Here is a 142,108-nt window from a genome sequence, read left to right as displayed (position 1 = left end):
CTGTCCCCTCTGTTATGATCGTTATCTCTGGTTTTCTCTTGTCTCTTCCTCTCTCTCCAGTAATCTAGTGAAAGCAGTTCCTCTGGCATACAAGGTTCTTAAACTACAGCAAAACAGCATGTAGTGTAAGACGAGTGTGTTGGTGATCCCTGTTGTCACGAGACCGGGAGAATAATAAAGTCAGTCTTTCCATGGAAAGTTATTTTTTCCCCCTCTTACTCACTCAAGTGGAGATTACGGCTTCTAATTTATGTCTGAGAAATATTGTGGGCCCTGCCACAGTCACACATGACGGGTTTATACGTCAGGAGCGTCAACACCATCTATCCCCCCATCACCCATAACCTCTTGCTTCCTTTGGGAAACAGGAAGAATAGATAGGTCTGCCAGAAATAGGGTGCCTCCTTCTGAGGAGATTAAATATACATGAACCTACTGTATGTATTGTCTCATAAATCTTCCATGAAGGGCTTTTAAAAAGTCTGGGAATGTAACCATAAACGTGCAGCCCGTCAGTCGGCGTGTTGGGGAAAGTGTAGAGTGGAATAACTTTTGTCGTTTTTGCCATTGTGTCAGCTATAAGGCCGGAGCAACTGCAATACATGTGGTTGATGTGAAACCAAGGAGTTGTTTGCCGTTGCCCATCCTTGTAAAAAGCCCTCATCCCCATGTGGAGTCTGCCGCAGCTTCAGTTGCCCATGACGCTCGGAAATAGTGAGTTTGTCCTTATGTGAGCCAGAGGAGAAGGACGCCTAGCAGAAGCAGAAGTGGTGTTTACTTTCCATGAAGAAAGAAAGCATGAGAATAGCAGCATGTCTAAAGTTCTCCATTGAGATGTTCATTGATAATGCACAGCAGAAATGACAAACAAAAAAGTCACTTGACCATAGTTGACTCCTTGCAAATGGTTTTGAAGATTTGCAGCATGCTTGCTATTTCCCCCCATAAATGCCTCTCATCCCTCTCTCATTAGGCAGAATTGAATTTGCTTATTAGAGTAGAGCCAAGGCTGGAGGTCAGGTGCGTCACAAGTTAATCGGCTATTGGAGGAGCCGTGCTGTTTCTAATCACATCTGCTCTGGTCTCTCTGTCTTAGCCGCTAGCCAACCTAAAGCTGGGATATCGACTCTTTAATATCCTCTCCACCGCACTATTCTTTATATTGTTTGTTGAGGGGGATGCCACTCAATTTAAGTTCATATTGATGTTATTCTTATGATCGTTGACACTCCAATCAGTATAAATATTTATGTCTAAATGCACAAACAACTCGTTGACACAATTGATTGGATTTTGACAAAACTTGAAATGATGCATCTCACCACTGCACTCCTGCATTCTCAAAATTATAGTAATCAGCCCAAGTGGGGTGCTACAGTTACAGGTAAAAATTAAACATTTAAATAACCAAATCTCTGTTTTTGTTTGAATGACATGAAATTTGTGGCACATATCCAACTATTTTTGTGATATAAATGTGCCTCAAGGTCCATCAGTGTACCCTATAGTGGATTTTCCATGGTATGGGGTTTCTTGTTTTCCCCAAAGGCTTTTTTACTGACTGCATCTTTTGTACAATCAACTAATATGGGGTGCCACAAATAGTAATTTTTTGGGCAGCTGAGCTCCCCGACATAAAGCCTAAATTTGGAGGGTTGCTAGAAATTATGGTCAATCACCATTCTCTTATTTATTTTGAACATAATTTAATGCATCAAGATGAAATAAAATCTAACTGCAAAAGGAACATAGTGGCCCAATCTGTTTCTCGAAAGTAAATCCATTCATAGCTTTTGGTTTGGGATCAGATGTGCTAGTCAGTGTGGCTGGTGGGGGGCACATATTGGGTCGAGCAATGTTGATAGCGAGTCCAGTTGACTGTCAGATTTCAGTTTGTGTGTGTGTGTTTGTACCCTTATCCCCTGAAAATCCCCTTGAGTGCTCTTGCAGCCATCTTTATCACCTTTCCCAATTCAACTTCGGCAACATTTTTCCACTTGAAGGACCATAAAGCAGCAGCCTGAGACACGACTGGAACTCGTCTCACTTTACCGGGTTGTGACAGTTGATATATGCGGCAGCCGATGTGGGAGGAGCCTGAAGCTGCCTCACGTACCCGACGGAGAATGTCACTTTCTCAGAAGAAGCATGTCAGCTAGGCCTCGCACCTTGCAGCGAGAGAAGGGGGCCATATTTGGCTGTGGGTTATGTGTCACTAAGGTGTGACACCACGCGGAGCTGGAATGCTAAGTCTGCCATGCATCTGTGCATATTCCACTCTGTCGAACCTGATTATCCTGCCCCCATACCCCTGTCTGTCTCTTTCTTCCTCCATATCTATTTCCCTTTCCTTGTTACAGCTCCTCCTGCCGCTCGTTTCTTGCTCTCTCATGACCAGCAGCCTAATATGGCAGCGCTACAGACAGCCACCAGGACTGTGTGTGAGAGTAGACTTGCATGAAAGTTATACGTTTTATCTCCTTTGGTCAGCTGGATTTGCTTCTCAGGCGACCTCGGTGTGAATTCTGCGTTTTTACATCTGCCTGAAGTTCAGCTCTTCTATGTATTTACACTACCAGCAAGAGTTTGGACACACTTGATTGAATGTTCTATGTTTTTCATTCTCTTAAAGCCATTTTGATCTAAAGGCTTATGCTTAAATGCTTGAAATTTGTTTCTTAGACAAATATAAATAGTGAAGTTAATGCCTATGTGTGAATTTCTTTCCAAAGCCTTTACCTTTCCATCAAGGCAAAGGGCGGCTACTGTAAAGAATCTAAAATATAAGAGAGTTTTGATTTAACACTTTTTTGGTCACTGCATAATTGCATTTGTGTTATTTCATAGATTTGATGTCTTTACTATTATTCTAAAATGTGAAAGATAGTAAAAAATAAAAATGCGTGTCCAAACTTTTGACTGGTAGTGTACGTCTCCCAGTGGTTAACTTTGCGTTGACATTAACATAAACATAAAGAAGCAGTTGAACGTTTTGATACAAAAATTTGAATAGTAATGTAGAACATAGTGTGTAACCCTTGTGTTTTTTGTTCTTTCATGCTTAAATAAACAGTGAGGGCCTCTTGGTATTCCACAGCAGCAGTTGAATTAGCATGTACAGTGTGTTTTTGCCAGCCAGCCCACAGACATTTCCAGCCATCCACAAGCTGTGGACTCTGCCGCTCCTCCTCTCTGGCCCCAGTGCCACACTTTGGTTTGACAAACCACATGGAACGAGGGCTTTTTTCTTTTCTTTTTTTTATCACCAGTGTCAACATCATGGCTGCTGTTTGCTGCTCCAGCCTCCATTGTTTCAGCTGGAATGTTATTAGGACATACAATAAGTGAGAAAGCCTTGAGATCGGTTCGACCACAGCGTCCCCCCACCTACTGAGGAGCGAGAGAGAGGGAGAGAGAGGGATCTGGGGAGAGGTGGGAGAGAGAGAGAGAGAGAGAGAGAGAGGGAGGGAGAGAGAGAGAGAGTGAGGTATTGCGAAGAAGAGGACATGGAAAAGGAAAAGGGAGCAGGAGCACATTCCCTTCTTTGGCGGGAAAAGAATGTGGCCTCTGTGTGTGTGTGTGTGTGTGTGTGTGTGTGTGTGTGTGTTGTGTGTTAGCAGTCTCATCTCTTTGGAGAGGAACCCCCTGGGTCCCCCCATTCAGTGTGTATTTCCAGACATGAGGACAGACATCTGGTCTCCACATGAACCTCGGGCTCCCAAGATTCTCACACACACACACACACACACCCCTACCTCCGTCCTTCTGCGAGGGGTTCTGCACCCCTCAGATCATCTCTGCTGCGCCCCCCAGTCCATATATCACACACGCTGCCTTGTTCTCCACCCCCATATCCCCTATCGTCTCAAAACATCTCCCCATCCCCCCTCGTCCTCCCACTCTCCGCAGCTTGTTCCGCCCCCTCACATGGCTACCGACCAATGAGAGACTCCACGCTCCAGTAGTAGTATTTCATGTTTTTGTGGCTTTCTGTCATAGCCTGACTGATACTGAGGAATTTCCTCGCTCCTTGTTTTTGTGGCATAAACAGCTCACACCCATCTCTCACAACTGCAACATCCAGAGTCCTCATATTGATGGGATCAGCTTCTTGTCTGTTCATTTATCAACAACAAAAAATGCTGCTGCGAAGCACTGGAAAGTGCAAGCAGTCAAAATTTTCATAAACACTGGAGTCTATTATAAGCCTAAAGATTGCTGCGAACTTTGAGGAAATGCTCTCTCTATATTTCAGGGGAACATTTGCTGTGTCACATTATTTAGCAAAATAATGGATTACCAAATGCGCATAAGCCAGAGATAAGTGTTCCACAGCTTTATAACACAATTTGTTTATAATATTTTTTTTAACTTTCTGCATAACAAGTGGTCTCCCTCCCTCAATTATTTTCCTTATCGTGTTTTGGCTAAATTGGGAACCCTGTTTTCTACTTTTTTACCTTTCACATTACGCAGTCTCACAATAGGAACGCACAAAGGCCATATTGTCATCACTTTGACTGTAAAGGCTCATTTACACTTGTGGAACGCAAAAGGCGGACAACCCTCCGTTCTCTACGTCATCCCTCAGCATATCGGCTTCATAGACAACACACTGGCTCAAGCTGTTTTTGACGGATACAAAATCTTATACTGTCTTCTGCCAGCAGGTAGACTCAAGTAAGTTTGCACACAGAAACACTCACACACACATACTCACACACACATGCCATGCCTTCCAAAGACGCTGGAGGCAGGAAAAGCAGATTGCCCTAAAAAAGGAGTTGGCATTTGTGTGCCGGTTGGCATAACAACCAGGAATGCTGTTCAGAGGCATCCATCCGTCAGCATGTTTACAAAAGGGAGAGAGGCTGCGACTCTGGCAGTTGCTCCTCAGCACTGACAAGCAAGGTGGGACTGTTTGTTCTCCCTGGGTGCCCCACCCAACGGCTACGACTCAGGGGAGAAGAAAGACAGAAAGACAAACTTGGCTGCGGTCCAGCTGCTTCGCTCTGGAAATGCCACAGTGCTTACGTATGATTGCTAAAGCAGCGTTGTAGGGTGTGTGTGAGTGTGCGTGCTATGAGAGTACAGTGAGGAAAGATCATCTGAACTTCAGACACGTATAATAATAATTACTAATTGAGTCTGTTTTGTAATTCTGGTCAGTGTCATTGTGTTTCACAACAAACCTCAGATATTCTTAATAAGCAGAAACGGCATGTATGCAACAAAACAATCATACATTTCTGCGTTTCTGGCTGGACTGATGCAAATGCAGGTGGTCTGTACAAACTAGCACAGACCACCAGGGTGTAGTTAGGGTTCCCATGATCATGGAAAACCTGGAAACGTTATGGAATTTGGCCTGGGAAGATTATGAAAGATGATATATATCCAAAAAGTCTTTGGAAATATGGAATTTTGTTCAACTTTTTAACTTGAACTAATGTGGTGGTTTAATGCAGCTGGTTCAAATGATAACTTTCCTGATTGTATAAGTCAGAAAAGATAGTGGTAATCAGGCCTGACAAGCAATGAGTGATATATGTTGTCGAGAAACAGTCATGAAATTTGATTTTAAAAAGTGTGTTAGGAGCCTTGTTAAAGCAAAAAAATATATACATTTGTTTAGAAAAGACCTAAGAAAGACTTAAGGGCTTGAGAGGCTGAAAAGCCTGGAACTTCATTTAGTAATTGTTTGTTTTTTCCCCTCATACTCATGAATGAAGTTATTGCCAGAATGGATATTATTTCAAATCACAAATCTTAGTTTATTGCGACACGTGAAGAATGGGAATCTAATCATCTCATGGCCTGAAGATCATACATTTCAGGATCCCTGCACCTAATTGGCACTATCATGCATGGGGAAAGCCCTGGGCATTGTTATTTGTCTTGTATATTAGCACATTGCTTGACATTTAACCACCAGGAGAAGATAGGCGAGTAACGGCCAAGACACACATGAGGCGATGCAAGCACAGCTCCGGCCCATCACACCCAGAGCCTGAACACAACCAGTCACCAAACCAAACGCATGAACAATGCCTCCCAGCCTCGCCCAGATACTTCATGGAATAATGAGCAGAAAAAGACTCATTTTTTCCTTGTAGACTGTACTTAAAATAGCACACACACTCAGCCTTACATACAGAGTTAATAGATTGTTGTCATATGTGACACAAACAATCATCTGTGGGTATTTCCAGTGACTTTCTGACCGCCCTACAGATGTATATGACAGTGAGGCGCTACAGAGTGAGCGGCCTGCTGCGCTGTTGTCAGCTGACAGCCTGCTGCTCTCCGCACTATGAAGCTAACTGGAGCTAACGCAGGTCGCATGACAAAGGTCATGACCACCATCAACCAGTATGTATGTGTTCATGAACTTTGAACTCTGTGTGTGTGTGTGTGTGTGTGTGTGTGTAATCATTACTCTCCCAGGGTTCTAGGCTGCATATCCATCCCTCCATTTCCTCCTATAGACTTTGAGCCTTTCTAAGCCCCTCCCACCTGCTCCTCACCCCACTCTCAGCCCGTGACCAGATAGGAAACATCTCCATAGTGCTTCCTAATAGTTTCCTCTCCATCAGCTTCACTCGGCCCATTTCCTTTCTCCTTATGACCTGCACTACGGAAGCACTGCCCATCTAATAATTTATTTTTAGAGCCCTAAGAATACAACAGAGCGCTTTATCACAGGAGGACAGTAAACAAACAATGTAAATAACTTGTATGTATCAATATATGAATATGAAACAATAAATCCACAATGAATAATTTCAAATACAGCTATAACCATTATATGCAAACTTAAAAGTAGAGATGTAGTGACTGAATTCCCAGCCACTGAGCATGAATCTGTTGCTGTTACAGCAGGGAAACAGTCAGAGGGAACTATGAGGAAGCACAGTTAGTTTCACTGACTGGTTGATTTTCATTCGGGCGCTTTTCTCTATCAATCACCTGGCGTGGAATGTGCAGGGGAGCAGTGTTTGTGCAAGCCGACCCGGCCAAACAGCCTCAACAACACATCACACACTCCAAACGCTCCAGCAAATAGTGGAAACCATATTAACTTTGGTGGAATGCGATGATAGGCCTGTTCTCCATCTGTCAGAGTGCTGATGGCACCGTATCTTGTGCACTTGCGGTTTGTTTTGATTATTTTAATGCTTAATGAAATTACCGTAGAAGCCTTGCTGTTGCCGTTGTCTTGGGTGGTTGTCACTTGATACTCTCTCTCTGGTCAGCGAGCCGTGTTCATGAGACACACACACACACACACACACACACACACACACACACACACACACAGAAACACATTCTTCCAAGGCAAAGCAGATGATGTGTGTGGAATATACTTAATCATCACGTAGCAAATGTGTGTGAATATGCTTAACTCATAACTCATAATACAAGTTATTGAGACTATCGGACTCCCCAACAGGTGAGATGATCTCTGCGGTGTGTGTGTGTGTTTGTGTGTGTGTTGCCGGGGGTTGCTAGGTGTTTATGGCGTATTAGTTTATTCGGACTAAAGGAATGTGTGGGATGCAGTAGACTTGGTGTTTATACTAGGCGTTCTGACCTGGGGAGCGGCCACAAAGCCTGTTGATACTGAACTCTCCACCCTGCTGCTCTGAGTCAGTCTGTCAGCACAAGCTAGGAAAGCATCAGAGGCTGCTGCTGTCACCTTTGACCCCTGCTGCGTAGTATGTTTTGAGAAATGGAGTCTGTTTCTGTGTGTGTGTGTGTGAGAGAGAGAGAGCAGTTTGAACATGACACACAGGTACAGACAGTGCCACCTCATCGGTTAATAACTTCTCTAGATTTCCTTTATTGTCCTCTTTTTTTTCTTTTTTTCTCATCATCTTGTCATCATTCAACATTCGACACCTGCTCTGTTCGTCCTGCTGAACGGGCTCCACTGGTACCTGACTTGAAATCTGTCCAGGATGAGCTAGCTAGTTAGTGAAGCAGGGAAACGGGTTTGACATGGGAACCGTAATTGTCCTTTGTTCTCAGTATATAAAGATAACAGCAATAATTGATAATACACACACACACACACACACACACACACACACACACACATACTTAGACCATCTCCACCCTACACACTCCATCAGATATTGTGGCACAGGTATTTAATGCTAACCTACATATTGTTAAGAGTTCATTGTCCTTAAACAACTTCAGAAAGAAACTGTCAGCAGATCAACTATCATATCCTTATTAATCAGTTAATTGATTGGGATTGGGATCTCTCTCTCTCTCTCTCTCTCGCTCTCTCCAATAAAATAAAACTAACAAAAAAGTAAAAACACACACACGATTAAAGTCATCACACAAAATCAACTCTATAAGTAAGTTTTAAGAAGTGATTTAAGAAGTGGAACAGTCACAGTTGAGTTTATCGGTGTCGGTTACCTCGATGCCATTTTGGCTCTCGGATGTTATCTTTGTCTGTTATCATGTCTGAGGCTAAGCTGACCTTTTTTTCTCCTTATCAGGTGTATCTGCCTCTGGGTTTCCTGTCAGGTTGCTTTGTGTTCCCTAGTTGCCATGGTGGCTGAGTTTAAACAGCACAGGCCTTCTTTGGTAATTCATCAGTGTTTTCTTTACCACCTTTACGCAAACTTCTTATGACATCAGGTGAAGTTTCCTTTAGCTTAGTGACTAATTTATGGTCGGTTTTGTTATTTCCTCCAGTGACGTTCAAGGTCAGGATTAGGGATGAGGAAGCTGAACGTTTGTAAAATGGTTCTTTCATTTCAGAGCATCTTCTTTTACCAACTTTTGCCATCTTAGTTCCATCATTTGCTTGCCATCTTTTATGCCATATGTATGGATCCCCTTAAAGGGGGAAGAGGAGAAAGTCCCTCACCAGGGTGGAGAGAACATCTAATTGAGCCCACAGGGAGAGGATGCAGGAAACAAACACCCACACAGCGTTGTTTTTCAGCCCTTTACTTGCATTTTATACAGGTGGGCTCTAGCCAGCTGTACGAGTGCAGGCCAAAGGTTGGATCCACTACTTCAAAGCCATCTGCATCTACAAAAAATTTTGAAACTTGAGAAAGTGGTCTAGCACAGCAAAAACCTTCCACTGAAACCTAGTTACTGCCTTAACCCTCCATACCATTAGGAATAAAACTAAACTAAAATCTGAGTCAGTCTGCCAGCACAAGCTAGGAAAGCATCGGAGGCTGCTGCTGTCACCTTTGACCCCTGCTTGTATTATACTAAAATCTAATACAAAGAACCGTGTGTAACATTATCAACCTCAAAACTCCTGGAGTTTATAACTTCTTCAGTCATTTTTTCCCTCAAATGGTGAAAAATGGATTGCATCTCAGTTGTTTTTGTCCAGTGACTCGGTCTAGGTCTAATGGTCTAATTCTATATTGTTCGATATCATTTTTTGGAAAAGTAATTGATCAGATCGAAAGTGTAGTACTTGAAATAGTAGCATCACTGCATGCGTATTTACCACCCAGCCATGCCATAGAGGTGTTTAATGCCCCTGGCAGCCATCCATTAGTCTCTGGACCTATATGTACATGGTAGCCTGAGTCTGTCTGTCAGTCTTGTTGATTCCTAATTGGATGATATCAGCTGGACTGCTGCTGTATATGAAAGCCAAGCTTCAGCCGGGCTTAGCAGGGCAAAGCCAGCTAATGCTGAATCATTCTAATCGTCTGATAGATCCAGGGGCATGCGGGGGATTACAGTGAATCCAGCTCAGCCAAGGGGGACTGGGGCAGGGTGTGGAGTTGACCCCCTCTTTTATGGATGACTAGCAGGAGCCTGGCTGTGGGCCTAATCCACGCTCATACACAGAGCAGCCAGGCTGTTTGAGCCAACTGCTGATACCTGCTGGTTAGCTGTCGAGCCGCATGGGGCCATTGTCACCTGATGATGACCTGGTATAGTCTGCTGTTAGACCTTTTAAAGTCAACTCATTAGACAGTGTGATCACAAATTGGTAGTGGCTTCTTTGTCCAATTTGGTTATAACAGGCCTACCTCGCTGTTAAGACTCATCGCTTTTGCATTTACTGCTTGTAGCCTTGATTAGCAGCAGTAATACTTAGCTGTTTGGGACATATGGCTCCAGCATTCAGGTGGTATAGGGTGTTGTTGTGTGGAGCACCCTGTCAGCCTCTATACTATCAGTAGATAAGGTGAGGAATGGCTGTCATTGGCTCCTTATTGACTCATATCTCTATCTTGGCTCATATCTCAGTGTTTTACAAGGGTTTGTTTTGACCTCCCAGTCCCTGGTTGGAATGTGTTGTTTTTCTTCTCAAAGCAGATTAGATTTTTAGACAGGATAAGCCATGCTAAAGACCACTGGATGATGTTATAGAAACTATTGTCTGGACTTGTGAGCGTGGTATGTATATGCACGTATGCGTGTGTGTGTGTGTGTTCGTGTGCACAAACATAGGTTAATGGGAGTGTATGAGCTTGTTTTTGAATGCTCAGCCTAACACATATGGGTCCTGAGGGTCGCTGGTGTCTTTTCCTTTTGCTCTGGGTTTGAACCGACATGGACGGGTGTTTTTACAACACTTGTCACCCCATCATGGCTGTCTGGTGTAGGTAGTGTGGATGTACAGTGCAAACAATGAGTGCATATGAGTGTTTACCGATATAGCTCGTCTCATTGTGCGCCTCACTCTCTTTCTCCGTCTTCTCTCTTATTTCTTTGTTGGAAAGAATACAACTTCCATTTTAAAATAAATTATAGGATGCTGTGGTGTTTGTGGGCACCAAGTGACCACCCGAAGCATCCTTGGTTGGCAAGTAAACTTCTGGGATGTTTATCCGTCCTCTGTCCTTTGCGTTCTTTTGTTTTGGCCCAAATAAGGGACTCCAGATCCCGCCTCCTGTCAGTCTAACATGAAAATGATTAGGGATCCAGTGCTAATATTGACTATTTTTGCTTTCGAGGGTCCTGTATTATCTTTATTTATTTGTAGAGGTGGATTCTGATGAATGTTTGCCATACAATCCAAAAGGCCTGAAATGACGACAACACTTGAGGGTACAATTGAGAAACAGCTTGTCAGTGTCTCAAAACTCACAAATCTCAGATGGGGAACATCTGGGACTAAGAGACCTATGAGAGGCAGAACAAGCATGGGGGAGACAGTCGCTTGCCAATCCACTGGGAATCTATTATTCTACTAAATGCAATAATAACAGACTTTATAAAAACCGTAGTGTAGTTTAATGCTCTGAAAACCAGTCGCCTGCCTCAGCATCCTTAATAGTAGGGTGCCAGCAGCACAGCTCATGTCTTCCAGGCGTTTTAAGACGCCATCTGTACCAACACTGACTCAAGCACCTGTCCTGCACAGTGGAATGTCACAGAGAGTGACTGGCCAAAACTGAAGAGTAATGTCACTCATTTGTGTGCATTTGTTTGTGTGTGTTGGCTTTCCTGTGGTTGGAAAGCCCAGCCACCTGTTGACACAGCTGTTTTCCTTTCGTCATGGTGGCGATGATGACTAGGCAGTCTGTTTGTACTGCTAAATATGGTGCTTTCACTGTCATCAGGGTAATTGTTCACCGTCATTGTTCATCATCACTGTCATTATAACCTGATAAAGGTGCAGGTGATGCTTGCTGTGATTACTGAGGATGAGCGAATGTGAGTTTTGCTCTCAGCGCCATTCCTGCAGTCAGTGTTAGAAGTTGTGCAGAACTGATGGTTAAAGGAATGGTATTTTTAATGATAATGTGATAATTTCTTGATCCCAATTGCGAAGCCCCCCCACCCCGTGTCTCTCCACAGTGAGGTCAGAGGTCAGCTACAGAGCAGAGCAGTGCCTCTGGTAGGGATTCAGGATCTTGCTCAAGGACACTTCAGCAGGGCAGATGTTTGACAACACACTAGGGACTTGAACCCAGGCCCTGCAGTTAAGGGAATGTCACCCTGTGCACTACGCCACCCCTAAATAATTTTCATGACATTTTAGTCAGTTATTGAGGAAGCTAGCAGTACCCTTGGTTTTCACAGAGGAATGCCAACCAGTCTAGCAAGCCATTTGAGCTATTATAACTCAGTGACAAATGTTGGAACTTTTTCCAGAATGTGACAAGTGCCTGGTGAAGGAGGAGCCTCCGCCTGTTTGAGTCAGGGAGGCGATACAGTACAGTATGTATTGTCAAATATGGGATGGGCAGTTATGGTGTGCTGCTGCTGCTCCTCTCCTCAACATGCCTAACCTGCTGCAGCGTGTCACATGGCACTGTGCTGCATTAGAAAGGACTTCCCCTGACCTCACACACACACACACACACACGCACATGCACACACTGCCATGACCGATCATAAAAGCTATTCACTCACAGCACAGCATATCCAATGACTTGAGTGTCCGACCCAAAGACATGCTGGCTTCAGACTGCTCTCTACTTCATTTCACTCTCTGCCCTATACTGACACCATTCACTCTTAATTCAACAACATGGCGACTTAGGAGGTAGCAGGTTTGAAACACTCCAGAAGTGAAGAACAGTGCATCTGAATACAGTTTGTCCTCCTGCTACATTGTGAGTGTGCTCTGGGTGTGAATGAAGCTTGTGGATTTACTGGAGTGAATGGGCGAGCGGTGTCGGCTCCCATGGAGAGTTGGCGGGACGGCCTGTTTTGGAATGAACACATCTCTCCAGATTTTCTACCTGCAACACAGCTGCTGCAAGTGTTTGACAGCAGCTTTCACTTCTTTCATTTCACAACATATCAGATATTGTATGTGATCCTTTCCTCTGCCTCTGCAGTGTAATGATAGCAGACTTTATGTTTTAAGTCACTGTGTTTGCTGTTCTCATACTGCTATTGGGCGCTGCTGCTGCCACCTTGTGGAGCTTTTCTGTTAATTACCTCACAGACATTCATAAGCATGGCTTTGCATAAATGAGAATCATGGGAGGATGACCTTCCACATGATATGGCTCCGGTCATTCAGTGTCATAATGTCAGAGACAAAGGAAGCATTTGAACGTAAAACACAGACACAGTGAGTGCTGAGGGTAATATGACCTCAAAATCATAAATAATTCCCTCTTAAGAATACCCTTTACCACTATTGTATTTTGATTTAAAAACATAGGATAGGTGGAGGTATGTGATTGTAAAGTAGTCTTTTGAATTTAAAGTCATTCATTTATTGTAAAAATGCCCCACACTCCCATACACACATACACAAAATATGACAAAAATTAACATTATCAGCTCTCAATAATCGGAAGGGGTGTAAACACTCTTTCACCAAGATCCATTGCAACCAAGCTCTGCCACTGGTGACAGGATGAAGCCTATCTGTTGACCTTTCACAGTGTGTGATGGACACGGCTGAGGTCATGTGATCCCACTGCAAGGCTTACTGGAAAGATGGCAGGCCACTGGCCTCAGTTAGCCAGGCTCCTGAGCAAATCACAGAAAAACAGATGAAGGATGCATTGTTCTGTTTTAAACACATTGCTCATTTGTTGTTGTTCAGTAGCAGTTTGCCCCAGTGATGAACCTCAACTAGTCAAGATAAAACTATACTGCTGTGGGTTACTTAAGTAGGAAAACAGAGAGGGAGACAGAGTAGAGGAGACACAGGAGAGACAGTTTTTGGATTTGATTTCAGGACAATAGGGGAACACTTGGCTCCAGAGGTGAGGGACTTATCTACTCGACTATCTCCAGGCATCAAGTCACAAATAATGACAAATGCCCATCACAGGCCCAAAGTGATGTCTTAAACTTGTCTGACCAGTCTGACCAGCAGCTGAAGTGTTACTTTTAGAATTATATGAAACTGAGAAAAGCAGTAAATCTTAGCATTTGTGAAGCAAATGTTTGGTATTTTTACTCGATAAATGACTAAAACAATTAATCGATTATCAAAATTATAATTTTCTGTCCATCAACTAATTGATTAATGGACTAATTGTTTCAGCACTAGTTTAATGTAACATTCTTTCTCCCTGTCTTCTCTCTCTCCCTGTCTCCTCTTCAGGTGATCACCTGTTTCGGCCTCTCTGTGCTGTCCTGCCGCTACGTGGGTTTTGCTGTTGTGGCGCTGCTGGTGGAGATTAACTCTGTGTTCCTCCACCTGCGGCAGGTCCTACGCATGGCCAGCCTGGCGGCCGGCACCCTGTACCGCGTCAACAGCATGGTCAACCTGGGCACGTATGTGGTTTTCCGCATCAACACGCTGGCCTGGATGACCCGCTGGCTGGTGCTCAACAGGGACAAGGTGCCGCTGCTGGCCTACACACTGGGCAGCGTGGGCATGGCCATCATGACCGCCATGAACATCGTCCTCTTTTACCGGCTGCTCAGGAGCGACTTCCTCAAGAGCAGCACCCGTGAGGCCAAGAAGGAGAAGGAGATGTAGGGAGGAGGAGGAGGAGGAGGAGGAGGAGGAGGATGGGATGGAGGAAGGATTAGATTCATACACACATTTGTTACTGTACGTTAACACCCTGTGGACGAGATTTGGTACCGTTTTACCTCTCGCTCTCGCTCTTGCTCTCTCTCTCTCTCTGTCTCTGTCTCTCTCTCTCTCTCACTATACAGACACACACACACACACACACACTGTGGCCCGTGCCAAGAGGTGTAATCAAACAGACATACTCCACCCACTACCCAGTCTCCTCTACAACGCTGTGTGGTGCAGGCAGGTGCAGGTCACAGACGGACATTATGCAGGAAAGCTACATTTCTCTTGAACTCTTGAATCTGAATCTGTCAGCTGTAGTTTCAACAACAAGGAAGGTGAAGGATTCCTTTATATGAACAATACAAGGGCTTGTGTTGCAGAGTGTTGCAGCTAAATCTGCTCTAAAATGTAACGTATTAGTAACTGGAGAAACGCTGTTTGATTCACAAACACACCAACACACACTTATACTGCCATATGAAGTATCTGTATAAACAAATCCAAAATATAAATAGAGCTATACCGTAAGAATACCCTTTTATTTCTATATATTATAACTATACATATATAATGTTGTGGGTTATTAAAAATATCTCACAGTTTAAGGTTGTGTACCACTGAACAGTCAGTGGAATCCAAACCTCTCTTCTTGAACTCGTCGTTTAACACTAGCACAACAGAAGTGAAGATGTCTCTTTTCACCAAATCTCTCCTCAACTAAACACCGCCTGCTACCTCAGAAAGCCTGTAGCAGTTCTTTGTCTCTTTCTAACACAAGCTTTGCTATCAGTGTTTGGAAGGTTCTTCCTTTTGGAGAAGAAAAACAATATAAGGAAAAAAAAATTTGAAGGAAAGCATTTTTTTGTCCGAAGGGTGAATATTGAACCTGTCTGTCGTTTGTTTTTGTCGTTTTGACCAGTAGGGATGCTCCAACTGGCAGTTGTTGAGCCAATTCTCAATCATTTAATGAGAGAACTGGGTGATAACAGTTGTCATAGAAACAACAAAATGAATAATTGAGGTGGTATGTGAATCAAGATTCGAGATTTTATTGAATACGATGTTTTTTGCCAGTAGTGTTGAATCCAAAGCAACAAAATATTTGGTAGCTAGCCAATTGTGGCCAACATTTCCTAGCTCACAAAATTGGATTAGAGCATGTGGGCAGAACACTCACCAAATGAATTTATTTAGCATGAATTACCAGAACAAATTAGTGGCCAATCAGTCGGAGCATCCATAGTATACATTATAATTAAACGACCATCTAAAAATAGCTTGGGCCCCTCAGATCTGATTGGCACAAGGGAAACAATACCAACCAGGTCCATTTTTAGTACCTAGATCTCAGTGGAACAATGGCTCATTAAATCAGTCTCTTGGATCAGTTACCATGGCAAAGGGGGGAAGAGGCTGATCATTAGAGCTAGCCCTCCCAACACCCACCGCTAATGACATCAATGACAGTCAATGACAGACGCTGCGTCTGACAGCTCACACTGTCTACCATGTAGCAGGTTGTGTGACGGTCGGGCAGCTTGAAACCTGTGAGATGTCCGAAAAATGAACACACCGCACATGACAGTAGATGATGCTGCATTATGAATGAACATTAATGCTTTCATACTTTGTGTTTATTCCCATAGCATACCATGGTGGTATACAGTAGTATGCAGTATGAGGGATGAGCAGCAGCCTTTGGGTTGTTATTTTGTGTTTGGCCTCTAGAGGGCAGCACACTCCTCTCCTTAGCATCACCTCATGAACCTCAACAGAGCCAACAGCAGCAGAGATGTTAGGAAAACATGAGACATTTGTGAACTGTGAGGTTCAGGATTTACCTACATATGTTCAGTCTCTCTTTTCTATAACATCTTTGAAGATCTGTGCCATTCTACCTTTTATTTTAACTATGATCATGGATGCAGGGGCATTTGCTGTCTGTTTCTAATCTGGTCTGCGGTTGGTTTTGGCAGAATCGGGCCTTAGATCTGTGAATACGGCAAACTTTTCTAGTGAGCTGAAGCTACAAGGCTGCCTACTCTACCAGCGCTCATCATAGCATTACAGTCCTTACATGGCATGGAAATATTTTATGCCATTCATGCTCTGTGTTTTGTTTATTGTCTATATTACCGCGTTGTTGGGGGTGTGCATATTTGTGTATATTTGTAATTTATTTGTACTAAAAGAAGTTGTGGATTAATCTTGAAAGATGAAATAAGGAACACGATGTTCAAGCAATTTCCCTTTTGTGAAGAGTTGTTGTTGATCATAGTGACGCTGATATGATTGTGTAAGTCATGTTGTTGCAGGGAATTTTGCTACTCTGGGTCTTTTCATTTCTTTTATTTTTTGTCTCCCCAGCTCAAAGTGGCCCGCCTTTATTCATCTCAGAGGCCACAGTCAGAAACTGTTGATAGTTTAAGCCCTAAAACCAGACTGTCCAACTGCATTACAGGCACAGTAGCCAGTATATTCAGTATGTGCACAGAAGCTAACATGCTCAGAGAGAGTGGGCACAGCCAGGGAACAATTTCATGTTTTGGCTCCAACCCATAAAGCATCAGACTCACATTCTGCACACACTAGTCTGCTCTATAGCACTTAAACGCAGCAAATGGCACAGCTACAATATTTCTTATTCTTCGTCCATCATAACACCAAGACATCACTAATACTGCAATACTGTAAAAAAAAAAAACAACAACATGGCACTGTTTGGGAGGAAGGACTGAGATAGAAAGGCTTTATAGTCACGGTTAATTCCCAGTTGCCTTTTTAAGATTAAGAGAAACTCCCTTTTTGAATTCTCATTGTGAATGTATGTGTGCATTAATTTCCCTCCCAGCAGATCTTTAGGGCAGCTTAACTTTGTGGTTGTAGTGATGGCATTTTAGTAACATTTGAAGAAGAACAACTTCCTAACATGCAAGCTTATATTTGTGAATGTGTTGCATAAGGCTGTAATGTTATCGGACTTATATGATGATAGCAGATTTGTCATTATGTTGCTGTATGCTTTGAAGAATCGAGATGAACCGTTGTGGCCAAGTCAAGATGCCTCCCTTTATCAGTGTAGTTCTCTTTTGTAACCACATGGAGGGACCTTTGGCGATGAAGCTACAGTGTTGCTCTCTGCACTCCAGTGCTTGCTCCTGTTTTTTTCTTATGTGCATTTCGTCCCCTGCCTGGCTTGGATTTCACAACATTTGATTGTCATGAGTGCAAAAGACAATCTTATGGTTCTAAATCTGTAGTGTGCAGGGAAAGTGACGGCGGCTGTCCATGGCTGCCTCATTTCCTTTCACCTGCTTTTCTCTCTCTCTCTCTGCTTTTCCTCATCATAGCCAATAGATGTGATGGTCAAGTGAAACTAGTCCTCACATTTTTTTTTACAACTCCATTACTAGATGATGAGGAAAGGCAATTGGAAAACACTTTGTCACAACCCAAAATTGATTTTGCTTTATTTGGACCGGCCTCCTTTGCTCTGTAGACTTCTGGTGATTGGTGAATTATTGTCTGTTGTGTGGTATTGAAAAATGAAATTCATGATAACAGTGAAGACTATTGACACTGTGCAGCTTGTCAAGGACTTTGTTATCTCCTTCACTGAAGGGAAAACGTCCTAACCTGGGTATTGAACCAACTGAAATTATGAAAGTTAAATCATCTGCCTTCCCTGAGCATCAAATTCAGGTTTCACACAATTTTGTCTTAATTGTAAATATAATAATAATTTGTATTTTTCTTCATAATGTTTTGTCTGAATTTCAGTTTTGTAATTAAGACTCCAATTTATATGTCTCTTTATACAATAACAGCTATTTGTTTAACGTGAAAATAAAGATTGAAAGACTAAATCTTTGTGTTTTCCTTTCATTGACACCCAGACATTTTGAAAATCCCAGCCGCACCATGCAGCTGTTCATGCATTAAAGGAGTGACAGACTGTAGTCATGGTCAATTAGTTTCCATTATGTAGCCAGCTGTTGGGAGAATTCATAAACTTTGGGTCTGTCCAGGTGGGCTATCAGTTTGAAAATGGGTTCCAGCTCAAGAGGATGGCAGAGTAGACCAGGGGGTCACAAACCTTTTCACACAAGGAAACAGATATGCATTAAACTAAGGATCATCATTTGGTCGGATTTTACCCTAAAGAAGTGCAAGCTTTTGTTTTCAGTTATGATAAAGCCTAGAGTTGCAGAACTGTCTTAAGGAGGTAACAGCAGATAGAGGGCCTACACTGAAATCTGTCATCAGAATAGCAGTGGTGGAAAGAGTACGAGAATGTCCAACTCCAGTAGAAGTACTGTTACTTTGCTGATATTTTACTTAAGAAGAAGTAAAAGTAGGCCTACTGGTGTAAAAATCTACTTAAGTAAAAGTAATAAGCAGCTCATTTAAAATGTTACTTTTTTGAGAAGAGAACGGTTATTGCCTACATGTGGATGGGAGGACAGAGTTCAAACTCTATTCTTTTAATTGGAAAATTTGGAAATTACAAAATAAAGTGCAAAAACAAAGTAAAGCCAGATTACCCTTCTCACTGCAAATGGCTACATTTTATCTCCTTATGGAGATAAAATGTAGTCAAGTACATTCTTAAGTAAAAAATACAATTAATGACTTTAAAAAGTACAAGTAGCCTACACAAAAAAAGCTATTCAATTACAGTAGCTAATTTGAGTAAATGTAATTAATTCTACTTCGCCCCTTGCAAAATAGCAATCTTTACACATTCTCTCACAAGGCAAATTTCTAGTGAATGAAACAAAAGCTCCTCATTTTGCTGGAGACCCCCGCAACTCCTCACGGACCCCCGGAGGTCCCCGGACCCCGGGTTGGGAACCACTGCAGCAGACTGGCCCTACCCCTATCCATGGTGCTGAAATCACATCCTCCAAATCACGGTGCGTGCAACACAAATATCCAACTTGGCTGATTTGTCGCTATAATGAAACTCCGAATGCGCCGGATTTTTTTTTTTTTAATTAAACGTCATTTTGGAGGGAGTCATTTTGTTTCACCATTGTGTCTCTACTCTCAGCAGCTCTGTATCGATCCCCTCTGAAGTCGGCATATGGGCTGATCCTCCCAGTCAGCTGTCCTGCTGACTGTCGTACGATGTTCTCGCGTGTTCTGGTCACGATGGCTTGTTTTCATCCCTTTACAGTACAGCTGTCTACAGTAGCTTTATGTCTCAGTCGGTGGGCGAGGGAGAAAGGTGCGCATGTTGAAATGGATTGCGCACCTTTCTCATAGCCGGTCATACTGACCGTTTTACAGATATATTTTACTAATGACCGACGCAGCACAGAGCGGTTTTGCCAGAGGACCGTAGTGCAATGCACGGTGGGTTTGCGTTTTTACACATCTGTACGGCTTCTTCCCGCTAATCAAACGTCGTCACATGCAGCTGATGAGAAATTTAACGCCTCATCTGAAATGTCTTTGGATGAATGCCGCAGCGATAACCTACAGGATTTGGACCAACACTGGAAAACAGCATGCCCGGATCGGAGGACTTGTTTATAACGCCTACGAATCACATTTCTTAAATTTTGGCACTTAACAGCAGATAAAAGGTAAGCATTTGAGAATTTTGCGTCGACTTAACCTAATGTAAAAGCTATAGGATGATCGCACATGCCGATATCTGCTGCGTCCCTATACGCAGCCTGTAGTAATGCCTTGGTTTCTCCCATTTCTGCTGATTTCTCTGGTTATCAATACCTTATTTATAGCTCCCACATGACCTCAATAGAGAACTTGCACTTTTCCCTGTGGCTGACATAAGCAAGGTTCACATTATGCTGAACACTGCCACGGTTTGTAGAAAATGTGACATTTAGCTGCTGGCCTTTGCGATTTAATATGAAGTTATAAAGGGTTTTCTCTTGAAAGCAGACCGACGTGAGGGTTTCTCTTTCTCTCTCTCTCTCTCTCTCTCTCTCTCTCTCTGATGCACCCCCCCCCCCACACACACACACACACACACACACACACTCACACACACACACATACACACACACACACACACACTCACACACACACACATACACACACGCACACACACACACACACAGGTATAGACGAATGATGCTGGCAGAGTAAAAAGTGGGAGCTACTTCACAATATCCTCCTGCATCCTTCTGATTCCCTCCTCCTGTGCTGATGCTCTCTCTCCAGGCTTGGTCATGGATCCGGAGGGCGGCTTGTCTCGGCAGATCGAGAGCGTGGAGAGGAGCATGGTGTTCCTCAGGCAGGAACATCTCACCTTGCTCCATGGGCTCCACCTGGAGATCCTCTCCCTGCAGAAACGATGCTCAGGTGAGGAACTGCTACTAGGAGGGGGGGACGGGGGATCCTAAACCTTTTTCTACAGCTGACAGGTCACTGAGCTCAGGAACCTTGTGTGGCTCCAGAATCCCAGAATTTACACTGTTGCTATATAAATTGTCCATCTTCTACATGTCATGAGGTTGGAATTACAATTCTTATCTCACATCTTTGTATCAAAATTGAGTTATCCATATATTCATGATCATTTAATGTTACTTTATGCTTGCGTGGTCTTGTTTTTTTTTTTTTTAAAGATCCATTTGGTGTTAAATATTTAATAAGATAGTAAGTACATAACAGTTTGCCAGCTTGTACGGCAAATCTTTGATGCTCAGAACTGCACCCCACCTACATAGTACCTTATAATTCAAAGCTCACATTGGGATTTTTAACAATGTTTCCTCTGTTTGATGAAGTCAAACTGCTCTTGTGACAGTGTTATTTAGGCTGCATGGCTTTCACAGTGTCTTCTCAGCAGCCCAAAGCATTGATTGTCCATTTTATTTTTAAAAAAAAACATTCCCAAAGACCGCCCTGTTAATTTTAGCCGGTCGTTGGTAATTCGATGCATGTCTTGGCCATCAGTCAAGCCCAGACAAGACATGACTACATGGTGATGTCATGCTACGATTCCTGTAGATTGCATCATTTCCTGTTTGAGGCCTAATGGATAATGCTATCCATTTAATCAAGCTTTGTGGTTTATGGGCTCTGTTGGGTGCATACGCATGCAATACACACACACACACATACACACACACGCACACACACACACACTCTAGCATTTATTCAATGTCACACACACAATACATCCCTACAATACATACACATATATCATGCATAATCCATACATATAGAAGCCAAAGTAATCCATATGAAGGTCCACAAATAGAGGGGGAGAGAGTGAGGGGGGAGTTTGTGTGTGTGTGTGTGTGTGTGTGTGAGAGAGAGAGAGAGAGAGAGAGAGAGAGAGAGAGAGAGAGAGAGAGAGAGAGAGAGAGAGAGAGAGAGATGGCTCAGAGCCATTGTGACCAGTTGAGTAGAAAATGACCCCCCTCCACCACTAGCTCTGCTGCACAGTCACATCTGGTCAATAAGGCTGTGTGTTTGTGACTGTGTGTGCGTGTGTGTGTGTGTGTGAGAGACAGGCAGAGAGAGAGAGAGGGACAGACAGACAGACAGAGAGAGAGAGACAGGGGGAGAGAGAGAGAGACAGGGGGAGAGAGAGAGAGACAGACAGACAGACAGAGAGAGGGAGACAGACAGCGAGAGAGAGAGAGAGAGAGAGAGAGAGAGGAGACAGAGAGAGAGAGAGTGTGTATTTCCTATTTACAGTTATTTCCTCGTCCCATCCTCCTTTTCCTCCACTCCTCTTCTTCTCTCTCTCTTTCCACGGGGTTTCCCGCTGTGAATGCAGAGGGCAGCGCACATGGTGCTTCAACAGACTGTATCTCTTTTTTGTCCACATGCTGTTACAGTTATGTTGGGAAAACAAGACTCAGAGGCTCAGACAATAGTTTGCTGAGAATGATGAAAGAATGATTTCATTTCTCCAGAGGGCTTTGAGAGTTTTCTCAGTTGCAACAGCCATAAAAATATCTTCCTTAGAACTTGGTGTCAGCACAGATGTAAATCTTCCTGCAGCAGCTGGAATGAAGAGTCTGTTCTCCGGTTTAGCTCTGTCTGTAATACACTCTTTCATTTCTAGATTCTCCAGAGGTTTCTGTGGGATTGCATTCTCAGAAGCATTAGTATGCCATACTCACTTGAAACACATGAGCTCCTCTACTCTGTCTACGGAGCATCTTTAAAGCTTCATACATTGACCTCCAAAGCCACTTAAAATGTTTTGCAGGCAAATCATTGGTTTACAAGACAAAGTAGGGCCAAATTGCCACCAGGCACAGCTGTGCATCCCCACCCTGTTTCCCTGCACACCTGAACCTCATTTTGACTTGGACTATTGCCGCATTCACGTCATATTGGAAGAATCGAAAGAACGGGATGATGTATGAAGTTAAACTCAGTGTATGAAGTTAAAATCAACAATAAACAAACTGCAGCAGACACTACTTGTTTATCATAAGTAGAGTTGATAGTGTTACTGTGAATGTAACTGCTAAATTTAATTTGTATTGTCTTGGACTGCTGACATCGGTGTATTCGCAGCAGTGTTTGCAGTCTGTGTTGACACACTTCAGCAATTTGCAACACCAATTGGGAGAAATTGGAGCCTACAAAAAAAATTCAGACTTGCGTCCGACTTGTAGTTACCACCAGGAGGCTGACGTGAATCGTTTTTGTCAGTTGGTAGCTCATATTTACAGAGAATCCGACAGGACGTGAATGCGGCATATGACTTAGTTGATTATGTCAGTTTTGGGGATGGACTGCTTTTGGAGAGGTGTAGTAATTTGAATTGGGTGGATGAAGACAGGATGCCTTTGAGGATTGAGGCTGATAGGCTAATGTGGTTTGCAGATATAATAGGCGGCTGCCGCCAGCTTGGTAATGTGCAGCTTGGAAGGGTGCTGCAAGGTTGAGCCGACTGTTGTGCCACACATAGAGCTCTGCTGTCATGTACTGCTGACCTCCTTCCATTGTTCTGAGCTCTCGGTGTTTCCTGATCAGTGTAAATGTGCTTACCCCCGTGTCTCCTTGAACTACAATAAGTTAAATCAGTTTTTGGATTGGAGACAGAATGCATCATAATAAAGACACAAGGTGATATTGTAGAGAGGCTCGTGTTGTATAAGGCTTTGCCATGGTGTAGCTGTGCAGCTGGGTGAAAAATTGGTGACTGTTCACTCTCATACCCCTGCACCAGTAATTAAATCCTGCATCTGTGGAAATGTGTGTCTCCACCCACCAAGATGTCTTTGCAATATTCAAGGCAGAGACATGAAATAAAACCTGGAAGAGGAGATAAGTATGACCTACAAAGGATTCGGCCCTGGCAGGTACAGTGGATGCTGCCGTCTGCTGACTGCCTGGTTTCCACTGCCCGACTGTGGTGATTCATTTTTAAGAAATAGTTCTTTGAACTGACCTCCCGTGGTTAAAGTGAACTCTGTAAATGAGGACAAGGATTAGGAAAAAAGGAGCTCTCTTGCTGAAAAGAGAGAACAGTCTCCCACGCTCAAAGCTCAATACTTTACCGGCAGTCAGCGAGTCTGATTCCCCCCTTCTGGAGCTGTCTGTCTGTCTGTCTGTCTGTCTGTCTGTCTGTCTGTCTGTCAGGGGTTCCTCTATCCCTTCCTTCTTCCTTCCTTCCTTCCTTCCTTTCTTTCTTGCTGCTCTCATTCACCTCCTCTCTCTGTCTCTTCATGCCATCTGTAAGGGCGGATGTGTTGTGCTGAGATGGCAGAGGGGAAGAGAAAGGGTGTGACGGAGACAGAGGGAGGAGAAGAAGGGCTAGAAATAACTAAGACGTCTGCTGTTCTAGATAGCGTTGTCCTGTGTATTCAAGCGTTTTCACTACTAAATGCTGAATATATCTACTTTTGAAAAAAACCTTTTACCTGACCTTCATTGCTCAATATTTCTCAACACAAAATTGGTTTGATAATATAAAACGTTCTCTGTTTTGTCATCAAAACTCTTCAGTTCGCCAATGAACTTAAATAATGTGGTAATCCATTAGTGAGTTTTAGTTTAACATCTGTGTGTTGGGTTGGGAGTTACTGTTTTAGACTTGCAGTTTTCTCATTTTGGAATAAAACTCCTCATTTGGAGGCTGCTGATTGTGTAGGCCTATATTGTTCGCCATGGCAAAACAGAATAGGCTAAATATATGCAAAATTTATCTTAAAACTAGTGGTGCCACACACACACACACACACAGTCTGTGCAGCATGTGTTTGTGTGTGTGCTGAGAGCAGATGTGGGAGGTCCCCGCTATGCTGTAATCAGGCTGTCTGAAAGGCCATCAAGATGATTGGCAGGCCAGACACAACAAGCTAAGAGATAGATCTACAATTACTAGATACCCCCACCCCCCAAACCCCCCACACAACCCCCCACCAAGCCCTGACCAACACTCAGAGACAAAGATGAGTTATTCCTATCAGGGATAAACCGACACCACTGCCACTGTATCTGAATAATGACTGATACCAAATACCAATCTCATCTGTTACCTTTACAACAACATACACTTAGACCATTAGTTTGGGATCATTGGTCAAAATGAAGTCAAAATGAGGTATAAGAGAAATTTAATATCCTTCAGTGTCTAAAAATCATATAAATTGGTAATCCTCCTGTCAGCTTGGGGGAATAGAGTCAGTTGGTAACATCCTTTCATTCACACTAATCATTTATAACCCAGGATTAGCCTCATCCCCCGAGGCTAAAAGATGACCCAGAGGCCAGAGCAAACCTCTTGGATCCTGTTGTTAACTCCACAAAGTGGAGCCCTGCTCTGGGCAAGTGTTCTCTTGCCCAGAGCAGGGCAAGAGAACACAGAAGTGGAAACACAAACCAGTATTGGCGAGGTGCTGGCTGACAGGAACAGACTTAAACAAAATGAAAAATGTAGATGCACACTCATAGCTCTGATACATCCAAGCTTATTGTCCAAAACATTTCAACAGGCAAGCTGTCTTTATCAGGGAAACTCACCTGGCTGGTTTTGTTGGGCATAACACAGGTGTTTCAGCAATATCACATAACCATAAAGTGGGCTACTGTATTCAGAACAAGACAAACAGATTCTAGAGATAAAAGACATAGACAATACAATTTCAAATAGAAAATAATAGAAAACACAATACAAATGTGTCACATTGTGGTAAAAAAATAGTTTCTGCAGTTGTTTTTCATATCTAAAACAACTTATTTGCGTTGTTTGTATTCCTCCTTGTAACAAATAGCTTTTGCTAGCAGTACTTATTGGTTTCAGTGACAAATGCTAGCAATGCTAATATGCCTTTTTGTTTTCCTCACATTGTGAACGTAACAGTGGCCAAATCTGAGTGACACACACTCTCTGATGTAAAATTTAATATTTAGCTTCTCCAATATGTATGATTTCATGTCACTTGCCTTGGAAACTCTTTATGCTAAAAAACCACATCAAAGAGTGTACCACTGTTAGGTTACCCTGTGAAGAAAATAACAGACTTATTCAAATATTCAAAATGCAAACATATCCCTTGAATGACATTTCAACACTGTTGAGGATTTGTATTTAGGCTATTTCTGATATGATTTCATGGGGTTTGTGTATGAATTTCTCTTTAATTGCTCTTCCTGTGTTTCTGTCTCCCTCTGTTTGTCTTACACCTCTCTTCTCTGTGTTTCTCAGAGCTGACAACCGAGCTGAAGGTGAAGCCTCCAGGCAGAAGCCAAATAGGTATGTCCAAAAAAATGAAAAAATCCCTCTCTATCTGTTATCCCCCTTCTTACATTTCTATCTCTCCCTCATCTTCTTCCTCTCTCTATCAATTCTCTTCCACATTCTCTAAACTGCCCGACTGTATTTGGACCTCTTGTGGTTTTGTTTTCTTCCTCGGTTTTGAAGACAGAGAGGCAGACACGTGTTTACATCTTTCCGGGCCAGTTTGCCTTTGTGCCACTCAACCTCAACCCCCCAAATCAACCGTCTCTCATGCCCTATGCCTGCATCCCTCGCTCCCTCCCTCCCTCCCTCTGTCCTTCTCTCCTTCCCCCCTTCCCTTCCCCCAAGAGACAGATCCCTGTCAGCCACCCTCCTCCCTCTTTTTCACCCATCTCTCTCTAGGCAGTTTCCGTGACGAACCATGGAGGGGCTGGTGTGTGTGTGTGTGTATGTGTGTGTGAGTGTGTGGGTGTTTATTTGTGAGGGCCTTGCATGTGTGAATTTGCGTGGGTGTGTGTGTTGATGGGATCCTATAAGATCTAAACTGAATAGGGAGAATTGGTCACGGTTAGAAGAGAGCAGGGTGCGTGTTGTGGAGATACAAACACAGCTGCCTTGACATATTTGGCTCATGGCTGACGTTTGCAGGGCCGTTTTTGGTCTTTGGTGTCTGGATGCAGGGATGCAAGATAGGCACCATTTTGTCACAGCAAATTAGAGAGAGAGAGATAAAGAGAGAGAGAGAGAGAGAGACAGACAGAGAGAGAGAGGGAGAGAGACTGAGGGGAGAGGAATGGCGAATTGACTGTATGTGTGTGTGTGTGTGTGTGTGTGTGTATGTTTGGTTGGGGGGGGGGGGGGGTGTCATGCCCAGCTGCATTACCCAACCATTAGACCCCATCTCCTTTTCCAAGACAGGTTATCCCCCGTTCTATCATCCACCATAACCCCTCCACTCTCCTCCTCCCTGACAAATTGATCCATCCACTTTTTCTTTTCCTGCTCCTCGTGGACCCAGTGGGGGTGTCCAATTACAGCCTGTTTGCTGAGGCAGAGAGAGAGAGAGAGAGAGAGATAGACAGAGAGAAAGAGAGAGAGAGAGAGAATGAGAGGTAGAAAGAAGAGAAGGAGAGATAGAAAGCAGAGTGATTAAGGAGGTTAAGAAAAGACAAGGCGACAGGATGCGGTCGGCTGCAGACATGGAGAGATGGAGGGATGGAGAGAGAGGGGGAGGGGTTGATGAGTATGGAGAGATATGAAGATCAGATTAGGTAGTCTATAGTTAGGATATGAGCTCACCCTGGGTGTGGTGGTGGGCGACAGAAAACCTGAGACTGATTGGTCCCCAGAGAACGCAGGGGCCATCCTGGAAGAGAGAGAGAGAGAGGGAGAGAGAGAGAGAGAGTGAGAGAGAACGAGAGAGAGGTAAAGAAAGAACGAAAGAGAGAGGAGGATGGAAGGAAGAAGAGATAAATAGAATCACAGAGGGAGAGAGAGGATTGGGAATGAAAGGGAAGTCATTAGAGACAGTAAAATATAAAAGTGAAAAAGAGTGGTGCTTACAAAGAGAGAGAGAGAGAGAGAGAGAGAGAGAGAGAGAGAGGGAGAGAGCTAGAATGAGGAGAAAGTGGGGATGATAAAGCAGTAGGGTTTACCAGCTTTAACTTTAAACCCAAAGCTTTTTATGAATGCATGAAACACCCTATTATATTTAAACCTAATAAGGATTCCACACTCTTAGTTTCACCTCCAGCACCCACCCTTGGGATTCTCCTACCCAGCAAACGTGACCTATTTCTGGGGGTCGAGGCGTCAGCGGCGGCCTCTGTGGATGTAATCTCACTCTCCCCTGGCAAGCTGCAGCTTGGTCAGCCCAGGGCCGCTGCACTGACTCAGGGCTTTTGATTCTTACCTTCCCCCCTCTGGGGATTTTACTGGAATGGAAGAGTGTGGAGATTGACTATAGTAGGGAAAAAAAGGTCAATCTGGGTGCAGACTGACCTTGGTGCAGAGGTAGCACTTCATATGGGGAGGATGCCTCAAGTAGCAATCTGTCTTTTTTTTGCTCCCTCTTGGGAATAATGCCTTATCAGTTCCAGTTGATGATATGAAAAAAATTCTGACTCAACAGTGTGAGCCAATGGTATGATTTGATGTATGAATGTATTGGATTTCATGGACTAGATTTGTGTTCAGTATGGTTTTTACCAGGCACAGAGGTGCAGCATAACTGTACCTTGCCTAAGCATCTGCAAGCAAAGCAACATTGGTGAGTAGGGATGGGATGATATATAGAAATTCAATATATCATAATACAAAAATTTTACAGTATGTATCGTAGGGCAGAAAAATGAATCGTGACATTAGCTACATTTTATTCTGCTGTAGTAATCACAAATGAGACGGCTTGCCCATCACAATTTCATGAGCTCTTCATCAAGATTGTATTATTTGCACTTGTAATGAGATTTTGTAAATTGTTGTTTACATTCCAGCAAGCCAATGCCATTGTTAAAAAGATTTGTGGCTCAGATATGAACATAATTCTGCACAGTAACACTTTGTTGTCATTGAACTTTTATTTATCATGTCGTATTGTGGTTCTATCAAATCGTGAACCCAATATCGTGGGAGCATATCGTCCCATCCCTATTGGTGAGTGATCTGAACTAGCTCTAACTATATGCTAAGAACTGAACAACCAAGTAAACTGCTCTGCTCTCCCTTGCTCCACACCACATACAGTCACAGCATGTGATCAGACTGTCAGCCTGCTGTCTGTGAATCCACTGGGTAGTGGATAACTGGCACGGCTGGCAGCAGATGGGATGGCATGCCAGTTTCTGTGGCAGAAGTTGACTGGGATGTATTGGATGATTTGGATTTGCTCAGTGAAGGGGTAATCCTCCCCCACATATGTGCTAAGTCTCCTGCCTCGGTCTGGACAAGCTCTAAAACCAGCGTACCATTTCCTAGCTCCCAGATTATCCCCAATAGGCTTTGAGAGCAAATTGGTGATTTTCCAAGTGGTCAAGCTTGGTCCCATTACCCACTTCCATATCTATTTGACTAAGTGGCTCCCAGCCAAGATATCATCTGGATATTCGCTGGGCCCTGCCCCTCTGCCCATATGCCCCGGGGGGTTGGAGCTGGTGACACTGTGGGCTGACATGGGCTCAGCTTTGCTTATAGAGGAGGGATACATACACTGCCTTTATGGTAATGTACTGTGTGTATGAACATGTGCATACATGCCATGTGTATAAGTGTGTGTGCCTATTTAGTTGTGCATGTATGTAGGTATGTTGCAGGTCATGCATGTGTATTCAACTGTTATTCTGTGTCTGTATATATGGATGTGTTTTATGTAACAAGTATGTTTACACTTGCATTTTTGCCCCATCTCTGTGTGTCAGAGTTACAGGAAGAAGAGGAGCACTTGGAGGCCCGCTGTCGGGTGGTGGAAAGCCGTCTTGCCGAGCAGCAGTGCACCTTGGGAGAGCTGCGTAAGGAGCTGAGTCACAAGGGGACTCTGGTGGGAGCCCTCAGAGCCAATCTGAAGGACAAGGAACGCCATTTCCTGGAGGAGCTCAAACGCCGCAGCCACCGTTCCACCATCCTTAACACAGAGCTGCAGAAACAAACAGAGGCGGCAGCGTACCTCTCCTTCCAACTCCACGCTGCCAGGCAGAAACTGCACCACCAACGGATGCAGCAGAGGCAGGGACTGCTAGCCAGAGCCAACAGTCAGGGGACCCAGTACGGTGCCGAGCAGAACTCCCTTTCTCCGCAGATGCCCTCAGGGTCCTCCCCTGCCTCCCCTGTGGTCAAACCCAAGCGTAGGAGTGCTAGGTCATCCTCGGGGCAGTTGAGAGTGGAGCGTGCCAGGGAGTGCGTGCCCATGGAGAAAGTGACGGGTCCCGCAGAACCCACAGCCATGCCGGACCCCGCACTTTTCCTCCATCCCCGCAGGCACAGAGCCCGCTCCAGGCACTCTCCGGCCCAAAGACAGCCTCCACTGGGCCTGGAAAAGGAGGATGAGGAGGAAGGAGGTGGGGAAGGGCCGATGGAGCCCCAAGATGAAGCGGCGAGACTGGTGTCTACAGCCACAGCGCCGCCTGCTGCTGAGACAAAGGCAGATTAGCAACTACTGTGACCAGTGCTTTTAACTGCATCATGATCACTGTCATCATTATCCTCTGTCAGACTGTTAATGCTGTTAACCATTGTTCTGCACCTTGACTGAATTGATACTGAGACTGGTTTTAGCTATTGGATCGTATTATACTTACCTTACAATGGACACTTTTCTAATACTAATGGACTTTGATATAACCTGAAATACCTTGCAAAGCAAAACTCAATAAGTGTCACTTTAAATCAGTCTTAAGTGAAATTAGATAAATTATCTGTTTACACTGGTGTCACTTGCTCTATATACTATGGGGCCTTATTTGAGTATAACCCTTTTTTGATTGATGGTGGTGGTGAGTTTGACCGTAGAAGTAGCCATTTTAGGTGGACTAACAGCCCTGCTGTGTGGCCCAACCAACTGTGTCCTTTTAAGGCCAACCATAAATCAACCCTTGTGGCAAAACATTTGTCTGGCCTCTGATTCACTGAGTCACAGCTGAAACAAATTCTGGAGTGTTGGGCACCTTCATGTGTGGCCTTGATGTGAAAAATATTGATTGGTAAGATGTATGTTGCCCTCCCTCTTAAAGAACCCAATTACAGCAGATTAGAAACCACGCCACTGTAATACATCAATAATACAACAATACTTTGTTCCTTTTGTCATAATTCTAAATCCATGACAACTGGATACCAATAAGTTAAATTACAGCTCCATTACATCTGTTATGACACTGTAACAAACATTTTTGTAATTATGTTGTAATTACCCAGCAAATAACTATAATATGTGGTTAATATATCAGTTGTTAAAGACAAATTAATAATAGTAGAAAAAGGGACACTGAGCTCTGTTTTCTCCTTGAGTTTTGCATCTTGGACTGAGCAACATGTCGGCCTATATGTTGTACAAAGACAGATCTGTTGAGGCACAAGTGGGCTGCTATTCCTCTTTCGTGAGTGCATTGTATAAACAGGCCGCATTCAGGTGATAATCCATCCTGACCTGTTGGACCGTGTGTTTCACTCAGGTGTGGTTTGTGTACTATACACAGAGAGAAGGCAAATCTCTCTCTCTCTACTTCAACTCATTTGTATTTAATGCTGTGTTTGGGGTTTCTTTTCACCTCAGGAAAAATGGACAAAGATGAACAACACTGTAGGTTCTGTAGTCAAAGCATGGTCTGTGATTGAAGATAGGGATGGTCTCACAATTTGTAATGTTTTCCTTTTCCAATTTGACACAAATCCCCAAAGCTCCAATGTTAAAATTTAGACCACGACAGTCATTTGTGGATTTGGACTGTAAATGATAGTACACTAGGAAGACATGCCCTGCAGAAAGCCATCAGTGTGTGTGTGAGTGTCTCCCCCCCCCCCCCCCCTCTCTCTCTGTGTGTGTGTGTGTGTGTTATAAAATGCACCAAGTGGAACTGATTTGCACATGGCGGCCCCCAGTGGTTTGATGAGCAAATAGCATGTTGCAAAAGCAAGCAGTGAAAAAAGAAACTGTACATTCTCTGTATCAAATCAACATTTTCATTCACTTGCTTTTCATCTCTGTAATTCATATGACATTTATATTGTTGTTGATATGCATCAGTGCAGATTATAAACTCATTGTTGTCCCTTATAATGCAGGAGCAAGAGAAGTGGAAATGTCTGCACAAAGAAGCAGTATACAGTACCAGTACTATGTGTGGAGACTTGAGACATTTCTTTATTCAAGTATTTTGTGTTTTTGGTTCAGAAACACTTTTGTAAGAATATTTGGGATTTGCATATAACTTTTAAGCAAAGTGCCACCTCAGATATTTTTGATAGTCTCTTATGAGAGACCGTCTGCGAGAAAACATTCAAAAGTAAGAAACATTCAAAAGTAAGTCAAAGTCTGTCCATAATTGAGCCAATATTTAAACATATATAGCAAGTGCTAGCGTCAATAATTGCAGTCGGTGTCACTGAAATGAGCCTATCTATATGAAGATTGAATTTAAATGTGATTAGTTGCTGGGAGGGGTCCCTTGCCTTTGATAGCTAATGGTTAGAATTTTAGCATTATTTTTAGCAGTATACCTTCAGTAAAGCAATATAACCTTATATCAATATATTTACATATTACTAATAAGTCAATAGTCAACAGACACAAGGGGGAGACTTGAGGTATTAGAATAGATTCCATGATTGTTTAACTTAATATTTTGTGATTGTTTAGCACAATATGTTTTGCTCAATATTTTTTATGAATTGTGTTATGGATTGTTTCACTTAACTACATGTTGGCTCTGTTGATTGTCAAAGAATCCTTACATAATTAACTGTTGTGTTACAATTTATAGAAGGCATATTCAAATGTTGAAGAATAGAGGATATGCATGTTGGCATATTATTATGCTAAAGACCCATCTGTATGAAAATGAAATGTCTTCTGCCTAGGAAAATGCAAATATGAAGAGGTAATTCATTCACCTCTTAACTGTCAAGCCATTAGCGTGACTGCGTGCACTATTTCTCCTCAAGCTTTTTGAGACAATAACAGTAAGAATACAAAGCTGTCTTGTTGACAACAATACTTTCCCCTTCCAAGAGGAAGCCTGCATTTAGACTGTTAAAGCTTCATGATTCAGTGCATCACTGCACATCTCATCCAAATGAAGTGGCAGGTAGATGAAACCACCTTATATAACAACCTGCATAACACAACACAGCAATATCTCACATTTTAGATGATCTACACTTTGGTATGATGTGACATCTTGGACAAATAACAATGAAAATATACTTTATTCTAAATCCTATACTGTGTGTATCTGTGCCGTGACTCAGACACTGGTGAGTTGTTTGTCTGCTTTGAGGGATTATAATAATGAGCCAAAGAGGCCCGCCAGAAAAACTAACATAAAGTTGAATGGTGTGATGCCTTAATGAAGATGTCTTTTCATAATTATTTGAACTAAATTAGGTAAATCTACACTCCCTTATTTGCTGTTTTCCATGATTTAGAACATATATATCTCATATCACACATAGCAGGAAGGTAGATTATTCACACCCACAGAAAATGTCTTCCATCTCTCTAAAAGCCTATATAATAATAATAATATTCATTTATTTCAGCAGCAGCGTTGTTTCTGTTTGTGAGTCATTTTTACTTGTCCAGGTCTTGTCCTTGTGGTCGGTCCTGGTTGAGATCAAATACGTTTATTTTACATTTTAGAGAGACATTTCAATGTATTCGGCACCATGAAGCATCTTCTTTGATATGTCATGTCGTCTCTAGCAATAATGCTGTGTGATACCTCCTGGTTTCAGGTACATAATATGGTATGCAGAGAGACTATATCTTGTTCTGGGCTGTTGTATGGTTTGGCCCTTGGGTAAGCATAAGCTACTGATTGATTACTTACCGCATATACTGTGTTAGCTTCCTATAGTGATCTACTGTACACATAATTTGAATAAAATGAAGGATTGTCTAGTCTGTTGCTGTTTGTCATTGTTATTTCTTTGTTTGTCAACCAAAGAGTAGAGGAGAGTGAATCATTTTGTAAGTAATTAAATGATTGGGAATAGCCTTCATGGAATAGGAATACCCATGTTAAGATTACCTTTGATGTTGTTGGAGCCGATATAGCAGGCTAACCTCATCTGGTGTGTATTATATAAAGAATAATGAATATTATAAGTAACTCATATATTTTGGAGACACTAAATATTGCATAAATATTGAAACAAACAGATAGTTTAGAGCTAAGGTCTTTTCACAAAATCTTATTTCTCACAAAGAACACAATGTTGCTGATGAAATACCATTCAGGCAAGATGAATATGTACCATTTACCTATTAATGAAAGAATAACCACAATGATTAATGAATAATTGTTTCAGAAAAACAAGACGTTCAGGATCCTTCTGCTCAAGCATTCAGAACATTTGTTGCAGTACCATTTTGTGTGAGCAGAAGCTAATATGTTTTTGATTGATAAGAGCGCAGTACTGCAGTTGATTACTGAATTATGCATTTTTATGTAGAGATGAATGGCACAAAAAAAATCCTACTTATTACATCTATATCAGATGATTATTCTACTTACAAAAGACATTGGGAAATGTTCATATTATCATTTTGACTCTGATAATATGAATGATGGTTTGTATATTTGAGAGGCTGATTACTGAATTAGGTGACTCATATTGTTTCTCTCATACCTCTCTGTGAAGATCATGGTCCTGTAGGAATCCCTCAGTATAGGACTTCATTAGACACTCAGAGAGCTTGGTCCGGGAGAAACTGCTCCCACCATGGAACTATACCTATTGTTTGGATCAAATAGGAGTCATATGCAGGCTGAGTGTATTCAGCAGCTCCATGTCTTTCACAGTGTGGGGGATCAGCCAGAGTGACTGACAGGAAGCAATGAAATATAGGTCAGTTTGACAAAGGTCAGACAGGACTTAATGACTTGTCTTGGTTTGTGGTGATGAGTTCAATAATAGTAATGTGATACTTCAATGACTAATGCATTAAAGTAGGTATTTACATAGCATCACATACATTAGAGACCACCCCTTCCCCTAACCAGCACTAATAACTGAACTCCTGACCATTGACTATGTGTATATGTACACATACAGTATATACTGTATATACACATTTATTATTATTATTTGCACTGTCTCTATACTTTTATATTATGTACATTACCATTATTTTATCTTATTACCTCTTCTGTTTTTATTATCTACCTGTACTTGTTTTCCAGTGCCAGTTGCTGCTGTGGCACCCGAATGCCCCAAAGGCATTAATAAAGTACTATCTTATCTTACATAAATCAATTTATATCATACAGCATCATATACATAATGTACTACTAATTATATCTACATGGCTGGGGGGCGACAGAGCCACCCTACCCTCCATTTCTCCCTAGTAATATTCCTACTGAGGAGGTACCTGCCCTGTCCCAAAGTAAGGCTTACCTATAATACCCGTGGCACCGAGCGCACGTTGTAAAAAGAGATTTGGCATATTGCGCTTTCCGTAGAGAGACGTTTAGGGGGTGGGAAGGGAAAGCAAAGGCAAAGAGGTCAAGAGGAGGGAGGAGAAACCACGTGTGACTACCATGTACAGCACTGTCCTTCCTCGGTACTTGTTTTTGTAAGCTCGTACCCTCTGCATGTAGCTAGCTAGCCCGTTAGCTGGAGAAGCCGCTTTTCTCAGAGTCACGTCGGAGTCGCAATTTCGAGCAACGGATCTCTGTTGCATCCTTCCCTCGCTAGCTGCCACACTGACCGCCGACCATGGTGAGCAAGACAGATGACATCCCGGCGTCAGTGCCTAACTGTAATCAAGTTGATCTTGCAGATGAAGTGGATGGAGCCCAGGACAGTAAAGAAACCACCAATACGTCGTTGAAGGATTCCTGCGCTTGCGGTGAGCTCTGCCTCTGTGATACGTGGCCAGCAACAAACTGGCCGCTTCATATCAGGAATGATTGTGCTTGATGATACAATTCATCCATATAGCCAGCATCCTTCTGCGACAAGTTATCAGTCACACTGTGGTATGTCGTGTGTGCTTTGTGACATTGTGTCTCAGCAATAGAATCAACATTGAGTTTAATGTAAAGTTAGTAACATTTCGCACCCTGCTTGGGAGTTTGTAAGCCCTAAGACCCTAGGTGGTGTGGGCTTTGCCATATTTCAGCCCCCCTCCCCTCTTGGTCGCCTCTTCAAAGGTTCCACCTTGCACACATCAGCATCTGCTCATAGCCGACTGATGTGAACTAAAACTGAGATGATAACACATGGCATGACGCATTTCAACAACCTTCACACAGTTTATCTGGACATCCATGGATTGTACTCATTAGTAGCTGGATTTGTCTAATCTGACAGTACGTACTGACACTGCAAGCAACTCAAGCTAACCTAAACAAGCTAGCTGTCAAGCTAACATTAGCTTCCACTCGTATTGACGCGTGACTGACTCTAGTGGCTAACGCCGGCTAGTTAGCAAGGAGCCGCTCTTGTGTTGGTTTGTCGTTTCATACCGACTGACTGATCTAGGCATTGAAAACGGAGATTTGACATATTACTGTTCCTGTTCGTGGCACATTGCTTCCACTACGTGTAAAGCCCTGTATTGACGCACATGTTCGGTAAACGGCATGTAGAGGAATGAACTGAAGGTCACCTTCAGTGGAGCTGCGCACTGCTAGCCTGAACAGAGGGGGTTCACGGACTCAGCTTGGTTTGCTGTATGGGGTATAAGTCCTTCAGACTATGTCAAGGGTCTGTTGCTTAATTGTAGTGTTATTAAATACACACGTAACTCTTGTACACGTTGTTAAGTCAGTATTGTGGCCGGCGGTCGGCATTACACATTTCCCTGCCCCCCTCCCCTTCAGAGAGGATTAGGTCGAGTGTTCCTCGACCGGGAAGCGGAAGCGGGTTGTAGTAGAAAAGTCATGGTGCATGCACGGTGAGAGAAGGTTATACTTAATAAATTAAGAGCCTGGCAAGCTGGTAAGTATCCATTTGGCAAAAGTTGCGTTAATGTCTCGCAGTGAAGCATTACTAGTATATGTGATTAAGCGGACACATGGTGATGTCGGCCGGCCAGGGAGATTGTCAGCCAGTGAAGTTAATGTTATACAACTTCAGCCTCAAAAAGCAACTGCGTTCTCTGTCACATGTGGGACCTTGAATCGTCACACAAACCTTGCCTTGGGTTTTGCTGCGACAGCCTCATGTCACAGAAAAACAGATGCAGAGTATCTTACTCATTCAGCTCTCATGAATTGAGTATTTGTGGTACTTTGTGGATATTTTGTGCTGTTGCGTTTATATTGACTGTTGTCAGAGGATTGACCCTCCTAAACCATAACGAAAGCAGTGGATATTTCATTTGTTATTTTGTCATCTGAAAGCAAGTGGACTGTCACTTTTTAGGTATGTCTTTCAATTCTAAGAGACTGAGAGACTTGTGATGGGTGTCTTAAGTTGATCCAGTACCAAGGCCAGACTGTCAGCGAGGTGTTGTGACCTGGTTGTGACAGGCAGCACATGGTAGAGCAGACAGCTTGAGGTGAGGGGTGCTGCTAGTGGTTTTAAGGTGCTTAAGGCTTCGGTGGAGTGAAGGGTGACCTAGTTAATCCCAGGAATCATTGACACTCTGGCTCTACCTCTCTTGGCTGGCTCCTCTGGTTAGATTTTTTCCTGATCAGTCTAGACTCAAGGTTACATGATTCCCTGTGTATAGGTCATGGCAAACATCTGGATGATGTTTTCCCTGTGCATGTTTATAAAATGTATGTCCTAGCTTGGGTGCAAGTTTCAACATTTCTGAAAATAGTGTAGCCTTTTCTTATGCATTGCAACTTTGTTTAGATGGGACCGCATTTCCCTCATTCCATTCATTTGTTTATTTTTTAATTGAACTTTGACATTCTTGTCATTCATTGTTGGAAATGGTTTAGTAATACATTTAGAAGGCAAACCTCAAACAAACCTTAGAGTCAGTGGCTGTGGTTATGAAATCCTAATGCAGATGCATGACTCTGCAGTCAGGTTCTGTCTGCTCTTTTGTCTGTCCAACAGGAGGATGCTACCTTGTGGTGCAACAAATCTGATTCCAAAAGGACCTTGTGTGTTGTTTTCTCAGGGTTGTCTCAGACTGTGTAATGTTGCCATGGCAGCAGCCATGGTCCCTAGTCCTCATGTCAAGGTCCATAGAGAGGATAGATGGCTGGCCACTGAATTAATTAATCTGTTGTCAAAGCGAGAAGTTGGCTGGAGCTGGAGCTGTTAGGCCAAAGCTTGCTGAAGAGCTAAAACAGCTTAGAAGTATCACAGTAGCCAAAATAAGATGGCCAGCCCCCCGGATTAGCTCTCCGAGTTGGTAGTTTGATTCAGACAAATGTTTAGAAGGAAGGATAACGGTTCAGTAACAGTGGAAACCTTGTTTGCAGTATTGTTTCATTGTGTTTCTTTTTGCTATTCTTGTTCTGTCTTCCTATCTTGGAATTTCAGTTTGTCTGATTGCTCCCTCCTTGACCCCGCTGTATGGTTCCTCCCTGCAGTGCGAGATAACACTGCAACCTCAGGAGACCCAAGTTAGCAGTGCAAATACAATGACTATGTAAAATACATAGTAAATATTCTGCTCCATCAACTCAAATATTTTTAAAATAACAAGCTTCCAGTTCCCATAGGCCCTCTGTTTAAGGTGTCTTTGGTTGTATAATTTAGCTTTTTTCTGGACTGTATAGAACAATTAGTGGTAATGAGCCCAAAGTGAGTCTAAGAACAAGGGCTGTGGACATACACGATTAATTTTGCCTCCATTTTACAACAAGTAAGCACCACAAATTATACAGATACAGAATGACTTGTGACATTTGTTTTTAACAGATTTTCTGCATTAAGAATGAATGTAATTTAACACCTTGGGTTGAAACTTAATTGGCAGTTGAGAACCATTGATGTCATGTTGGCCTGTGGTTTATGTCCCAAGTCAAGCTGGATAATTTGGTTTAACTGGGATTTGAAATTTTATACGATGAGCAGAGATAAGGAAGACGGAGAATAGAATGAGGAAATAGCTTTTATATCTAAACAGAAGTTTTAAGCGTCATTTGAATCTTGCGTTTCCTTTTACGTTGTAAGGTCATAAGATAAAACAAAGATGATCTTCTTTTTTCATTTTGACTCATTCAAATGATATTTGAGTGAAATTACCATATTTAATTTTGGCATGAATGGTTTCTTTCATCACCCATAGATTTAAATCATTGAAACATGGTAGAGTTAACGTCACAATTAATTGAAAAATATTTTTTAACCTTGTTAGCCAATTTTCCATGCCATAATATACACCTATTTAACAATAATTGGTAAAAAATTTAGATAATCTTTATTTTATTGTATTTTTACATCACAGTCCCATTACATTATATCTTTAATGGTTACGTCATGCTGCACCAGGAGGCATACATAAAATCCCAACCAATAAAACCATCACAGTTTTTTGGACAATCCGCCCCTCAGCCCCTCCCATCAAATAACACTGCCTTTCTCTCCCTAAGTGATATCCCATTGGTTTACACTTTTGAATGATCCCTTGCTGTATTATGTCCCGTCCCAACATCCTGTGTCAACAGAAAAATACCTCAAATTATGGAAGCAAGATGCTCTCAAAATGCTGTATCATTGTGACTTTGAATCCATGCAGATGAATGAAGGTGCATCACTCTTTAGACTTCCTTCCTCCTAAAACAATGACAGAGGTGAGACTTGGCCTGTCTATTGTTAACACTGCGGCAGACTGTGGCCCCAGGGTTTCCTTCACCCATTACCCCCACTTCCTTTGGACTTTCTTCCATTACTGCAGGGCCTCATGGGTCAGTTTTGCAATTCTTGGGCTGCTGGATTGCCTCATCTATCACAATACTGCTGGCACTTTGTACTCTCAACCTTCTCTGTGTGCTGAATGGTTGTAGCAACTGGCCGCTATGTCACCCTCCATATTTCATATCCCCTCACCAAACACCTCCTTAGCATTTTGTTCTTAATGATCGAACCTAAATTTGTTTGAAGAAGTTTGGAGCTACCAAGGTGTGTTTACACAGAGCAGGAGGCCCCAAAAGATCCATACGCTTGGCCTGTTGTGTGTTGGCCCGTCCTCAAGGCGAATTACTGGAATGAGCCATGAATTGATGGATGAATGGAGGAATGTTCGGGACAGGAGTGTAGGTAACTGGGAAGCTGCTGGGCTTGTCACTGTCAAACCTTGCGTACCTCTGGAAGATGATGGCTACTAGCAAAGTGAAGGGTGCATCCACACACACTCTTCTAGTCCCTAAACACTTTTAGTCAGTCCTCAGGTCCAGTTCACCTTCTCAACCACCTTTTCGATCTCAGCGAAAGATGGCGGGTCCAGCGGCTCGGATCGGAAAGGAAAGGCTAGAAAAGGTGGCAGCATTTCTTCTCATTCTGAAAAGAAGGAACTCTACACTTGGAACACTTGACACCAAGCAAGCCCTCGCTCTCTCTTGTCTAGTATCGTTATTAACTCATGTGTCTGCTCCAAGGCTGTTGTGTTTGGTATTCAGAGCGTGGCTGCTCGCTCTCTTCTGTTGTGCGCCCACCCCCTGCTTCCTCCCCCGCTCCACCCAACATCGTGGTCCAGTTATTAAGCCCCACCCCCACCCCCACCTCCAGCCCCTTCCCCTCAGCAACCCTGACACTGTTACCCTTGACAGTGATCAAGGACACACTGGCTGGCAACAGTTGTCTCCCAGTGAGAGGAAACTGTTGTCCCCCACCCACATGCTAGGCCCTCCTGATCTGAGTTAAAGTACTTGCCTGGCTGGCAACAAGCCCAATTCTTATTCATGTCACTAACTTCTCCTTCTTAACTGTTAATTACTCTAGCAAAGGGGAAAAATATAATGTTTGCAGAATTTGTTTGATAGTTTTTGCGTTTCCCTTTAGTTCATTGGATTGGGTTTTCACTTTGTGCTAATTTTACAAAGATGAGTCATTCTCATTATTAGGTGAAATGGTCCATAATTGACACTTGAGAACCCAGATGGGCTTAGATCTGCAGCAGTTGACCTAATTGGACGGATGAATTGACTGTAGTTGCATGCAGTAATAGGAGGGATTGATTCTTCAAGGAGGAATGATGGCTATGAAGTGGTTACTTGCAGACTTAAATTATCGCTGGTGATGTGGCATTGGCCAGTATCAGCCATGCAGGCAGCCAATGATATGAGAGAAAGGGAGGCCCCTCAGATCCCCCTTGTGAATGTTGAAATCTTGTGTATTCAATCCCCCAGGGCCTCCAGGCTAAACTCCCCAGCAGTATTGCAACATGGTTGGATTTAGCAGGTCGTTTTTGGAAATTGGGAACTAAAGGTACTTTTAGATTAGCTGGAATGCTAGGTTACGTATTGCAAGAATCAGGATTAAATCATTGGTGATCTGTGTGCTCTGGCTTGAAATTTGTGTAAAAGGCAATAGAGATGATTTATTGATGACGGTGATCATGCCTTTTCTGTTGCTATATCCTTGTTTTTAAAGTCTAGCTCTAATCAACCTTTTACTGTGTCTTGTGCTGTGTTTGTGTTTGAACTTGAGAGAACAACACCATGGCACCAGCATAGCTGGTCTTTGTAGCCTCTGTTCTGCCATTCATTAATATTTCATGAGGTTGTTGGTAAGGTCATTGAGCTTCTGGGTGTATGTGTTTTTTGTATGACCTGCCTGCATCTCTGCTCTTCCATGTGGGAGTAATATTGTCAGGATGCCTTGCCTTCCATGGCCATCTGTCTGAGGTTGATGTTCCAATCCAAGTTGATCCCATTGTTCTTGTGTAATGGCAGTTTCAGAGTTGCCAGTTGTTACCGCTGCCAGAGAGGAGTGAGATGTGTTGTGGAGCTACAGTATCTAACTGAGCAGAGCTTCTTCTCCACTACACCTCTGTCAGTCAGGAGGATTTTACGTCGCACTGCTACACCTTGTATTGTGTCTTCAGTTTGTGACAAGTTGTTTGAATAGCCTAGTTTCTTTTAAACTGTTGCTTTTTTATCAGATTGATTTGAATAGTTCTAACTTGAACATGCAAAGTTAATTGATGACTTCTTTGTTTCTCCAATCACAGGGCACGGTGCAGATACAGCAATGATGAATGGCGGTGGGGCGCATGATCACACGGAGGAGGTGGAATCCAAGCAGGACGGGAGTGGTGAGGCGGACGGAGGGGAGGAGTCTAATGAGCAGGAAGTGATAGTGATCCAGGACACAGGCTTCACTGTTAAGATCCAGGCTCCTGGGACAGAGCCGTTTGACCTCCAGGTATGGACTCTCTCTGCACAGGAGGCAGCGCATTATGCTGCAGCGCAGGCAGTCTGTCATTGCTGAAATGCAAAGCTTAGTTGTTAAAAACAAACAAAACACAGTTAGTCAAATTCCTTCCACCCATTATCAATGTTGCCCTGACATTCACCTGTGGTAGTCCCTTCACTGCTGGAAAATAACCCCCACTGCAATGTTTTTCTCTCAAACAAGAAAATATAGAGCAAATCTAGTACTGAAACCGAAGCAGTTGGTTGTTTTGCATGTTTGCCGCTAGTTCTCAAGCTGTGCTTATCTACCTCCCCCCTCTCCTCCATCAGGTGTCTCCGCAGGAGATGGTGCAGGAGATCCATCAGGTGTTGATGGACCGTGAGGACACCTGCCACCGCACCTGCTTCTCCCTGCAGCTGGATGGCAACGTGCTGGACAACTTCGCTGAGCTCAAGTCCATTGAGGGTCTGCAGGAGGGCTCGCTGCTTAAAGTGGTGGAAGGTCAGATTAAGAAACTTTTATTCACACAGGAATTTGTCTTGTGATTGGTGTGGAGACACCAACCGTTTTCATTGTAACAGTATTATGGATGCTGATGATACAAAGAGTAAAGTGAAAGCAATATGGTGGAGCCAGATTACCAGATGGCAAGGTGTAGCTATTATCATTATGCTTACATTGTTTGTACATAATTGCATTGTCTTTAGCCAGGCATATAAAATATTTTAGCTGGTTGTGGACATTTTAACAGGTGATGCCCACATTTTTGTCAACCTAGATTAATATAGCAATATACACAGTCATTTACCTCATACAGACTGCATAAGATACCAAAATTTCAGACCTTTGGAGTTTAATTTCCATCATTGTTTGTTGGGCAGCCTTTATCAATCAGTAGTGTTGTAATGAAGATCAACATGTAGTAAAATATTAAAAGATATTCCTCTTCAGCCTGGCAATATTTTGCTGGATGAGATTTACTGGTTTGTTGTTGGTAGAAAACATTAAATTGAAGTGAGACATAATTCATTACAAAATGAGATGTTTCCTAGCTTTAGCTATTACTTCCATCATAACACACATCCACTAAGTTTGTATCAAGCTCCTCTGCCCATTTATACCCTTTCTCAGTCAAGATCAGCATGGTCAGATATGTGACTATGTGAATAATTGGTGTCTTTTTTTTTTTTTGTCTTTGCTCCAGAGCCGTACACGGTGCGTGAAGCCCGCATCCATGTGCGCCACATCAGAGACCTGCTGAAAAGCCTGGACCCCTCAGACGCCTACAATGGAGTGGACTGCAACTCCCTCTCTTTCCTTAGCATCTTCACTGATGGAGACCTCGGAGGTATGAGTGTGTGTGTGTCTGTCCCTGTCTCTAACAACCTCCTGTGTGGTTGACTGTTTATTAGCGAGCAAGGGTAAATATAAAGCCCATTTCCTGCACAGCTATGTTCAACCATCTGGAGCATCATGCATTTTAATATATTATGCAAGTATGTTTGTGTGTCCCGAGTAGTGATAAGCAGGTGGGCTGCATCTATTGACCTTGCTCCTTGGCATGTGTTTGCAGATAGTGGTAAGCGAAAGAAAAAGGGCAACGAGCTGGAGCAGATTGACTGCACCCCTCCAGAGCACATCCTCCCTGGCAGCAAAGAGCGCCCCCTGGTGCCCCTCCAGCCACAGAACAAGGACTGGAAGGTAAGGAGGAGGCTTGGCTTGACTTCTGTGACTAAAGGCTACAGTAGATTTCTTATTTGAGTGCGATAGGTAGGTCTGCGAGTTTGGTCCAATTGGTCTCCATGATATTATGAGTCTACTCAGTGTACTGGTATTCTTATAAATGTTAAAAAAAATATATAAAAATAACACATTCCATTTGATCTTGAAAAATCACCCCAAGGAATAATGAAAAATGGAATGAATCTTGGGTTGCTAAATATAATATTAGCTATAACTACAGCCAAAATAAACTCTTTAGTGTGCTATGGCCCCACAAAACAAGGTTTTGTGGATGACTTGACATTTTGAATTTTATTATTTACTTACTCCACAACTTGTCATGTTTAGGGTGGGGGAGTCTACATTTTGCCCTAAATTTAGCCTGAAAGTGACATGATGTCATGGAAACCAAAGGCCATTGTTGGCCACTAGTTGGTGATTAATGCTAACAACACTAACAAGTAACTAGGGAAAGTCAAAGACAAATGTACAATGTTGTCAGTCAGTGAAGAAAAATAACTGAAATTTAAAATTTTTCTTTGGCCTAATGCTTTTAACCTTCCAACAGCCCATGCAGTGCCTGAAGGTCCTGACCATGAGTGGCTGGAACCCCCCGCCAGGGAACAGGAAGATGCACGGCGACCTCATGTACCTGTACATGGTGACCGTGGAGGAGCGTCATGTCAGCGTCACTGCCTCCACCCGCGGCTTCTACCTCAACCAGTCAGTCAGCCTTTCAACCCCATATCTCCATGCAACTCCATATTCACATTGTTTGGCAGTCCTGTTAAATATACATCCAGAGAGATACAAGCCTCATCAGGCGCAGTGGTCCATTAAGAGTTTCATACTCCTTAATTTTGGATTTGTTTTGGATGCCAACAAGGGCTTGGTAGGTTTTGTAATCTGTGCTGTGCCCGTAGTTTACCCTTAGACAAATGAATGGGATCTAAATGGATTAATGATAAAGCACAATCAGGAAAGATCCGGTGGCGTTTGGTGCTGGGTTACCTTACTAAGGTTGCATAGGCTTGATCACGGCCTTTATGTTTTTCTGATAAAAGGGTTTTAGTACATTGTAGTTTCTAGACCGGCATCCATGAAAGAAAATTGGCACACCAAGCTACCTCAGTACAGAAAGACTTCCTCCCCTCTCCTTTCAGTTCTCTGCTCAGTTCTTCTTGGTTGTTTTACCATCATCTACAGTAATAAGAAGCTGACCTCTACTAGTTTGCGTTCACGGCAGTGAATTGTAGCCTACTGATAAGTTCACTACCCTCAGCCTGCGGTTTTGCATTTATATAGTTGTTCCTTTGTCAGTGACAAATTCAGTGACTTAAGTTATTCTTCAAAGAGTTTTAAAGCTATAATAATTATAATGTTAATGATGATGGTGATGTACGTGTGTGTATTCCAGATCGACTACCTACACCTTCAACCCCAAGCCAGCCAATCCCAGCTTCCTGAGCCATTCTCTGGTGGAGCTGCTGAGCCAGATCAGCCCTGCCTTCAAGAAGAACTTCACTGCCCTGCAGAAGAAAAGGCAAGAGCCTCTGTGACTTTAATTCCCCAGAATCTCTCCTGTCAAGGGCTTACATTCTTTGACACTGAAGGATTTGATTGCATTTGAGCAAGTCAGAACGGCACAGTCTCTTCCCGTCTTCTGTGGTAGGATGAAAAGTAATCGTTTCTAGAAGTAGCTCACATCGCCTTCTCCCTACTGAATCATATCCCTCTCCTCCACTCACTCTAAATTGTACTCAAAAAATCCATTGTATTTCTCTCCTTAGCTCTTATTGCATTTCTCTTTCTAGTACTTCTCTCTTACATGATCCTTCTACGTATATGGTCTAATATGGTCAGGACTCTATGGCTCTGACCCTTGCACTTCTTAATGTTCGTTGCTTGTAATTTTTGGTTATCCAGGAATTCGGTATAAGTTGTTCTGGATAAGAGCATCAGCTAACTGCCTAAAATAAGAAGAGGGATGTTTTACAGTTGAAGCAGGAAGTGACCCCATCTTTTCTCTCTTGCTGTGGATTCACTACAGGGTCCAGAGACACCCATTTGAGAGAATAGCAACGCCTTTCCAGGTGTACAGCTGGACAGCCCCGCAGGTGGACCACGCCATGGACTGTGTTCGAGCCGAGGACGCCTACACCTCTCGCCTGGGTTATGAGGAGCACATACCTGGACAGGTGGGCAGAACACAGCAGCACAATGGGCAAATGTATCATGAGAAAAAGTGCTAAATAAGTAGTATTTGTGCTGCTGTCTCTCCAGACCAGAGATTGGAACGAGGAGCTCCAGACTACCAGGGAGCTCGCCCGCAAGAACCTGCCTGAACGCCTGCTGAGAGAGAGAGCCATATTCAAGGTACAGCAAAGCCTGTTAAGTCTGCATGCCCACTGTGTGAACGTACTTCTAACTGCATATCTGCCCAATCCACTCACCTTACAGGTTCACAAGCATTTTCATCATGAATCTTAAGTGATAACATAACTTCTTACATTTTACCCAGCTGAATACTTGTCACAGTGTGGGGGAAAGGTTTCTGTCAAGGTGATTATGTTAACCTGCATGTTAGCATGGTAAGCACTCCTCACTGTCACCAATGGGTACTGCTAGGCTAGCTCATTAGCTTGCAGCTAGTGCTAACAAACTGTGTCTAGGAGTAGCTTAAAGATAAATCTAGCTTTCCCCATACTGTGATGGGGCTTTTTGAAGAGACATCAGACTAAAATTCACATTCCCAAGGTATGCCTTCAACGTGGAAATGCACTACACAGACTGCTCAAGATGGGAGTTCATGTATGTGGGTCAATGCGGTGATGTGCCCCTCCAGATGGCAGGAGCAGACTAGAACCTAATCTATTCAACAGTGCTCTGAGTCTATGCTATAAAAGCATAGTGTAAATAATTAATTTGCGAACATTTTCAAGGAGTATATTTTGCTTTGCTAGCCCTAAAATTCTGTTCAGAAATGTCAAATAACTCTGATCTGGGGGCCCTGTGCAGAGCTTACCAATAAGTGATGGCAACTCTACTTGTTAAATCAGCTCTCAGGCACTCAAAATTTCAACAATGGAGACCAGCTGATGCTGAGCAGCCCAAACTGCTGACTCATTCTGATAATGGCCAATGTGATGTGTCGATGTGTAGCCTTTTATATTCCATCTACATCTGGCTCCAAAGCTCTCATACCCATAAACTTGTCTTGTTTTCTCTCTCGCACCTCCCTCTTTCCTCCTGTAGGTCCACAGTGACTTTGCGGCAGCTGCGACCCGCGGGGCCATGGCAGTGATTGATGGCAACGTGATGGCCATCAACCCAGGTGAGGAAACGCGCATGCAGATGTTCATCTGGAACAACATCTTCTTCAGCTTGGGCTTCGATGTACGTGACCACTACCGCGAGCTGGGCGGGGACGCCGCTGCCCACGCGGCGCCCACCAATGATCTGAATGGTGTGCGAGCTTATGGTGCAGTGGATGTGGAGGGCCTGTACACCCTGGGGACAGTGGTGGTGGACTACAGAGGCTACCGCGTCACCGCCCAGTCCATCATCCCAGGCATCCTGGAGCGTGAGCAGGAGCAGAGTGTCATCTACGGCTCCATTGACTTTGGGAAGACGGTCGTGTCCCACAGCAAGTACCTGGAGCTGCTGGAGAAGACCAGCAGGCCTCTCAAGGTCAGTAATGGGACAATTCTCTCTGCACTAGCAATCATTTGCCTTATTCCAAATAACTCTGTAATAGGGCTGGGCGATATTTTTGACCAAATAGCTCTATCGATATTGCGACAATATTGTAGGGATGACTATTGGTGCTTTCACAAAATATGAGATTTTTGATGAATAATCATCAGTAATGTGGATATAATGACTAAGTGGGTAAAGGCAAACAGCTAGAACAGTCTGGTAAGTTCAGAAAATTACACCACTTTACTGTAATGCAGCCTTTAAAACCAGGAAAAGACAACATTTATGCCATATCACGAAATTACGATATCTAAAATCTAAGATGATATCTAGTCTCATATCACAATATCGATATAATATCGATATATTGCCCAGCCCTACTCTGTAATAACTCTGTAACTGTATTCATTTAGCTGTGAGTGACAGTGATAAATTTACCTTGTGGGCAATCCAGTTAGTTCACTGTATACTTTTTGTGTTGGGTCGTATCTTAGCGATCATATTGAGACAGAATATTATTCTGTGTTGGTGTTTGTCAAAGCCACAGAGCCAGTGTCTCTCAAACTAACATGGCCGTATACTGGACACAAATCTTAGGTCCAGAGGCACGGTGTGCTGAATGAGAAGAACGAGGCAGTAGAGCTGTGCTCCTCGGTGGAGTGCAAGGGCATCATTGGAAACGATGGACGGCACTATATTCTGGACCTTCTTCGTACCTTCCCTCCTGATCTCAACTTCCTGCCTGTGGAGGGAGAGGAGCTGCCCCCAGAGAGCCAGCGCCAAGGCTTCCCCCGCCAGCACCGCCACCGCCTGGCTTGTCTTCGCCAAGAGCTCATTGAGGCCTTTGTCGAGCACAGGTATGTGTGCATCATATCGGCTTCAGCATGAGCTTAATGTGTTGTTTATTATATCATGCCTGGATAGAGTGTCTTAACTGTCGATTCAATCCCACTCCAGATATCTTCTCTTCATGAAGATGGCAGCGTTACAGCTCATGCAACAGAAAGCAAACAAAGACACTAACAAGACACCCTCCTCTGAAGCACCTGCTCTGCCCAACACAGAAACCTCTGAAAGCTCCTCAGAAACATCCACAGAGACACTGACAGAGAGCAACGCTGACGCCACTCAGACGCAGAAATCCTCTTCAGACGCTCCTAAGCCACCTGCCACAGAGGTTTCCACAGACGGGGCAGACCAGACAGACGACAGCACCTCTGCTGACTCACCGGCAACGACTGCCAACGGGCCGTTGGAGCCTGCAGCCACCCAGAATGGGGAATGCAAGAGCCCATTGGAGGGTAAGGAGCCTGAGGAAAGTATCCCGGGGTTAGCTCAGGCCAAAGAGCTGGCGGAGTCCTTAGTTGCCGAAGATGGATCTGGTATTGGTACGTCCAAAAATACTCCCCATGAAAATGAAGCAAGGCCAGGACAAAACAGGGAGAGCTACCTTGGTGGATAAGTGCATAGAGAAAAGTAGTATTGATTTTCAGTAAAAAATGAGCTTCCTTGAGAATAGCTTGTGTGTCTGACTGGGAGTGTACATGACGGAGAAGAATTACCTTTTCCAAAGTGTGTGTGTGTGTATTTGTGTGTCTCTATTGGCATTAGAGCATCAAGTACTGCAGTCATAGTGGCTTTTCTCCACCTGGCTAGCTGTCCCTGTCCAGTCCTCAGCCTGCAGCGGGGAAGAGCATGAGCCCCCTATCACCCCATCGCTCCCTTTTCCTGCCTATTCTAATGCTATTGCTGTGGGATATGACCCAATATACCCAGTAATCGGTTGCTGTGTCCATTAATCCAAATGTGTTTTGGGATGGAATAATAATCTGATATTCAATTATTTGTGTGCCCCTCAATTGATCCTAAATCATTGTAATCTGCTTGTCTGTTAAACAGACTGACCTAATAAGTGTTTGTCATGATTTGTGATCAACAGCATTGAAATGGTGGTGGGTTTTCTGCTAAATCATCCATTTCAGACATGTTTTGATTTTTCTTAAAGCAATTTTTGTCGGGTCACCATTAAATTTCCTCTTTTTGCCCCTTTCTCCTGCATCTGGTCTCCTTCACAAATAGACCCCAAAAGCCGTGAGGTGGTTCTCAATGCCTGCAAGGCAGTAGGCTCAATCAGCAACACCTCATTCGACATTCGCTTCAACCCCGACATCTTCTCCCCTGGTAAGTATAACAAGGATGGGAATTGCTATATAGATTATGACTAAGTTTGAAAAGGTTTCTAGCTTTGCAACAAGGATCAGGTCAAGCAATTTGCCATTATGACAATAATCATCTTATGTCTAATCTTATGTTTCTCAGACATGAAACCTTATTTGGTGCCAACCGCTGCAGCACTCCGTTACACTACCAGTATCATTCCTATTATGCATAATTTGTGTCGTTAGAGTGATAGGAGAGGGCAAATAATGACACAAGATCTCAAATGAATGCAAGCACAAAGGTGACAGTGTGTGGTATGTTGCTCTATCAGGAGTGCGTTTCCCAGAGGACAGCGCAGACGATGTCCAGAAACAGAAACAGCTACTTAAAGATGCCGCTTCCTTCCTGGTGTCGTGCCAGATCCCCTCACTGGTCAGTGACACAGCTGCTCCCACTCAGATCCAGTACTAGCTGTCATGCATTTCAGTTGTGTGTGTGTCTTTTGACTATTTTAAAGTTGTGATGGATTGTTTTCATGATGTTATATATGATATAGTAGATTAATTTGCTGGTTGGTCCTTGTGTAAAGCCATATGTGTGTGTGTGTGTTATCTGTCTAGGTGAAAGACTGCCTGGACCACAGCGCCCTGCCCATGGATGGATCTACACTGACAGAGGCCTTGCACCAGCGGGGCATCAATGTCCGCTATTTGGGCACTGTTATGGAGTTTGTGGACAAGACGCCCGCCAAGGCCCAGCTGGAGCATTTCTATGTGAGCCTGAACCCCTACTCTGACCATCACATGTCTAAAAACACTGGAGAATAACAATGAAATGCAAAGATAGTTTTATCTTTCAACATTAAGTTGTGATATTGAGGAACATCTCCTGTTTAGTCCAATTTGTCAGATCAAACCATATCGAAAATTATAAAAATGAAAATAAATTCAAAAACTTGAATGTTTACAAAAACGTTAAAAGATGTGCATTATCTCTCTAAAACTTAATGTCCTAGCTATTAGCTATAGCCAAAGCTACAAGGGTGAAACGACTATTTGGTTGCACACAAATAGAGCAATTTACCATCCTGAATTTCTGCAGATGTGTTTTGTCTTCATTCTAACATTTTCTTTTTCTGTACCTTAGAGAATAGGAATCAGTGAGCTGATCACAAGATGTGCAAAACATATCTTCAAGACGTACCTCCAGGTTTGTACCATTGGACATGTTTTATCTACCATGGGGAAAAAGACAGGAACATGAATTTATTTGAACAAATGCATTTCAACAAACTGCCTTCTCTTCTAGGGTGTTGAGCTGTCTGCTCTCTCTGCTGCTGTTAGCCATTTCCTCAACTGCTTCCTGAGCTCCTTCCCTGATGCTGTCGCCCACCTGCCTCCCGATGAGCTGGTGTCGCGCCGCAAGAACCGCAAGCGTCGCAACAGGGTCCCCGGTGGTGGTGACAACACGGCGTGGGCCAGCCTGACGCCCAGCGAGCTGTGGAAGAACATTGCCTCTGAGGCCCAGAGCTACTATCACTTCACCATACAGTGGTGAGGACTGCATCTGTTCAGTGAAATTAAATGTCAGCATGTAGAGCGATATGTCAACCTGTCTACTGTACAGTTGGTGTTTGCATTGACTCACTGTTTGCTTGGCTTAAGCCAACTGTGCTACAACACTGTGTGCTATATTTGCACAGATAGAGATAGCTGTAAGTAAATTTTCTTTTGCACATTAGCATTTAAAATTGGTGTGTGACTGTTGGTGACAATAAATATCTTGTTTTGAAATTTCTACTTGTGCAGTGAAAGTGTGGACCAGGTGGTGGAGAGATACGGCCTTCAGAAAACCACTCTGCTCAGAGAAATCTCTGTCAAAACTGGCATCCAGGTAACACCCACTCATTCCACAGTGATCCCCGACTCCACTTTCCCAAATGTCCATCACAATCTTTCCTCTCCTTTTTGACAAATATCTGTTTCCATCACCTTCTAGATTCTGATAAAGGAGTACAACTTTGACAGCCGCCACAAGCCTGCCTTCACAGAGGAGGACATCCTGAACATTTTCCCTGTGGTGAAGCATGTGAACCCCAAAGCCTCGGACGCCTTCCATTTCTTCCAGAGTGGCCAGGCCAAGGTGCAGCAAGGTGAGACTTCAAGAGATGGGAGTGGACATATCAATGATCATTTACATAACCAAATAAATAAACTCTTTTAAATGTTTGTGGAGCTGAAATAAAATGATCAAAGTATTTATGAAGCAAGCTAGCTAGTGCCGTTTCTTCTTTGGTTCCTCTGAGTGGGCTTAATGTTGAGTGTTGTCTCCCTTCCCTCTCTCCCGTGCTGTGCCCCGGCCCGGCCTACAGGTTTTCTGAAGGAGGGCTGTGAGCTGATCAACGAGGCCCTCAACCTCTTTAACAACGTCTATGGAGCCATGCATGTGGAGATCTGTGCCTGTCTGCGCCTGCTGGCACGCCTTAATTACATCATGGGAGACCACCCTGAGGTAGGCTTGTTCTCACAACACACACACACACACACACACAGGTACACAAACAAACCTGTTACCTCCTCATATGTCAGAGAGTCATAGTGATTCTGTGACACTGGATGACAATCATGCATTTGCCCACAGGCTCTCAGCAACCAGCAAAAGGCTGTTCTGATGAGTGAAAGAGTGCTGGGCATTGAGCATCCCAACACCATTCAAGAATATGTAAGTTATCACGCCCGCTGTAGGGAGTTTTTAGTTCATGCTGAAGATGTTTAATATGCCTCTAACTGAATATATTTTTTCTGGTTGCTTCCATCTATTTCCCAGATGCACTTGGCTCTGTACTGCTTTGCCAACGGCCAGCTGTCCACTGCCCTGAAGCTGCTTTACCGAGCCCGTTACCTCATGCTGCTGGTGTGCGGGGAGGACCACCCAGAGATGGCACTGCTGGATGTGAGTGCAGTCTCTACTAGTAATTTACATAAACTGGCACCTCCTTCAGTGATTCAGTCTCACTGTCATAATACAGTCTGCCAGAACAGTAAGACTCATTTAGGTGCACAGGTGCTCTTTTAATAGAATTAATGTTGATGTTTATTTTACATCTTGTCCTTGGTCTCCTTCCACAGAGTAACATTGGGCTGGTGCTGCATGGAGTGATGGAGTATGATCTATCTCTGAGATTCCTAGAGAATGCCTTGGCCATCAACACAAAATACCACGGACCCCGGTCCCTCAAAGTGGCCCTCAGGTGGGGAGAGATAATCCATGTGCATTTAGTGGTTAAGATACTAACTTGCTTGATGATTTACATCACATATCTGCTCGTTTTTCAGTCATCACTTGGTTGCAAGGGTTTATGAGAGCAAGGCTGAGTTCCGCTCCGCACTACAGCATGAAAAGGAGGGCTACACCATTTACAAGAACCAGGTAAGCCCCACAAGACTCAACACTGCTGGTAGTTGAGACGTTTTTCTTCTTCCATTGTGATGAAATGACACCTTGAATATAATTTTGTTGCTCTTCTCAGGTGGGTGAGACCCATGAGAAAACTAAGGAGAGCTCAGAGTACCTGAAGTACCTCACCCAGCAGGCGGTGGCTCTGCAGAGAACCATGAATGAGATCTACAAGAACGGCTCCAATGCTAGCATCATGCCCCTCAAGGTGACCACTTGGAATCAGAGGTCTTATTGTGCTGCCATTTTGATTCAGCCCCAAGGCTTTGCAGTGATGCTATGTTTCTGTTATTCCTCCTGTTTTTCAGTTCACCGCTCCCAGCATGGCCAGCGTCCTGGAACAGCTCAATATCATCAATGGCATCATCTTTATACCTCTCAGGTCAGCATTACACTCATAAAATTGCGTATTGGTTTTTAGTCCCTGAATTGCATGAGCCTGATGACGGTATAATTTCATTTAATATAATTTGACTACTGGTCAAGGGATACCTGGACATTTAATTTTTTTTTTGAAGTTTTTTCTTTATGCATTCTTGCCTCATGAGGAGAAAAGATTAAGCAGTTGTTTTTCGTCAGCTACCCAAAAAATTAGCTTAAAGGAATAGTTCACACCAAAATGAAAAGTCAGTCATTATCTACTCATCCCCATGTCAGTTGAAACTCTATTCAAGTTTGTAGGACCACCAAACACATAGCAGGTTAGCCCCCGTAGCTCCATTTTAGCCTTCTACCAAACTATTGAAGTTAATGGCCATCGTTTTAAGCATAAAATGGCCATCAAATTTCTCAAATGGCTTAAGCAGCATAATCCAAGTGTTTTGTTTGGCCAAACGATTGCACTTTGGATAGATATTTACCTCATTATCTCCTATATTCTCCTCATTGACAAACCTTTGAACATGCTAACGGTTGCATGTGCGACCACAGCGGTAACAGGGTAGTGACACTCATAGGTTTCGATGAGGAATTCAAATGAGCCACTGGTTAGTTAACTGAGGCATCAATATGGAATCCTGTGCTGGGTGAAGAAAAATAATAGACTAAAACTTACATTGTCCAGGTATACCTGAATTTTTTTATGCAGAAAGTTGACAAGAACCCAGTATTGATCCCTTTTGCTATCTCTCTTTCAGCCAAAAGGATCTGGAGAACCTGAAGGCAGAGGTCCAGAGGCGGCAGCAGCTGCAGGAGTCAGGGAAGATTGAGGAGCAAACGGAGGACAGCCCACTGGAACTAGAGGACAAAATTCCCATTGATTAATGTCTAAAGCCCTCAACACAGCTACTTTCTGCTAGGGGGGGCGGCCGTGATGCAACAGCCATGTCACTGAGCCTGTGGACCCAAGAACCGAGCAGTCTAAATCAGCATTGAAATAAAGGGGGGAGGGATGGGTCAGGGCAGGCAAGAGAACATCTGTATGAACTGTAGGCAGCGTTAAGGGAGGAAAGAGGGACAAGGAATACAGAGCAGGTATTTCCTACAAGGTAGGAAGGGAGGGAGGAGAGAGTTAAAAAAACAATATAGAATCAATGTAATGTGCAATCTGAAAATCCCTGGCCCAAGAACGTGGCGAAGAAGCAGAGCAAAAGTCCCTCTGGTATCTGCTGCTTACCATATGGTTGCGGGTGCATGTGAAAGAGTGATTGCAGCCGGGGAAGGAGACCAAGGATGACCATGACATTGTATACCAGAGCCTTATCCACTGCACCATATCCCCCAATACTGCTTCTGCTCAGCCCTCACTCCCCACAGCACTGCCCAGGACCACAATTTGCCCCTCTGCTCCCTAAAGAGTCTCCAAGACACCAGGGCATAGCCTTTCACTGTGGCCACCCCCCAGTGGTGCTTCAAATTATAACGCACTCACCCTGTCCTAGAACTCAGGGGTAATTTCTACTGTGCACTAAGACCAGAAAATAGTCACTAAATTAGAGATTTTTCATGTGGGGCTTCAGAATGTAAATTCCCTTCTCACTGGCTTCTTTGAAATCGCTCTCCAGCAATCGCCCGTCACTCTCAAGTGTCCCTGATGGTTAATTAAATCGTTCTATCATTTGTCTTTCTGTCATCCCGGGTGGGTGCCCGCTGTGTCCTATGGCTCCTATTTCTGCAAACAGACACGCAGCGACACATTTGTGAGCTTTCAACCAATCGTTTAGATTGATTTGATTTGCAGCACACTTTTTTTTCAGTAAATATAATGGATTGTCCTTTTGTAAAAGCGCACAGGAGGGTTAAGAAGCCATTTTTGGCCTATTAATCATCAATTAATTTAAGCCATGTCTGTTTTATAGAAAATATATAAAAGTGGAAAAGATGTATAAATCTTTATTGGATTTAGACAGGTACTTGATCAATGTTAATGGAAACGCAGATTTGAAAACGTCCAGCTTAAGCAGTAGATTTATCTATCTATATACTAGCTGTGTTCAATCTTCTATTTTTCCACTTTGAAAGAATATGTGCATGTGTGTTTGTACGTGTGACAGTGTGTGTGTGTCTTTGTGTAGTCTAACAGAAAATCTATTGGCCAGGGGTTTAGGGATGCTACTGTTGCTGCTGCATAGTTTCACTAGAGGTTAGGTGAGCAATGGCTTTCCAAATGTTTTATTTTTCTACACATAGTAAACTTGTTGGATGGCTGATGTTGCTTTTCTTAAAACATTCATGGCCAGCAATGTTGTAAATCTGCTTATGTATGAATTGGCTACGAGATGAACCTCTTCTCACCATTAGACCAGGATGCTCAACATTGGCCGTAGTGACTGATTTGTCGTCGTCGGGTGAATTTCTTTCCATTGTTGGGTCATGTCATCTACTCGAGTGTAATTGAGACAAAACCAGCCAGGAGCGTCTTTTCCTTGAGCAGTATTTAGTGCACTTTCTAGTGCTGTATGGGTGTGAACACATGCACAGCACCACCAAAAGTGGACAAAGAAGGGCTGCTTCGATGTAATGTACCAAAAAAGACTGATAAAGGTTTGTTTGCGCTTGTATACATGCAATGTGTCCCTCCCAAGGCATTTTGTTTCTTAATTGTTGCCGTGTCTAAATGTATGTGATTAAAGCAATAGAGATGGTGCTGGAACTGATTGTTTTTAGAAGTGCAGTTTTTTACTCGGCACAATGCGTGCAAGATGGACTGCTGTACTGGTTGAATTTCCTCTGAATGAGCAAGCCTTGTGGAAATTAAAAAGGCGAGCTCCTGAAACTGGGCAATGAAGTTACTACAGTGATTTTCTTGATCATGTTCCTGAAGCGTAATTTGATACATCAATAGCAGAACGTGGTGTGTAATTTGTGCCTATTATTTATGCTCCAGAATGGAACCAGGGTGGTAAAAGATGAAACCATTACCCTTTTTAAAGGTGAACTATGCCTCTTGATTTTGGTCTTTTGGTTTCCTTGTCATCACTTTTTCATTGTTTCTCTAATTACTTTCTTTTTGAGGTACATTATGTTTATCCCTGCTCCCCAATAATTTGACTTCCTTTTCCCTGAATATCAGTCTAGTCTTGCTCGACTGTCATACCACCAATGCCCATGGGGTGGCACTCAAGCAATTGTCTCCATGTGTTTTTTTTTAGGAACCATGACCTAAATGACAGGGGACGTTGCTGTGCTGGTGCACACAATTATACACATGCTTCAGTTGACTTTGAGGAATTAAAATGAGAGGGATTCTTTTTTTTTTTGTCCAGAAAATTTATGTTATAGCCCAAAATTCCAAAGACTGCTACTTGTTGAACACGTCTGGAACTTGTTGAAATCCCAACAGAAATCAGTCTGTTGTTTCGGGACTTTGACAGTTTGATATAGAATAAACTCGTTGAGAGTGATCAAACTATTGTCTGCTGAGATATGTTGCTCTTTTTATGGATCATTGCATCATAGTGCTTCTATTTAGTTACAGAGGCACCGATTTTACTCCACTAGAGTTCAGCTGTATATCATTTGTTTTGAATTGTTTAGCTATATACCTCCTGATATCTTTTAAGTGCATGAGAAAGTGATTTAATGCCATTAGATGTTTATTACTGGTTAAGCTTCAGAAGTGAAAGAGTCCAATGAGGTATATGGTTTACTTTAGAAAACTAAGATGAAAGTGTATCCTGTTATCAATTCATTTGCAAATATATCAATGTCATTTGCCCTTTCTTTGCATTGAAAATCATCTGAAACGCACACACAAAGCAAGTATGGACCTTGAATGTTGACTGAAATGTCTGCTAAATACAGATTACAAGGATTACTTATACAATTTTTAGGTTTCGATTTGGTCTCTTATTACAATTGTCCAAAGTGACTGTTCTGCTCCCCTAATACATCTTTGATCAAAGTTGCTTAGAGCTTAAAAGAAATCATATATACACAAAGAGGGGGGCATCCTCTTGGAAGAAGAAATTGTCTTTATTGTGGAAAAATGTGTGTAATATATCCCACCACGCACGTTACAGTTTTCTACTGCCCACTGGTCATATTGTATTGTCTCTGTGTGACACTCATTGATGATTGTCTGAAGCTTTTGTGTTTCCTCATCTGATGAGATTTCCTCTGCACATAGGCTTCTTAGGCCTACTGTTTGGAGCCCGCTTCCCCTAATGTGTGGTACTTGTCTGTTGCTCTTTACAAAATAACAATCTAATTATTTTTTTGGTCTGAGTATGCTTTTATATTAAAATGAATAAAGGAAAACTAGTAAATAACATCTGGTTTGGGTTTTTGATAACTTACTCATAGTGCACCCAGCATTTTGTAAGTCTTCAGTGCAAAGGCTAAGAAAAGCCATTGTTGATCTAATCAGGCTTCTTATCTTAACTGCATGGGCAAACTCTTTAGAAGTGATCTAATATTGATCAGTCATGCCAATACCGTAATTAAATTGGTTCGATTTAAATTAAATGATTCCTAAAGTTACAAATGCATTGTTCAGTAACACTAACCAGGAATCTAGATATAATTGGTTAACGATTATAGGTGAGGAAAAAATGCGTAATATATTAACATAATATTGCACATTTATTGTGGAATAGTTTTTGTTGACTCTTTTGCAAGACCTCATAATAGTTGCTGCTATCAAGGGCGTGCGCGCCCCTGTCAAGTCGTGAACGCGAGCCCGTGCGCACGCCCGACTGAAGGCGAATGCGGTACGAAAAACAAGCAAGGATTGCTAGAGAGACAAGACGGGCATACTTTACCTCCACATCACAAGATCATATTTTGGAGCGAAAATTTCACGCCCTGTCGGGTCGTGTTACTGTTGCAGACGGCTGAGGATATTCACGGGGTGAACAATAGGGTGAGTTTAACTAGTTTTCAATTAAGAAGCTGGCCAGTATCGAAGTAATCAGGCGTTAGGTGGGGGAAAATGACGATGTGGCTGTAATTTTTTGCACCTCCTTTTTATGTCTCAAAATGGCGGATAGGCCGCTTGGAGCAGCAGGTAGCTTGTCAGCAGAGTTTAACCTACTGTCCAAATGGGCAAACAAGTGCAGATACAAATATTTTAGTCGGCGAACGTTTCTATAAAAACTCAATGTAATTACACTTGGGTGCACGTAATGTTTCTGAATTCTGACTAAAGTGAACAGATGTCGTACTAACTTTCCGACTGCATCGCCGGGAAGCTAAGTTAGCTAGCAGCTGACGTTAACTTTAGCTAACAGTAGCTAGGCAGAGCTAGCCGCCGTTAGCTGACAAGCTTACCGGCTGATACGTCGTCTACTCAACCAAACATGTTAGCAACCATGGATAGGAAAAACGTGTAAATTGCACTTTACATTTGGTGATCATCCCAAGTTAGCAATCAGTGTGATTTTACATGGCTTGAAGCAACGTTAGCTAACTGTTAGTTTGGGGTTTGTGCTTGTCAACCTTGCATAAACCTCGCCAACAGAATCAAATGTAGGTCACGACGTACTCCTGCCATTTACCCCATACCACTTCCAACATATTGGTAAATTCATTTCACCACTATGGCCGTGGGGGTATTTTATATCTCGGCGCAATCCCTACAGCCCCACATCATTGTGCACACAGTTGGCGTTTTTAAAAGGGCGTACACGTAAGCTAATATTGGCGTCACCTGATTTGTGTGATATGTTAGTTATGCTAATAGCCCTGCCATTGGGTTTCGATCAGCCGTGTTGCAATTTTCAATATGTCATGTTTGTCATGTCGGTACATTCCCGACTCTATCTCTCCGCTGCTGTTTGTCCGTATCATCACTGGTGTTGATGCTCAGTGAAGCCTTGGCTAGCCTCCTGCCATGCTCAGCTGAGGCATTCACATCATGACTGCAAGTTGGTCTTGTTCATGCGGTTTGTTGGTACAGCATTAGAAAATCAGGGTGGAGCACATCGGAGCAGATGAGTTTATATGAATTGCAACTACCACGCACTCGTTGCTGCTGTGTTTTCCGTCTTACCCCTTTTCTATCGTCATGTCTATTTAGGATTCAGTGATTCGGGTCAGGCATTTTTGCACTAAGGGTTTAAATTGGGACGAATTAAATTTTTCTCTGTAGTGCATATCGCAGGACGGACCTTTTGAGCTTGCAAGGCTGTTGGTTGAAAAAGACAGATCATTCTCTTTATCAGTTTTGAGTACCGTAGCCAGCGATTTTGGATATTATTAAAAGCCAGGATCTTTGCCTGATGTGCTCGTACCATGGCCAGAGGAGTTCCCGGCCACGCCTGTGAGGATTGCGTTGCAGCTGATGCAGCTAGAGTTCTGGGATATTGATGAAATGATTAATCTTTTGAAAACAGTCAAGCAGTGATAAAAAGCCTAGTCTTTGACTGCACGCTCTGTTCCCAGGTAAGAGTGTGTGTGTGTGTTTTCGATTTTAAGTGTAACAGACTCAAATGCAACCATTTTAAGAGGAATATGATGCCTAATGCAAGATTTATATAGAATTTGACAGCTATAGTCCCAATAATTATTGAAACTTTTATGAATATAGCAATTATGTTAACATAATTCCCCCAAACGAATTATTGAATTGGTTCTACTCAAGTGACAATAATGCACGTGCTTATTTCTTTGGATTACAGAAATTGAATTTGTTGCAATCTATGGTTAGTCTAAATGCAGTGACCCATAGGTTTCCTCTTAGTTTAGGATGGTTTATTAAATGCTCCAGTCTATTGGATCAATCTTGGTATATGTCTTTGTCAAACCCACAGCTTGTTAGCCAGGTGATTTTATTAACTAGTGGCAATTCATCCTCACAGACAGGCTGTTGTTCTTCAAAGGGAGCTGGTCTCTGACAGAATAATCCTTATTTCGGGCATGGGCCCTTTTAAATAAACAAATTTCCACATAGTTTCTTAGGGTGCTGTTTGTATTTCTGTGTGAATGCCTTGTTTTTGTTCTAAATGAAAAAGGCTGTAATATGATTTTATTATGTAACCAAGATCTGCAGCAGCATTTAATAGAATTTGGAGGGGTTCATACCATGTCAGAAAAGCAGACAATGTCAGCATCACAGACTGGCTAGGATGTTGAAATGCTCCAAAGTTCAAAAAATGGTGCATAGTACATGAGACACATGTATATTGTGTGTTGCCTGGGCCTGGATCAGACCCAGTTTTCTGTGTTCACAATTTTGAAAAGAAGTTGATATGAGAGCAGTAGATCTCAGGTTTTCTATGAGATATAGACATGCCATGTTTCTTGAACAGTGGTCATACTTGAATCCATTCTTAGTCAGTCCCAAGATATATCAGATTAGAGTATTATTTTAAATTGACAATAATCTTTCTGGTTGATTTGAATAAGTGTATTCCTGCAGCCCAAGATCTTTATTCAGTACAGTCAGCAATACACACCAGTACAAACTGGCCAATTATATGTCACTGCAATAGAATACTGTGGCCATTACCAGTGCTGCACTTATGCACTTGTTGCCAATGAGAACAATTCAACAGCAAAACACTACAGTGATAGAAATAGAGTAACAAAGCGTGCAATGTTTCTTCCATAATGGTAGATGGGGGTAATGGTTTGGGTTCCATCTTCTGGTTCCAGTTTTGTTGCTAGTGCAGGCCGCAGCACAGCCACTATTCTTATTTGGATAATTGAATCACAGTTAAGTGCTAATTATAAATGTGATGGGCATGTTAATTATGTTGTGGCGGCCCATCACTGCTGAATAAATATAGGAGAAACAGAGATTGTTGTTTTTTTATTTATATATTCATTAATTAATTTAAGAGGTGAAGTCAAAATATACATGAATTAAATCCCCATTTACAAACTAGCCTAACAGCAGCTGCCACAGATTTTGGGACAGACTAAGCTCAGCATCTCTGCACAATGCAAGGTTTCTGAGAGTCGCCATTAATGGCTCATCATAATGACAGAATAGAAGCATAATCGTTTTTAATAGGCACATCCTTCTCCATTTAATAGGCTATCAGCCAATGGCTTATCCTTTTCCTCAAATTTTCTCAAACTGGGAAAGTGATCTTAAGCTTGGTTGCTGACCTCTGCTTTAAATTATGCTCTAAATGGTGAAACATGGCTGACACTGGTAGAATAGCCTAATCTTAACAAACGTCTGGATCTTCATAATGAATTGTGAGCCACAGTACTTTCAAGACGGGGTGTGAGTTTTTCTGGAGATGTGTTTTTTAACCATGCTGATTATTGGCTTTGGATGTATAATCAGAGTATATATTCACAATGTAAGACAAATATAATATTAAACACTGGCAGCATTGTTGAAACTATAGCTCCAAAGGAGCGAGCTGTTTTGCTCTTTCTTACTTTGGCTGAAAATACAATGGTGAGAGTGAGAGGCTGTTTCTCACTGTCAGTGTGGCGGGCAGGAGAGCAGATGCCGATGTTATTCCTCCTTCCCTGAGTTGACAGTAGAGCAGAAGCTGACCTTCCAGACACCCTGCCTACCAGCTAGCTGACTGGTCATTAATGACCTGCTGCCAGCAGCGACCACTCCCTCCCTGCCCTCCAGCTCTGGTCAGTACCGGTCAGCCTACAAAAGACTGCTTAGACGCACTGTTTAATTAAAAGATGCTGTTGAATTCAATTTTAGCAGCCAATTATATTATTTGCCAAAGTAGTTTGTAGAATAGAAAAGCTGGATTTGAGACAACTTTGCTGTCTGCCAAAGTGTCAAGAAGAACTGACAGATTTAGCAGCCACATTTAATCGTGGTTTATGGCTAATATTAATTTCAGTCTCAGACTGTAGTATGTTAATGTGAATTGAGCCAATAATTTGTTGGCAAGATGTGAATGCCTTGGAGAGATTCAAAGATGCCAGAGTTGAACAAGGATTTTTTTTCCCGTTTGCTCGGCTGCCAATTTGAATTTTGCTTATATGGTTAATTGTATACATGGATGGATGAATGAAGTAGGCTAAATAGCCTCAATTGTGTTCACTTGTGTCTACGGTTGTTATGGGGCGGGCATGTCATTGATATGTTGCTCCTGTGTGCCTCCTCCCTCTTTAGACTCACCCCTCTCCGTGTTGCTGTATTGCTTAGTGGATGTGGGCTCTGATCTGCTAATCAGGCCTCTTCCATCAGGGGGCTCTTGACAGTGAAGATGATGGCCCTGCAATGTAATTGGCCACATACCCTTACCAGTTAGAGAGATGGGTATTTTTTTCCATCTGGCAAAATAGGCTGCTTGAATATAAATGGTGGAACAGCCAAGACGATGAAACTTTGAGTTTTGGCTTCACACACATCCTAACATGTGGGCGTGGAGTACGCATGATGCTGCTGTTTTGCCGTGTGCTAACTAGTCTCTCTTGTTATTGGCTGCTGAAGAAAGACAGTATGTGAATAGCTGTGTAATTTAATGTTAGTTAATTATTATTACCAAGCCAGATAACCTGACAAAGGTACCTTGCAGTTCTTGATGGCTGCACATTGCAGGCTGGGCCAGATGTTCAAGTCAGGTTCATCATCAATTAGTGACAAAGCTCTTCAAATGATTTCTGCCAGAATGCTCTACCAAGAAGGAGCATACAGAAGCAGGACGTGATTTACAGAATAACCAGCCTCGCAGTCCAATCTATACAGGAAGTTAGTCATGCAGAGTTTAAGATGGGGCTCCATGTCCTTCCTGTTGAGACTCCTTCAATTGTCAACTATGTTTTCTGAAGCTATCAAAGAATGTAGGCGATTTCTGATGAAGGTTGGTCCATTTTAGAAAAGCAGAGCTGGTTCATTCAGAACAACTATCACTCTGCCCTTCCTAAAGCCCCATGGTCTCTCTTGGTAGGAAATCAAGCTCTTTTGAGACAGCTGTGTATGTATCCACTTTGATTCAGTTCATGAGTATAGGCTACTGACCTACTGCTCCAACTCCGTTTTGGTTATCTGGGATAGACCTTTTTGGTTAAAAACAAATAAGATTTCACTTCATGATAGTGAGATAATTCTAAAATCTTCAGCACAGGCTAATGGCAAATCAACTTCTAGGTTAGAAAGGGTATGAACTGCCTAATCTTGCCTAGTTATTAATTAGGCTACCTGTTATAGTACATTATCCATGTTTATCCAATTGATACAGTTCATCCAATTGACTGTGACACATTCTAGGTATATTAATAGGCGACAAATTACTGTGTGAAGCCGTCTCCAGGCGAAAATATTGGTGCCACCAAATGATTTAATAGTGTTAGTGACAACAGTGCTACCAGTCGTAAAAGTTAGTAGGAACCCAAGTTATGTCAATTCTACCACCCATATGCATATGTTTTGGTGTGTGTGTGTGTGTATAGGCTTCTCAGCTTGCTCTCTCTGAACTCCAGGCCTGTTTTAAACAAGGGAACATACCAATGGACTTGAATTGTCATTTCCTTTCCTTGGTTCAAAATGGTATTCCAGTCAGTGTTTGAACAGAAGACTGTTGTCTGCCCATTGTATTGAGCTGGAGTGTTGTGTGCTTTTGTGTTGAGCTGGAGTCTAGCTTGTTCTGCTTATAGAGAGAACTTTCATGTCACCACACATTATAACCAGTGAAATGCATGTACAACTCAGTGATACAAGGCGTATGTAAGCTGACTCTGCTGTTATTTTCGTGTAATTTAGCAATTTTCTGCCTTCCATATGGTTGTTGAGCCTGTCAGTGTTGTTCCATATTTGTTGGAGCCAGTCAGGGACTACTAATGTCATTTTGCTGGGAGTCAAGCAACTAGAGGTTACGTCAGCAGCAGAAAATGAAGGCACTCCAGATTCCAGGCTGCTTGAGCTGCTCCTGATAGGGGTCGATGACATCATGATGCCAGCAGCAAAGTCCAAGCTGTCATGATCAGAAGTGACAGTGAGGTGATGCTGAGTGACCCTTGTGGTAATGTCAAAAGTGTGATATTGTTAAGTTTTGCTGTCATAGTATGCTTTGTGTTCAGCTGGTGTGTCCTGGACACATTGCACAGACTAACCTAACTGTGGTGCTTTGCTCTGTTATTCTTGCATAGCATTCCACAGGAGGGCTTTGCTATTTCTTTTTTCACAGACCTGGAACACTGAGAAATGCTGTGCTGTTTATCAAAACACATTCTGTACATGCCCTGTCTGTCATATTTGCCTGTTGAGTCACACTACTGCTGCATACTCTGATATCTTACATTTTGACCAGATGCTTGATTAAAGTTGGCTGTTTTTGATCCCCTAAAGGTATATGCTTGAATAATGTAAAATGTAACTTGACTGTAAATCAAGTCTTTGATAGTTCATCTCTAATTATCTGAGTAGTTGAGAGCTTTCCTTGTACTTTTTAAAAACATTTTCTGATACATGACGTAACCCAGATGTTTTCTAACAGGGTTTTCTTGTTTAGTTACATGGTTTCAGTTGAGTGTTTTGACCCAAATCTCATGTGAGTTGGTCCATATTTGAAATATTTAGGTCTAGTCCTTCAGCGTTATGCTTGACTACATTAAAAACAGAGGATATGTACACACACAGACACTCGCACTGGGCTGTTAAAATTCTTGACTTGGCCCTCGGCTGTTGCATTGTTAAACTGACAGAAAGAGGCAGAGGACATTTTCTGTTATTCAGTGAAAATGGTGTCGTAATGAGAAATAATTAATAACACTGCGGCACCCTTCAGGAAATTCCATGACAAATCTCAAAGCAGTCAGTGCCATTTCTGTAATGGACTCTTTGTTGTACAGTTCCTGCTGGTACACAAAGACAAGAGAATCAATGGGAGGAAGATGCATACCATTATTAACCGTCAATGGGCAGATTTATGGATGCACTAGGGCTGCAGCCCAGTCCCCCTTCATTCAAGGCAGGACCACATTTTGTGCTGAGCCAATTACCCTGATTATGTGATTGTGCAGACATTGTGCCCAATACTGAAGCCACAAATGAGATTTACAGTGAGGGGTGTCTAACACATTAGTGGATACACACAGTGATGACAGCTGCCAACAGTACAGAGGGAAATATAAAAATACGGAAGATGATCTCATTACACACATGGTCCAGGTTGAGAAATATATGGGAGTAGAATAGATGGCATATGCCTATTCATGGATACTTTATATGGGGAATTTGGGTAAAAGCCATTTTTACTGCATTAGTTGATTTAGTCCCATTGCTTTATTCTGTAATTATGCTGTTGCGACCCTGAACCACAGCAGAATCGTTGGGCGATGGCCTGAGACCCCTGGCCTGGCACTCCGTAATCCGGGCATGGTCAGAGGTACACAGAGCTTTGAACTGCTGTCAGATGGTGACATCAGGGTCCAGAGGTTAGCTCGTGCCTAAGGCAGCTTACTTTCTGTTAAGCAGTTCTGCTGCTATGTCAAAGTGTCACATATGCAAATAAATAAGCAAACACCACTATCTGTGTTACTGTTATGATAGAGTAGATAGAATAGAATGCACTCCGTCAGCCAGCTAGGGCTAGGTCTACCTTTCATCTGTACATGTTTTGAATATACACTAGGTCCCTAAGCTGCTTTTAGTGGGTGCTCCATTTCTGTTTCTTTTGTGCAAACAGCAGCAGAAGTGAAAAGGTGGAATTTACCTTAGTGCAAATGTCACACCTATGTGTTGTCTACCTGTACTTACTGACATGAGGAATGGATTGAATGTTTCTTCATTGCAGATTCCTGGGGTGTTTCTAGTCTTCTGGCCTGCTCTAGACTCATAGCTGTGTTCATAACTGACCCTTCCCATACAGCAGCTCTCATGCTGAACCTGTTTCCTCTACATGTTTCTGAATCTCTGTGCCTTGTTGTTGTTGTTTTTTCTGTTTGTTGCAGGTCTCCAGGAGGGGGTAAATTGGCTTTGTTTGTAGTTTACTGGTCTGGCAGAGATTTAGTCGGCCTGGTCCCAGTAGACTAAGAGGCTTACTGTGGCTCACCCTCAATATTGTAGTGAGTAACTTGTCTAGTAAGGTGCTTTTCAGGAATACCTTCATTGTTCATCATTTAAATACTCCACTCCTGACCTTGAGTTAATATTCACACTGTAATACAGCTTTTGTTGACATAAAACGACCAAAGTGATTGCGTTGCGCCATCACCGTGGCCAGTCAACTGTTGAGGAGCTCTTGTAATCAAATGATGGAGGTGGGGAATTTGACAAGAGAGCAGCCGTTACTCTAGCCCCGCTCTGCTGTCTCCTGTTTTTCTTTTCTGTTGGCAAGGTGGGAAGTGAAATAGGCTGCTCGGAGAATGTGGGTCAGCTCTTGTGTCTGCATGGAGAATGGAATTTGCTGTAGGAGCAAGGGCTCCCAGACTAGACTGGTGACATGATCTGACATTGGCTGGATGTCAAAGTGTTGTCAAAGGCCTAATAGCAGAGTCACAGTCTCTCACTTGTAGAGAACCCTGTCACATTGTTCTTTGATTGTTCTCTCATTTGTTTTCTATTGCTGTTATTCTCAAGGAAAGAGCTGCCAGGGTGTCTGTCTCATGAACTGGTGCAGACGTTGATGCAGTACTCCAATGGCCTATGAGCATTCTCATCCCCTCCCCACTCCCTACTCCCATGTTATCTGTCATGCATACCTAATGCTGACTTTCCTTCTCTCTCCTCTCCAGATGCAGTGAAGACTTAGCTGGTGACTGGTCTGCAGGCTCTCCACTTTACTTGTCCCTGGAGCCAGCCAGTTGGGGGGCAGATTCCTGCGTTCCCCTCTTAAGTCTAAGTCTTTGTCTGGACCGAACCAACCGCCCGCCATAGGAGTACACAGCGCATCCTCGCCCGTGTTGCCCGGAACAGCACAGCTCATCTCCTGACTGAGGAGAGCGCAGTAGCTGCACACGATTCACCTTCTACCACCTGACCCCCCGGTCCCGCCCACACCGCCCGTCACCATGGTGCTGTCACAACGGCAACGAGATGAACTGTAAGTTGTCACCACCATGTCACAATATTAGAGCTGGGCTTGAGGTATCAAGATGTCAGAGATCCAAAATGTTGGATTTTTACACTGTGGTTACACTTAGGCAAAGGCATGTTCAAAATATCTGTTACTGTTGCATCATTGTAATAAGGCTGCATTGTTTTTTATAATGTTTTATTTAAACAGGGAAGGGTTTTGCAAAATATGCATGCTTTTTTTCCAGTATGTACCAGCTTCACATTCACACACTTACACACATTCACACACACATTCACACCTGTACAGCTGCCCTGTACAACCACATTCTTCTGTTGTCATTGTGCAGCTCCACAGGAATGAGAGATCTATTACTTTTGTGTTGATAGTGCATGTTCCACCTAAACCAGACATTGTTTTACCTTATTTTATGCTAGCTTTCTGTAATGTTAACATTTTCGGCTAGGTGTTTGCTAATATACACAATTTATTCTACTAGTTAAGCCATTTCTCTCTCAGGTGCTCTTTTTGTCATTTGTTTTGCTTCGGCTTATTCTTGTCAGCTTCTGCTTGCTGAAATGTTGAGCTCACCCACTGCGTCAGCCCATGTTATTCTGACTCATACCTCTAATCAAATATGAGGGCCAAATGAGCTGAGCTGCTGTCGTGTTGATCTGAACCAGATGTTCCTTAAAGCTGCCCAGTGACACAAGTACCAATGACAGTATCAAAGAGCTTGCTGAATGTCTTTATTCCATGAGCCAGGCTGTTCCCATGAGCTCCATTTCTATACCTGTGCCCAAGCAAAAGGATGAGTGTTTGAATACTGGAATTGCTCCACCCACAAACCGTCAATACCCTGTTAACCATTTCAAAGGCCTAGAAAGCATGATTGTTACGATTGTCCTCCTTTGACTGGGTTCCAATTAAAGAAACTGTTTGCTCGCAGCCAAGGATGTGCATTGATTACTGGAATCAGTTTAAATGGGGAAATTTTGTATATATATTTTTTTCTCCTCAGTGCCCCTCAGGACGAATCAATAAATGGGCGAGGGTTCTAAGCTCCCCTGAGGTCTCCAGCCCAAATGTATTGATCCTCCACCTACATGCCCCTGAAAATGTTTATTATTCAGAAATTGTCCTTTGTGACCTTAGGAAAGGGAAGCTTTCATAATGGCAACTGCAATCCCCAAAATACATATATGGGAACAAAAAAGATGCATTGCTTGTCCCTGAACCAAGAGGGATCCAGAGTGTTATTTATACCAAGCTTCAAGGACTGGCTTTATGCACACTGTCAGTACACAATACAATTCCACAGGGAAACCGCGTGTCCAGGATGTCTGAAATATGCCTACAAATCTTCTGGCAGAGGCACCGAAGTGTGGCATACAGACAAAGAAATATCCGCACATGTGCTGTGCAGCATGTATTGAGCAAGGGGAAAAGGGAGAGAGCGAGATAACAGGGTGAACTGTAACTTGGCCCTGCTGAGTCTGTGAACTTGGTAATTAACCCCTGAGGTGGGGGATAAAAAGGTTAAGGCAACTCCGTGTCAGATACATGGGGACGAGGAGGAGGTGGGATGATCTTGCTCAGCTCCAGCCCTATAGTAATCCCCTGCACCCAAGCAGTAAGAGCGTAAACATGTTTGAAGCCACATATTTAAACAACACTCTGTTAAAAGAAATTTGTCATTGATTTACATCAACAGCATAGTGCTGAAATCATAATATTATGTATATAGATCAAGATTAGTTTGCTTCTGAGATGAGCTGACCCCATAGATTGTGATTTCTGTCCCCTTCTTCCACTGTCACTCAGAAATGGGTCAGCTTTCACATGACAAGGCACTTATCATTCTTGACAATGTTTCTCTCTGTGTTTTTAGATTAGCCCTGTGGGTTGGGCCTGTTGGTATGGAGAGGCCTATTGGAATGCTAATCTTCCACGCTCTCCCCCTTTCAGAACAAGCAGTCCCCCCCCCCCCCCCCCCCTTCTTTCTCCTCGTTGCACAAGCTTCTGGCCCCATTGCTTACAGGAAACCAGTATGGGACCATTGCACCACTTGAGCCATGTTCAGGCATCTGTTGCATTCCAGCCATCAGAGATGTCTGTTGGCTCAGTTGGCGCTCTCCTCGAGTCCCTTGACAATAACGTGGGACCAAGATGTCATTTCCCGACCAGCAGTCTCCCTTTGGGGGAAGCCTGGTTGGAAACCCAGCAGCCATTTTGAATCGGGCAATATATCAGAGCGGGGAAATGGGAACAGTGACCGGCTGACTGTCTGGCTGTTCACGGTCATTTTTCTTTGTGCCCCCTCCTTTCTTTGTCACTGGCTTGTTTACCATCAGGCAAACAAATGGATCTTGTTCCCGCTCCATTCAGGCCTCCTCTTCCCCCTCTCTGTTTTTAAGTTCCAACTGTCAGATGCAGGCAAATGACTCTGCAGGGAATCTGTCAAACCTCCAGTAACTTTACTGTGCTATCAGAGAGAATGTTTTTTGGCATGAAGGTTTTTTTGGCCAGTTGATATGACATCTAAATGGTAAAACAGATCTACTAGGGAAGGCAATTTATCTTCCCTTGTTGTACTTTATAGTAGACGTTGACATGCACTTTGGCAACGGCCAAGAAGTTGACAAGTTTCTATTGGACCCTTGTCGAACTCCATATTCCAAAAAGAGTAGTTTTCTTTGTCTCTCAAACTGGTGCTGTTTTGTCAGCACCACAGTCAGATGCTGTGATTGCGCAGCATCTTCACAACAACTCTATTTTTATGAGCATAACCAATGAAAGGCACATTTGTGTTTCTTTCCAGGGTCAGAGGATTCGTCCCCCCAGGCTCATAGTAAAAATAGATAGAGAACACAAACTGGCCTCTCCCCTGAAAGACCCGGAGGCACCCATGTGCAGATGTGCTTTTGCTATAGCCGTGGCCGTTTCATGGCTTTACAAAGAAATTCCCCTCAGCCTTCTCCATGTCTTTAGCTGAAAGATGGTTCATGTGACTTTCTCCTTTTTCCATAGTCCTCTGGCTGTGAATGTGATGACATAACAGAATGAATGTTAAACCCTCTGCCACTGAAAGGACATTGAGGTGACTGAAGCAGTGGTACAAGGAAGCACTAAGGACAGACTGGAGTGTAGAAGGCACCCATTCAAACCGATGGGATCAGACGTTGGCAGTGGCAAAGGAGATCTATTTAATTCAGTGGCCTTTTGCCTTTGAATTGTTGCATAACTCCTCCATTGATATTGATTGCACGTCTTTTATAATTAGCTAGCCCATAGTTTGCACATCTCACCCTTTGAAGCTGTGATTATGTTGTCAGTTTCAAGTTCAATACTTTATTGCCATGTCACGTTGATAGGAATTTGTGGTGCAGCTCAGGTTAAAAACAAATACAGGACGACACAAGACATAAATCAACATATCAACCCAGCCAAAGTACCACACAAATGGTAAAAAAAAAGTAGGATCATTCATAAAATAAGAATAATAAAAATACAATAAAAGTGACAGTACAGGATAATTATAAAAACAGTTCAAATTCAGTTTGAAGTGTCTCCAGCGTCGGCCTAGGCTTATTCCTTTTTAGATTCAAGGGCTGTTCATATTGTAGTGTCTGTATTAATGCTGTGCTAGTTGGGTCAAGAGATGCAGTATGTGCAATGCTGTGCTAGCCATGTGTCTAGTCTAGCCCCACTGTTCTTGGTTCTTGGGTGTGACAGGTGGCTCCTGAGGGGGATTGCGTACACACATTTGTTGCTTGAACACACGCACACGCACACACTCTCCTCCCCATGGCGTGTTCCTGAGCCTCGCTCTTGGTGCTCAGTGTATTGAGCGTGGCTGGGCGCATCAGCAGGGGGTCTATCAGCAGTATGGATCTGATCTCGCCTTCTGACTGACAGACAGATGGATGGGCATGGTAACAGTCTTTCTGTTCTGGGCCCATTATCCCATATCAACCGTTCCCAGTCCTCACATAAAAATAACTTGTTTTTAGGAAGAGGAACAGTCCGGCTGATGTAAAGGCCTGGAATTGGATATGAACATTAGTCTGTGTGAAGGGTTTGCCAATGTTGGCTGGCTGGAGTGCTTCTGAAATTGTGCTTTGTTCATCTTAGTTGATTGTTTTTCAACTTCTGTATCTGTGTGCTTTTGTGTTGGCTATTTCATTTTTTTTTTTTTTTATTTTATTTTAGATATTATTGGACACACAACATCCGTTAATCATTTTTGTGTTGTCCTGATTCATCCCTGCCATGTAGAACAGACCTTTCTCTACCTGTTTGAGTCAACTGTGTGTTTTGATCACACTGAACATTTATATCAAGGAAGCATAGCATCTTGGTAGCATAACATGAATTCCTCTGCACATATTTACTATAGAACCCTGTTCGTGTTGTAACATAATGAAGTCCTCAAGAAACGGCTTAGCTTTTCTTTTCAGATGCATCACACAAGGCTATGTTCAGACAGACTAATTCAACTGAAGTAGGCATTTTGCTGTACTACTTGCTTTGATCTTTCTAGTTGCTTTGTACGTGTGTGGTGGGAAGCCTTGTCTCCTAACTGTGCTCTATCTGTTAGCTTGTTTTTCTGAGCTTGAGTGATGCAAAGCCTGATGGGATTTAACAATGTACTCTTGACTCCACAAAGGTATGGCTTCAACTCGGTCCCCCAAATCCCATCATGACTGTGTGATAGAGAACGTGTGCTTGTGGGGTTTTGTATTAATATGTGGTCCACGCCCCTGTTTATAAAAGTGTTTGTATGCTTCGCGTGATTTGTGTGTAGACCTGACAGCTGGCTTTTCAGTCCCATGCAGCTTTCTATTTAACACACACACACACACACACACACACACACACACACACACACACACACACACACAGTCTCCATGATGAAGGATAGTCATGATTTTATTATGTCTGGATGGAGTAGAAAGACGGCCACGGACTGGAGCAGTCCTCTCCTGTGGAGTCCAGTGGACCTCAAAGAGAGGGAACTTGCCGTCTGAAGTTTTCTGCTGGCCTGAGGGTCGACCCCCACTGCAATGCTCTTAACTGATCCTAAAGCACCCAGCTTCGTTTCCGCTCAACCTACCTGTTTCACAGTGAAATTAGTGCCATTATGCTAATCGCCCTTCTAAGAGGCTTTTAAAGCAGCAAATCAAATGAAGGGCAGAAACTTATACGGGTGAATTCCTTTTTTTCTCCCTTCATCTTCTTTTCTCCATTTGAAATTATGTGGTGGATTAATTAGCTAGTTAGCCTGGGTGGTGAATGACTGCAGGTGGCATGCTTCATGTCTCAGTAACCAAGGCCACGGGCCCCTCTTCACCAGTCAGGTAGGAGAATTGGTGGATTGGTTACAGTTGTCATGGAGATCCAACTGTAACTGTGGGCAATTGAATAATCCTGTCATATGATTTTTCTGGAATGTTCCTGGTAACAAGTTCTCCCTGAGATGTTATCAGCTGTTCTGTCCACAGAGCTGTTAAGAATAGGCTTAGCTCTGGGTTTTATCAGACTTTATTCTTTAGTTTTCTTCCCTCCCCCAGTAGCTCTCTACTGGTCTACCACTGTTCTATAGCCATTTTCCACTTTCTTCCACTGAGTGTGTCTGTGTCCTCACTGCTTGGCAGACATTTTACCCATTTTACCACAGACAGCCAAGCCTCAGTCCAGCAAGGCAGCCATAGTCCCATACTTTAACATGAGAGTTAACATGGCCTTACACAAAGGCAATGGACATTGAATTAGCTGACCCTTGCTCTCTCCTCATATTCCTCATATTTCTGTAGCAATACTGCAACACATTCTTAGGTAGGTAGTGGCCTTGCTGTTTGAGTATGTGTACTTAGCAGAGAAAGTGGTTACATCACCACACTGCCCTACCTGTTTACACAGGTTATCATTCCACAGACCAGGCTTTGGAACAACTCCACTGTATCAACCTTTTATAAAAGTCATCAGGGCACATCAGAAAATATTCAGCCCCATTACTTGTGTATCACAGTGCATTGATATGTGTGTATATACACTGTGCATAGAAAACATAAACCAAAGACTAGGATGCACAGCAGCTCAGAAATAATCCATAGAAAGGTGAATTTTATATGTACCATGGGACCATTCAGAGTGCAAACTTAAGCTTCTTCCTATAAAACATTTATCAGCAGTGTTGAAAGATTGAACAGGCCTATACATTGTCTAGTCTAGAGCTGCTGTATTGTAAAGTGTGTGTCCAGATATATGGCACAGGGCAATGGCCTAGCCAGGCAAGCAAAACTCTCCTTCCTCTTCTAGACTGGATTTATTAGAGCAGTTAGGGGCTGTCAGTAGGCAACAGCTTGGGAGTGCTGCATACATTCTAAGGACCAGTGTTTTCTTAACATTTATGTAGCTTTTTTTTAAGGGGTAGCCCTATATGTCCTTGCTGAAATGCAGAATAATGTGTTAATTGACAAGGGAATATTGTTAGGTTAATTGGACACATCTGTGTGTGACCATTGTATAAGGTTCAGACCTGGTCAAAAATGGATTACAATATGCCACTGGTTTTGGCTGGGCCAGCAGGCGGTACAGCCACAGCTGGTGACAAGAACAAGACAGTCTGTCTCACAGGCGACCAAGATAACTATGTTTACCATTTTGAAATGCGCATGTGCCAGCCTGGCCTGTGATCCCTGTAAGCGTGGCTTGCAGGCATTGTGCTGTTTGTGTAGTTTTTACTACTAAATCGACATTGCCAAGAATGCTGCTGTTGTAAAAATGGTCAGTTTATCAGTGAAATATAGTAAATTTTTGTAATGTGTTATCCATCTTGGTTAGCAGTGTTTAAACGAATGGTTGTTTGCAGAGTTTGATAGATTTAGCTAGCATAGAGAAAGGTAGAGGTAGATTGGGGGCATTTATTAAATTTACGGTGGTATTCTGGTATTGTACAGCTGTGCCATTAGCCATGCTAAAAAAAACACCAAACATGGGTGAGTTGTGCTTGATTTGTTTTGCACACCTAAAACAGCTTTAATCTGGACACATCACTTGCAAGTTATAGTAGTTCAAACAGGGCACATGTTTTTATCATTTATTCAATATGTACAGTATATGTACTATAATAAGATGTTACCCAAGTCTGAGAAGGGGTGGAGGCTCTGTTGGTAGGTGTTGCTCAGTTCTGTAGCACACTGATGTGGAAGCGGATGTTCTCAGAGCGGGAATGGGAGGAAGTGATGTCACTGACAGACAGGCTGGCTGACGCTCCTCTCTTTCTTCTCAGAAGGATGAGGTCATGCATCTCTCCCCGTCTCTCCCCCTCTGTCTCTATGTATCACAGGCTCTTGTTTCCCTCCCACTCTGTTAAGGGTTTATCGTCCATGAGACAGCAGCATTGTATTGAGCGCTTCTTTGACAGCTGAAGGTCTGACTGACCACAGTACTGATTTTATCCCACGTGACTTTTATGGCCTGGCATAGGCTTGATCAAATGACATTCAATATCAGCGGTGTTTGGCTCAATAGGTGAAGCATCTGCCTCTCAAACTGACAATTGTGAGTTTAGCAAGATGTTGTCGATGTAGTTTTTCAGTAGATATTGGCTGATAATCATAGTTTTGTTGTCAGTCTTCACTGAGGTAGCCTTTTTTTTTACACACCAAGTGTAGTAAGTACAAGCTTTGATTGAGATGATCTATTGTTCCTTTTTTCTCTGTTATCCGTCCCCTCTGTCCACTTATTCAACCTGCCCTGCCCTCTTTCTCTGTATCTCCCTATGGCGTCATCTAGCTGTGGGCTGCCAGTAACCATGGAAACCAGCCAGTGTGCTCTCCTTCTGTCGACATTAGTCCACATCTCCCTCTTTTCCCTCCTTCCTTCTCCCTTCCTCCCTGTATTTTGGGGCTCTTGCTACATGGTGAAAACTGTATGTTGGTGTACGTATTATTTTTTTGTCTCTTTGCCCAAACCCCAGAAGTGGATTGGAAACTGGGTGATGTAGGGGCTTACTGGGTGGTGGGTGCTCTGTTTTGATCTCTGCATTCGGCACTGCCGCACCTTGACAGATGTCCACTCTGATTTTGTTGCCCACTGCTTGTCAGCTAAGCTTGGATTTATTTTAAAAGGGATGCACACAAAAATAGAAACTACTTTTTAGGTGTTGTTGATGAATATTATCCCCTATTTTGTTCACTTGCTTTGCTGTGTGGTGCTGCCATTTTGTGCTTGGTATTTGTGTGTGCTCTATTGTTTTTGTATCATGTAAAAGACACTTGGTTCGATTCACCATAACCACCTCATCCCCTGGAGTTGCATAAATATACCGCTCCACCACGCACAGCAATATAATTATGCTGATCTAACATGGAAAGTTGTGTATATACCTTGCAGCAAGGTGACTTTTGTGTGCTGTTGTGTGCTGCCTGTTACAACATTGCTGAATCCTTTTAGCTTTGATGTTGATACAAAGATAACTGAAGAAAAGACTTGTTTTCTCTCACTCTCTTTGTTGTCTCTGTCTTTCTGTCGGTCTCTTTCTTGCTTTCATGGGTATGGGCTGTTCTGGTGCTTACTGTAATATCTCTGTGCCCACAACACCCTTTGTTAGTTCTATTCATCAGCCATAATCTGAGAGGAAGCATTGTGTCAGGGCTTTTCTGTAAATGCACCTGTTTCTGATTGTGTTGTCAGATATCAGGCTAAAACAGGGGGTCAGATGTGATTTGCTTGATTTCCTGCCTTTTTTGTGCATGCGTAGGACATTAGATTTGTCTAATATGGAGATCAATTTATTATATCCCAGTAATTTCAGATCATGATCATTTTAGTAGCGAGAGTTTAGAGTTTGGTACACAGAACTGGTATCGGCAGTAACGTGGTATTATTGGGGTGTGGTCAGTCGTGGACAGAAGGGTGCTGCATCTTCTGAGTAAGACCGGAAATGGCCAGTGTGGCTTGGTGACGTCGTGCTGGGTGGAAGCACACCAGCACATATACCGTACAAACGCACCCACATTACATCAAAGCTTCCTGTCTGTCTCAACATCCCTCACCTACTTATACACATTCTCAAACATGCTCGCACCCCCAGCTCTCCCTCCCCCTAGTTTCTAAGACGTACGGCAGGCAGGCTGTCACAGGAGTAGATAACCTCCCGCTAACCTTGAGCTGTAATAAGGCCTGCTCCTGTTGTCAGGGGGATTCAGGTGGGAAGAGGGAGAAGGGGATTCAGCACTCCACACCACACCAAGAGGGCACGGGGGGCACGGGCTGGGCTGACAGATTGTGGCGTCTCCCCCCCTTTCCCCTCCCCTTCACATTGGCATCTCAAAGACTTGCCTGCCTGACAGCTTGGCTGACTTCTTTTGGCTTTAATGTTGGGGTTCACTGTGGCAGAGCATTCACAGGAGGACATGATTTGAGGAAATATTGTAATTCTATTAGAGGAAAATATCACTGACTTGTTGAATATCAGACATCCGTGAATACAGTCTCTTTGTGCTCTATAGGTCATTTTCTTATCACTTTCTTTGGTCAGTAGTCTTCTTCATGAGGCACCATCCAGCCAACATTCTGCCTCTTGGCCACGTCTCCCCTGTAAAAGAGAAACTTGTTCTCAGTGGTACTTCCTGGTAAAATAATGGTTAAATAAATAATTCACATTTCTGCTCCCTCATGAGAATATAATTGGACCGAGAATAAAAGCCTAAACTATTCAGACTGAGTGACTTGAACCTCCTAAATAACTCTTGGTAAATTTAACTGCTGCTGAGGCTGCAGTCGTAAACCAGATCTGTGTGTGTGTTGGGGTGTGTGTGTGTTGGTGTGTGTGTGTGTTGGTGTGTGTGTGTGTTGGGGTGTTTGTGTGTATTGGAAGTGTGTGGGTTAGTGTGGGTTTCCCGTGTGGCAGCCCAGGAGACAAAGACAGGAAGAGCGAGGGTAGCTTCTCTTCTCTTTTTCTTCTCTGCCTGTCTAGCCCATTGTCTATCCTATCTAGATATCTCCACAAATTTTAACTAGGACAATTAAAAGCTGCTGTGGTTCTCGTGCCACTATCCCTACCATCGACGTATCTCTGCTTTATGAAAACTCTGGTGTCTTTGAATAGCTACTGTATGTTCCTTGTGTTTGTCTGCTTGCTTATGTATTAGAAGGAGATGAATGGGAGGAAAATATCACTAGCCAGCAGCTTATTCAGTTCAATACAGAGGGATTATCCTACGTCTCCATGTCTCGTTGTGTGTGTCTCTGTGTGTATGTAGGTGTTGGTGGGCTGTACACTGACTCTCATTTTCCCCAGTATCTACACCATGGGGAGTCATCCCTTCCCATTATTTGCCCACAGCAGCAAGAGCTCATTATAGAGCGCAGACAGATGTGCTCTCGATCTGTGTCAAATGGGCAGAAATGTGGGTGTGTGAGTGAGAGCAGGAGAGTGTGAGCATAGTGTTTTAGTCAATGCTATGTGTGAGACTGACTTTATGCATGCCTAGCGTTTTTTATTATGTGGGTAGGAGCGCGATAACTTCATCCAAATGTGTGAAAAGCATGTAAAATTTAAGTCCCTTTGTCTGACATGCCTCTTGGACATGCTCAATTTTCTGTCTTTGTTTCACTCCATTTAGAACAACTCAGGCCCTTTCTCTTGGTACTTGGACGGCTATCTTGACTTCTAATCAGGAGAACTAATTGTCTGTCCTTTTTGTCTGTTTCAGAAATCGAGCGATAGCCGATTATCTACGTTCCAATGGATATGAAGAGGCATATTCCACTTTCAAGAAGGAGGCGGAATTAGATATGGTGAGTAGATTAATGATAGAAACATCCACGCCGGCACAGCCAATCAGACCAATTTATCCAAACAATATGCCTTGATTTCCACTTTATTACAGGTTTTAGTCGACATGTTCGCAAGTGTGACTCGAAGCACCTGCACCTAATTATGGTGGTCTATCTAATTATGGTGTCTGTGCTGCATAATGCTAATACTAAATGTTTTTGAGAAAAACTCTGAGATTTTTTTTTGTTCTTTGTGAATATTGTACAATATAAATTATGATGCATACAGTTTTTTGTACATCATTTCTTTTTATGCACTTTTTATGACAGGATGCATCAAAGGTTTTGGTGAAAATGAAATGCAGAGGATTTGTTGGGTTTGAATATAATAAAAGATTTTTTCTCACCTTAAATTTTCTGTACAACAGCAGAATACAGCTGCATTCTGTCTTGCATTTCATCTGGGCCATACTCTTTTTGTATCTTTCCTATCTTTCCTCTTTCCTTGTACCTTTCCTTTTCTCTCAGTCAGGGTTTTTACAGTGAAACCATTTTAGTAGCATATGATCCCCAAAACAAACTTAAAGGATAAGGCTGGTGTTTTTTTAATGCATTGCTTACCGTCAACAAATCCTATGAAAATAACAAAATCAACAATGCGTTTGCTCTACTCCCGTTACTTTCTGACTTCCCACGTACCGTTTTTAGCCATCAACCCGGAAGTCATTGGCTCCAATTATAAGCTAAAAACCTTGAAATACAGCTCAGAAAGATATAGTTTAAATTTTGAAAATCACTAACTGTTACCACGAAAAATCAGGCTGTTGTAGTTGTTACCAAATCAAATTCAAATGGGAACAAATTCTTCATTATGCCGGGGACAATTTTCGGTGCTACGGAACTACTTTCCTGAGATCGCAAACATGTTTACAGCCAGCTTATTAAGTTGTTTGAGGAAAAAGTCAGCTGGCTCGGTGCATCGCGATGATGAAATATGCTGCCCAGAGCAACGGCATGGCTCTTTGACGTGTTTTTAATTGTTTTTTTAATACAATGGAGTTCTGCTGGGACATGGCTTCATTGGGCACCGGCTACATGGACGAGACTTGTTGGCAAAACAAAATCATTGCTGATTTTGTTATTTTCATAGGATTTGTTGACAGTAAGAAATGCATTAAAAAACACCAGCCTTATCCTTTAAGCATCCTAGGAAATTCAAAAATTAGAGGTGGGGACTTTTTTATTATTTTCACATGCTCCTAAATTTAATTCCTGTGCTCCTAAAATTTCTAGTTTAGAATCTCCTGTACTCCTTGGGGAAAATATTACTGCAGAGCCCTGTCAGTCATGTCTTCTCTGATCCATACTTGAACCTCTATTCACCCTTCTCTCTCTGTAGCACCTCTCTTCCTTCACCTTGCATCTTCCACCTCACACCCCACCCCCAGCACTTCTCCTTCTCTTGATTCGTTCGTCTCCCAGTCACTTTTCTCTGTGGCAGCCCTGTAGAAGCAGGCTGAATAATGGATGAATGGCACAGAGCGAAAGGTGCACCCTGTTGGGTTATAGCGCTCAGCCAGGCACACCTTGGCAGCACCTTGCTAAAAATCAAGTGATTTTTAACACCTTTTCCCTATGGCCTCATTATAGGGCTTTCATTACCTACCCATTTAGTACTCTATGCCGTTATGATGAAGAGGTGGCTAGATTTTGTGCAGTGTGAATTTTATTTCCTTTACCTTTGCCCTTGGTAGGGTTTTGGGTAGCAGTTTAAGGTAATCCAACATGAGGCTGCATGCACTAGCAGATTTGCAGAGTAGAAGGAATAATTGATAGGGGTCATGCTCTAGTCTTGCCTTTGCCTGGCTCACACGCACATATACACACACATACATGTTCAATACTCGCTGCCAATGGACCGGCAGGTTGCAGTGAAGTCTGGCACTGCTCATGGTGTGTGTGTGTGTGCATGTGTGTCTTCACTGCACTTATTGAGCGGGTGTGTTGATGCCATGGGCAGAGTGTCCAGGCAGATGGCAGATCAGACCATGGCAGATTTGTCCAACCTGCGTTCCCTGCTCTTCTTCTCTTTTACATCCTCTTCCCCTTCTCCTTTAACACCTCAGGACCATGTCCCTGTGTTGTTTTTTATACCTCATATTTCTTTTAGGGAGCACCTTTTGCCAAGGAGTAGTGGTGTAGCTTTTGGCTGTTGATGCCCGCAGCTTTCCACACCTCTATATTGTCTACTTTTGTTTCCAGAAACGGCTGAGGAGCTATCTGTGAAATTGGAGCGCAAAGCTCATTTTCTCCCTCACTGACACCCATGGTCTCCTGTCAATCTGGGTTTTTGATGCTTTGCTAGTTAGTGACAGCCCCAAGGCATGGTTAAACACAGTGCCACCAAGTCTGGTGTAGTGGGGGTGTAGAATAAGCAGGCGTGTGCACACACACACACACACGCACACACCCCCTTTTTTTTTTTTTTCATCGTGCCCCAATTCCAAAAATACAATTACTTGAAAATGAAATATGCAGACATTCTACATCCCTTTTTATGGCTGGCTGCATCTATGCATAGTTCACAGAAATTGTGTGGGCATGGGCGAATGTGTATTTTGACGTATTGTAGGAGTAGTGAAAACCTTTTTTTGGTGTGTGAGCATGTTTAGAGAGGTAATAGATATTAGAATGGTAGTTTGCTTAAAGCTGGAATCGGGGACTTTTTCCAGTAATAAATTATCCATCTGGACCATGAAGTCGGGTTACACAATACCAATTGGCATTATTACTATTGTTGGAGACTGCTATTGCAATTTTAAGTAGGTTGGACGAAAGTCTGCTAATTGTAGTAGAGTAGTGTACCCAAAGAGCTTACAATTAAAATAATTTTTCAATGACTGATATTCACACTAGCAGCACACACTGTAGGCTGCTGTTACCGTCAAGTTGCAATATTTACACTATCATGAGCGATGTTATTGCCTAATTAATTACAAAAGTTACAGTCATTGAAAGTCGAATTACCTGGTCTGGGGCCATTTTTACTGGGATGGGAACTGGGAACTGTTTACTGGTGAGCTGACGGTACACGAGTGACACTGGCTTCTTTTATCTTTGATAATATAATTGATAATATAATACTTCCTTGGTTGTTTGGTTGTAATCCAAACATCATTTCAAATACTTTCCGCCACCAGAGGGGGAGACAAAGTGGGCAAATCAGGGAAATCCCGGATTTCAGCTTGAAGGCAGGTGTGGAGCTCAGCAGCAAGCGTAGGCCAAGTCTATTTCAACACCATGGGGTGGGCTCCATATCCCACATGGCTCTGCTGCAACACACGTACATGTGGGCATTAAACACACACTCACACATACACACCTGAGTGTCTGCAAAGCTTCTGAAATGTCTCTTAAGTGCCAAAAAATAGCCTTTGTTATTTTGATGGTATTTCTGTTTAATTATTATCACTATTAAAGCAAAATCAGAATTTGCACATCAACCCCTTGGATATTTAACAGTTAATCAGTATTTAACAACTCTTAAGATAAGCTAGAGACCATTCACAAATTTAGTGTTCATTTAAATTTGTGCACTGTTGTATCATTCAGTTTGCAGTTGGCATCACTTTGGCTGTTTTGTTTTTTATGTCTTTTCCCCCTCTTACAGGTACTATCTTGGTAGCAAGAAATGGACTGTATGTTCCATGGAGTTTATTTTGCGCCCTGCTTAGTCCCAGCAGGCCTTTATGTAAAAGGTAGCGGACACTAGCATTAGCCTACCGTTCTCCAGGTGGAATCAGGCCTCTGTCTGCCAAGGCTGCCGCAAGTTAACTTCCACCGCTGCCTCCTGTACTGGTTGTGTGGCTGTAAGCTGCCTAAGCCTTTCTTGTCTGCAGGAGATTAGCTTGTGCGAGAGGGATTAAGACTAGGGTGTGTGTGTGTGTGTGTTGTACAGTAGGTTGGTGGTGTCTGGCAGTCAGTGTTGGCCTGTGAGGGGTGTGTAAATAATTCCCTGTCCCTGTTATTACTATAGCCAAAGACCCAGCATGCTGCCCCAACTGGCCCCCAGGCCGCCTCTTTAGGCCTCACCGATTATGCAAAGCCCAAGACTTTGATTGGCTTTCTTTGCCCGTTTGTCTGATTTCCTTTTTTCCCCCTGCTTTCTCTACAGAATGAAGAATTGGATAAGAAGTACGCCGGCCTTTTGGAAAAGAAATGGACCTCAGTCATCAGATTACAAAAGAAGGTTTGTGTTTTTTTGGGGGTTTTTTCCCTCCCGCAAGAATGCTTGTGGGGATTGTAGTCTTGTGAATGGTCCGTGACACTAATGCTGAATCCACTATTTACACTGATTGAAAGTCTACCAAGGAATTGAAAGCATTAACCACTGCTGTTATTGTATGAGGGCCTGTTTTAAAACACACAAACTTCCACAAATTTAACCCCTCAAAAGCTTATTGAACCTACGTGTTATGAATCTATGTCCTCCCTGCCTCTATCCCGATCTAGACAATGCGTATATTTGTATGTATTTCACTTTCTGCCATAACGCTGGTCACTGTGCCTGGATGCCCCGGTCAGGTGATGGAACTTGAATCCAAACTGAATGAGGCCAAGGAGGAGATCACCCTGGGCGGGCCCGTCAGTCAGAAGCGTGACCCCAAAGAGTGGATCCCGCGCCCGCCAGAGAAGTATGCGCTGAGCGGCCACCGCAGCCCAGTCACCCGTGTCATCTTCCACCCTGTATTCAGCGTTATGGTGTCGGCTTCTGAGGACGCCACAATAAAGGTCAGTGGTGCAGGATGGTGGACACAATGGTTTGGCAATGGGTTTGTTGCAGAAATTATATTCAGATGCTGCTATGGAAATTTGGATTTGAGATGGTGTTACAACAATTCTTCCATGTCTCAGTCTTTGGTTGGAGTGAAAACCTACTTACCTGCTTTGCACATGATTTGAGACCCCTGACATATTGTACAGGTATTGACATTTTTACCCAGTGGAACATAACTAGGCTTTGCACACATTCAGCTCTCAAGTTTAAACGAAAGTACATTTCAAGGTTTCTAAAAATAAACCACACTAGGTAACGGAAAACTGAATAGTAAGCCTTATGATAAGTCTCATGATGAGCATGAGACATTTCAGTTTTCAAGGGATGAAATGGCGCTGTCATGCTTATCTGATATATCGGGTTTTAATACATTATTCACTGAAGATATGCCATTGCTCAAATTAAGTGTTATAATAAGCAGATTAAAAGCATGCACGATAAAAGATACAATTTTACTTTTTCATTATTTCAGATTATTTCCACTTAGGTAGATCAAACTTGATTTACAGTATTAAACACTGACAATCTTTCCTTGAGGAGCTTGTCTTATTTTTAAGTGTATAAGATCTAGTCACACAAGACAAGATGTTATTAACACTGAGTGTACACAACCATGACCTAGATGGTCATCGTGGTTACACGAAGGCAGACTGCTGAACTCTGTGAGAGCCATTGAAAATGCATCAGCATTCACCCAGGCTCAACCCCTCCTTTTGGCTTTATTGTCAACTGGCAGGGACCTTTTTTTTTACGACCCTGTCTCATCCTCTGACTTTCAGCGAAACATACAAGAAAGAGCACAAAAGAGGAAAAACTAGAGAGCGAGGTGCTTGGTAAAAAGCATTTCCACTGCAACATGCTTCCGCTCCCTTACTATTAATTTAGTGAGTGCCAGCCTGGCATCAGCATTACCACGCACAGCTTTTGCTCCCTCTGTTTATAGGTCTGCCTCTCTCTTCCTCTTTCCATCTATTCCCTTATCATGCTCATCATCCCTCGCTCTATTCAGCATTTGCTCTGCTGCTCTAACTCTTCTTTCAAGACACACCCAATATCCCAGTACATCAGTATAGTATCCCTAGATTCCATATATAAACTCCATATGATCTTTCTCTGGGATTTTTTTTTTTGCCGCAGCACCACCTCCACGCCTCACTTCACAATGCCAATCCTCTATTGAGCTGTTTGTTCTGTATGTTTTATTCATGAGACAATCGGAGACACATGTACATCCCCTTTTTGGCTACACCCCCACAGTAGGGATTCCTCTCCCCATTTGTCGTCCTCCCCGTCCCACCCTCCCGCTCAGCATCCTGCTTCCTCCTGCTTCATTTATCTTCCGCTTAAGCACCGGCTGCCTCACCATGACCACCCACCATCACACCCATCCATCCCTCAGGAGGAGCCAGGCCTGGGCCCAAATCTACAAATCTGCCCAGCTTTCTTACCCACTCTGTTCCTGGCCTCCTGTCCGTGGCCTGGCCTGGACTCCCTCTGTGTCCTACTTTTCTCCTCCTGAACAGCTCTGTTAAATCTTTTACTGGGGGAGCAGAACTTGCACTCAGCCCACTCTTGCGCTCTGTCACCGGCTTACTTGCTCGTCGTCTCTCCACCTCTGACATTCCAGTGAGGCTGCCTGTGTTTTGCCTCTAGTCAGAAACTCCTCCTCCTGCTATTTCTCTCCTCTCATTAGTATGCATGGTGTAATTGTCACAGGGTTTTTCTTTCTGTGCTCAAACCACTTCTTTTTCCCCCTTCTCTTCTTACTCACTCCTCTGCTTGTGTTGTCCCTCTTTCCTTTTAGTTTTTGCCATTCTCTGGCCCTCCTTCCCCCTCTTTTTTTTTTAACTTGTCCTCTCTTCTCTCGTGGCAGATCTTTGCATGGCTGGATGTTACCTTGAGGTCAGCTCTCACCCTTCACAGTATGTAAATCAGCAGGTTCTGAGAGCAGAGCTGTGCTCACTCTTGATCAGGAGAATAGACATACCAACCAGAGGCCATGTTAATTTAAACTAGGCAAAAGAGCTTGAACGGCAACTTGCCAATCGCTTACCTCAAGAGTGATGCATGCAAAGAATTTCTTCCCTTTACTTTAATTTCTTTGCTTTCCAATGACAAAGACCCAAGACATTTTTCCCTGAAAGAATGTAAATTATTCATCATCATGTAATGGGGCTAGGTTCCTTCGCAGCTGCTTAAATAATGCCCTGGGAAAGTGCCTGTGACAATTATCACTCTGATTCCATTGAGTAACATGAAACTAATGGATTATGTGTGTTTTTGATGGTGCTGTTGAACATTGTTAGATGTGTGTAGATTGTTAGATCTTGTGTAGTTCCAAACACAAACTACATTGGTCTTCTGCAGGCTAAACCCCCCCTGCATTTTGTACCTCGTGGCCATCTGCACTGTGTCTATAGCGTCCTAGGGAGGAGCCAGAAGGATTGGGGGGGAGGTGGGGGTCTCCTGTCACCGTCTGTCCGAATTCCCCCACCCCAAGAGAGGACTCAAGGAGAGCTTATCCCTCCACAACAAACCGTCTGTCTGCTTGAGAACCAGAGGAAGAACAGCTCTCCCAGGCTAGAAAATCAGACGTACTACTGTTGACTCCATGTTCTGACTGCACTCCAACTGGCAACGCCGTAGCCAGCACAATAAACTCTCTCTTGGCTTATATCAGCTGCAGCATCCTAACCCGAACCAGCATCCCAGCATTACTGCCATTAACAAAAGTAATGTGTTACGGATGCCGTAATTCGATATACAAGGGCTTGGAACTCACTGAATATGTATGGGGTGTCTGCGCTCTGAAGACAAACGTCAGTACAATAGGCTCATTTTTAGTCAGTCTGCCATTTTACCAAAATGTGAGTTGATGTGCCTCGTTGTTGTGACAGTAATATGACTTCCCTGGTTCAGCTTGGTTTTCTCTCTTTGTCTCCTCTGAGCTTGTTTTGGCTGCCAGGCTGCTCGACTAAGAAACCGGGTGACATGGGGCCACAGATGATGTGGCATTTGGGGGCTTTGCTGGGGCTTGGGAGGGATTTAATTTAAGATAAAGCTAAAGAGAGAATGTGTGTGTGTGATACAGACTGTGGTCAAGTGTATGTGTGTCTGTGTGTGATATGTAGACTGTGGTTAGGTGTGTATATCAGCAATGTTTGTATGATGTCTAATATTTAGGCTTGTCTGAGGATAATTAATGAGTTTTGTGTCTTCTGTCAGGTGTGGGACTACGAGACAGGAGACTTTGAGCGCACACTGAAGGGCCACACGGACTCCGTGCAGGACATCTCCTTCGACCAGACCGGCAAACTGCTAGCATCCTGCTCTGCAGACATGACTATCAAGCTGTGGGACTTCCAGGGCTTTGAATGCATCAGGACCATGCATGGTGAGAAGACAAAAGACTTGGCACTTTGATTTTTACAGAAGCATCCCTCCTGTTGTAGTGGATAACACCTGACCTGATGGTGCTGGATTGGTAGGACCACTTGAAATTATATTTGGCAGTGACTGCAAAGACAGCATAGTGTTGCATTTGGGATATTTAGGTGGATTCCATATTAGTGCTGTTAAGAACCCAGCTGCACAGCACAGCTGCTGCAATTTGAGTTATCTATGTGGGTATGCTTTGTTAGGGTTTCCATTTCATTGCTGTATAAATATGGGTTGGCTTGGGTTTGAACATACCTGCCACAACCCATTGAGATATAACTATTAAAATGAGAGTGCTGTTAGGTTGTGTATGGTGTAGTCACAGCTCAACTCATGGGTTATAGATGGTTGTGTGATGATTGTACGTAGGGCTCAGGTGCTACAGATGCTGTTCATTATCACATTTGATGTCGCAGGCGAGGCTCAATCCGCTCTAATTCACAGCTTCCCATGCTGAGCTTCACGGCCAATTCTGTCAAACAGGCTTCAGTGGTAGCAGTCTTGTTTCTCTTAACATCCTCCCCCAGTCTAATCCTGCAGGCGCTCGGGTCCAACTATCTTTGGAATCTATTAATTTGCAACGTTTAATAGTAAAGAGTTGGGTTTTTGGGGGGGGGGGGGGGGGGGGGGGGGGGGGAGAGAAGCCTATCTATTATTTTTCTCATCTGAGAATCTAGTTTGCTATTGGTCATGTCATCATTGAGGCAGTCCTTAGGCAGTACCCCCCCCAACACCCCCCTTTTTACAACCTAATTGCCGAGTAAATTGCAGCAGCGTATTCTACATGTGCCCTCAGGCCCTACTGATTTAGGGACCACCATAAGAGTGTTTTTTTTTTTTTTTCTCTCCTCGTTGGAACTGTCTGAAGATGACCCCCCCACCCCCACCCCCCCACCCACCACACACACACACACACACACACACACACACACACACACACACACACACACACACAGCAGCAGCACCACCACCACCAGCCAAAAACATATACAGCCTCAGCATTTGACATTTTGTTCTCCTCTTCAAAACTCTACTATAATTCCCCCAAATTGTCTGCCAGTGAAGCAGACATGAATGAATATGAATGAAATAAATAAGCCTATCCAGCCGCCAGACAAGTAGCACTCAGTCATACTTAAGTCCATGTTGGAGTTGTAAATCCTGCATTTTGTGCATGGGAGCAAACTAGTTGCCAGTCTTTTTTTTTTTTTTTTAATGGGGGTGGGAGCTGGCACACTAAGTCAGTGGGCGCTGGCACACTTCCCTCAAACAGACAGGCTGTGTTCACACTGTGCAAAAAAAACATCAAGTGCAGCGATCACTCAATCTAACGCCTTCTATTAAATTGAGCCCGCTGTCTTATTCTACGCCCCTTCCCATTCCTTTTCCCCCTCCATCCCTCTTTATACCCCTGTCTCCATTCGCTTATTTTTGTCCATCCTACTCAACCTTTCTCCCTTTTTGTTCCACTCCTCTTTTCTCCCCTTGTGTCTCCAAAAAAAATCAAACAAAAAAGAACTCATGAGACGAGCTGATTTGGTGGAGTAGATAAGTGCCGATTTGGACAGCAGTTTAATTATCCTCTTCAGCAGCAGATAGCATTTTTCTGTGTAGCTGCCACCCATTATTATAGCCTGGTGGCGCACACACACACACACACACATATATACACAGTTAAGCTGGCCTTTCAGAGCATACTTACCGTTGTCTTCATCTGTTTAGCAGCTTAAATATGTCCTTGCGTCTAGGTAATTAGGCATCTTTTATTCTCTCCGGAACAAAGTAAGCCCCAGCAAATTGGCCGCCTCACTTGTCACTTAATTGGCTAATTAGGCCCAAACCCATCTTTTTTTGGCACTGTTGGTAACTGAAGACACGTAAAAAACATGGCTGGTAAGTGAATTTTGTTTGTGACTCCTCTGTCAAATGGAAAGGTTAAAGGGACTGTGTTTCGCCGTCATTATTGATTCAAGTATTGCATTTTACACCAAGATAAAATGTCAGTTAAGTTGGGTTACTTTGCTCACAAAGCCATATATTGGTTTTTGGCTCTTGATGAGTTGTAGCCAAAATGTCATTGGCTTTTGTGTTTTTGTTTTCCAGGACATGACCACAATGTTTCGTCTGTAGCCATCATGCCTAACGGAGATCACATAGTGTCTGCCTCGAGGGACAAAACCATAAAAATGTGGGAAGTGGCAACTGGGTATGCATCTTCCATCAAAACTTTGCTCAAACCACCATGTTTCTCTTCAACACGGTATATGTTTCAGTTTTTGCATCCGTTATGACAACATAATGACACCTCTTCATCTTTCTGCCCATCAGCTACTGTGTGAAGACCTTCACAGGCCACAGGGAGTGGGTCCGTATGGTGCGGCCCAACCAGGACGGCACACTGATTGCCAGCTGCTCCAACGACCAGACGGTGCGCGTGTGGGTGGTGGCTTCCAAAGAGTGCAAGGCCGAACTGCGGGAGCACGAGCACGTGGTGGAGTGCATCTCCTGGGCACCAGAGAGCGCCCACCCCACCATCCTAGAGGCCACAGGCTCCGAGGTAAAGCGCTGATTTGACACCCTGCCATCCCCAATCCAACATCTTCCTTTCACCTAGCAAGAAGTCAGGCCAGTTGGTTTACATAGGCTACACCTACAGGGGTGGATTCACATTGGTCTGCTTATGCTGAGGTTACACTGCAGAGTTCGTTAGGAATGTTTTTTGCAATTGCCTGGTTGGGCCAGTAGTTAAGAGTTGCCTCACTGGCCCAGCAGGCAAAAATGAAAATAACCATTTTTTTTCATACATCTTCATAATTTATTACTGTAGAATGCATATTGACAGTTCTGAATATACAGAACCAAAATTACTTAAAATAAAGAACAAAAAGGACTTAATCGATAGATGTGCATACATTTTAAATGTGTGATTTTTAACAAAAATTGGCCCTTGTTCGACTTACTGTATTCACGGATAGGCCATCATAACCTACTAATAGAAACGTTTCCTTAAATCTAACCAGCAGTAACCTGATAACAACAAAACAAAGGGCAAATTCATGAAGCCAGTAAGTTACTCAGTTCATCTGTCTCGTATTAATGGAATCTGATGTGGGACTTTCAGTTCACCACGTTGCCAACATACAGAATTGCTGCTGCCAGCTCTTGCTGTGAGCATCTAGTGTGTATTTGCTGTCATTTTTGGTGGCTTTTTAAAAAAGTATGTAAGGCGGCTCAATCCTGTTTACTCAGAAATTGGTGACAAACTGTACAGGTTGTCAGCGGCCATTGGGCAATCCTTATGCTTGAGCCCTGCACTGCAAATCTCACACACAAGCAAAGGGTGGTGATATGCTCATGTGCTTTCTTGGGTAAAAGCAGGACTAGTAGGTAAACCCCTGGTTATGTACCAAACAAATAGGCATACAGAGTTTGATTTGCCCATCTGTTCACATTGTGACAAATGCTATTTGTTCACGCTATCAGATGTTCCTTTTCCACATGCATAGCCATGTTAGTGGGGCTCACACACACCAGCTCACAGGCTGACAGCCATGTGCACAGACCAGAGCTTGAAATGAAGAGTGTATGCATGTATACACACAGTGTCAGCAGTGCCATGGCCTAGGGTCAGCCCAGACTCCCTCCCCATGCCTTGTGATCAAGTGTGTCCAATTCCAGCCTCTTCCAATTAAACAATATTTGTCCTCGCAGCAAAAGCCCCACCCTGGTGCAATGAAAAAGAGTGTTCCTCTTGCACAGAAGCTGTCTTTGATGTTCTTTTATTTCTCAACTGCCCCTGTGTTTAAACATGCACAATAAGTGGTAGATGATAGCCAGGTAAAGGGACTGATAGAATTGTTGAACTTGGACAGATCTCAAGCCAGAGGGAAAGCTGCTGACAGACAAATGTTTGCACATGTGCACTCACATTAGCTGCCAGAAAAGTAAAACTGACTGGTGCACACACACTCCCAGGTATTTTGGTTGTTCTGCTGCTTCGAAGATGTCAACTTGTCGTTCATTTAGCAGAACATGTTCAGGTAGAGTGATTGCAGGATTTCTACAGACATCATTTACACTAAAACAGTTTACAGACCAAAGCAGAGAAATGCAGCTCATTTAAGATTCTGTTGTTAGTGCTTAGATGCACCTGCCAGCCTAGCTGTTTGAACATGCCCTCCCCTGATGCAGTCAAAACTATTAGGCATGTAATGACTTTTGTTTCCAGTGTGCCTATTACACAAACCCACACAGTGGGAGGTGGATGCTTTGTTTGGTTAGCACCCAAGAAAAAAAATTGTCATTTTGCGGACAAAAGAAATGGAGCAGAAATATGTATAAAATAAAATCTTAACACTGCACAATTTGTTTTATAACAGTGTTCAGTAATGATAATCTATTGACTGTTATACAGACTTGAAGTCTGCCTTTTTTTACAGCCGGTTTAGTTGCTCCAGAACGTTGTCTGGCACCAGTGATTAGAGTGTCCCACACTTGAAAACATCCTTGCAAGTGTAGCCCATCTCCTGATGTGGTGATGCTATCATTCTTAGTATTCTGTTGGTTGTCTAATTTGCTTATGGTGATGCATGGTCTGTCAAAGGAAAAGCATCAATCAAGACACTGTATTCACTGCAGACACAGATAGCTGGTTTATAAAGAACCTGCCATGGTCTTCAGGAGAATTGAAGATCGATCAAGTGTCAAAAACGGCTTTATATTTGACAACTTGTGCATCCTGGACATGATCATCTACAGTCAGGTCCAGAATTATTGGCACCCTACAAGCTGCACAAAAAATAATGCAGAAAATAACAATTACTGAGACATTTTGTAATCCTGCACTGGTATCCTCTTCCGAAAACAGTTTTTTTTAAAAACTTATATTTATGTATTTTTTTAAGTAATTACGTGATTTGTGATGATCAACAACCATCAATCATATGTATTTGAATAAAAGTACAGTATTTTCTATGTCTATATTCAATGTTTGAAGGGTGCCAATAACTCAGGACCTGACTGTACTTCATAATGCCGTATGCAAAAAGTAATAATTGCATTTATGCTGTATTGGTTTTGCCTCATTTTTTTTTTTGCGTCAGATTTGAAGTTGAACTCATTGTATTTTCCCCTTTTGTACATACTACCAGATCAAGAAGAGTGGCAAGCCAGGCCCCTTCCTGCTGTCTGGCTCCAGAGACAAAACCATCAAGATGTGGGATGTTAGCATTGGCATGTGCCTTATGACGCTGGTGAGTAGTGTATAAAATTATCCCATATCAGCTAATCCACCATTTCAGTGCAGCTGATGGCCTAAAAGCAAAGTTTTTCTGATTTTTTTTTTTTTTGTAAAATATCTAATCTGAAAACAGTTACATCACTGAAATGAATTGGGTTGCAATTGGCCTGAGCAATAGCCTTTACCAATCTGTCACACAGGTTGGCCACGACAACTGGGTGCGCGGGGTGCTCGTTCACCCTGGAGGCAAGTTCATTGTGACTTGTGCAGATGACAAGACCCTAAGGATCTGGGACTACAAGAACAAGCGCTGCATGAAGACCCTGTGTGCCCACGAACACTTTGTTACCTCTCTGGGTAAGCAGCTCCTCCACCCGACTCCACTGCATTTTCAGGGAGGAAAAAAAAAAAGCTCCAGCCTTTTCTTTGTTTTACCACTTGGTCTCCTGAGGAAGATAGGAACCTCCCTATTCCACCCTCAGGTAGATTTTACTAGGAGTTCCTCTTAGTGAAGCAGGGGTTGTGCAAATCCGCCTTAGAGAAAGGTTGAGTGCTGGTAGAGGGAAGGAGCCCCAGCGTCTCCAACGGCGATTTGTTCAGCGTCCTGGGGGTTGCTGGCAGCTGGGGGTTTAAGAGGTAGACAAACGCTCCAGGATTTTCCCACCTCCCCCCTCCCCATATCTGCGGCTTTTTAGCAGATCAAGGCTTGGGAACTCTCTTGAGGAGGCTTCCTAGTTCTCCAGCCAGCTTTCCTTGGCAAGCCGTTTGAAACCCAGTCCTCTTAAATCCTGCCCCAACCAGAGAGGGGATATTGCCATAAGCTATTGATGTGATGAATTCTGGAGCTGTTTGGAAAAGACAAAGCACCTTTTGTTTAAGATCTCTGAAAAAACGTGTTGTTTTTCCCCTCTCAATGTATTGTGTCGTATGCACATACAATACCAAGTGCTTTGCCCCACTTCTGAACCTTCCCAAATTAAACTGTTTAAGAGTTGCATTGCCATTGTGCTTCTGAAAATGCTTTATAACATTAGTTGGTTAATGTTCTTAAATGTGATGCGCAATAGTAGAGATGCATCGACTCCTTTGCCATCTTCAGTGTAAGCAGTTTGTTTCCTTTACTTTTGCTTTGTCATGATACCTTTTGTCTGTTTCTTCCTCAGATTTCCACAAGGCTGCTCCCTACGTGGTCACTGGGAGTGTAGATCAAACAGTAAAAGTGTGGGAGTGCCGCTGATTTGGACCTTGGAGGATTGGACCACCATCCCAATTACCCAAGCGCTCCTCTGGACCCCGACTCCCCTCCTGCCATCCTACCCCCCCACCTTCCTCCTTCATTCCAACCCCCCACCCAAACCCCACCCACACATCTTCATCTCCTCCGGCTGCACTCACCCACCATGGTTATTTACCCATTGCGCTCTCTGGTCCAATAACTATTGTCCTTCTATGTAAATTATTCCTGGATGTAGATCGAGCTATTAAATGTTACACAAAAAAGTATTCTTGCATGGTAATCCAAAATTGTATACTGTAAATTTACATAACGTTGTCTAGAAGTACCATAGGTTTAACACGGGGCTGGCCGTCTGTCACGCAGCCTTACCGACCAACCGAAGGCAGATGTTTTTGACTGGGTGTAAAATGTAGGGCACTAAAAACCGATAATTTAAGAAATGACAGTGTCTTTATGTGTAAGATTTATTTTTGTCTATTTTTTTATTTAGGATTTTTTTTTTTTTTCTCTGTTATTTCTCTTCTCCTTTCACTGTCGTAGTCTGTTGGTGCCTAGCTTGGTGAACTTTTGAGAGAGGAAAGGCAAGAAAAGGAAAAGTGTAATCCCCTAATGGAGATATGATTGTCTGTGGGGCTTTGTTATTGGAATAATCTGTAGCTTCGTAACATCACTTCTGAAGTGTGCATACCATTTCTCTTCATGTGGAACTAGATAATATTTTAATGGCTGTATATACGAATGTTTCAAACTGTTGTCTTTGGACCTTGGGGGGTGAAAAACAGCTTTGTACTCTTGTCATGGTGGTACATCCTAAATGAGCAGGAAACCACTGCTAGGCTTTAGATAAATTATCCCATTAATAAATTCTGCTTTGCAGTCAAGAATCAAATGTTGAAATGTTTTCCACTGGCATTCTGGATAGCCGTGCGAAGCTATACTTCAGATGCCCAATTTAGCGAGCATGTAGGCTTAATTTTGGTGTGGCTGGAAGCGCGAGGTGTTCCTACCTTGGATGCTGCCCCCTATCTGTTTGGCTGTTGCTGTCGGAGAGCGCCGCAGCTTTCAGTAGCACCCGGGCCCTGGCAGACTTCAGGGATTACCTCCTCTAATCTCTAGCACTTGATAAGGACCTTAGGTGTGTCTCCCTTTGTGAGATGGTGCACTATGATGTTGCAGGTCAGACTTCTGTTGAGCTGATTCCTCTCTCTGTCTCTAGTCTCCTGACTGATCAGTTCCTGGAAAGGTTTTACCTTCTGTGTACCACAGGAATTATGTAAAGTCAATAGATGCTTGGTTGTCCCATGTGGCGCCTCTGTAGGCTACAAACACAAGGGCAGACAAGCTGTAGCCTTGCATGAAATACACCAGTCAAAGAGAAACAAAGGCATGACAAGGAGTCAAAGTGAGCCCCCTGGGTTTGATATCTGGGATGTGCAAAGATCTCTAATTACTGAGGGGTTAAATATATGTTCTGCATAATAAAAATGGTTTTGAGTAACAAATCAGTTTTCTGTGAAAATATGAAATGTAAAATTAGCTTAAGGAGAGATGTGGCGAAATGTGTATCATCGCCCAAAAGGATGAACTGGATTGTAATTCAGGAATAGTGAGGAAATGCTAGCAGCAGACGAAGTGACTGTGTAGACTGTTCTCTGCAGAGCGGTCTGATGCTGAGGTTGGCTTTTATTGTAAAGGGCTCTTCACCGTGAAAGGCAGCGCAGCTCCCCTGCCGCAGATCAGCCGTGGCTTTGGTTCTGGACCGGACAGGGTTTGTGCATGGGAGCGCGCGAAAGCCTGAGCAGTGAGGATCTCTACAGGCAAACCCCGCAGACCGTCTCACACATGTACAAATGTCTCCTGAGTGGCTTTCTTCAGATGTTCATTTTTGGATCTGGAATTTGGAAAACAGGAAGATTTTTGGAGATAATGGAAAATTGTTATCCAGTCCTTACTATAGAAACCAACCATTCCATTCCCCTTGGAGGAAAGAAAAATGGAACATCTTGCTTCTAACTCTGTGGCTGGCAAGACGATTCATTTATCTTGCACATCCCTGCTTTCATTAGATCTTTGGTCCTTTCCGATCAAAGACGAGACACAAATTTAAAGACGGATGTTGATAAATGCATTAAACGGACATCAATTTTTGATTAGCCTTTTCATTCCGATGCAGTTCTTTGATAATAAAGAATTCCACTGCTTAACTGATCTTCTTATCTAGCTTCTTTGCCAAGTTTTCCTGTTCCTGTGTGTACTGGATGTGGCTATCTGCTGCTCAACCTCCTGCTAGTGGCTAGTGTGACCTAATGTGACCTGTTGATCTAGCACTGCTGCATGTAAACCTGGACCAGAGGAAGAGCTGTCTGGTGGGGCCAATAGGTTCACGCTGATGTTGTTAGTACAGCAGAACAATAACTCTTTCCATGCATCGTGTCACTGACTCGATGCTAATTGGTCTGATTGGCGAGTAGGCAGGTGTGCGTACTGTATGTTGTGCACTGAGCCGATTCCTTTGGTTTTTTTACCAGAAAGACTCCCCTACCAGACAGGTCGGCTGGCTTGATGATCTCGGACAGCTCTGTGATGTGGTTGTAGAAAGACTGGTTGTGTGTTTGTGTGTGATGCTATTTGAAGGAGGCCAGACCTTCAGATTAGCTGCCTCCTTCTGTAAATGTGATGGGATTGCGGCAGACTAGGATGTCCCAAAGGAGACCCCCCAACCCCACCCACCCACCTCCCTCCCTCTTCCCTCCTCCTTCAGGGAATACCACTGATGTCTCCCTTTGGTGCCCCCATACAAACGTCTGTTTTCTACAAGCTGTCATAACTTCCTAGTCAGAGACTGTGGGTGGAGAATCGGCACTGATTCTATTATTCCCTTTACCGGTCCCTTGTAGTACACCTTGGCATGGTAATGAAAATGCCAAGGTGTTAAATGTTTTAGCTGAAGCCAAAAATGGAGAGAGTTCTTAGTACAATCTGGTTTAGCTTGAGAATTCAGACTCCTCAGACTCTTTTTGTGTCTTGTTGGTACAAGACGAAGTGACTGACCTTTGGAAAATGATGCTTCTCCCCTTTGCAATTGGCTGACTTCAGGATTACACTATCACACACCAACTCTAAACCAGGCCATAAAATGGAAATTGCTCTTGACTGTCATTTAAAAAAAAAAAAAAAAAACACAGCTTGCCCTTCCTTGTTTTAGGCAAGGAAGATGGTTTAATCAAATGTCAGGATGATGTTTCCTGTAAAGAGTGGGTGAAAAAGCCACAACGCAGCCTGGTGCCCTGTTGAAGAAATCCCTTTTGCCATTCGCAGGTCCCAAGCAATCCCTATGCTGCACTGGCTCGGCCGCAAAGGGACTGACAGACAAGCCCGGCCTGTCTGTGGGTCCTCCCGCCGGCCGGAGGTCCACCTGTCTGCTGTAACCTGCCTTGTGAATAGATTGAGGGCTTCAGACTTCACAAGCTCGAACAGGAGTTCATGTTTTCGCTACTATGGTCTCACTCTTCACACAGCAAACTGTTAACAATATATCTGGATGTCATTATTGTTTGCGACATAATAAAAGAAAACTCTGCAGCTTTGTTGTCCTTGTCATTTGTTTGGGGTTGTTTAGATGGGTGGTTTATTTATGCAGTAGTGTGTATTTGGCCACGCGGCATTATAGTCTTGACAAGCTACAGTACATAATAGTGATTTATAGTTTTGAACATGGGTGTAATAGATGTGAATTAACTGTTTATAGACACACCCTGAGGTTAACCTTGGAGACAAACGAGACGCAGAATATGGTTGTTTACACGACAACGACGGCGCTTGATGTCGACGTCAACTCGTTTCGGCGCACAGGTCTGACGTCACGCATATATCGGAAGAGACTGCGAAAAGTAAAACGTTAGAACAACGTGAAGTCTTCTCCTTCTCTGTGTATGAGTCTAATAAAGTCAGCGACAGCCACCAGTATTAAAAGCTTCATTCACCACAAGAAAATATCTCTTAAAAGGTAGGCAGACGCATCTGTTAGCATTAGCTTCTGCTAGCCAGCTGCTCCTATAAGTTGAGGTTGAGAATCAGTAGTTTTTGATCCATATCAAATCTGATGAAATATCGTGACAAAGCATAGTGATTAAGAGACAGTCTGTGTAAATTATGTATCTGAAATTGTAGCTTAGGCAGAATTTAGCAGCAATTCACTATATAAACAGCAGTACCAGAAGCAAATGCACACGTTGGCAGACAACGTGTCGATAATGTGCAGATTTCCACCGTTAGCTGGTACAACTTCCCCTTCAGCTCTATCAGTTTGTTGTGATAACGTTTGCATTTCATAGACCAATATTTGGTATGTGTCTGTGCCTGTTTCTCCAAGCTTGTTCATACTCATGATTTCCCAAATGATTCCCCCACTCAAGGCAGGAAACATGGCTCTGAACAAATCCATGCATCCCCGGAACCGATACAAAGACAAGCCGCCGGACTTTGCCTACTTGGCGTCCAAGTATCCAGACTTCCAGCAGCACGTGCACACCAGCCTCACCGGCCGACCTGTGTGAGTACATGAGACTGCACAGAGTGGGTGTAACTTTGTGTGTTTCATATTAGTCACTAAGATTGCACCAATATAATACACAATGTTGCAAGCAGTGATTTTACAGTTCAGTTAATGACAAGCTGCTGCTCAAGTTCACCAGATATGACATGGTACTGTTGCTGAAGTCATGAATTGTAGTGTGGTTGACTGGAAAATGTACATGTTTATTGAAAGTAGTGTAGTGACACTCTGTGTTGTCTTGCTTGGATGAGCCTAACCCTAACCAACAAACAAAAGAGGCAGTTATTTTAATTTAACATAGCTGTGAAAAACTTCAAAGTTGACAGTGTGCACTTTCACCTCATAATCACTGACTATTATTTCACATCTAAAGTAATATGAATATGGAAACATCAAACAATATGTTGTTTTCCCCAATACTGTTGCTCAATGTACGTTTGCCATTGAAATGACCTGTCTATTATATCCAAGAATGTGTTTATGCCTTCAGGTTTTCCTCTTGTGCTCCACAGTGGAGAGTCATGCCTTTGGTGTTTTTTGAAATGCAGTGTAGCTGATACATAATTAAGTGACCATGAAATGACCAGGTGTGTTGCCAAGCATCCAAAAAACAGAAATGGCCTTTTGGATCTCTCAAATATAGAGGCAGACAGACACCAAAGAGAACTCTCTGCTATGAGTCTGGATGCTGATTGGTTTTCTATATCTTGTAAACTGTGTAAATCTGAAATGGACTCGCACACTGGTGTGGATCCTGCAGGTGCAGGGTGATGTCTGGGCCCGCAACAGGGAGGAGCATCAAGAGCCGTCTAAACACAAAACAGGCCTCCTGGCAAGATGTGAATTACTGACTAATGTAGTTCATGAAGTGTCTGCACTCTCATGCTGAGCTTCCTGAAAGGAAAGTGTCTTTATGCATGCCAATCTTGAGTTATGTTTCATGGTCATAGTTTGTTGTCATTGCATCAACATAGAATTTTGATAATCAAACTTTATGGCAAAATTACATTGAATAAATGTAATTTATTATGTACAACACAGAAGATCTTTTGCAGATATTTAATCAAGCAGTGTACACAAACACCCTCTCACCAGCATGCCAACCTAACTCTTAAGCCCTCAGGTACATATGTGCGCACACACACAGAGCCTTCACCATCGTTATTCATATCCCACTTGACTCAATTGCCATCTTTCCTGCTCGTTCAGCTTTCAGCAACAGCAGGAGGACAAATGATTAATGCATGCACTATCAACAGAGTTGTGGTTCTTTCCCTTCTCCACTCATCCTGTCTGCCTACATGTTTGTTGGTCTCTTGCTTTATGAGACTGACTACTAAATCTAACCCCCAATATTCCAGATATTGCACAGTGACCAAAGATTGCCAGGCAAATTACCCTTTGTTTCACTCCGTACTCAAACCAGACATCACAAATTGACCCAGGGTTGGACTTGGACTGTAACACTACCAATGTCCTTCTCACCAACATACTGCTGAGAAGTCATCTTGTGAGTCCAGGCAGGAGAACAAAGGAAAAATGTGTCTGGAGGGATTAGTGGTGTTGACGTCAACCATTGCAAGCTCATGATTGCTACTGTGAGGGTTTTTGTGAAGCACGATGAAGCATAGTAGATGGTGTCTCTCTCTTTTTACTCTCTGTTTCCATCCATTCCTCCTTTTTATGTCTCCTTTCCTCTGCATGCACCACCTCTGTTATCATTGTGTGGCACTGGAGGCTGTGTTGTGGCTGCAGGATATAAAGTGTCCTGTGTAGTTGATAGCCTCTCCCTTTGATTTCAGCTGCCAGCCCCTTCACTCCACTCCAGTTTGACACATGCATATGCATTGACTGTGTAAATATGAGTAACACCTGCTCGTTCAAATAAATAAACAGAACAGGTGAATCCAAGTGAAAGCTTTTATTTCCACTTGATTTCCAGCTAACAAACCGATTCAGTCATGAAAGGGAGATGTAGAGAAATTGCAGGAGACGAGGAAGAGAAGGATTTTTAATCCTGAGATTTCTATTGACAACTGTCTTTTCACACGTTCAGTCAGAAAATAACAACTACATCCAATAATCAAAATTTAATACAAAGAAAATAGTGAATAGGCTCACAATTTAAAAATTTTTGCTATCACATATTTTGAATTCTTTAGCAATAATAGCAAAACTGCTGTAATAATATCCAGTGAGGAGACGGTGAAGTCAGATGTGATCTGATCTTGAAATGTCTTATTGATATGTAAATTTGGTCTCAAACTACTTTTTTGCTGAACTGAGTCTTGTAAAATTGCATCACTGTATTTTGCTGTTGTGCAACCCACGCCTATTTGCTGCAACTTCTGTTTCCATGCAATTTACCAATTAATCACAGTTGTATTTTAAGTAGTCATTATAGCCATAAAATTTTTGTCATTATTTTAATCAATACAAAGTTCTCCACAATCAAACCCGACTCCCAGTGAACGTGTGCATTGACAGTTTTTGTGGGACGTTGTATTTTGAAAATTGTTTGCACTTTGCAGCTTGAAACATTGCATTTGTGGGTTTGGGTTTGTCCTGGCAGAGTCAGTTGTTGGGTTAGAGGGTTTTTTATCTACCAGGACCAGGACTCTTGCCTCCCCCTTCTTTCCCTTGTCAGGTGAAACGGGCACCAAGTTGACGCGGCGAGGAAATAACTTTGTGATATGCAGATGAATGCAGACAGCGTATCGCTAGCGAGCGTGAACATCTGTGTGCCGCTGTGAACATATTGGTGTGGGCTGATCTTTTGCGGTTGTGCGGTGGCCAGTCAGTCGTCTTTTTGGCAACCAGGCGTGAATGTGTGGGCTCGCTGTAAAACTGAACTTGATGTCCATCTGTGACAGGTCTTAATTATAGAGCTTCATTATGTGGCATCTTTCTGTCTCTTACTCACTGACAGACAGACCAACAGGCAGACAGATGACAAGCAGCCTGTCAGTGTTTGGGCTAGATACTTAGCATGGGAATAGGAATTAGCCAATTAGGTAATTTCCCTCTTTTAAAGGATAAGGCTGGTGTTTTTTAATGCATTGCTTACATCCTATGAAAATAACAAAATCAGCAATGATTTTGTTTTGCCAACAAGTCTCGTCCATGTAGCCGGTGCCCAATGAAGCCATGTCCCAGCAGAACTCCATTGTATTAAAAAAACAATTAAAAACACGTCAAAGAGCCATGCCGTTGCTCTGGGCAGCATATTTCATCATCGCAATGCACCGAACCAGCCGACTTTTTCCTCAAACAACTTAATAAGCCGGCTGTAAACATGTTTGCAATCTCAGGAAAGTAGTTCCGTAGCACCGAAAATAGTCCCCGGCGTAATGAAGAATTTGTTCCCATTTGAATTTGATTTGGTAATAACTACAACAGCCTGACTTTGCGTGGTAACAGTTAGCGATTTTTAAAATTGAAACTATGTCTTTTTGAGCTGTATTTCAAGGTTTTTAGCTTACAATTGGAGCCGGGTTGACAGCTAAAAAGGGAATGTGGGAAGTCAGAAAGTAACGGGAGTAGAGCAAATGCATTGTTGATTTTGTTATTTTCATAGGATTTGTTGACGGTAAGCAATGCATTAAAAAACACCAGCCTTATCCTTTAACTATATGTGTCATTTTTTAGACAGCAGAAAAAAATGTGAAAATACACACAGGTCACTAGTGGTAAAGCAGGCTGCATGCTCTTGTTGTGTATCTGCTCAGCAACATGCCAGTTCACGGTTTCCTTACTCAGCACATTGTACTATGATAAGACCCACTATTCACTCAAGACGGGTGAACAGGCGGGAGAGAGTCGCCAGCCCAGACTGCTTCCCTAAAACTTCAATGGAGGTCCAAGATTAGTCACTTTGTGGTGTGGTATCTGCTCCGGCTGGCAGAGATTTGGCGCTCTCTCTCTCTCCTTGCCAGCGAGTCTCCCTCCCTCCTTTCCTCCCAGTCTGTCATTCCGTTAGTGGGGGGATTAGCGTGGTTTTGTATTTCCGGATTAATTCATCTACTGGGTTTTTAGTATTTAAGCAGTCACTTAGAGGATGTGAGTAATCTCGGGGAGACACCCGCTCAATCCTCGGGGGAGATACGTCTCCCCTCATTTTGGGACCCTCACTGGAGAAGACTGATAGCGATGGGTAGAGGCAGGGAACACAAACCAGAGGCAGCAGGGCAAGAGGATGTGATTGGAATTAAAGTGGAAGTAAGGAACAGTTATTCCCCTAAACAGACCGAATGTTGGCTTGTTGCAGTCATACTTTTTTTTTAAGGGGGGGAGGGGGATCAGGCAGATAGAAGGATGGGATGAGGAAGTATGAATGGGTATTAAAAATGCAACAGCCTGGGTGACATTTAATTTGGAAGTCATATTTTTCATGGACTGGGAGACGATCGTCTGTGGAAGGCTTTTCACTTCCGTAATTAATGGAATGTTAAATTTTCACACTAGGTTCCTCGAGAGAGATATATTATTAAACATGTTCTTAGCAATAGAGAAGAGGGGAAAGAATAATTATGACCCCTGGTAGGGCGATGCCCTCGTGTACGCCACGTTTTATATTGATAAATGTAAACCTGCAACGTTCAGCCGCAGCTCCTCTCCAAATCCCACTGGAAAGCTAAGCAGAGCCATTACCATACATCTGTCCCTTCACTATCTGATGGAGAAGATGACAGGGAAAGTCTTGGCCCTAGGTAGGACATCGCCTTTACATATTTCACTTTTTAATACCATCGCTGTGAAGGAGCCATTGTCAGCTGTGTGGTTTCTCCAAAGCCCCCTTGATAGCTAGGTAGAACCTCACTGTACCCCACCTGATTTATCTGAAAACCAATTAAATTGGAATTATAATTTGGGTCGTGTTGGGGCTGGCCACAGGGTTTCTGGTAAGCAGCTCCAATCAGCTTTCTTGTGCTGACATGAACTGATCTGATTATAAGAACGTATGTGATTTGGTTAATTTGATGTTGGCAGATGAGTAAACTTCAAACAGCCTGACCTCCCTGATGAGTTGATATTATCATCGTAGATTAAAGTATTCCTGCCACCCGCCGTCACTAAACTAAAAATGACAATGCACAGTACAATAATGTGAGCTGCACAATTATTAAATTCTATTGACATATCGGCAATATTGAAACATTTCATTTCATTTAGATCATTTAACCTAAAAAACTTAAATCTAAAAAGGGCAATGAAATAATTTTGTTCCTCAGATCATGAAGCCTAAAAGTGATTAGTAATTCTGATCATAATAATAATAAAAAATCATCTGGATTATAATTTCAGCCATAACTGTGCAGTCCTGCAGTTAGGCGCACATCTGTTTGTTATGGGAATCCTAATTGGCTCCCATCTCAGCATCAGCGTATTTGCTGAATTGCAAAATAACTCAAATGTGTGAAGCACAGAGACAAATAACCAGATTGGCGTTAAATCCACATATAGTTTTAAGCGACGCTCTCATCACTCCTCTTCTGAGCAGTCAGAATGTGTTGAGACAGACGTAACGTGGGACAAGAAGTTGCTGCTAATCAGCACAAAATTTTACCCAGCACATTCAGAATAAAGTAGGTGTGCCTTGAAGGTCACCTCTCTGCAGAGAGAGACAGAAAGTGTGTGTGTGTGTGTGTGTGTGTGTGCTTTCATGCTGATCATGTAGTGTGCCAGCGGGGCGGTGGAGGTGAGAGTGGGCTGTGGTCTCCTGTCTTTCTCAGCAGGAAGCTTCCCTCTGGATTAACTAGCTGCTCTTGTTCATCTATCTGAACCTGAACCCAGGACTGTTCTGCTGCTCAGCACTTTCACCTTGTTTTTTTGTTTCCTCTCCTGCATCATGAACCGGTTCTTGTCCTCCACACCTCTCTTGTTCACCCTTTCCTTTGCTGATATGGCCCCCTCCACACACACACACACAATATATATATTTTCACCACATCTCTCCTCCTTTCTCTCTCATCTCTTTGTTCCTCTCTATATATCACCCCTCTGCCAGGTTTAGGGTCCACAGGTAGAACGAACCTCCTGTGTAATTGTCCGCTGTCTTCTCCATGACTCACAATACACACCTCCCTCTGCTCCTTCTTACCTGGTCCGGTGGTGATAGATTCAAGTTCTTTACAGAAAATTACTAGGAATAGTGTTTTGCTTTATACGCCTAATAACTGCAGTAATATGCTTCCCATTCAGATTGTCAGATTCCTTTTGTCTTTACCGTTGTCTTAACATAGGTATGCTTTTGCCAAATCACAACTTTCTGACACTGGTTTGTCCCATCCCGAATGCCGTCAGCCACAGTAACGGCGTACCCACGTGTCGACGCACCTACGCAGAGGCAGAAACGTAAATCCCGGGCACGCTCACGCTCTATCTGGCATCAGCCATTGCTCCAGCGTGGCCGGATTTGCGTGCTCTCCTCATCTGTGCAGTAGGTGGGGTTGCTATGGAGACGCAGCATTTGCAGTGCCGCTGATGGGAGTGATTGGTCTGCATTGCACACACACACCGGCATACACACATATACACACACACACACACACACACTCATCAAGGGGCTAAAAATAGAGGCCTGGCATGCCCGCTCTGAACGGCCTCACTCTCTGTATATTGATCCTTATCCAGCGACGCCTCGGAGGAGAAATGGAATAGAGGGCAGAATATTTTTTAAAAATCTGACAGATGAGAGAAGCATGCCGTCATTTGGAAAGGAAGCGCTTTATGCTGATACATCACTTTTCCCTCATTAGCTTAATTCATCCTAACCTTTGCCAATTTTTAATCTTTAAATGTCTTTACTGGTTCGTCTTTTGAAGATGTGCAGTGCGTCCCCGAAGCAGCCAGGTGTTCGTGTTTCTCCTGGCACTAAAGCTCACAGCAACAGTTGATTAAACTGGACCATTAACCTAATATGATCGTTAGTTGTACTAGGGACACTTGGTGAGCGCTTCTCATTTGTATCCATCCCACACCTGACTGGTGGAGAGTCATTTATCTTTGTTATCACTCCTGAATGAAGATGCAGACAGGATTTGGGGATTAAACCATAGTGAACAGAGTCTTGGTCACAAAGTCTGAGGCAGGTTTTTCCCCCATTTTGCAATCAATCTTTCTTATGAAATGCAACTGAGATGAGAAGGGATTCCCCCTGATACAAATCTAGTTGTTGGAGTCATGTTGGTGAAGTTTGGTCATCAGACAGACCTGGAAGAAGGAACAAGATCAATACATTGTTTTGCAACAGCACTCAAAGTAAAATAATCTACACAAAATACACCATAATGACAAAGTGAAAACAGATTTTTTGTGGTTTTATTTGCTAATTTTGAAGGCACTGGATCTCAGAGTCATAGCTTCATCTTCATCAGCAGTAGTCCTTCTTGTCTTCACAATAGAGAGAATATGCTCACACCAAACTTCTAAGGTGCCAGACGCTCCCGTCACCGGGAAGTGTCTAATTACATCTGCCGAGGTGCGAATGCGCTCACAGAAGCTTTAATTATACCTATCTCGCCCACTCACTTAGTCTCCCCTACCCATGCCTGCTTTGGTGACAGCTGAAATCATTAAACATGTCGAGAGGAGAGGGTGGGAGAGCTGGATGTGTGCGACTGGGAATTGGGGAATAAGTGGGAGGTCTAGTAATGTCGAAAATGTGAATTTCAATTTCATTAGCAAGGGATGGGCTGCTTATCTCACTATTGTTCTTCATCACAGTGTGTGTCTGTGAGGAGAAGTAATGGAGGGCAATGCAGAGAGCTACCAGGCTGGAGTAGCAGGGGGTTAATGGAGTTCTGTGTTAAGAGGAGTCTGGTAAAGTGCTGTCAGTGACAGGCGGCCTCATTGGTAAAGCAAGAGAACAAAATTGAAATCATTACTAATTCTTAATCATCATCAGATATATTTTTGGTTAGAGGTAATATGTTTTCAATTTTAAGTGTAATATCCCTGCCTTTCTTAGCCCAAAGAATGCTCTAGGATAACAAAATGCTGGAGTGTTGTTGTTGAGTGTGGTGTGATGGACTCAAGCGGCCATATTTGGTTTTCTTCTAGAGTGAATTTCAAAGAGCCGGAGGCGGTGCGTGCGCTGACCTGCACCCTGCTGAAGGAGGACTTTGGTTTAACCATCGAGATCCCTCTGGAGCGCCTCATACCCACCGTCCCCCTGCGCCTCAACTACATCCACTGGGTGGAGGACCTGATAGATGGCCAGGGCCAGCCACGCAAGGGCATTGACATTGGTAACGTCATGTGACCATCTTTCTATTCATGTCACACCACTCATGTCATTAGCTGTGTGTATTATCACTTTCCTCACATCTGGGCTTTGGCGTCACAAATGAATCAAGGTGACATATAATTACCCAATTACTCATTCCTGCCGTTTAGCTTAGAAATTTCCTGAAGTCGTTTTCAGTCCAGCCCACAGTGATTTACTCCATAATTGTATGCTTACAATTATAGTCAATAGCTAAATGAAGTTCAATACAAACATTTGTAATGAATGTTAAAGGTGTTCAATTAGTAATCATGTTTATGTGGACATAGGGGGATTCCTCTAGATTATCTTGGAGCAAAGCTCATCTCTGTGCGTCTGGCTCAGGTCTGTCCCACTTCCCCAGAGAAACTGGCTGCCAGTGGCACAGATCGGCAAAGAGCGAACGCCTGTTGGCGCTTCCAGCTGGTACACACCAGCCCATCCATTTCCTGTGTACCTAGCACTTATCAGCCAAATCCCCATCCACATGTCACAGCTTGTTTGCTGCTCTATCCATCAGAAATACAACTGTCTCGTATTGTGATTGTGTGTGTGTGTGTGTGTCTCCATAGCTCCTTAGAGCCTTGGGTCACTGATTGGTGACCCCGACCCATTCTGTAAGCAGATTGGAGCTGTCTGCTCCCTGATGGATCGCCACTGGGCATATAATTTCCCCCCGTCTTTAGCTCCACTCCCCAGTGGACGTCTCTCTAAGCCTGGATAGACTATATAATGTAGGGCTTGGTCTTTGTTAGGCCTGAATGATTTGATAATAGTTGCTGGAATTGTATTTTAGTATCCATTACACCCAATAAGCGAAAAAGAATGCATTAGATGCTCATTATTTCAATTACACAGTCATTTACTTAAAATAGCTTCACAGCATATTTGCATATCGTTCACTGAAAATCATACCCATTCATCATCCTAAAGCATACACACATTTTTGTTGAGCTGCCAAAACGTGTGTGTTTATGTGTGTTTGTTTTTCCCAGGCACTGGAGCGTCTTGTATCTACCCCTTGCTGGGAGCCACTATGAATGGCTGGTACTTCCTTGCCACAGAGGTAGATGACATCTGCTTTGACTACGCTACGAAAAACGTGGAGCAGAACAACCTCTCTGACCTCATTAAAGGTGCGTGTAGTCCACTCACCACTCAACCAATATATTTTAAGAAATTAGCTCACTCTCTTAAAACGGCAGTTTTTCAGTACAGTACTATGACATCTCTCTTTTTCCAACCCATGTTTGTTTATATACAGTATGTTGTCATAGACTAATATCCTCAGCTTGCCTGCCTTGGCCTTATTTCTTAATTTTAATTATCCCAAGATCTCTGTCTTTTGATTAACTGAAACAACTTACAAATCCTAGTCTTGTCTGGCGCTTAGTTTTCTGTGTTCTGTGCATTTTCCCAGTTGTCAAAGTTCCCCAGAAGACCTTACTGATGGACGCCTTGAAAGAAGAGACAGCCATTGTGTATGACTTCTGTATGTGCAACCCTCCTTTTTTTGCCAACCAGCTAGAGGCTAAGGTATGATTGTCTTACCCTGAATATTAGTTTTCATTGGTGTTCTGTCTGAATCTTGAGAACATTTGAATTCAAAAGGTTCAAAAGGTCTTTGTGCATCTGCATTTGGCTCCTAAACGGCATTTGTTCGCTGGTTAGAGCAACCCCAACAAAATGCAGTAAAATATTGTAATCAGCTTCCAATAGGATTTTATCTCAACCTCTGTATCTTTTTCCTCTCTCCAGGGTGTGAATTCGAGGAACTCACGGCGACCTCCTCCCAGTTCGGTAAATACAGGCGGAGTGACAGAGATCATGGCAGAGGGCGGTGAACTGGAGTTTGTCAAGAGGATCATTCATGACAGCCTGCAGCTCAAGAGACGCCTCCGGTGAGGAATAGGGCTTGACTCGGACCTGATTTTTTTTTTTACCCAAACCCATTCCAGGGGGTGTAGCTTTTTGTGAAACCAAACCTAGCCTGAAGCTTGAATCTGAGCCTGAACCAAAACTAAATGAGAAATTCATCCCTAAGTGAGGATTCATCTTCAGAAATGGTAAGCATTTAGGATTACACAGCTTCACATGAAACGGCCTTTGCACAGGCAGATGGTGGCAAAAAAGCATTGCAGTTTTGTCCTTTTGGAGAGTCTTTGATCAATTTAAGAAGAGGTTTAGATGGGAGATGAGAGCACCAGTGATGGGGAGACACCAAGAGGGGAAAGGGGCAGATGGGATGCAGTGCAGCGATGGAGCTGTCACCCAGAGTTGGTTTAATGATTTGGCACACACTCACCCTGTGCAGTATCCAGGTGCCCACAGGGAACAGCTGTGTTTGGGTGGCTGGGGTGTCTCCAAACCCGTCACTGTACCCCCTCCCCCCCGTTACCAGGCCTGTCACTGGCGCAGCAGAGTGAGACACGGATGCAGGGAGGAACGGAGAGGTGCTATTAAAGCTGATTAGACATGCCACACCTGCATGCCCCCCTAGAGGGAGTGTAGTGTGTGTGTGTGTATGTGCAGAATTATGATTACTCTGCACAAGAGTGTCTGTGTGCTGTATGCAGTGCTGTGTGTTTGCATACGCTCCAATGGAAAGATGAGTGGCCCTCAGAGGGGCTCCGTTTGCCTGCATGTTAACACCTGTGTGCTCTTGTGTAGCCGTGCGTTGCACTTCTCTGTCGAGGAGAGGCTGCCACCGAGAGACAACCCCTGGTCTCCCTCTCTTCCGCTCCTCTTCTTCTTATCTCCTCGGCTGTCTCTTCCCCTGCCGTGTCAGGTTTGGAGTTTGGGCCAAGCCAGCCGGAGCCGGCTGTCACTCCCAAAAGCATGCTGGGACACCAGAGCCACCAGGTGTCCATGGAAACCCAGCCAGCTTTTCTGATTGGTCCTTTGAGACACCCCACCCCCCCGCCCAGCTCTTCTTTCCAACAACACTAAACTGTAATTACTGCCAGATGGGGGCGAGCCACCTTGGTTACCAATATAACACACACATACGCGCACACACACACACACACATAGACACACACGTCACAGTGCCCAAAACCACAGTTAGGAGAAGTAGATGATACTGCCTATTCAACTTGCTAAGTGTTCACTGCCATTGATATGAAAATTACCATCTCTGGTGATAAGATTGTAATGATACGTCTGTGCTTCAGAAGGCCTCGTGAAGAGAGAAGCATTAATACGGTTGGGATCTTAATCCAGCTGCACGCTTTGGGACTTCTGAAAGGGCCTTGTTGGAAGAGGGAAGCCAGGAAGCTGTCATGGGCGTTAACACGCATTTTGAGTCTTCCCCCCTCTCCTTGGGAAACATCTGTGGATATTAGAGCTGTTTAATATTTCATTGTGTCACCTGAGGCGGATGCTGTGTCCCCCCAGCCCTTCACCCCTCCGGGCGCTTCTCCAAGCATGCATCTTCATGCCTCCCTGACCCGGTTAACTCTGTGTCCTTACAATCATTCACAAGTTAAATATCAAACAGATTTAAAGAATGTAATTTGTCTAGTTGGCCGTGGCTGTAGCTTTGTATCTAAGCTAGATTTAGGGATATGGTTGTAAATACAAATATGCCTATGTACTGTGTGTGTGTATATTATCACAATTTATGTGCAATTTATGCAAGATCTTCTCTTTGCCCTGTAGTAAAATCCTTTTATGTTTTTTTTAAGCTATGGCTGATACATAAAGACCATTAGCCTTACAAAATATCTAGTAAGAACTAAACACCCTGACAAGATTAGTGAAAATTGGTCAGTTTTCCTCCCAGACTGACTCCCTGATGTGTTTATCTTTCCTCCATTTTCCTTGGCCGGACTCTCTATAGGTTGCTTATTGATCAAAAACAGCCTCATCTCTTTATTGCACAGCAGAGATTATTGATTGAGCCTCCTCTGTGGGACAACTTCAAAGCAGCTTTTCCTCTGCTGTGGAGCAGACAGACCCGGTTGTTTTTCTGGCTCGCGTGTTTTACTTTAGTCTTTGTGGTCCCCCGTAAGCCCACCTCGGTTCATTTGATCTCTGTCTGGGAGTTCATGTCTGGGCCAGCAGCCTCTGACACATCCACAAAGACACACAACTGGCTAATACAGACTGTTTCTCCTGCAGGTGGTACAGCTGCATGTTGGGGAAGAAATGCAGCTTGGCACCTTTGAAGGAGGAGCTGAGAAAGCAAGGGGTGAGTAGCCAGCGCGACCCAGAACAAAGGCATGGATCCCAAACACACGCAAGCATGTACATCCACTACAATCAATAAATATTACAAAGCAGTCATAGTTTCTTGAACTCCGTTTGTGCATGCGGCAACATGCCCCAAGGGCAAGCTTCGATAATGGCTTGTTTAAACAGTGCTTTGCCTCCCATCTCCCACCAAGCTCTTTTGGGACTGTAAGTTGATGTTAGAAGGGGGGGGGGGGTCTATTGAACCATAACAGATCAACCCTATCTAATATGCCAGCTAAGCAATGTCACGAACCAGTCATGAATGACCTGATTTCTATTAGTTGTGCATGACTGAATCGCATGGCATTTTGTAGCTAGCATGCATTAGCATCATTAGCCTAACTAATATCCTAGCAAATGACTCCTGACTGTTATAGGCCTCTAGTTCTACACCAGCCACTTCACCCACATGTACAAAAAAAACATGACTGAGAACAGACTGGCATCAGCAGACTTTGGTAAAACCTCTGTCAGTCATCCCAAATTGTCCATGGTCCCCCCCCAGCCTACCACCCCTCAAATCTTGCCCCCTCCAGAGGTTTTAGGGTGCTGTCACTGCTCATCAGCATGAGTGCAGCCTTGGCTATCATCCAGGGACGAGGACGTTGCCTCATTTTAAAGTGTGTGTAAAAAGAAACCTAGCCTAGTTAATATGCTAATGTTTTCTTCCCTCATTTTTGTCCGTCACTCCAGTCGTCTCCTTGTCTCTCGTTGCCTTTTTAATTTAGCAAATGTTAAGCTGGGCTACTCATGAAAGCCCCCCGTCTCTCTGATACAGGGCTCTTGACCTCTGACCTTTATCTTAGTGACACTTCCCCTCCTCTTATTTACTGAAACATCCCTGGGAGAGAATTTGAAGTGGTACAAACTGTTCTGTTTTCACACGGGCTTTCGCACCATATGTGTGAATGTGTCCTTTTCACATAACATTTTTTTTTCTCACCCACGATTAGAGATGTGGAGCTCGTTGAAGCCAGCAGTCACAGTGAGAATAATGTCCGTTTACATTGTTAGTGCGCTTGCCTTAACCGTATACACACACTGAGCATGACCACTTCGCTCTTTCAAAAGTCATTGAATAGGCGTTTGACTGAGTGTGTTCTGGGGTGAAGCGTCAGAGCAAATTCTTTTTGCTTGACATCATGTGTTTATGTAGACTTATTTTGTAGCATTGTCTTAATTTTGCCAGAATCATGTGTCTGGAAAATGTAATCTTGATATTATGCTTCACTCCAGCAAGTTAACATTACTTGTTTAGCCTACCAAAAGAAAAGTTAGCAGCTAAAATATGTAAGACTACCTCAGGTAATGTTACAAGCCAGGAAGACAAATAATCTTTGCCACTTTCCTCCCTGCATTATTTTGTTTGTCAAGATCTTGAGAGATGGGTCACGTAACTTGGCAAGCCAGACACAGCCGTAGAGTGTCTTCCATCTAATATTCAAAGACAAGTGGAACTAGGATGAAAGATGAATGATTTAATGACTGGGAGAATTTGAGAACTAGATGTTTGGTTTCTGTGCCGCGACCGTCAAGCTCTTCTGCATAATAAACTTTGTCAGCTTTTGCTCATCACATTGTGGACCTGGCTTGCATCAGCACCTATCCTATCATGTGTGCCCACGATTTCTCACTTCTCATAGATAATGAATGGAGGTAAAACCTTGTGAAATAGCGTCTGGTGTGCAGCTGCCCTCAGAGTGTTTTATTTATGTCTGACTCAGTGTTTGTCGTGTGTTTTCAGGTGCCCAAAGTGACCCACACAGAGTTCTACCAGGGACGCACCATGCGCTGGGCGCTGGCCTGGAGTTTCTATGACGATGTGATCGTTCCGGTAAGCTGGTGCAGATCGGTAGTGTTGTCCGCTTAAAGATTTCCAACCATACTGCCCTCTTAGGCTCCGCAGATTGTTCTGTGGTCATTCTGGTTGCTTGGACTGCTCCCCACCTGCTGCAGGATGTTTCCCAAACCCCAAAGCCTCCTCCTCAATAATGCACTCCCTCTGTGTCCCGTTCTGTCTTCCCCCTCTCTAGCCCTGCGTCCTCCTTCCTTCCAGCCCATTCCATTAGACGCACTTATGCCGCCCTCTGGGGAGATGTTTATGTGTCTTTAATGTGCTGTAGCCAGGCAACAGTTGCCAGGGTAGGAGTGTGCGCATATGCCATGCCATCATGCTCTCCGGGCAGTGAGAGAGGGGCAATGGAGATAAAAAGAAAGCGGGGACAGAGAGAGAAATGGTAAAAATAGTAAAAAGCATCATAGAGAAAATGTTGCAGCGATGTGAGAGAGAAAGAGAGAGAGAGAACAAAGGGGGATAATGGAAATGGGCGGAGGTGGTTACCAGGTGCAAGAGGAGAGGTATGTTGAGGACTGTTGCAGTCTCTCTTTTGATGGATTCCTCTAGTCTCTGTTGCTTTTCAACATAAAAGCAGTTGAGCAGAAAGATTGGCCTACATTTTCTACTGCCGCCTCTCTCCCTCCTCCTCCTCCTCCTCCTCCTCCTTCACTCCTGTCCACAGTTATTTACACACGGGAGCTGCTCAGCATCATTACCAGGCAGACCCCTCTAGTATGTGTGTGTGTGTGTGTGCGCACATGTTTATATGTGAGAGTTTATGTACGTGTAATTCCATGCATGGATGACCCCTAATTCTGCCTGCGTGTGTGTTCATATGGATGTATGTATGTGTGCATGGGGGTGTTCATTAATGTTACATATAACCTATAGTATATGTGACATGCATGCAACGGTGACCTACTTAACCCCTTCATAGCAGGAGAGTGGCCCTGCCCAAATCCCTCGGCAACACCTTCTCTCCTCTCCTCTCCTCTCCTCTCCTTTCCTCTCCTCTCCCTCTCTTCTCTCCTCTCCTCTCCTGTAATTTTTTGCTTTTTCTCTCTCCTCCACTCCATACATTGGTTTGTTTAACCTATATTTAAACAGGCAGATGACAGGACAAATTCTCCTTACAAGGACAGGAAAATTCAAAAGGAAATTCAGTACACTACAACATATCTAATGAACTGATCAATATCTCTGGCATCTAATCCAGGATGTTGTCTTCAAAACAATCCTTTGTGTAAATGGCTTAATTGATTGAGCTTGATCAATTTGAAAATGAACGAAGAACATATGCAGCATTGTGTTCTACTTTTACGAGTGTGGAACAATTGAAGCTTATTTCCATTATGGCTCCTCATTACTGGGAGGGAGAGATGTGGAGGATATCGAAGGGAGAAACAGATGGAGTGGAGGGAGGCAAGAGAGAGGCAGGCAAAAAAAAAAATTACCAAACAGACAAAAGGAGAGGATAGAGACAAAGGAGAGTGAGATTAGGGTGCAGACGTAGGGTGAATAGAAATAGCAGATAGAATAGACTGCCAAAGAATGTTTCTCACAGCCCCGAGGCTTGTTGTTGTTGATGCTGATGCTGCTGCTAGTGGTCCATCGGAGCATCATGTGACTCAGACAGGGCCGCTGGCAGGAGAGGGTTAAGGAGGGTTCAAGGTCAGGAAGGCACCAGAGATGCAGAGGCCATGTGGGTTTGGGGGGTTGGGAGGAGAGGGGTGATCAGAGTAGGCTTTGCAGTCTATGCCTGAAGGTTTTTTAGTTTTTGGTGTTTTTTTGTGTGTATGTGTGTGCGGATGCATGTAAGGGGGGAAAATACATGATTTAATGACACTTGATCTGGAAAGAGCAGCTTTTATTGGACTCAGAGGCTTTTACTGTCCCCGGTTTTCAAAATTAGGGGGGTGGTTCTCATTACCCACAGAACAGAAGAGTTGGCTGTTGATGTAAAAGGCTGTTGTGTGTGTGTGTGTGTGTGTGTGTGTGTGTGTGTGTGTGTGTGTGTGTGTGTGTGTGTGTGTGTGTGTGTGTGTGTGTGTGTGTGTGTGTGTGTGTGTGTGTGTGTGTGTGTGTGTGTGTGTGTGTGTGTGTGTGTGTGTGTGTGTGTGTGAGAGAGAGAGAGAGAGCATGCAGTGAGAGTGGGTAAGTCAGATAAATAATGGAGTGAAAGTGCGGCAGAGTCACAGACGAGGATGTGATTCAGTGGAGAGGGCTGTACCTAAAATTGCACACGTGGGTTATGTAGGTTAGATGCCCTTTGTCTGTGAATCTATGTCTGTGTGTCTGTGCATGTTGACTGTGTTGGTGTGTGTGTGTACCAATGTATTAGTGTGAATATCTATGTCAAGGATGCTCCGTACCGTACGAACATACAGGTTTTCCTTGATGGATTTTATTGATTTCTTTTTCTTCTCCTGTGAGCCGAAGGGCTTTCAGAGCAGACAGAGAGAGAGAGAGGCGCTGAGAAACAAACAAATGAAGCAGTGTTAACAAGCTACCAGACAAGCCACCTTCCCTTGACAACCCCAGCAAACACAATTAAATATGGCAACCTCTTCTAAAGATGTATCTACACGGATCATGATTTTAACTTAAAAAAAAACCTAGTGACCAAGGCTGAAAAACCCATCTAGAATCTTTTTTTCCTCCAATAATGATGAATAAGAAGACACAGGGAAGATGAATAAAAGCTTAATTGAAACTCGACTCCTAGGTCAGCGCAGCAGCATGAAGGTCACAGTCTGCTCCTCCTCTGTGCTGTTTGTAGGTCAGTTGGCCACGCTGTCTGCAATGTCACTGTACTTTCCTGACTGCAGACCCCCTGCTGCCTGCCTCTCACTGGGCCTGCGCAGACTTGCAGGTGCAGCTTCACTTACTGCTGCTGTGGATGTGTGGGAGAAAAGCGCTGCAGAGCGGCTGCTGTGCACGGACACGGTTGGGTAATGACCTTTTCCGCCATTACAGCATGACATTAGTGGGGGATCAGAAGTGAGCGGCAATGCCCAATTCACTGCAGGTCCAGGCAGAGCTGAAATGGATTGGGCTCCCTCTAGTGGTGTGTGTCGAGACTCTGCCCTCTCCTGCCATCTTATGTCAATTTCTCCTTTCTCTAGGCATGCACTGATGCCACCAGTACTAATTCCAAACATCATTTTATATTGAGTAGTGATACATTACTTTAACTGAATAATAGACCATTAACTTGGAATCATAGATAAAAAAGGATTGACAATACATTACATTTTTGTCTTTTAGAGAGATGAAGGTAAAATCAAAGTTGCTTTGCTTTGATTTCTGACATATTGCACATGACTCTTGGTATCAAATGTACATTTTGGGGAGTTTCCTTGATAGATGGTACCCTAATTTAGCCTATTACTGGCCTGATATCACACAAGATAATAAGACAAGATGAACATTAGGTTGTTGCAGCAGCAAAGGTAATGGTATTCAGCAGGGATGAAGACAAACAGAAAATAAGCACAAAATACAATAGAAGACAAGCAATAAAAACAGTAAAATAAAAACAATACTTAAATATATGGATTAAAATAAAGTTTGACTACAGTTACTTAGAGTTGTCACTTACAGATGTTACTGGCAGTCACGATCACTGACTTGAATATGGAGTTCAAAATTTGAAATGTGATGTGTGTGTATACACTATGTACTGTATATACCAGTATCAGTACATCCTTGCATTGTTCTCAAACTTCAAATTATTGACAGTAGCATGATCACTGTCATTTGGGAGTGAAGAGAGTGAGGTAGTCATACAGACAGACAGTTGGAGATCTAAGTAGAAACATGGAGAGATGCAATTAGTGGCGCATCTGTGATTTGACGACATGGGAGTCATCATCTCCTCCAACATGTGACTCCCTGTCTTTGCCTCCATTTCTCTCACTCCATCAATCCAGATTTAGCACAGTAGTCGTCACTATTTCTTTACTTTTACAGTGAAGGAGTGATTTGTCTTCCCAGCTCTTTGTTACCCGTCTGCTTTTTTATCCCCCTCCCCCTCATGCTCCCCACATGCTCACCAGTCCTTCCAACCAGGCTTCCCATGGTAGGACAATAAGAAACCATCAGTCCTGATCTTCTCGCAGACTAATGTCCATTTAAATTTTAATGATTATGGATGGATTTGTGTTTTACCCAACAATTCATACTTTAATTGTTATTATGACTTGATGAGTAAAAATGAGATGTACTGAATACTTATTCTGATTATATGTGCTATCACGTCTGTTAGTGTGTGTTTGCCTTTGTGTGTCTGTGTTGAGTTCAGTGTAAACTCGTGAGTCTGCCATAGTTATGTTGGGAATGGGAGGCATGCAGGAGGAGCAGCATCACGACGAACAGTCATGGACACAAGTTTATCCTTGAACAGCCACAGGGCTGTGGAGCAGACGGACAGCTTTGTTTTAAAGACATGAGGCAGGGCAGTTTATATATGTGATGCCTATAGTCTTGGAAAGGAAAATCAAAATATTCATGAATATATACAACTCTATCTCTCAAAGCCAGAAACTAGAACACCAAGATCTGAACCCATTGTATTGTCAAGATGTAAAAACTGGAGCTGTTCCATAGAGAATACATTGGAAAATACGGTAAATAATAATGTGATACTTTATAGTGCCGGGAACGAGACTCTCTTTTCGTTTGGCCCCCTCCACAGGGAGGTCAGAGGTCACAGGTCACAGTCAGATACAGAACAGCCCCCCTGGAGTACACACCATGTGTTGCTTGTGCATCACTTGTGTGGTGATGGCAAACGTGCCAGCACCCTTTGAAAGCTGGCTGGTATCAGATACATAAGGATGTTGTATCAGCACGCTTTTACTGTACAGCTTTTACAGTACAGTATGGCACATTAGTGTAGTGGAAAAAAACAACTGCAATACAATAAAACAAAATATACAAACTCAAATGTTCACTGGGTCCATAAAACCAGTTATTCATTGTCAGTGAAAATTTTACAGTTTCATAACACCACTGAGTTTGAGTTGTGGTTTGAGTCTTACTTTTGGGGTTTCTGGCTTTAGCTGTTTTTCACAAATATTGATTGGACTGTTCCAGACTACGGTAATAACGTATTGATTTTCCCCTTTAAGTGTCCCATTTATTTTCCTGATTGTTATAAAGAAGGGAAATAGGAAAGTGAGGAAAGAAGTGCATTGTTATTTTATGAGTCTATTTTCAAACCCACTAGCTATCAGAAGACAAGTTTATCCTTTAACAGATTTCTGAGTTGGCCGTATAGGAATGGTTTAATCTACCAAAGTTCAGCCTGGTCATAGATTAAAACTTCATTTTTTCCATTGAAAAATAAAATTAGTCCTGATCTACGCCTAACTCATGTCTGTGAAACAAACTTGCATATCTTTCTATCTAGCACTTAGAGGTTTAAACCTATTATACAGATCAAATAGTGCGTGATAGTGTTGTCTAATAGTGTGATGAAATGTAGTCTCTGATGACTTTGCATCACTTCAGATATTGTCCTGATGACAAGTATCAGTATCAGCACTTTATTGTAATCCAGCTTGAACATTAATAGTTTGGTTTTTTTTTATGTTGCCTTCAGTAGTTTGTTGTAAATGAAAGAACCCTCTTCCTTCCAGCTTGTGCAGTGTGAACCGCTGCCGTTCACTGCCCCCTACTGGCAGCCATCTGCACATACTTGTGTACTAGTACCAGGATACTTGTAATGAGATCTAAATGCCAAGTTTAGTGCACTCAGGCGGTCATTCCCAGTATGTGATGCAGACGTCTGAGAATGTTGCTGTGTCAGAGTTACTGGGTGTGATCTTTCAGTTTTCTCAACCTGCTATCTTCATCAAATTAATTTAAATTACATTACACACAACAGTGCCACAACACAGAACTATTTAAAACACAAAAAACAGAAACATAACAACAGAAACAAAATAAAGAACATAACATAATGAATGCAATAATATATGTACAAAATAAATGAAATGGGGAAAACTCACAAAACAGAAACAGACAGACAATTGGACAGGAACAATGACAAATTGTTGGAAATATTTCCAGATTATAGGGGCGGGACTCTAGTGATCTCAAATCTTCAGAATGTATACTGCTTTCTTATTGGAAGCAGATTCGCTGCTGCTGTCTGTTGTGATTGATTGTTAGTATGTAATTTATGCAGAGTGTATATTTCTGATGATGCATTTGGAGAATATACAAAAATAATTGCTCCATAACAAATCTCTTTCTCTCTCTCCAACCCACCCCCCACCCTGCAACCCTCCCCTCCGGGTTCATCTGTCTGTCTCTGCCACTCGATCTCTTTTTATTAAATATTTATAGAAAAAGAGAAACTGTTATAATTTTACACCATTTTGTTTTACTTGTCTAGAACAGTGTTTCCCAACCCAGTCCTCAAGGACCCCTTTTCCTGCAAGTATTGGTTCCAGCTCTACTCTTGCGCACCTGATCCAGTTAAGGTCTTAATGCTGATTGGTAGAGACAGATCTACCTGAACAGAGCAGCATGAAAGTGTGTAGGCCCCATTGGGATCAGGTATGCAAGAGTAAAGATGGAATAAAAACTTGCAGGACAGGGGGTCCTTGAGGACTGGGTTGGGAACCACTGGTCTAGAAGAATCTCCTGTGCAGATCTGTGGTTAATTCTGGCTGTCCCTCCTCTGCCTCAGTCTCCTCCCAGTAAGAGGCGTAAGCTGGAGAAAGCACGGAAGCCGCTGTCGTTCACCCTGCCGGAGGCCGCTCTGAAGGAGCTCCAGGCTAAAGCCTCGGCTGTGGGCTGCAGCGCCCGCGGCCCTGTGGACAGCATCACCGCTCTGCTGGAGAAGACGCTCACTGACCTGCGGGTAAGTGTTGAGGTGCAGGGATACAGTTATAAGATATTGTTCTTTAAAAAGGTTATCTGTATCGGAGAATTTCCCCCAACATAGTGCTTGTTAAAGTGGCCGATGAGAGACATTACCGATTCCAGTATGCTCTCTGTCAGGTCCTCTGTGCTCCTTGACCTGAGTGCGGCATTTGATCTGGTTGATCGTGACACCATGTTGGACAGTTTTGAGAAGTGGGTGGGCTTCTCTGGTCTGGCCTTATCTGACTGGGAGTTTTTTTGTGCCCTAGGTGATTGCTCTTCTAGGAAAGTTACCCTTATGTGCGGTGTCCCACAGGAGCCATTCTTTTTTTATTATACTTATACTTTTATACTTCTTTTGTAATTTTTATACTTTAAAGTGTTCTCTTTTTTATATTGTTTTTCTACATCATGTTTGTAAAGCACTTTGGGTTGCAACCTTTTCATTTGATTAAAATCCAATTGCTCACAATATGAGCAACAATTCAGAAATCAAGGCAAAGTGACTTGACATTCTGCCGTTTTCACACACAGAAGCATATTTGACCATTAGTTTAGGTTCGTTACACAAAATGTATTGCGGCTTCTACACTAGATGTTTAGCCGCCCACAGACGCCATGACATGATCAACGCGCTGTATTTTGGTTAACCGTTAGTTAATTACTCACAGTTTGATGATCCACGATGGTTTGGGTGGTCCAGGGGTTTGAATGGGTACTGAGAATTGTTGGGTTAGGCTATAAACTGCTTTGGCTGACTGTCGTGTCATAAATGAAACCAAAACCCCAAACAAACATTCCCCAAAATAAACGGGCCTTTTTTAAATAAATCAAAACCAGTGGGGAATAAACAAATTCACCAAACAAAACTAAGATTAAACCAAACAAAATAACCAAAAACATGTGGCGGTTGAAGACTGTATCTCTGTGGCGTCTTCCACAGTCCCCCAATTTCAGCACACCTGCCTTAATTAAGGGGCTCCTGAGATGTGAGGTCAGGTGATGCCGTACGCTTGGTTTAGCACCAAAAACTACCACTAGGTGCTGCCAAACTATTTACATTGAAATAATTGAAAACAATAGGAAATTATAAGAGCTTGCTAGAAATGGCTCTAACAAAATGATTGCTACATAATATCAGAGTTTAAATTGAGTGAAAGTAATGAATCAGAATCGGTACATCGCACACCGTGCAACCATGTCACCTCAATATGTGTGTCTGTTCCTTCTACTTTGTGTGACACTGCAGGTGCTGCACAAACGTGTCCCATGCAGAAAGCAGCAGCAGAGCCTCTTTCTGACCGCCGTGGAGAACACCTGGATCCACGGACGACAGAAACGACGCGAACAGACCCGTCAGTTGCGAGAGCTTCCCAGAGCGCCCCCTAGCGCTGGAGCCGGCTCTCAAACCACTTTGACTGCAGCTGTCCCCGCTGCTGCCCCATCCTCCCAGACCCGGCCCTCCTCCGCGCAAAACAGCGACACCCAGAACAGCACTCGGAACAAAGCTACGTCCGCACAGGAGCCGGCAGAGCAAACGCCCAACGGCGGCGCCTCGAGCGAGAAGATCAAAGAAGAACTACCAAACCCGACTGAGGAACAAAAAGAGGTCTCGGAAAATGTAACGGGCGAAGATGTGGACATGGAGTCTCCCACTTCCACAGAACCCCCCACGCTGTCAGCACCAGCTACAGGACAGGACACTGGCCCAAAGGAAGAACCTGCTGCAGCACATGAAGTGAAAGGCACCTCACAGGAAGTGGCGCCCTCAAATCGGCCCGTGAGCCCCGGTGCAGATCAGCACTTCCTCTTCAAGTGTCTGCTGAATGTGATGCTGGAGGAGCGCGATGTGGGGATTGAGATGCACTGGGTCGAAGGTCAGAATAAAGACCTGATGAACCAGCTGTGTACGTACCTGAAGAACACACTGCTAAAGACTGTGGGCAAACCGTAAATGGCAAGAAACACAGGAGAAAACTTTTTTTTTTTTTTTCCTTTTTCCAAACAGTACAGTGAATAGAGACCTGAAAAATTTCTATTTCTTTTTAGAGAATAGGCTTGATTGCCAGCCTGTTGGGAAGTTTTTTGTTGTTGTTGTTTTGGACAATTCAGCTCATTCAATCGTGCACAACAGTCAGCTGTTGCTCGTGAGAAGACTGGAAACTGTACTGTTGACTCCAGTGTAACTACTGGGAGTGTTCGTACCTGTGGATCATCACAGTCTGACCATTACTTCAGGTCAAATCACCTGACTTTCTTGGGCCAGGCAGTTTTCCTTTAGGCAGCACACAAGCTGGTACTTCCAGCTCAAACTTGTCAACAAAACATTTGTAATAAATGTACATTTTAGTAACATATTTGTTCATGTGTCCATCTTTCATATTTTTGAGCTGTTTTGTGCCTTGCAGTAGCCAGGTTAAATGGTGTCAAGGCATTTTAGGATGTTAAGATTGCAGTTCCTTTAAATGGCCACAAGAGGACAGAGTACATCTGTCTTTCTCATTCAGAGGTCTTATCCCAGTCATTATCAGTGATATTTAGATAAAGCCCCTCAATTAGCCCTTCAATACAAATTGTCTTTGTGAATGGCTTTGTGATGACAGTTGATCCCAGTGTGGTTTCACTGATGCTTATCTTTTTCCACTCATTTACACTCGAGCCAAAACGACAGCCTGTGTAACGCAGGATGTTCCTGGACTCCCTCAGTCTTTCCTGTGCCTCGAGAACATTTACTATTGTGGCCCATTTATTGTTATTATTAGGTTGCGGCTGACATACTTCCTGATTAGAGTTGAGTGAATAACAGGAAAAGGGACCTAAATACCCAGGGCCATGTGTATGCACAGGCAAATTCATTGTCGGAGAAGTGTGTGTGTGTGTGTTTCACAAGCTAAAAAGACTCGCTTCCTGCTCGTACTAGTTGTTCTGAAAGCTGTCCCTGGGTTACGCCAGGACTTTGACTTCACCAGCTTGTGTGTGTGTGAGAATCATGTGAGAGTTGGGGGGGAAAGTAGAGCAACAGCATGCTGACAACAGGCACTACTGTCTCTAGATTTGTTACAAATAATTGTTCTGTTACAACGGAGCTGGTAATAACATGCACTTTGATACTGTTCTGATCCATCAGGGGCAAACAACACAAATGAAATAATGGTTATGGTCACATTATTGATTAGTTTTGGCTGATTCATTTCTACCTCCTTGGAGATATTTGTGCTGAACATGCTGTCTAGTTGCTTACACAAGAAGAGGAAGTCTCCTCCAAGGGCAGGCAGTCACCGCGGGACTTTGACATTTTGAATCAGTCAAATCAGTCTAGCTACAGCCAGGCCGCTGCTGGAAGTGTGGGCTGATGTAATGAGCCTAATGTCAGTAATAAATCTTGTAGGAGGTTGTATAACACACCTCTAGTTATTTATGATTCACGTTTCCATCAAAATAGAGTTGTGCTTGGTTTAGAATATTTCAGAATGAATTATTATCGAAATGGCAGGCTCACCACACTTACCTTTGCATTTATGTTTTTGCTTGTATTTTTGGTTATCTGGGAATTCAAGCTTATTCCACTGTTGCACTCATTGTAGGTCATTGTAGGATAAAAGTATCAGCTAAATGTTTAAAATGGGCATGGAAATATAAAGTCTTAGCTGGACAGATAAGCTGCAGAGGATGCAAGTCAAATATAGAATAACGGATAATGGATATCCTCCATTGATGTAAATGCTTCCATATCCTATCCCCTCCCTCATCTCGTATTCCCTTAATTAGATTTAATATGGCCTATACTGGCTGTTCTGTCGCGATCAAACATGAGTCTTAGTAGACTGTCTTTGTTCAGTATCACTTTACCTGCAGCATTTACGGGCAAATTGCCTTTGAGCTGAGGAGGCGGGAGAGTGATATGAAAATCTACTGCATTGCTTGTGTCCATGTGTGCAAGCGCCATACCTTGTTGTTCTTTGCGGTGATTGGTGGATGAGCAATGAGATATGTTAATGAGATGTAAATCTACTGCAGTCATGGTTACTTGTAAATTGCGGAAGCATTAAGCCACCACAGGCACTTTCGAACAGAGAAGAGGCGTTGTCAAGCGCGATATGCAACGCGAAAACGTTGGAAGAAAAAAACGCAATTGTTCAATAAATCTAGTCGTTAATGAATGTTTTCTTCCGCCAAGCAATGTTCTTGATAAGTAAACGGATGAAGTGGTTGCTAAGCGACACATACGTAGCCGTGTGAGTAGTGAGTTTCGGTTAGCGTATTAACGTCTAAATTAACGGCGGTCACAGATGAGTGTTTGGGTATTTTTACAACGATGACGGACTTGACTCAGCCTAGAAGACCCGAGGACCGGGGCTATCGGTTTTATTAAATTGTAATTTTTTTTGTAAAGTAATCCGATCCAAGTCATGTTCCACGTTTTGCCGTTTTCCCCACTAATGTGCATGGGGAGGGAATGTGTCTGTGGGCGGTTACAAATGGTGCGTGGTTCACAAACCTTATTTGTTTCCTACTACTTTCAGCGCCATCTTGTTGCAACTCTTCTACGTATGTGGAAGAGTTTCTACTGAGGGGTATCCGATTACCCTTTTTCCAGCTTCATAGACTGGGAACGTCTCCCTAAATAGATAACCGCATATCGCATTTGCTTCATCGTTTTTCTCAGAATAAAAAGTCACAGTCTCTCCAAAGGGAAAGAAATGAGCATCGAAACGCTTTTAGAAGCGGCCAAGTTTTTGGAATTGCAAGCCCAGCAACAACAGAAAGCACGTGGTAAGTTGAGTTTTATAATAAATAATTATGTTTATGTATTTCTAAAATTGGAAACTAGTGATAACCGTACTGTACTCTGCAAATCAGTTAAATGTGTGTCTGGAAAAATAAATCTTCCTCTCTGAGTCTGAGGTGATCCCCCGTTTAACGTTGTTTGATCTTTAAACGCTGTTGAATGAAAAAATCAAATTTGCACATCGCTGCTTCATTGCTTTTGTATTGGATGTTTTGACTATACTGAATTAAATTTGTTTCACTTTCAATCAAGGATATGATAGTGTTAGTTTCATATTCGTTTAGGTAGCTGCAGACGCGCTGCAGATTTTTTTTCGACTCTTCTATTGGTTCACATCTCTTCTGAAAGTAGCCTTATAATTTTTATACAAAATATTAAACACTGGCCACTGCAGCTTCGGGAATTACTGCATTGAAACCAACTGCATAGACACGTACAATGGCATAAATGAGTTGTGTTTTAAAGTTCTCGTAACGGCCCACACCGTCGCTTTTGTGCCAGAATCTATTTGCCATTGTGCATACTGCTACAAAACATTTTAAAACCACAAACACAAGATATCTGAGGAATAAAGGGCGGTGGCGGAGGGAATGCCGAGCCCGTTTTACATAATGACCTGACACCGCCGGGGTATCAAATGACGCTCGCTCTCAGGCTTCCCCCCCTTTTTACGCATGTGCTTCTCAATCACGTCGATCTGTGACATTTCAGAGCGATGTGTTATTAGAACATCGTACACCTAGATGTTTGTTTGCTTGCTCGTTGTAACGTGATAATACAAACTCCCTGGCGCTTCAGACGCTGGACAGCTTCAGTCTTTTGAGTGTCTGTCGATGACGTGTACCACGGAGCCACGCCCAGTCTCTGGAACAGCGGGGAGGGACCGCCCTTTCCACCACGTGCGTGCTGGGCACTCCTCCCCAAAGATTGTGTATGAAGAAGACGAACCACTCAATAGCTCAAAGACAAATTTGCCCATCACCCGCTCTGCAAAAGTAATATGCTAATTATAACTTGATTTGTGCATTACTTTTCTAAAACAGAGCTTCCAAAGCGCTTCACTATCAAGACTACATGACACAGAACCGAGGCAACAGTTGATAAGAGTACAGCGGCAAAAACAAAGACATAGCCATAATGGATAAGGACCTTGGTTGGAGACGGGATACGAGCGTACCGACCAATTTAGTGGAACAATGATGGAAAGATAAACATTATGCTCCCTTCTCGTCCAACTCAAAGACGGCATAAGCATAGCCGTTACCATAGCGACCGATCAGTGCAGACCTCGAAGTTCCTTTTCTTAAAAACTACAACTCACAAAATCATAAATGCTCTGGATTTTCTCAGTGCTTTTGGTTTGTATGCAGTATTCTCCAAAAGCCTCCAAACCTGAGATGTTTAATGGAAGATAACATATCCCGAAACCTTTTCCCAACCCTCTGCACTTCGTGATGACAGTTGTCGTACCCGAGACTGATGGCAGAGTGAGAGCTCTTGCTTCTCCCTCCTCTTTGCTCCTCCTGCCCCACTGCATGGGGAGAGCAGCGGCCTCCTCCCTGCTACTCTAGAGCAGGTCACTGTGTGGAGGAAACTAGGCCAGTGTTTCTCTGCTATGTGCTGCTGCAGTTATATAACGGCAGAAGAAACCCCTCTTGTTTTTTGTGAGTGTTTCACATGTTTTCCTCTCAGTGAAGAGACCCCCCAGTTTCATGAGTACTAAATATATCAGCCATTTGGTTTATCAGTGGAAAGAAGCAGTCTGCTGCAGAGCATAACAACCAGGACACTCTGTCCATAGTGCTTTTTTCTTTTTTCTTTTTTTTTTACTTTGGAGAAAAGGTGGTGGTTTCCTGTGACATGAAATACAACACTACACATTTTGTTTTGGTTGCACCACTACAAAATGTAACAAAATACAGTCAGATCCCCGGTAAAACAATCTTGTTAAAAGCTGGAAATGTCGCTTTATTCCCTCCTCCAGATGATTTCATACTTGGCTTTTTTTTTTACACAGTGTATCAGTACTTCTGCTTAAACTCTCATTATAATAAAATCTCAGTATAACAATAAATGTAGTGTTGGTTATATTATTTAAGCTTCCTGTTCAATTTTGAGAAGATGTAGATCTGCAGGAATTTACCAGTTGATGGTAGACCTTGTTCAAAAAGTGACAACCTGGAGCACACAAACATTTTTTTTGTATGAATATTAAATATAATTCTGCCTCATGTAGCACCTTGTTTGCACTTAATTTCACCAGAATTATTCTCCTGCAGTTAGACAAAGCCTTAGTGCAGGCGATTAAGGCCATGTTTGCTCATGGGAGGAGTGTAAAAGCATAATAACTCTTACCAAACTGCTTCTGAACTTTGAACTCTTAGCTGCCCGAGGTTGCAAATCGTTGTGGTAGATTGTATTTTTGTGGCAGACTAACTATAGTTCCCGTTGGAGAAAATATTAAGCGTCACCTGGAAAGGTTAAGAATTTACAAGAGGTTAACTCGAACCTGAATCACCCGCATTGAGTGCTGACTCTTTGCTGAGCTCGTAAAATCATTGGCTACCTTTCAAGGCAGAGATATTGGAATTCCCAATGCAACGTTCAGTCTGCTTCATATCTGAGACACTGTTTAGACTGAGGTGGATCTCTGTCGTGGTGTTCTTCCTCCAAGCTGCAAGCCAGCACTAGTGATAGTAGTTTTTTCCACCGGCTCCCCAAGAAATGACATGTAGTGGCCGTAGAGGACGATCTTCCCATTTTATTACAGTATGTCATTTAGCAGACACTTTTGTTCAAAGCGACTTACAATACGTACATTTTGTCTTTTGTTCATCTTTATGGCCTTGATATTTTACATTGTGTCCTTGGGGACAAGCAGCTACATTGTTATTAGACTTGAGTGTCAGAGCTTCCTTTTATGTTTGTAGGTACCTATTTCCCTTTTCTATAATCATTAAGATTGACATTAGATTGACCTGGCTCGTAATAAACTTCCCCAAATTTAGTTACGTCTGCCGCTGAATTGAATCTTGAGGACTGCAGGCGAGGGACCATTGTGTAGCATGCTGAAATGGCCCTGCTCCACCCCTTGTTGATGTAAAAGACTGCTGCTTGTGTCTGACGACTCTAACATCACAGCTGCCATAGCAACTGGACAGCCCCTTCCTCCGGCATCCACACATGGGTGGCGGTGGGAACCACACGTTGCTAGGGGGTGGTGACTCTTGCATATGATTGGACGGCACGAAGCTGATGGATCTCGGAGATTCTGCCCCCTCCTTTTCGCCGAAATGTATGCACACATTATCGAGTGTGTCCCTTTGTCTCCAGCATGTCCAGGCAATTACCTTTGTCACATTACGTACGTTTTCAGCTGTCCCATACTGTTAGAATAACATGTCAACAATCTTCCTTGCGTTGGATGCACACAGTCTTTACCATCGCTTGGCTGTATCTTGTCTAATCTGGTTTGGATCCACCGCAAATAACCTAAGAACCTGTGGGAAACACTGATTCATCCTGCCTTGCAGATAAGTATAATATAGTGGAGTGAGTTGGTCATAAAAGGATCAAAACTGGCCCAATTGCCTCTTTGTTGGATTGTGCTGTGGAAGCTTCCACAACAGTGGCATAGACAGAAAGAGTGAAATAAACGGAAGGCCAATAATTGCATATTTGCTCCGATACAAGCTCTGCTTAATGGAAGGTGCAGGATATTGTAGTCCGTCTCAAGCACTTGCATTGCATTATACATGGGTTCTTGTCAAGCCATCAGAGATCCATCAAAGAGGGACAAAGTCTGAAGTCGTGTGTGTTGGATTGGGGGGGGTATGGCATCATATTTCCATTCAGGCCTTTACAACGGAACAGTAACACAGAACAGAGTACACTGCAAGACTATACCATTATTATTTGACCTTTCCGTCATAGGATACTGGTAAGAGTGGAAAACAAGCTCTAGAAGTGTTTCTTGGTTGATATTTTGCTCCTTGACGGTGCTTTATTTGCAGTGTTCTTGCAGTGGATAGTCAATGTTGGTGTGTGTATTACTGCTGCCTTGGTACCAATGGTTTCCTAATGGTTTGTCAATCATTTTTGTATTCATTTTTAGCCAGCAGAAGTTCCATGAGGGCAGAGCAACGACTGAAAATAGGCCTATTGATTTCCTGTCACATGGTCTCCTGTATAGCTTAATCAAAGTTACTGTTCTATTATTAATTGATGAATGTTTCTCTGTCTTTTAATAAATGTAGTGGCCTATTTATACTGTACTTTGAGGTGTAACAGTGGTTTATAGCACCTGGAGTGGGTGTGGAGGAGACAGTGGTATTTGTTCTGTTTTCCTGACCTGATGCCTTGTTTCTTCCACAGAGGAGAATGAATTAAGGGAGAAGCTGCGTCTGGAGCAGTTGACAGAGCAAAGGCACTCTGACGTCAACTACACCTCACCCATCCACATCAACAATGTGGCCAAAGCAGAGGATCTCCGCATCGAATGCCGCCCGGCCCCCTTACCGCCCCCGCTGCCTCCCCCCTCCATGCCCATTACAGTCATCCCCATCCCCGTGGTCACCCCCAACCATACAGGCTCACCCGCGCTGCCGGCTGCCACGCTCTCCCCTCCTGCAGCCCCGCACCTAGCCTCTCCCAGGAGGGACCCTCATTCCCCTCCGGAGCAGAGTGCCGCAGCTCTGCCTCTCTCTCCGCAGCCAAAACCTGAGCACCCGTCCTCGGTGCTGGCCGCCAACCACAAGCAGCCGCAACAGAATCACCACCATCACCCGCAGCTCATCGCCCAATCTAGCAACACTAAACTGCTGCAGCAGCCGCCCCAGCAGCTGGTTCAACGCTACCCAGGCTCCATTGTCTCGCCCCCCCAGCAGCATGCCTTACTCCCCCAGCCGGGCCCTCCACCTCCACAGGCCAACCTGCAGAACAGCCCCATCAGCCGAGGGAGCCCCCCTGATGACGGGCGCCACCTGGACAATAAGAAGCGACCTGGAGGGTAAGTCTAACTAACTTGTCTTGACTAACTAAGTCTTGACTAACTAACTAACTTAATTTGAGTTATGCTTCTGGATGTTTGTTGTAACTATGTATTACTAAATTGTCATTATGACTGAAGTTATGCAGAGATTAAAAGCTCTACTTTGAGTTGGACATCCGAAACAGAATATTGTAACTAATTTATCTGCCTGCAGATATGGTGATGAAGTAATAGAGCTTGAGTACGTTTCATTGGTTGATTTTATTCTTGTTGCGTTGCCCCTTTGGACACCAAAATCTTAATTTGCTCTAATTTGTGCTTTTACAGGGCAGGCACAAGAGAAGTGCATAACAAGCTTGAGAAAAACAGGTGGGTTCAGCCTGTCTAGCATGGGGCCACCTCAAAGTGGAGATTTGAGTTTTTTGCACTATGGATTTGAGATTAAGTGTACATATTTATTCATTGTCTGTTTCTTAGAGCAAATTTCCCTCTGAAATTGACTGAGATGTCTTGTTTTTTTCGTAGCTGTTCTTATTCTCCATTCCAAGGTTAAATGCTATGATCTTTTTAGTCGAGACCTATTTAGAAATAGTGTTGCGTCATCAGCTTTGTTACTTATGTTCAGCCTTGAAAAGAAATCCACAGTTTTGAAGATGGCTGAAGTAAAGCCAAGTCTGGCCCTACTCAAGTCCCCTTTCTGTGCCTTGTGTCTGCCAGACGAGCACACTTGAAGGAGTGCTTTGAGACACTGAAGAAGAACATCCCAAACGTAGACGAGAAGAAGACCTCCAATCTGAGTGTGCTGAGAAGCGCCCTGCGATACATTCAGGTAAGCTGGTGGTTTCTGACGTTTGATTTGGACCAGTTCTAAGCCCCTCAATGTGTGAACTTTTCAGCAAGCAAGTTCTCATGTGATCAAAAGTGAGTTGGGTTCATCATAGAGCTGGGTATAGTCATGGACCTTCCGATATGATTTTGGTACTATGGGTTATTGTTTTTGTCCACCATTGATATGGAGGGGAAAGACAGAGCAACAAACTGATTTTAATAGTTTAATTTGTCAATTAGGCAAATTGGGGTTATGATTGTAAACAAGGCACACTTCTGTGCGCTGAAATAACTGTAATAATGTCCACTTTGAATGCACAATTCTTTGTGCTCTAGTGAGTTGTCCGTTCTTCTCGAAGCTGCAGCAAAATGATCACTGTTGTAGGGCTGCAACTAACGATTATTGTCATTGTCGATTAATCTGTTGATTATTTTCTCAATTAATCGATTAGTTGTTTGGTCTATAAAATGTCAGAAAATGGTGAAAAATGTCGATCAGTGTTTCTCAAAGCCCAAGACGACGTCCTCAAATGTCTTGTTTTGTCCACAACCCAAAGATATTCAGTTTACTGTCATAGAGGAGTAAAGAAACCAGAAAATATTCACATTTAAGAAGCTGGAATCAGAGAATTTTGACTTATTTTTCTTAAAAAATTACTCAAACCGATTAATCGATTATAAAAAATAGTTGGCGATTTAATTTAATAGTTGACAACTAATCGATTAATCGATTAATTGTTGCAGCTCTACACTGGTGTGACCCCTACAGGAACAGAAAAACAAATCCTGCTCCTCTGTAGTAAAACTGTGTATACAAGTATCGATATCAGGATTCACAGAATCAATTTTGAATCCAAAACATACATTTGCGATGTATTGTTATAAAAAAATATATAATAATCACCAGGCCTAGTTATTCACATGATATAGTCATGTTTGTTTTGCTTATCTCGATAATGTTCCTGTTTGTTGTAGTATAAGTTGCTATGGTTATTTTGAGAGAGAGAGAGAGGGAGAGAAAGAGAGTTGATTTGAAAGGGCACAAGCCAAGGAATTGCAGGGAGAGAGTTGGACATTGGGTTGGATTTTAAGGCAGAAGATTCGTCCCACAGTAGAAGTGTCCAGTCAGGTTGAACTTTAGGCCACTAGTTTGGTCTGCTCCACTGCCTCTGGGTTGGGACGTCCCACAACACTAAGATCAACATCTACACTATTCGATTTGGTCTTTCTTTTTTTCTTGGTTAAGGAGAGCAGTTTTTTTAGTTAGTTCGATTCGGAGTTTGTGCACATTCATAGCTCCGCTTGCCAGGGTCCGACATACCACTGTATATCCTATTTGCCCAGATGACATTATAGGGCCAGGTATGGTCACTGGGAGGAAATCTTCAGAGCAAAATACAAAACTAAAACAGCAGCCAGCGAGAGAGCACACCGTCCAGAGAAAGCTGGACTCACTAACGATGTCTGAACCTCTTCATCCACCTCCCCCCCCACCAGCCACTAAGATGAGGACGTTTAGGTCCGAGGAGTGGACAGTTTACTGACATTGCATTACGTGATCTCTGGGTTTTGAAGTAAAAACAAATTCAAATGGTTACCTCATGCAACAAGCAAAGTTGTCTAGTGCAGCTTTAAATAAAATATATTATTTGCATCAGGACTACAAGTTTGTGGCGACTCTTTATGAAACAACATATAAAAAGTCATATAATATCAGGATATTTTTCTAGAGCGTCATGTTCTACTTTTTATTGCATTATTTCCTGCCTTTATGCGTTGCTCTGCTTATATCCTCACTTCATCAGTCAAACCATTTTTGAGTGACTAGGTGTGTAATGTTTTGAATGTGTGCCATGTTCGCAAATGACTCATGCATTTGAGGTGTGCTCTGTATCATGATCTCTGAGAGTAACCTAGTTGTAAACAGCTGGTACAAAGGTCCACCGCTGGCCTAATTTGCCTCATGCGTACCCCTTGGGAGTGTCGGTGTTCCCTGTAGTCTTTGTTTTTTGTTGTTTTTTTTCTTTTGTAGAATTTGTTTCTGAGACCGATTCAGGATCAGGTGTTTCAGTTGAGGAATGTCTCTTATTGGTTATTTATGCCCCAATATATGGACTGTTGTGCTGTTATTGTAACATTAAGCACAATGCATATTATTATTGCATTAAGGCCGGTGGATGGGTTGTTGTTGTATTTACATTTTTCTAGCTGTGGGTGGGATTTTCCAGTTGTGGGGAGGCACCGCAGCTAAATGAATGTGAAGGAAACAGAGGGTCGTATCTTCTAGAGCTAGAAAGAGTAATCTTCTTAGTCACGATCTGTTGCACTGGTGACTGCAGACTCAACACCTCAGTAGCATGTTATTAGGGCTACATTGTAATTTACTAATTATTTTGTAATTAGGCCATTTATCAGTTCTAGAAAAAAAGAGGGCAGCTGCCCAGTCACTAATTATGGACAATATTATGCAATAATAATGCTTCCAGCTTTTTTGTGTTGCCTTATTTGCATCCTAATTATTGTTATTACATAACACTGGCGTAAGTTCAGCAAAATTTGAAGAGCACTCTGTGTCGCTGATTTGGTGCTCTCAGTAGCAGCAGTCTGGTTATTCCTCTCTGCGCGTGGATACTGAGAGAAACTAGGACAGCGTGGGTGCAGAGCTCATGTCACCCAATCTCCCTCCCTCTGCCCCCCTCTCTGTGTGATTAAGCAACATGGTGTTCAGTGTGTTGTGCTCGACTGGCAGACTGACCTGCCTTTCTTCTCCCCCTATCAACAGCTGAGCCGGACTTAGGATGTATTTAAAGCACATGGGCCGAGAAACAAACACACAACCAGGGCTGATGCCATTTTGCTGTATTGTCGACCATTACAGCCTTGTTTAGCTGTAAACATTTGTTAACTTGTGTGCTGACAAAGTGAACAGAACACGTGAGCTGTGAAAGCAATCAATTTGACAACTTTTCAGCAAAACAAAGGTGAATATTTAGCAATGAAAGTGAATGAAAGTTTATGTGTCTGGGTACTGTATGCATCTACACAATTTGCCTCTAGGTCAGAACAGTCTAGTTCCTTGGTAAGTCTTATTGTGAGTATCTCTTTGTCACAAGCTGGTTTCCCTTTATTGGTCAGGCCAGTGTTGTGTTGCATTGGGGGTTGGAAATAAAGGAAGGGAACTTTGGGATACAGGGAGGTAAAAAAAAAAAAGCCAAGCACATCGTGTACACTGTCATCCCGACATGGAGGGTCCAGGCACGCTTGTCCTGACTGCATGCGCCTCTCTCCCTGCATGCTCCCTACTCCCCCCTCCCCTCCCCTCCACTATCCTCGCCTTCGTTTGGGCTGGCAGCAGAGAGGCAGTCTGCACGTAGGACCAATGAGCACAGGAGAGGTTCAAATAAGAGGCTTTAGGCTGAGGATTACATTTCATTTGATTCATCTTTCCCTCTATCTCCAGCGTTCATCTGGGAGCGAGTAGAGTTGTTATCTGTGTGTCAGTGAAGTGGCTGCCGTGCCTGGACTTTATCAGTTTCCCCCCCTAAAAGTCACTAGCTTGGCCAACAGCTACACGGTCTGATAAGTCCCACTTCCTCATTTCATTTCTTCTTTGCTGCATAGAAGCAAGTGACTCAGCAAGTGATTATCTATGACCAAAAACCTACATGCCTAATGAGCAAGAAAATGGGTTATTTTCCCACTGCTGTCGCAGTTTTTCCTGTCTGTGTTTCAAGGTCTGCAGGCTGCATTTTTATACAGATTATTTTGCTTTCAGATCGTGACTATTTTCAGTTTTATTTATTTTTATATATTGGACATCTTAACATCTTGGAAGTGGGTTTGGGTTTTCACGACAAAACTATGCCTTGCTGTTGTTCCAAAAGGCTTTTCCCTCGAGCCTGTAGTGGCACTGCTAAAGCTGAGAGCGTAAAATACACCCTGATGTATCGGAGCTCCTCCTTGCTACTCCCCCTCCCTCCCTTCCTCCCTCCCTCCCTCCCTCCCATCTTGCCTCGCTCTGAGCTTTTAAGGCCACATGAGCAGCGAGCACATGGCTAGCCTGAGCCGCGTGACGTCACCCCCCCGTGCTGGGCCCCAGCCCAGCGCCGCAACAGGCTGGGCTGGCCATACCACCGGGCTTGGCTGCCAACAGGAGGGAGGGAACATGGAGTGGTAAACACAAGGCTCGGTTTACCCAGCTCGCGCTTGATTTCCCCTCAAAGCTGACTGAACTTGTTCCTCCAGTGCTAGCTCCTGATTGCCAGTTTGAAATGTGTTCTGCCATCTGGTGGGGAAACTGCTCCTAGATAAGGTTGCTTGGACACACTATTCTTTTCTATTTTATTTTTCTGTGTCCAGATGTCAATGTTCTATTAAGGTTTGATTATGACATCTGATTGAAGCTTGACTATGGACCATCAAAAATCTATCATTGCCTTTGGAAAGAACTAGGTCCATGTACGTAATAGTCTGGTTCCTTCAAAGCCTTTCCTGAAGGCCCAGTTTCTCTGATTGCTTTGACATTTTCTTATTTATTCAAAAAAAATCTTCCCTTGCAAGTTAAAATCAAGACCTATTTTGTTATCCTAAACATTCCTTTGAGAATCAGGGTCATTGTTGTTAAATTTTCCAGCTTTCCAGTCCCCAGCTTAGCCTCAGTGAAATGGGTCACCTTGCTTGGTTAGAAGTGAGTTAAGTTATGCATTTCTTTCAACAATTGAGTTGTGGTTCTGTGTCAGTGGGTCTGTGTATGGGTTGTTTGGTGTGTGACTTCGGTGTGTCTTTCTCTTCTGCTATGATGAGCGGGCTAACCTGTATCAGCAGATTGGTGATCATAATATTGCTGCCCAATTATGTTTTATTTGTGCGTATAAGGAGCACTACAGCATGGCTACATTAAGGATTTCTCAAAATGAAATGGGGGACACATTTGCCATCTTGATTACTGTTGTGTCAAGGCGTTCTCACAGCACCAAAGGATGGGCTCATGTTGTACTGAAAAGGTTTTTCATAGAGCAGCCACGTAAAATATTCCTGGTGGCTCTAATGCAGCATGGTCTGGATCGATGGCTGTATGATCAGTTACTTGCCAAGATGAGGTAATTAGGCCAGTCCTGACCAGCACAAGCTTGCACATGAGAAATGGTTTGCAAAAGTAGGTGTTTGCCTTTTTCTTCTGACAAGCCTTTTATTGTCGAGTCATGCGCCACGTGAAGGTCTCTGTTCCAGCTTGAAGGCACAGTAAGGCAAGGGTTTATGGTTACAACACGGTCACAAGACCGCCGCACAGAAGCCTGATCAGTCAGCCAGGCAGAGTAGCATGTCTGCAACGTGGCCTCCTGTGCTCCTGGCCCTTTAAGAAAGCCCAGCCTAGTGCAGTCTGTCTCCGGCTGCTGCAAAAGTGAGTCAGTGAGTACAGCTTGTACTGCTCTCTTTCAATCCCCCGCTATCTCCCGCCCTCTCTCCCTCTCTCATTCTCTGTGGGGCCATGTGCTCAGCACTCGCATTGCTTGTGACGGCGCTTGAGCAGTGTTTACCTTCCACACACACACACACACACACACGCACGCACGATGCAGTCTGTCCCTGCGCTGATCTACTTTTTTTTCACACGCACAAACAAGGCCTAGGCGGGGCCTTGTCTCTCTGCAAATGGAAGGAGGAGGGTTGGGGGGTGCGGTCATGTGCAAGGAAACAAAAGCCCCCAACCTCCACCTCCCCCCTTTTTCATGCCGTTGACTGCTATGACAACATTAGCTGCAGTGTTGCTTTTGTAAAGCGGATTGCTTGCCGGAATCAATGTGGCAGATGAGAAAGACCTGGTTGCATGACTTGAGGATGACGGTCATGTGCGACCCATCTGCTCTCTCTTGGTTATCAGGTTTACATGGTTAATGTCAGACTAGCTGCTGTTTTGTTCACTGCCCTTGAATGGGGTTGAGAAGTTAGATTTCTCCTTTCCCTATCATCAAATCCAGCAGCACATTGCTAAAGCAACAAGCATTGCGTTGGCTCTGTCCACCATAAACACTGTAGCAGTGCAAGTTCACTGGGTCTTGGTGTTTGTGGAGCATGTTCTCCCTCTCTCCCTTTCTCTCTCTCTCTATTGGTGACTCAGTTTGTGGCATGCACAGCTGTGGCGCCACTCTCTTAAGTGCTGCCTGCTGTTGCGTGTGGGCAAAAGGGGAGCAGTGTTAATTGTGCAGACTAAGTCGGTCTCTTTTCCATCAAACATCAACACAGTCCACATGTTCCACAGGTTTTGTCATGTGTTTTCTACATGCATGTCAGTTAAGTGTTTTCATCACTACACTCAGCATGATCAGAGGGAAGAGTTTTCCAAACATTGTTTTGATGATGAAACAGTGTCAATGATTTCAAGAAAACTAAATGGTACCTTTGGCGCATAAAGGTGCTCATGGTCTCTTAGGTTACCGAGGAAACCTTCACAGGTTTTCAGCTGTTTCCATGACAACTAAAGAGGGCACTTCAGTACTTCATTTATTGAGACCAAAGATGTGTTACCATGTACAGACTGAAGTATATCCCCAAGCTCTTGTGATTGGAAGAGAGGACTATCGGTTATCTCGGAGAACTGTTAATGTCCAATCACATGAGTCAGAAGTCTGTCCAGATGTTTGAGTTCATGGTAGGGAACACATGTACCTCATTAGTTAGTGGAGCGTATAATTTGTCCTGCACGCCAAGCTCTAAAAGTGCATGTTAAAAATATTAGCCTATTTCTATCCATGCTTTCCATGTAGCTATGAAAAGACAATAAAACTGCAACACCATTTCAAAGTCAAACACAGTACCAGTATTTGTGACTGATTTGAGAAACAGTGGTTTGAGAAATGGTGCTATACTTGAGGCTTTGCAGAACCACTCTACCACTATTGAGTTTCACACCATGGGGTAAGGGAGGGGGAAATGTTTCTCCTCTTTTAGTATTAGTATTTTTATTTATTTTTAAACAGTGGTGACTTAAGGTAATTTTGGTTCTACACACATTTGTTTTGGTCCAGATTTTGGGATGTATCGTAAAAGTGCAATTTCTAATGGCCTGTTTATGTTATGGATGCAAACTGGTAATAATTATAATGCTTTTGTAAGATTTTAGCAGTTGCGGTAATGTGTGCGATGTCTGAGTGAGTGATTGACATCTCCCCCAGCGGGAAGGAGCCCAGGCTTGGCTTTTGCACAGACAGCACGCCGTTCTAATCCTGGATAAGGACTAGAGACAGGTGCAGAATTAGACAAGGCCCGCCTTTTGTCCCCCTTAGCTATTTTTACATGTATATTCTGTTGTAGATACACACGCATGCACCAGCACACACACAAACCTCTCTCACACTTACACATGTATCCCACACACACACACATACACACAGATACCCTTCTCTCTGTCTCTCACTCACACACAGATGACTCTCACAAATACATTCACACACACATATTCCTCTCACACGGTGGCATGAGCACTAACAGGAAGTTCACTCTTTGGGCAAATGGCTTTATGATCCTGACTCATCAGGTTGCTGGTAACAGATTGAGAGTGCGTTGATTTCCCACAGTCTCACTTCCCTGAGCTTCACCCACTAAGGCTACAGATTGTGTTGGACAGCTTGTTTCAAGCTGTTGAGACATACCTGCTCCTCTTGATGGAACAAGTTGACACATGTAATTACATGAAGTGTTTAATTTCAGAACGCTAATCCCCAATGGCAAAACTCCATCCTGTTGGTATTGTGGGAGAAAATCATAGCCAGCAGTCACTTTGACAGAAACGTCAGTTTTTGAGGGCAACTTATCATTTGGGAATGAAAATCGTAGCTTTATAAGGTGTTTAACAAATGGCAAACTACTGCACAAGTATTATCCATAATGCAAAGTTCTGTTCAGTTTTCAGAATGTTTTGAACTTCATCTCCCATACTTTTATCCCTGTTGCTCTGTAGTGGGGAAGTCCACCTCAGTTTGTTTAGTGTTCTCTTGTCAGCTGACCGGTTAAGGGAAATTGGGTCACAGAGAGCCATTGCCTGGAAGGACCTCCCACTTTCCATATTCAGCTCCTCCTTCCTCTTTCCCTCCCGTCTCTCTCCCTCCCCTTTCTCCCACGTGTCTCTGGGCCTGTTACTTTCCTCCAGTACATGCACAGGTCTTAGTTTTATTCTGATACATCTTTTGTTGGATATATTCTGCTTAGTAGTCAAAAGCACAACTTGGGTGTCGTGCAGGCTATTTGTTGAAGTTTATTAAGGTACTAGCTAATCAGTGTGAACAAGTGTTGTGATTTTTGGTGTTGAGCACCAAGTTTGACACGACACACACATACACACACACTACAGTTTGTCCTCGGAGGTCGTTCCCTGGCTCTAGGAATCTAGTGGCGGTTGCTGTTGGCCCAAATCAGCGGGACTCACTCACTCTTGAAGCTTTATGTTGAATTGTCCGGGATTACTTGTGTATATGAGGAAGCTGATATAACTCTAACTTTCAGTGGAGCATTTTAAGTCCGATCTGTCGTGACATTGTACAAATGATGAACAATGTAATAGATGTATTATAGTATAACATCAAAAATTTAGGTAGTAAGCAGGTCGGTATGAGAGCAAAATCACAGGGCTGTTGACACATTGATCAGATTTTCTAGATTTTAACAATGCATATAAGGTCTGGAAGTAGACTAGTAATTACACATGAAATATAAATGCGGGATGAAAGTGATTATTTTTGCCCGAGCATTCCAGGGCTGCTGGTCAAGTCCTCATTCATAAAGTAGTAAGGAATAAGGAGTGTTGTGAATTACATCTGCTGCCGGCAGCTCACAGCATCCTAGAGCCACTCACTTGTACAAGCTCTGTTGAGGATTAAGATTTTAGAACTGTGATGAGAAGATTACTTTGTCATTAGTGCAGTCAAAGCCCCTCGACTAACTTTGCAAACATTTTGTAAATATGCACACAAGCCTTGCAAACAATTCAGGTTTACAAAGCAAAGTAGGATTACAATTATTTCCTTCCTATTGAAAAAAGACACGGCACATCCCCACCCTGATTCCCCTTCTGCAAACCGGAACCTCATTTGGAGCAATACATTTTGAGACTGTGTTCAGAGAGGCACAGAAGTATTAATCTGATGACGGCATCATGGGAGGAGGCCCTTAACCATCTTCTGCTTTCTCCATTCAGACTCTGAAGCGGAAGGAGAAGGAGTACGAGCACGAGATGGAGCGGCTGGCCCGAGAGAAAATAGCCACACAGCAGCGGTTGGCAGAGCTGAAAAATGAGCTGAGCCAGTGGATGGATGTGATGGAGATCGATCGCGTGCTCCGACAGACAGTACAGCCTGAGGAGGACCAGGCCTCAACCTCAACTGCCTCAGGTACGCTATACATCAAGTCAGGGAAGGGTGACTGGTGGCCCACAAGGCGCGCCGGGCCTCTGCAATACAGCCCCCACATAAAGAGTTTGCATATATTTACTGTAATGGTCAACATTGCAGAAATCAATTTCACTTCAGTTTATGAACCTTGAATAAGAAACTATTTGGTATCTGAAATGAAATGAAATGTCTTCTGTCAGACAGTTCTGAAGTTGGTTGTATTCTCACTTATTTTTAGGTATTCTGAACTAAACCACTGTATTTCTTTTGGTCAGTATGTGTGGATTGTGATTAAATGTAAATCCTATGAGAATCTGTCACTGTTCTAACATACAAAGACAAAACCAGAAACTCCACCTACTCTTGGAGATCGTTTTCATCCAATTTTTAGGATTAGGATTATTAGCAACTGTGAATTAACAGTATTAAAATCATGTTACTGAGTTAATTTTCCTCTGTTGGTGTTGCAGAGGGTGAAGACATCATGGATGACGACCTAGATGATGAGACAGTGCCCAGAGCACCGACTGCCTTACCCACCGTGCCTCAAACCATGCAGCCTGAGCTGCGCAAGACTGTAACCCCCACCCCCACCCTGACCCTGACACCCACCACCACCTCCCTCATCACCCAGCACATCTCCATCCAGCACACGGCCCCGCTGCACCCGGCGCAGCTCCAGCCCCATCTCCATCCCCAGGCAATGACTCTTCAGCAGCCCATGTCCAAGCCCACAGCCCCGTCTACACTTACAGCCACAACACCCAACGCTCCCACCACCCCCATTCAGGCCTTACTCCCCACCCAAACACAAATGGTTACCGCCTCCAGCCTGCATCCCACAGTTATTGCCCACGCTTCAGCTTCCCACGCTTCCGTCATCCAAGCGGTCAACCACGTCATCCAGGCGGGCGGCCCCAAACATATTGCCCACCTGGCTCCCTCCACTACCGCTAGCTCTGTTCAGTTGGCCCCCGGCCACCAGCCCATCGGCCACATCACCGTGCACCCGGTGGCCCACCTGGGCCAGCATCTACCTGCGCTGTACCCCCAGCAGGTGGCCGTCACGCAGCCCACCATGGTCGGTCACATCGCCCACACCCTCACTCACGCCCACACCCAGCTGAACGGCACCGCGCCTAACCAGCCAACTGCCACCATTGTGGGCAAGCAGACAGCAGTAGGTGCCCAAGTGGTGACCCACCACCCGCAGCTGGTGGGCCAGACGGTGCTCAATCCTGTGACAATGGTGACCATGCCCTCCTTCCCCGTCAGCACTCTGAAGCTGGCCTGAACGCCGCCACCGGGACCGATCGCAGACGGGCCGCAGAGACGGGCAGGCGGAGACGCCTCCGGATACGGGAGAACCACAGGCCTCAGACCAAGCCATCAACAAGCCCACAGTGAGGGAAGATAGTTGCTAGACGCCTCGCTGATCCACAGAATTGCATTACAATTGAGAAGCATTACAACTATTTAAAAGCAACTTGGAACATTCCAAAAAGTAACTGCAAACCTGTTTTAATAATGTTTGTCTACCATGGTATCATGTAAGGTGAATGCAATCTTGATCCTGAAGTTGGGATCTGCCATGCTGCTTGTGTTGTTCATGGTGATCATGTTGGTTGTGTGTGGCAGTATACCCTCACTTCCCATCCATTATTGCAGATACTGGAGCACTAGTTCAGAATGAGTGAGTCAGATTTGTGTATTTTCACACAAGACTTGTTGACGCTTCGCTTTATGGAAATTCATAAAGAAAGACAAATTGGTGGCTAGACTCCATGTTATCGCAGCAGTGATTGTTTGATTATCCAATAGTAGATGGTGTGCTCAAGAAGCTGCACTGGGTATTGAGAGCCGTGACCGTGTAGGATCAGGAGTGCTCAACCCGCCATAAGGAGCACATTGAGAATGTGATTTCAAGGCCCTCCTCCTCTCCAGCAGAGGCACATGGCTGCAGGGAGAGAGCAAAACCACGGACTGAACTACCCTCCTGCTGTGGAGCTGTAGTTACCAGTGATGTTGCGTACAGCACTAGCTCCCCCTGCTGGTCTTTGTGGTTATTGTGGTACTTATATCCTTGTAACACCGAAAAATCCTCCTCTAAAGTTGCTAATGGATGTCATTCAAACAAGGGGCCATTAAGAGTTTAAGTAGGGGTTGGAATATGTGGTTTTGTCAGGTTTAGGGTTGGGATTAAAGGACAATCACATTGTTATGGAGTTTTTTCCTCATCTCCAATATTTGCCTGCCCTTTAAACATACTGGCTACTGTTGATTGTTTGAGCTCAACTACAAGTCAGTATTTTAGAATGAGGTTGTGCTTCTCTCACAGCTGCTGCTGATTCTAATACAGTTCTGAAACAGCGTCTGAAACGGGCTCAAGAGACCAGTTAATGTTTGCATGGATATTTTATTTTTGCAAATAGTTTTCTTGTTTGTTGTATAGTATGGATGCTTACATTGTGTTTACAGAAGAACGGTGTGGCATGGGATCAGCTTCTTCTTGGACATGCCATCTAGGTGGGAATGACACAGCTAAACCCATATCAGAATTAATGGACGTTTCTGCCGATGTCCAGGTGCTGAATGTCCGGAGAGGATATCGGAGATGAGGTAAAAGCTCTGTCGGTCTGATCCTGCAAGTTTAGGGAGTCGCGTGTTTAGGGAAAATTGGATTTTGAATGTGAATCCATAATAGGTCCAGAAAGTATAGTGAAGCGTGTGTCTATGCTGTCATGTAGGGCAAATGGTAGTAGGATGTGTGTTTGCATGCTGTGATTGCATGCCATGATTGTGTTACATTAGTGATCATTTTGAAACTGAGGACCCATGGCAGTACAATCTGTTGTGCTTTAGTAGATAGGATAGGCCGGCAGACTATAACATATTGCAGTAGTAATGAGATTGTAAGGGTGATTGGCAGAAAATCAAAGCTATGTCATCCTGTGGCTCTGCCATCCATAACCTTTGGTGGGGATCCAGTACATTTATCTTACCCAAGATGCTAAGTGTGCCAGCACCTTTTATACAAACGAAATGATTGCGACAGCTGGCGTAAAACCAGTCCATGTATGTTTTTTCGAGATTACCCTTTCCAATTCAAGCACTGTGATACTGAGTTTCTAATAGTCCCAATGAGCAGCAAACCTGGTTTACAATTGTGCATAGCGCTTGCTGTAACAGCAATAAGCTATGCTCTCCTAACTTAATCTGAATGTATCGATCTGTGAAAGGACAGAGAGTAGCGCACTCATCACAAGTTGTTAAGCCCTGGTTTTTAAGAAAAATACGATTACTTTATTAAAGTA

The 142,108-nt window shown here is 43.4% G+C and overlaps 6 protein-coding genes across 7 annotated transcripts; all 6 read left to right on the top strand.

Annotated features, from left to right (window-relative positions):
- Positions 1-14,029: 14,029 nt before the first annotated feature.
- Positions 14,030-18,314, top strand: LOC139664336 (TLC domain-containing protein 2-like; the record flags this gene model as incomplete). Its single annotated transcript, XM_071543127.1, has 1 exon — positions 14,030-18,314. A coding segment is annotated over one exon (381 nt), but the record flags the coding sequence as incomplete, so codon positions are not given.
- A 437-nt stretch (positions 18,315-18,751) lies between these two features.
- On the top strand, positions 18,752-30,301 carry ccdc92ba (coiled-coil domain containing 92Ba). The gene is made up of 4 exons (XM_071543122.1): positions 18,752-18,770; positions 20,654-20,794; positions 26,115-26,162; positions 29,564-30,301. The coding sequence occupies exons 1-4, from the start codon at positions 18,752-18,754 to the stop codon at positions 30,289-30,291; spliced, it is 936 nt and encodes a 311-aa protein (XP_071399223.1). The 3' UTR covers positions 30,292-30,301.
- A 5,088-nt stretch (positions 30,302-35,389) lies between these two features.
- On the top strand, positions 35,390-57,867 carry LOC139664334 (clustered mitochondria protein homolog). Of its 2 annotated transcripts, none has more exons than XM_071543124.1 (27): positions 35,390-35,715; positions 41,950-42,143; positions 42,464-42,635; positions 43,339-43,482; positions 43,708-43,835; positions 44,425-44,579; positions 45,274-45,399; positions 45,907-46,054; positions 46,140-46,232; positions 47,112-47,546; positions 48,153-48,412; positions 48,513-48,856; positions 49,635-49,736; positions 50,047-50,147; positions 50,336-50,488; positions 50,862-50,924; positions 51,024-51,268; positions 51,524-51,608; positions 51,714-51,867; positions 52,087-52,226; positions 52,356-52,436; positions 52,542-52,667; positions 52,844-52,965; positions 53,051-53,144; positions 53,245-53,379; positions 53,480-53,553; positions 54,308-57,867. In XM_071543124.1, the coding sequence occupies exons 1-27, from the start codon at positions 35,583-35,585 to the stop codon at positions 54,432-54,434; spliced, it is 4,134 nt and encodes a 1,377-aa protein (XP_071399225.1). In that variant the 5' UTR covers positions 35,390-35,582; the 3' UTR covers positions 54,435-57,867. The 2 variants fall into 2 exon arrangements, with proteins under 2 accessions (XP_071399225.1, XP_071399224.1); XM_071543123.1 differs by having other exon boundaries at positions 48,513-48,943.
- Positions 57,868-58,321: 454 nt separating this feature from the next.
- On the top strand, positions 58,322-96,616 carry LOC139664335 (lissencephaly-1 homolog A). The gene is made up of 11 exons (XM_071543125.1): positions 58,322-58,473; positions 67,215-67,522; positions 78,220-78,304; positions 82,458-82,532; positions 82,868-83,074; positions 86,346-86,514; positions 88,662-88,764; positions 88,887-89,115; positions 91,709-91,810; positions 91,998-92,154; positions 92,961-96,616. The coding sequence occupies exons 2-11, from the start codon at positions 67,491-67,493 to the stop codon at positions 93,032-93,034; spliced, it is 1,233 nt and encodes a 410-aa protein (XP_071399226.1). The 5' UTR covers positions 58,322-58,473; positions 67,215-67,490; the 3' UTR covers positions 93,035-96,616.
- A 296-nt stretch (positions 96,617-96,912) lies between these two features.
- LOC139664338 (RNA N(6)-adenosine-methyltransferase mettl16-like) lies at positions 96,913-121,153 on the top strand. Its single transcript, XM_071543129.1, has 10 exons — positions 96,913-97,040; positions 97,450-97,586; positions 105,651-105,838; positions 106,851-106,991; positions 107,276-107,391; positions 107,614-107,756; positions 109,978-110,047; positions 111,836-111,925; positions 118,629-118,802; positions 120,054-121,153. Exons 2-10 carry the CDS (start codon positions 97,459-97,461, stop codon positions 120,756-120,758), a joined length of 1,755 nt encoding a protein of 584 aa, XP_071399230.1. The 5' UTR covers positions 96,913-97,040; positions 97,450-97,458; the 3' UTR covers positions 120,759-121,153.
- Positions 121,154-123,367: 2,214 nt separating this feature from the next.
- Positions 123,368-142,085, top strand: LOC139664337 (max-binding protein MNT-like). Its single transcript, XM_071543128.1, has 6 exons — positions 123,368-123,577; positions 127,968-128,601; positions 128,911-128,952; positions 129,301-129,412; positions 138,602-138,794; positions 139,265-142,085. Exons 1-6 carry the CDS (start codon positions 123,505-123,507, stop codon positions 140,086-140,088), a joined length of 1,878 nt encoding a protein of 625 aa, XP_071399229.1. The 5' UTR covers positions 123,368-123,504; the 3' UTR covers positions 140,089-142,085.
- The last annotated feature ends 23 nt before the right edge of the window (positions 142,086-142,108 follow it).

Source organism: Centroberyx affinis, unplaced genomic scaffold (assembly GCF_046629955.1).
Source record: "Centroberyx affinis isolate AG114_WGS23_722 - 3 ecotype Tasmania unplaced genomic scaffold, CSIRO-AGI_Caff_v1 ptg004231l_1, whole genome shotgun sequence".
Lineage (NCBI taxonomy): Eukaryota > Metazoa > Chordata > Actinopteri > Beryciformes > Berycidae > Centroberyx > Centroberyx affinis.
This window is presented reverse-complemented; position numbering and strand designations above follow the sequence as displayed.

Excerpts from the sequence above, each read along its gene's own strand:
- ccdc92ba (XM_071543122.1), top strand. Across the intron at positions 20,795-26,114 it reads CCTGCAGAAACGATGCTCAG|AGCTGACAACCGAGCTGAAG; the intron begins GTGAGGAACTGC and ends TGTGTTTCTCAG. Across the intron at positions 26,163-29,563 it reads TCCAGGCAGAAGCCAAATAG|AGTTACAGGAAGAAGAGGAG; the intron begins GTATGTCCAAAA and ends TCTGTGTGTCAG.
- LOC139664334 (XM_071543123.1), top strand. The coding sequence starts at position 35,583 with ATGGTGAGCAAGACAGATGACATCCCGGCGTCAGTGCCTAACTGTAAT. Across the intron at positions 44,580-45,273 it reads CGCGGCTTCTACCTCAACCA|ATCGACTACCTACACCTTCA; the intron begins GTCAGTCAGCCT and ends TGTGTATTCCAG. Across the intron at positions 50,489-50,861 it reads CCCAGCTGGAGCATTTCTAT|AGAATAGGAATCAGTGAGCT; the intron begins GTGAGCCTGAAC and ends TCTGTACCTTAG.
- LOC139664335 (XM_071543125.1), top strand. The coding sequence starts at position 67,491 with ATGGTGCTGTCACAACGGCAACGAGATGAACT. Across the intron at positions 88,765-88,886 it reads ATGTGGGAAGTGGCAACTGG|CTACTGTGTGAAGACCTTCA; the intron begins GTATGCATCTTC and ends TCTGCCCATCAG. Across the intron at positions 91,811-91,997 it reads GCATGTGCCTTATGACGCTG|GTTGGCCACGACAACTGGGT; the intron begins GTGAGTAGTGTA and ends TCTGTCACACAG.
- LOC139664338 (XM_071543129.1), top strand. The coding sequence starts at position 97,459 with ATGGCTCTGAACAAATCCATGCATCCCCGGAACCGATACAAAGACAAG. Across the intron at positions 97,587-105,650 it reads AGCCTCACCGGCCGACCTGT|AGTGAATTTCAAAGAGCCGG; the intron begins GTGAGTACATGA and ends GTTTTCTTCTAG. Across the intron at positions 105,839-106,850 it reads ACGCAAGGGCATTGACATTG|GCACTGGAGCGTCTTGTATC; the intron begins GTAACGTCATGT and ends TGTTTTTCCCAG.
- LOC139664337 (XM_071543128.1), top strand. The coding sequence starts at position 123,505 with ATGAGCATCGAAACGCTTTTAGAAGCGGCCAAGTTTTTGGAATTGCAA. Across the intron at positions 128,602-128,910 it reads AATAAGAAGCGACCTGGAGG|GGCAGGCACAAGAGAAGTGC; the intron begins GTAAGTCTAACT and ends GTGCTTTTACAG. Across the intron at positions 138,795-139,264 it reads CTCAACCTCAACTGCCTCAG|AGGGTGAAGACATCATGGAT; the intron begins GTACGCTATACA and ends TTGGTGTTGCAG.